The sequence below is a fragment of the Syzygium oleosum genome, unplaced genomic scaffold (genome assembly GCF_021117445.2).
Source record: "Syzygium oleosum isolate NSW1041296 unplaced genomic scaffold, Sole_v2.1 Sole_v2.12, whole genome shotgun sequence".
Taxonomy (NCBI): Eukaryota; Viridiplantae; Streptophyta; class Magnoliopsida; order Myrtales; family Myrtaceae; genus Syzygium; species Syzygium oleosum.
This window is the reverse complement of record NW_026607496.1, coordinates 10,440,883-10,565,444: the sequence shown is the minus strand read 5'-3', so window position 1 is coordinate 10,565,444 and position 124,562 is coordinate 10,440,883. Positions and strand designations below refer to the sequence as shown.

The 124,562-nt window shown below is 37.9% G+C and overlaps 7 protein-coding genes, 2 long non-coding RNA genes and 1 other non-coding gene across 21 annotated transcripts; 4 read left to right on the top strand and 6 right to left on the bottom strand.

Annotated features, from left to right (window-relative positions):
• The first annotated feature begins 1,659 nt into the window (after positions 1 to 1,659).
• LOC115674181 (uncharacterized) lies at positions 1,660 to 10,326 on the top strand. The gene is made up of 14 exons (XM_030596523.2): positions 1,660 to 2,181; positions 2,513 to 2,588; positions 2,682 to 2,771; positions 2,856 to 2,900; positions 3,235 to 3,357; positions 3,872 to 3,968; positions 4,045 to 4,103; positions 6,291 to 6,401; positions 6,482 to 6,621; positions 6,708 to 6,747; positions 7,852 to 7,914; positions 7,995 to 8,182; positions 9,367 to 9,864; positions 10,021 to 10,326. Exons 1-13 carry the CDS (start codon positions 1,721 to 1,723, stop codon positions 9,857 to 9,859), a joined length of 1,986 nt encoding a protein of 661 aa, XP_030452383.1. The 5' UTR covers positions 1,660 to 1,720; the 3' UTR covers positions 9,860 to 9,864; positions 10,021 to 10,326.
• Positions 10,327 to 14,565: 4,239 nt separating this feature from the next.
• Positions 14,566 to 14,650, bottom strand: TRNAY-GUA (transfer RNA tyrosine (anticodon GUA)). Its single transcript is given in 2 exon segments — positions 14,566 to 14,601; positions 14,614 to 14,650. It is a non-coding gene; the product is annotated as a tRNA-Tyr (tRNA).
• A 7,692-nt stretch (positions 14,651 to 22,342) lies between these two features.
• Positions 22,343 to 25,188, bottom strand: LOC115674202 (probable xyloglucan endotransglucosylase/hydrolase protein 32). Its single transcript, XM_030596547.2, has 4 exons — positions 24,622 to 25,188; positions 24,401 to 24,501; positions 23,650 to 23,867; positions 22,343 to 23,008 (listed from the first exon to the last, which is right to left on the bottom strand). The coding sequence occupies exons 1-4, from the start codon at positions 24,827 to 24,829 to the stop codon at positions 22,642 to 22,644; spliced, it is 894 nt and encodes a 297-aa protein (XP_030452407.1). The 5' UTR covers positions 24,830 to 25,188; the 3' UTR covers positions 22,343 to 22,641.
• A 19,170-nt stretch (positions 25,189 to 44,358) lies between these two features.
• Positions 44,359 to 54,617, bottom strand: LOC130139541 (uncharacterized). The gene is made up of 2 exons (XR_008817663.1): positions 54,350 to 54,617; positions 44,359 to 44,405 (listed from the first exon to the last, which is right to left on the bottom strand). It is a non-coding gene; the product is annotated as an uncharacterized LOC130139541 (long non-coding RNA).
• Positions 54,618 to 67,236: 12,619 nt separating this feature from the next.
• On the bottom strand, positions 67,237 to 80,677 carry LOC130139512 (uncharacterized). The gene is made up of 3 exons (XR_008817658.1): positions 80,238 to 80,677; positions 69,622 to 69,784; positions 67,237 to 67,703 (listed from the first exon to the last, which is right to left on the bottom strand). It is a non-coding gene; the product is annotated as an uncharacterized LOC130139512 (long non-coding RNA).
• Positions 80,678 to 82,707: 2,030 nt separating this feature from the next.
• Positions 82,708 to 92,616, top strand: LOC115674171 (pectin acetylesterase 5-like). The gene is made up of 12 exons (XM_030596498.2): positions 82,708 to 83,075; positions 83,249 to 83,331; positions 85,528 to 85,657; positions 88,544 to 88,623; positions 88,732 to 88,824; positions 89,271 to 89,395; positions 89,721 to 89,781; positions 90,178 to 90,231; positions 90,341 to 90,418; positions 90,528 to 90,633; positions 91,747 to 91,892; positions 92,133 to 92,616. Exons 1-12 carry the CDS (start codon positions 82,838 to 82,840, stop codon positions 92,238 to 92,240), a joined length of 1,302 nt encoding a protein of 433 aa, XP_030452358.1. The 5' UTR covers positions 82,708 to 82,837; the 3' UTR covers positions 92,241 to 92,616.
• A 6,119-nt stretch (positions 92,617 to 98,735) lies between these two features.
• LOC115674150 (bifunctional TH2 protein, mitochondrial-like) lies at positions 98,736 to 102,909 on the top strand. The gene is made up of 6 exons (XM_030596484.2): positions 98,736 to 99,088; positions 99,588 to 99,696; positions 100,408 to 100,698; positions 100,833 to 101,268; positions 101,441 to 101,701; positions 102,331 to 102,909. Exons 1-6 carry the CDS (start codon positions 98,832 to 98,834, stop codon positions 102,747 to 102,749), a joined length of 1,773 nt encoding a protein of 590 aa, XP_030452344.1. The 5' UTR covers positions 98,736 to 98,831; the 3' UTR covers positions 102,750 to 102,909.
• Positions 102,910 to 103,670: 761 nt separating this feature from the next.
• LOC115674173 (thioredoxin-like 3-3) lies at positions 103,671 to 105,387 on the top strand. Its single transcript, XM_030596502.2, has 3 exons — positions 103,671 to 103,925; positions 104,082 to 104,107; positions 104,866 to 105,387. Exons 1-3 carry the CDS (start codon positions 103,731 to 103,733, stop codon positions 105,083 to 105,085), a joined length of 441 nt encoding a protein of 146 aa, XP_030452362.1. The 5' UTR covers positions 103,671 to 103,730; the 3' UTR covers positions 105,086 to 105,387.
• A 470-nt stretch (positions 105,388 to 105,857) lies between these two features.
• LOC115674172 (uncharacterized) lies at positions 105,858 to 108,523 on the bottom strand. 2 transcript variants are annotated; one of them, XM_030596500.2, is made up of 6 exons: positions 108,046 to 108,513; positions 106,966 to 107,063; positions 106,775 to 106,846; positions 106,557 to 106,681; positions 106,329 to 106,401; positions 105,858 to 106,208 (listed from the first exon to the last, which is right to left on the bottom strand). In XM_030596500.2, the coding sequence occupies exons 1-6, from the start codon at positions 108,377 to 108,379 to the stop codon at positions 106,104 to 106,106; spliced, it is 807 nt and encodes a 268-aa protein (XP_030452360.1). In that variant the 5' UTR covers positions 108,380 to 108,513; the 3' UTR covers positions 105,858 to 106,103. The 2 variants fall into 2 exon arrangements, with proteins under 2 accessions (XP_030452360.1, XP_056172413.1); XM_056316438.1 differs by lacking the exon at positions 106,775 to 106,846 and having other exon boundaries at positions 108,046 to 108,523.
• A 195-nt stretch (positions 108,524 to 108,718) lies between these two features.
• LOC115674177 (protein PTST homolog 3, chloroplastic) lies at positions 108,719 to 116,508 on the bottom strand. 11 transcript variants are annotated; one of them, XM_056316433.1, is made up of 13 exons: positions 116,337 to 116,508; positions 116,100 to 116,219; positions 115,112 to 115,266; positions 114,522 to 115,046; positions 113,376 to 113,586; positions 112,875 to 112,938; positions 112,730 to 112,780; positions 112,562 to 112,615; positions 112,168 to 112,287; positions 111,022 to 111,146; positions 110,157 to 110,219; positions 110,020 to 110,080; positions 108,719 to 109,449 (listed from the first exon to the last, which is right to left on the bottom strand). In XM_056316433.1, the coding sequence occupies exons 1-12, from the start codon at positions 116,501 to 116,503 to the stop codon at positions 110,077 to 110,079; spliced, it is 1,659 nt and encodes a 552-aa protein (XP_056172408.1). In that variant the 5' UTR covers positions 116,504 to 116,508; the 3' UTR covers positions 108,719 to 109,449; positions 110,020 to 110,076. The 11 variants fall into 11 exon arrangements, with proteins under 11 accessions (XP_056172408.1, XP_056172403.1, XP_056172404.1 ...); XM_056316428.1 differs by having other exon boundaries at positions 109,923 to 110,080; positions 110,168 to 110,219; XM_056316429.1 differs by having other exon boundaries at positions 109,928 to 110,080; positions 110,168 to 110,219.
• Between the last annotated feature and the right edge of the window lie 8,054 nt (positions 116,509 to 124,562).

The window sequence follows — 124,562 nt, the reverse complement described above, 5'->3', positions numbered from 1 at the left end:
TGTTAATTATCATACAGAGAAATTCGATAGCGTTTGGGAATGTAGAACAACAAACAATTTAATGGCCAAGTTTATTCTCATTGACTTAAAAAGCTTAAATGCCAAGCGTTCATCATGCTAAATCTTGACAGTTAGGTTACATCATCTTATGAAATTGGAATTAGGTCTTAAAAGCATGTTGAGCTCTAATACCACAATCAGTTGGCACTTCTAATAACAGTGCGTCCAACCCCCATCCTTATGATTGAACGTCTAATCAAAGATAGATCGAACCATGTTCAGATGTTTTGACATTGCTCATCAGAAAAGCTGATACATATACTAACCATATTATCGGAACATGTTTATAATTGATTACGAGCGTCTTATGGCAAGCGGTATTGATTTATTTATCATATCTAAATAACCCCGTATTGTTATATATAAAAATTAACTAGGCCCAACTACAATTTGCATTGGCATAAATAATTAACCGACAAAATCATGATTTTGATGGTTAGGAATATAAAGGGGAAAAAGGTTAGCATGACCATTACAAAGAGGTAAAAGTCTACTTTATCTAAAGTTACATGTATTCACGATCGAGTCATTCAACTTTGAATTTAATTATCGAGTCTTTAAATTTATATAGTATTTCTAATTAAAAATATCCTTTGGATTTTACAAGAGTCGTACACATTACTATGGCCCATCAGCAGGTAATATAAGACTAAGATCTCAAAATTAACAGACTATATCTAGATCCATTGCGCTCGAGTTTTCTACATCAGATCCTCGCTAGCTCCAACAAGTAGGTTAGCTTCATTTTATTTGATTTAGAGTTAGAGATACTCAATTAAAAAGAAGTCATGCAAATTCAAAATTTTAATTCAACAAGTAAAAAACTTCCTAACAACTTAATTATAAACAAAGCTCGATAGTCGTTAAATTAAATGAATCGCTGTTTTGAGGACATGCTTTGTCATAAGCTGAAAAGGGTCAAATTAGTTGGTGATTTTTTTTTTCAAATAATTAATCCATAAAAAAAATTAGGGATAATGACACAAACAGTCCTTGAACTTTAGCTCAACGTGTAATGTACTCCTTGAATTTTTAATTTGTTTAATATAGTCCCAAACTTTAGCTTAATGTTTAATGTGGTCTCTCAACTTTTGATTTGTTCAATGTGATCCTGAATTTTTGGTATACGTTCAATATAGTCTCTGAACTATATAAAAATGTTAAATGTAGTCCCTAAACTTAAATTAATAAAAAGATTACATTGAACATTTTAATAGAGTTTATGGACTAAATTGAATATGTACCAAAACTTTAGAGACGATACTTAACAAATTAGAAATTCGAGGACCGCATTACACGTTGAGCTTAAAGTTTAAGAACGATTTGTGTCATTGTCCCTGAATGATACGGAAATATTAAATATAGTACCTGAACTTGAATCAATAAAGAGATTATATTGAATATTTTCATAGAGTTCATAGACTAAATTGAACATATACCAAAAGTTTAGAGACGACATTGAACAAATTAGAAGTTCAAGGATCGCGTTACACATTGGCCCAAAATTTAAGAACATTTTGTGTCGTTGTGGAAAGATCTGTCGGGTCGGGTCAGTACGGAAGTCCAAAACCAAAATCAATTTGTTTTTGGCGGTTCACTCAATTTCTCCCTCCCAAAAGCGTCTCTCCCTCCGTCTCGCTTTGCTCGCTCGCTCTCTCTCATGGCGGACATGGAAGAAGATCAGTACGACGAGAGTTACGGGGAGTTCCTCCAAGAAACTGGACTCTTTCGCGGTACGTATGCTGGAGCTGCAGCAGACGCCGAAGACGACGGAGGAGATGAAGAAGAAGAGGAGGAGGAGGACGAGGACGAAACCGAAGACGACGGGGACGGCGTCGAGTTCATCCCCGTCGAAGAAGAAGAAGGTTCGCCGGCGGTCGACGTCGCCGGCGACGGCGGAGATGCCTCGGCTTCTGATCAAGCGCGATTCGGCGGAGAAGGAGGAGAAGAACCGAGGGATGGGTGGCTGGGAGGAGGAGGAGGAGAGGGGTGTTCTCCGGGTAGATTTGGGGCCGGCGGTGACGATTCCGAGGCGAGCCAGTGGAATCGGGGCGAGATCGACGGCCTCTTTTGCCCCATATGCATGGAAGCTTGGACCGACGACGGCGAACATCACATGTGGTCCGTTTTCCTTTTTTACATCCTCACCGCTCTTTCCAGTCTATCTGAGCTCAATCGCTTGAAAAAAGCACCGTTCATGTCGTGTCATAGGAGATATGTAGCTGTTGGAGTAATGGGTCTGCGCCATTTCTATAAGCTTTTTGCTCTCATAAAAAAATGCAACTTTTGGGATTGGGACTGTCTTCACTGTTGAGTTCTCGGATATATGAAATGTCCAGTTGATAGAAGCAGCATAAGTCGAGGCACATTCGTTATTAAAGGTCATGGCTTGTTTCGGATGCGTGAAATATTTTCGGTAATGCTCTTATTTTGTTATGTTTGACGAGTGCAGTTGTCTTCCTTGTGGCCACATTTATGGCATGTCTTGCATCAAGAGATGGTTAAAGCAAAGGGGGAACTCGGGCAAGGTTTTTACTATCCCTTTTGTTTGTATATGTTCTCTGATCGGTCGGGGCACTCTATTTAATATTCTTATGCTTGTTCTTCTATCTCTTTTTTAGTGTCCTCAATGCAACAGTAAGTGCAAATTGAAAGATGTGAGGAAACTTTTTGCATCACGCCTTGTAACGGTAGACGAGGAGTCTCAGAAGGTAGTTTTAATCCCCAAAGCTGTTGACGTGCTTAGAAGGATGAAAAATGAGCTTACTTGAAATGACAAGCCCTTTTGTTTGCAGAAAATCCGATTCCTCGAGGCCAAATGTGCTTCTCTTGAGAAGAAGGTAGAGATGATTGCTAGAAAATTCTAAGTTAGATTATTGTGTTGCACGGTATACCTGCTTGTTACTGTTAGTAATTTTCTCGACTAAAGTTACCAAAATGTTTTTTTGACCCAAAAAAGAAAAAAGTTACCAAAATGTTCAATTTTACTTGCATATTCTTTTTTGTCTGGTTTTGATTCTACAAGTTCTATCTTTGGTTGGACAAAATAAATATTTAGGGATATCTTTTTAGCAATTATACTTGGGCTCTCTTAACTATTGGATTAGGCAAATTTGTTTCTGTTTGTTCATTTCTCATAGTGCAGAACTGCATTTGTCACACTGATATCTACAGGTTGCTGGTTGGCATATGAGAGAAGTTGAATGGAAAAGGCAAGTAAAAGAATGGCGTGAGCGTATGAACGAATTTGAAAAGAGAGAATCTGAGTTGAATGAGAGGGTTGATCGTCTTAAGGAGGTAGGCTTAATCTACATTTACTTTATGATTTCAATTTTTTTTAGCCATAGACATTCATATAGCTTTAGCAGGTATTACGGTTAGTACTACTTCTTGGGCGACTTGTGAGGTTCTGGTATCTTGCTCCATTGGCATTCACAAGTTTTGAAGTGCAAATTTGCAGGTCCATCCATAGTCAGAGGTTCAAAATAATTTCTATTAGCTCTGTCCATTCTACTATGTGATTCTGGGAGAATGAGGTTTCTGAGCTGTTCTAATTTCTCGGTCATCAGTTGATGGCACTTTTAAGTGCTTTTATTATGTTACTTTTCTGCAAGGATGCTTGTGGTGTTTGTTCACGTCCTCTGCACAATTTTTGAGAATCTTTGTTGCTATTTAGCTGTACAATCAGCAGTGCCATTAAGTGAAGCATCACAAAAATAATAATGTATTTCTTATGATAAGAAATCCATAATCTTATGCAACCTAGGTTATACTGAAGTTTTGCATTGGTTTCTATTTGTTGGCTCCATAGAGGACAACTAATCTAGAGCGCTTCTATGAAGTTTCGAAGAGCAGCCAATTTGGATCTGCTGAAGCTGATGCAGTACGGCAAGGACGATATACATCTGGTATAAATGAATATGCTTCCCATTTGTGAAGTTATCTTACTCCAGGAAAAGTAATCTGATGACTTATATGCTGTAGGTCATGAATGGGGATTTAGGTTTCATGGTGGAGAATCCTCTAGCAATTTTGAAACACAGGTTCAGCTTTATACATTCATTTTGGTTTTGTTTTGTGCTCAAAATTGGATACGTGCTTCGTTAGAAGCTTTTGGATTGCATATGTAGATAAACAAATTTACTTAAACTGGACGAATGGGCTAATTGTGGGGGATAAGAACCAGTTGCTTGTGTAGCTCCAGAAAAGGTAGTCCTTTCACGTGCTAACTTGCGTTTTGACTTTGAAAGACGAAAGTTGGTGAAATGATGTGCGGTTAAAAGTACTGGGTAAGAAAAATCTGGAAAATGGTGAGTTTGCCTCTACATGCATCTCGCAAGACTTGAACATATTAGAAGAAAGTACAGAATTCAATTATGAATTTCAATCTGCATAAAAGGGGAAAAAAGAGAGCCTAGAAAGGGAGGTTGTTGGTGGTAGAATGGATTTTCCTTGAAAACCGATTTGGAAAACAAAGGTTCCGACTAGAGTTTCTTTTTTTGCTTGGGAAGCAACTTGCGTATGAATCCTTACTTTAGATAACCTACAACAAAGAGGCAAAAGTACTAGTTAATAGGTATTTCCTCGGCAAAAAGGAGGCGAAGTCCAGGCAGCAAATCCTCCTTCATTGTTCTTGGACGAGAATGGTTTTGACAGTTTCCTATGCTTGCACTGGGTTCTCTTGGGTTATTGGAGGTTCCATCAATCAAGAAATTTGGACTTGGCAGGGAATTCGTTTACTGCACAACAAGAAAATTAGGATTGCCTCAATTTCTCTCTCTGTTTTTGTTTGATTTCAAATGAGCAGAACTAGATAGCTTTCTATGGAGAAGAACCTTAGGTTTTTATTTTTATTGAGAATTGGCTAAAAATTATAGGCTTTTGGTATAGTGGAAACTTGCATATGGATGTACTTGCCTTGGTTGACATAGTTGATGATTATCTTGTATTTGAGCTCCCTTATGGTTGTGAGAGCTGTTTGCATATGGCTTTAGCTTTTTGGGCTCTTTTTGTATGTGGGTTTGCACCCCCTTGGTGCCCTATAGTCGAACTTTTTATATATCAAAAAGAGAATACCACCCGGAAAGGACTTGCGAATCTTTTTATATAGTAGATTATTTGCCCAGGTAAAGTAATTTATGTGTTTTAGTGTGGCTGCCAGAAAGTTTTGAACAGTGTGTGGAAGGTTATTTGCTTTGGTAGGGGAATTCATTGGAATTTTTCTCTTTTGTTTTCTATGACTGGAGAGTCTACTTTAGGCATATAACAAATGGGGCTCGTGAAAAACCCCATTAGATTCACGAACAGACAAGATTAAGTCGAATCCCAGATAGGTGTTCTAAGATTGAATTTCTCGCACTTTGTTGTGTTGGAATTGAGCATTTGTCATCTTTCTAATCCACCCGTCTGTTTCTGAATAACTTAAAGAACTTTATTGATGGCAAGTTCCTTTTTCATAATTCATATTGTGGGCTTAGTCAAATTTTTTATTGTTTTTTGTTCCTCTTTAGATTGAGTCATTTTTTAGCTTGCTTGATATTTTTATGTGCAATTTGATCCTTCCGTGGCGTAATGTATTTGCTCCTTTAAAATGTAGAAGTGGCAATCTTCCAATGTACCATTGGTGTGCTATTGCTGGTATTTTCATTTTTTATTCTCCTAATTTTTTAGTTTTTCTCGAGTGAGTATTTAATTACAACATCATATGTCAAAGCAGAAAAAATAGACTTCACTTTGCCATACATGTGTTTGGTCGCATCTTTTTAGTGAGTCCACTTAGAATGGTCACTCAACATTTAAAGGAGCAAGTAATGGTAGGTCATGAAAATATCTAATTGCAGAAATCAAGCAAGTTCGAGGAATTGATTGCGAGAAAGAAAGGATGATGAAATTGAAAAAAAAGGGTACAAGTTAAGAGGACCAAATTAGACTTAACCTAGAATTAAATAAGATGGGCTATTGAATCAGTATTGACCCCTCAAGCTCTACTATCCTTAGGAGACTGTTAGATTGGAAGCTTATGTCATCCTTCCACTATGCGCAATAAAATTGTTGATATATGTAATGGTTCCTGCGGTGCTTTTCTGGCTGTTACTATTGTGGTTTCAGACAGGCAATGCAATACCTTGCGGAGCTGAATATGCACGAAACATGTTAACATTGAACATATCCACTTTTCCAAAAGTCATGGTTTTGTACGGGATATTATCTTTGGAATTGGTGTTTTACAGACCGAACTGCGAGTGGATGGTGCACGTCTATTTGATATATGTGCTTCAAGTCAAATGTTAGTTATAGCACGAAGGCTATCCGGTATAGGGATAAGGGATGCGCTCACCAAGGTAAAATTTCTGGACTTTGGCATGAGTAGTTGGTTCGTTTAGCATAAGTACCAACTTCATTTTTTAGTGTAAATGTGCAGATGAGTTTGATATATCCCCACGATACTGAAGATATCATTCTCCCTTCTAGTATTAAAGCTGTTAGAGACCTGCGTATTTCACCTTTTGATGGCAGTCTTGCAATTTTTGCTTCATTGGGAAAGACATTATCAGTTCTCAGGTAGTGTTCTCAGTGGATACTACTCTTTTTGTTTCCCCTTTCTGTGGCCTCATTTTACAAATTTAAATTTGTTTCATCTCTTGTAGTCTTGAAAGCAACAACGTCATCCTCGCCTATGACCTACCGGTACACATATTGTCTCTAGCTATGGCCTGTTTTTCTCCCTGTCCAGGTTATCAGACTTCAGATATTTGTGTAGAAATTTAGAAATGAAGTAAATGAAGCCACCATATTGTATCTTCAATAGTTACTAGGAAGATCATTGTTCTATTGTTTCGGGCATATTTCTTAGCTTTCTTTCCTTGAAAGTGTTCCAACTATTGTAGTTTAATTTTTTTAAAATATCAGCCACACTGCTTATCTGTAAATTTTCAGGTGAATTTTATTGTGAATGAGAATGTATGATTTATGTTGTAAGGCATGCAAACATGTGCACACTCACTTGCACATGTACATGCATGTCTGCTCAGGTACATACCAATAGGCTCAGGTCCATGAGGAATATTATAGCCATTCTATAAGTCGGTTCTGTAAATTTTCAGGTGAATTTTGTTGTGAATGAGAATTTATGATTTATGTTCTAAGGCATGCAAACATGTGCAAACTGACTTGCACATGTACATCATGTCTGCTCTGGTCCATGAGGAATATTATAGCCATTCTATAAGTCAGTTCTGGTCTTCCTCCTGTCAAGGAATATTATACTATTGACGCTTTGCTTTGTGGGAAAAAAGCTAAAATTCGAACTGGTTCCAGTTACTCGAGTCTGCAGTTGATGGAAATGGTTAGTTAAATTCAGTTAATATGCATAGGGCCTACTTTTGGGCCCTATTGTTTAGGAGTAGAGTATCTGACCAGTTATGCATTCAGGTTCTCGATTTCTGTTACTCAGGAAGCAGGAATCAAACTTCTGGACCAAATATTAACCACGGCAAGCCACTGATTCAACCAAAAATAAATCTGCAATTGAGTGTCTATAGAGTCGTGTAACCTAATTTAGTGCTTTTGCCAGTTGCTACTGTTCATGTTCTGCCTTCGTAATTGGTTTCTACTTCTTCCTTTGAGATGATGCATAACTGGTCTGTGTTGTCCATTTCTCTATTTGGCATCTGAGTGCTCCTTCAGTCGTCGCACTCTGCCCCCAATCTTAACTTTAAGTCTGGTTATGTTTTGGGGTATGGGTGTTTTGACATATTTATATTTCAATGTATCTTGACTCTGCTTTGCCAGGCTGCTGCTTGGTCGTGTTCATGGGATCTCAATAATGCTCATCATGTATATGCAGGACTGCAGGTCTGCCTGCTCCTCTTCTTTCCTTTGTTTGCCAACATACATCAGTTCATTGTCAGATTACTCTCTTGTCCATCTTGCAGAATGGAATGCTTCTGGTATTTGATATGCGCCAAACTCTGAAGCCTATGGAATCTCTGGAGGGCCTGTCATGCAACCCAATTCATTCCATGCATTCTCTTCTACATAAGGAGACTCATGGAGCTAGAACCATTTTAAGCGCTTCCTCAATTGGGTTATGTCAATGGAAAATTGATTCTGGTGAAGAAAGGTTAGTTATGGTGGACTTCATAATTTTTTTAGATTAGCATTCACACTTAAATATGATGCAGCAAGGATCGCACAAACTCTCGTGAGTGGTAAGTCGTTCATGGTCCTTAGTTACTTATATTTTCAGAGAGAGCTCAATCTTGAAGTTCTCCTAGCAACCAAAATAACAGAGGCCTTAACAGAGTGTTATGAGAAAAACTGGTGGCCAACTAACCATTGTCCAAATATACCCATTCCTATCACTGTGTTATGGGGCCTGAATGATGGACATTTTTGCATTGCGTGATAGGAAAATCTCTAACAAGGGCTGTGATACCAATTTGATGTAGGGAAAACCCTAACAAGGCGCTCGGATTCCAATTTATGTAGTTGGAGAGGTAAAAAATAGCAAAAGGAACAAAAACGGGGCTAGAATCGAGTTTAATTGGAGCTGGAACCGGGAAAACATATTCTAGGTTTTATAAAAACCAGTGATATTGGCTGAATGAAGAAAAATCTAATGACAAAAGTGAGATAAAGGCTTATTTATGCTATGTCTAAGACAATCTCAATCTTTGATCTAACATAATAACTTCTAATCTCAACCATTGGACCTCATTAAAAGTCACATGACCACTTACAGCGTAATAACTTAAGAAAAAGACTAAATAAGAAGAAACACATGAAAATACTAGAAGTATAATTATATTCCCGCGTCGTTTGGGCTAATATAATTATACTAAGGTTCAAACCCAAAATCTCCTCGTTACTCATGAGGTGATGATCAATTTGGAAAGTGTTGTGCTGCTCAAGCAAAAAAAGCCATGTTGGTTGAGGTATTCACCTTGCAAAGGAGTTGCAGTGGCAATATCTTCCTCCCCGGTGCGCTTTTTTCAGGGCTTGCACAGGCTAATATTCATTGTAAGATTTATAGCTAATATTCTTCCCTATTTATTATTGCTTTCTATATTTACATTGAGATGGAGATGGAGTGACATGCATTGGTCTTTATACTGTAATAAGATCCTTCATCTCTTACTTTCCGATGATGCATTTAAGTTTACATATGGCCTGTGAGCTTGACTCACTGTGATCTCTGGGCTTTAACCTCAGAATTGTTGTTTATAACAGAAAAAGGTTACAAGTTCACCTCCTTTTTGGCAATTAGATTATTGAAGGTCTTGTTTTTCTTTAATCTTTTTGAAGGCCCACTTTGGTATCTGAATCAGCAGATGGAGGAGTTTGTATATCCCTTGCTTATTGTCCAAGCAGTGATGATGTAGTTGCCACATACCGTCCCAAAGTGGAGATGTATAATGAGGTCACTACTTCTCAGCCTTTATCCACTCCTAGTCCTTCTCCTGTAGGGGGACGAGCAATTCAGGGCTATCACATGCACTTCAGGAGAGCAGGGAGCTCTTATCAGAAATTGGGTACTACTTGTGCGAATGTGAGTGATGTTCGCCTCCCCAAATCTGCAATTGTTAACCTAGAGAATCGGAATCAGCTTTTTGCTTCGGGAGATGAAGCGACCAATCAGTTGATCTTGCAAGAAATACCATCATTTTCAGTTTCTCAGCAATTTCAACTGCAGAAGCATCCTTTCCGTGATGTCAAGTACACGAGCACCATGAACCAAGGCTTATTAAGTTGTTTAAGTGAGGATTCATTGCAGATTTTCAAAGCCAAGCCTGCATGATAAAGGTAAATCGTAGTAATATCTCTGTTATTTTCCATTAGCACGGTGGTTTGTGAACTGGTTTGGTTAGCTCGTCGTGTTGAACAGAATTTAGCTCATAAAACTCTAGAACATTATCGGCTGATGTACAGACGTTTTCTTTCTTGGTTGGCCTCATGCAGACTATCAAATCTAGGAGATCCTTGGGGGTTTGGTTGCGTTTTTTCCCCAGCAATCTGATTTGGCTTGTCCATGACAGACAGGGAAAAAGGTAAGATCACAAATGTATGGTTGGATCAACTTGCTTTTAGTTTTTGCTGTTGTGATTGGTCCATAACTCCATGGGCAGCACTTGAATCACATGAAAGTCACCGTACTTCTCTTGTATCCTTTTGAGCAATGAATACAATTTTCTTTCGACAAAAAAAAAATCATATGGATTAGAGAACTTTGCAATCGATTAATTATACATTATACATTGTTAGGCATCTTCTCAGTGTTTATCCGTTCGTACTTTTAATTGGGAAAGTACTATACTATTCTAGTAGCTAAGTAAAAGAATTGTTCATTGGAGTTGAAGAAGGAATACTTTGATTAAAAAGGAAAAAAAGATCAGGTCGAACGTGTTTATATACTCGTCCTTTTGAAAGCATTGAGTTCTATTAGTAAAATTGAGATCAAGGTATGTTTATGTTCAGTCGAAATACATTTAGCATGCCCAAAATGATTTTGTTTCTTACAAATAGCGAGTACACGATTAGGCAATCAGGCGAGGATTCAACATTATCACCTTCCTCGGCATAAAAAATAAAAAAAAGAGAAGGCGGTTTCATGATCGAACTTGTGGGCAGCAAGAGCGTTGGGCTTAAAAGGAAATTTAATCTAAAAGCTTAAATAGTTAGATAAAGAGGTTACATGTGTGTAAAGGTCTAACGATTGATGTGGGATAACGCTGTAATCGTCGTCCGATATGCCAATTGGACTGAAAAATGCACGGTAAATCTAAGAACGGTGAATTAAATGAGAAATAAAACTTTCAAAGGGATTTGAATAAAGAAAGTCTAATTCAAAAACTTTCGAAGGGATTTGAAGACAGAAAGTCTAATTCAAAAAGAAGGCGAAGCGGGGAAATCACTTTAACAGAGAATGCTCACGTATATTAATGCTTAAATCACCGCCAATACAAAAACCAATGAAGCTTTTAGGCGAGTCGTGATAAAAAACCTAAGGGATCAAAACTGTGAAATTGAGGAATATTTGCATAATAGTAAAACGAAGATAGAATGGAATGTTTTTGGTTTTGTGAGATTTAGTAGGACCACAGCCAACTGTTCTAAAAGTTTAAACTGTTAAATGAAGGAATCATAGTCTGGTCTTTTTACTTAATACTAAGTTTAAAAGCTTAAGCCGTTAGAGTAAGGCGTGGTTTAATATGTAAATATACTAATAGGTTTGAAGGGAACCAAATAACCATGGGGTGAAAGTGGTTAAAGATATAGAGACTGTGAGAGGGAAAAGAAAAGAAAAAAAGCCACGAGTATCCGTTTGTTTCGAGGAAATCGAATGATTTAGAAAGTAATTTTCAAAAATATTCGCTTATATCGTTTGAAATTATTAATTAATGAATATTGTTTTTATTATTCGCAGAGATTTATGTTCAAATTTTTTTGTGAACGATAAAAATATTTTTCGTTTATTCATTTTTATATGCGATACAAATGATCATTTTTTTAAAAAATATTTTCCGAAAATCATTCATTTTCCGCGAAATAAACAGAGGATAAACACTTAATTTTTTTACGATTGAAGTTGACTGTATACATTACTTCGTTAAAAGTTCGAACAAAGGGTATTTTTTAAAAGATCAAATCTTATTTTTAGAAAATTCAAGTCGTGAGCTTTTCGTGAGTGCAAAAGTCGGGTCATGTGAACATAAAAGTCACATGCAGGTAAAGTTTGGTCAAATTTGGCTAAAACTTTTATGAATATAATTTTTTTTTATAATTTCAACAAAAAAAAAAGGCTAACTAGCGCCGTTTGGTCCCCAGGGTAGCCCAGCGCTAAGCAAAAAAAAGCCCAATTCGCGTTACTAACTTGATTTTTCTTTTTGCGAGATTATTCTGGGTAAATGAAATAGGCTCGTCCTAATGCTAAGATTAGGCTAGAATATTTAGTAAAATAGCCGTCGCTCCGTTGGCTTTGAATTAAGCTTTTCCTGAATAAATAGATTGTCATAAAGTTGAAATTAACATTTGAAAAAACAAAAATATATACACTTATAGTTTGCTGAAATATACGATAAATTTCTATAGTTTCCCCAGGCCATTATTATACTTGTTCAAATAATTGCATTAGAAAGCCCCATTGCATGAAGCCAACCCCACAAATCGAAATAACGAGGGAAATTGTCCGAGAATACTTATATTTTCCAAAAAAATATTTTTCAAACTATAGTTCTTTTCTCTGAACATATTTCGAGCTTTGAAAACCCTACAACGAGCTCGAAAGGACGAAAATACCCGAATCTAAGTAGGGCAAATAATAACATGGCTCCGTGAATTTCAAAAGTCAAAACTAAGCTTGCATGATGACTAAATAAAGCGTCACTTAGTCACTTGCATGCATATACACATCAGAAAATTAGAACGCACGCATACTGGCGCATCATTAATCACATTTCCAAAATGCAAGTACACACGACATGCAGTCAGTCGGGCATAAATAAATGAGGAGGAATCTTTTCCTGATTATGTCTTTGAAAAAATCAAAATTTTGCCTCGATATTTTAGGGAATTATTTGGTAATTGCATTGAAATGACTTAATTGAATAATGCAGTATCGAAAGAGTGTCGTAGGATGCTAAGCAAAACCCTTTTTCCATTGTAGTAGCCGTGCTATCTCTAGGATCCCTGATCCCGAGATGAAGCAGAGGCCGCTACAAGAGGGAATAAAAGTGCCATCTTTCTTTGATAAGCGATAAACTAGGAACAAGTCGTATAGAATGACTCATAGACTTATTAACATCGTTGCATGACTGTGTCTCTCAAAATTTCTTGCAAGTGGTGCGCATAATGCCTAATTTTTGGACTTGATGATGCGCAGTGTCGAAGAAGCATTCCATATCTCTCCAAGCGACCAATGGGACGCGCCATCTCCAAAGAGAAGAAAGTTAGAGGATTTGATTGAACAAAATAAAAGTTGGAACACCAGATCGTACAAACGATGAAACTTAAGGTACTGAGGGTGTGTTTGGTTCAGCATTCCCAATGAACTTTCAGCCTCGAAAGCCCTTTAGAGAAATGCTGAGGCGTTTGGCGAGTATTTCTGATGGGCTTTTGACCGAAAGCCAGCATTGGGAATGTTGAAAGCCCAAGGCTAGTCCGGACTAGCTTTGGGCTTTCAGCATTTGCCTGACGCTGAAATCAATTTTTTTTCTTCCCAAACTATCCTCACTAATTCTTTAATATTCTAATTTTGCCCCTCATGACTGTTCATCTTCTTTGGGCTGAAGGCAGCCGGCCAGAGCCGCCCAAGGCCAAATCGGGACGGAGAAGTGTTGACGAGGGGCCAGCGAGGTCGCCCGACCCCGATGATGGCCATCGGCGGCTGTAGCCCATCGTCGGCTCTGGTGAAAGGTAAGCTTTTTTTTTTTTAATAAAAAAAACCCAAAGTCCTTTGCAAAATAAGATTTGCCAAACACTACTTTGCCCAAAAGTAGCTTCACAAAGGATTTTTTACCAAAAGCAATTTGCATTTCCCCAAGGAGCTTTAAGTTAAAGGTATTTGCATTCGTCTAAAGCCCCTTGGGAATGCTGAGCCATACGCACCCTGAATTTGTACTTAGCCCAAACATTATTGTTATCTTTTGTGGCGGGCTCATCCTCAATATCTTTTTCATTGGTTTTGTTGCATTACTGTGGTCGTGAAGGTGGATCAAACATTCCTATTAAACAAGTGTTATCATATAACTTTTAGAAAAAAAAATTGTTATCATATAAGGTAAAAGGACTTAAAATTACGACTCCATTTATTTCACGAAAAATAAATGATTTAGATAGTATTTTTCAAAAATACTGAATGAAAAATCTTTTACATCGTACATGAAAATGTATATACATAATGGTTAATACCACGAAAAACCTCAAACTGGTATATTTGTGACAAATTTACCTAAAACTAATTTTTTGACTACAAAAAACTGTAAATTGGTATACTTGTGATAAATTTACTATAAGTTAAATTGGATTAATATAAAACAAAACCACATATTCGTATATCTGTGACAAATGGAGGGTAAAATGCCAAACTGATACATCCATCAACTGCCACGTGTCATTTAACTCAGTAATTTGACAGTAAAGTTTAACGAAAACTAACGGAGGGTAAATTTATCACAATTGTACCAATTTAGAGTTTTTGGTGGTCAAAAAATTAGTTTGGAGTAAATTTCTCATAAGTGTACCAATTTGGGGTTTTTCGTTATATTAATCATACATAAATTGTCATCGATAATGAAAATATTTTTCATTGACTAATTATTTTAAGCGATACAAATGATCATTTTTAAGAAAATGTTTTCCAAAAACATTTATTTTCCGTGAAACGAACGCTTGAAATGATCATTTTTAAGAAAATATTTTCCAAAACATTTATTTTCCGTGAAATGAACAGAACCGTATAAAAATAAAACCTTAAGGCCAGAAAAATATAGATAAAGACAAAAAAAGTCCGACCTGCCGGATTCGAACCAGCGACCTAAGGATCATCTGCAACGACTACAGTCCTCCGCTCTACCAACTGAGCTAAGGTCGGATGGATGACACTTCTTCCACCTTTAAATAATAATATTATTAATTACTCTTCCGACAAAAATGTAAATAAGAAAAGGCAAAGCTAAATAATCTCAGAGGAATAAAATTTCTTTCACTAATTGGTTTATGGTTTGACTTGGAAATTTCTGAAATTAATCGACCCAATTTCATCATCGTTCTCTCCCTTTCCACGAAGTACTTGTGATTTCTCCTTTCAATGAATTATGGGATAACTTGCTTACGATATCATTTATTTTATCGAAACAAAAATTTTCATATATAAAAAAACTAGTTGTCTTTTCATATATAACTTGCCTATGCATGCGCATGCTTGAGAATGGAGAAAATAAATAATAAATTATTTGAGTTTTTTAGGGAGTGATTTTAGTGGAAATAATTACACCGTGCTTCAAAAAACCACCCACTTAAGTGTGTATAAAGACAGATTTGGATTTTGATATTGTAAGAATCATAGATATATTGAGGGCATTTAAGCATATTAGATAGTGGACATCGGATTCAAAAGTTCCTTTTATATATAGCATGAATAAATAGATAAAATACCGATCAGAATTGCGCTCGAAATAAAAAGAAAACTCTATCTGGTCTAGTACTAAGCATAGATACTAATCAAAATACTTGGTTTGCTCATTGTTTGACTCAATATCAAGTTTACAATTCTTCAAATCCATATACTTGATTGGATCCATCAAAACATAAAAAATCATACTTGACAACACATTTGCATACCCTACAAAAAATCCTTGCATATTAGCCATCTTTCAAGTGGCCCAACAAATTAGGGCACAAAATATTCCAGTCTCTTCTTTTTCTCTGGCATGTCGGACAAGACAGTCCAAAATCCAGAAAATTACAAAATGTGAGTGCGGACGAAAATGGATTGATGCTCCCCAATTAATATTTTATGGGGGAATTTCGCTAAGGCGATCTTTTTCTTGGGGCCAATGAGGAAATAATGATGCTCACCAAACTAATTTCCAGCCATTCATTCTATCTCCTTCTCATAAGCCATCCAATTACTATTATTCCAACTCGACGAATAAATTAAGATTATATTGCCGAAGCTCGTATAATTTCCGTCACGTGTATATAATACCAAGCGACGCATTCAAAGGATAAGGGATGATATTGTACAAAGTTAAGTTGATCCTACGTATTGCGAGAATAGACCATACCCTGTCAATCGGACACAACAGCATAGATACCGATTCAGATGATGGAGGATGTGACGCTTCGACTGCGAGTCTGCGACAGAACTTGGCCCAAGACCTAACCACTTCGATTGGTCCATCGTCATATTAAATGTTTGACCCTGCTCTTACTTGATTATTCTTCTTCTAGAAAGGTTCGAATTCAATGCAAATATGCAATGCCAGTACCGAACCCCCTTTGTTTTTTAGCCTTCAGAATCTCATGGGAGATCAATTTTTTCTGTATTGGTATGCATGATCTGATGATATTGTCGATCACAATTGGGTTGAATTTTCTAAAAAACCCCCTAACTTTAAGTCAAGTTCCAAATTTGGCCCGAACTTTTTTTTGTCTTAAAAAAATATCCAAACTTTAGGTCTAGTCCCAAATTTGTCCCAAACTTTTTTTTTATCTAAAAAAAAACCCCCCACTTTAGGTTCAGTTCAAAATCTGCCTCGAATTTTGTTTTGTGTAAAAGAATTAGCAAATTTCAATTTATTTTCAAAAATATACCCCTGTGATCTAGTCTCAATTTGACGCGGCACTTCCACGTTGATAAAAAATCCACATCAGCAAAGTAATGGGCCGATAGGTACATACCGACGTCGCATTTTTACTTCTATAACAAATCCATCCCAATAAAAATTGTTGAAATTCTCTAAAATAAAACCATTCTAGGATATGAAAGTTAGGGACGATAACATATCCACCCCAAAAAACTTTTTTTAATTTAAAAAAAAACTAATTTTTAGGTTTAGTCCAAATTTGCTGTGAATTTTTCTTTGTCTAAAAAAAAGCCCCATTACTTTGTTGATGTGAATTTGTTATTGATGTGGAAGTGTTACGTCAAGTTTGGACTGGATCACGGGGGTATATTTTTGAAAATAAATTGAATTTTAGTGATTTTTTTTACACAAAACAAAATTCGGGGTAGATTTGGAACTAGACTTAAAGTTTGGGGTTTTTTCTGAGACAAAAAAAAGTTTGGGGCAGATTTGAGATTGGACCTAAAGTTTAGGGTTTTTTCTAAGATAAAAAAAAGTTCGGGGCAGATTTGGGACTTGACCTAAAGTTTGGGGTTTTTTAGGGAATCAGGCCTCACAATTGGTGATACTTCTTTTCACTTTTTTTTTGTAAAACGCAGTCGCCATGTCGAAAATCCGTTTGCTTATTGTTTCGTCATGTCGTCATTGGATCGGCCGCATGAAATGACTTTTCGAAGCCGGCATCACGATGATTTTCCGGAAGCAGCGCCGGGTGTTGATTCGCGTGGGCTCTAATGCTGAAAGAGGTTCCTAAGACTTAACCCGAGCTAGAGGTCGAATTTGATTTGGACGTTCGGTGATCATAGTTAGTCGTGGATACAAAAAAACTTAAATTATGTCGGGGAAATGAAAACCTCATAAGGTCTTTAGCTCAATAGGGCGATATTGAAGGATAGATATCGAGATTGTATTGATTGGTATATGACTATTAAAGACTTAGATCGAGCATCAAAAGCGACTACCAACGCTCTCTGAGTCCGTCATTTGCAATAGTAGTTAACAAGAAACCAATTAACATGGCCGAAGTTATTATGTCAATGACATTCTCTCTCTCTCTCTCTCTCTCTCTCTAGAAGGAAGGGAGGAAATATTAGGTGCATTAAATATATCACGTAGGATTTGCATTAAACCACACAGAGACCGACAAAGGGAAGAGGTCAATGGTACAAATTTTTGTAAGCAATTTTAGCAATCCAAACTGTCTTCTTTTTCTTTTTTTTTCGATTCAGTAACGATGTGGTGTCCGAACTATCTTATTTTCTTTTGGTTTAGAGCTCTCATCCTTCTGTACTTATACATTTGAACTTCTCAAAGTTCCCAAAGCTTAACCGAGAGAGAGAGAGAGAGAGAGAGAGAGAGAGAGAGAGAGAGAGAGAGAGAGAGAGAGAGAGAGAGAGAGAGAGAGAGAGAGTTGTAGTTGAACTCCATGCTATAATCTCTAAATGTGTTTGGTTCGGGGACATTCGATATCCTTTTCAATCCATTTTACAGTTCAAAAGCTCCTCCCCCACCGACGGCCCCTCCTGTTCTCATCTGGCCTGTGCGTGCACACATTCCATTCCACCCCCCCTTTTGATTCCTTTCTTTTCTGCATTATCGCAATGTTGTCGTGGAAGCAACTTCAACAACATGTTGATTTTGTGGGGAACGAGGCATGTTCTCGTAATAAACCTCGTAATCATGCATCGGGTCCTCTTTGCTTTCTTCGGGTGTGCTGTAGTTGTCGAGGGTTACGTGCTGTCGTCCTCTTCGAATGGGGGGAAAGGAGTGGATGTTTTCATGCATGGGGCTCGTGCGGATTTAGCATTTGGGGTCCGGTTAGAGAGAGGCATTGAAAGGTTAGGGCAAATGGGGTTTTCTTTTGACTGCTTCTTTGTGGTGGGATTTCTAATATACAAGATTAGGTGTCCTCCTTTGTTTGATGCCATTTCCATCATTTTCTGTTCCTTTCTAGGGCACTAGATTAGGGCTCAATCTATACAAGTTTTTTGGAAATAGATATTAGGTATTGAGGAAAAAAAAACGAAATACAATGGCTATGTTCGTTTCGCAAAAATAAATGATTTATAAAATATTTTCCTAAAAACGATCGCTTGTTAAAATGAGTAAACAAAATTCTTATCGCTAACGAATATCTACAGACATAAATTATTATCAATGATGAAAATATTTTTCATTGAATAATTATTTTAAGCGATACAAGCGATTGACATATATTTTGTGTATACGATGAGATTCTTTCATCATTGACTTTTAACCGTAATGGTTTGGTCTTTTCCCAACTTCTAAATGGCAAAAGGGAGAGTTTTTTACTTTCCTTATCAAAATTTAAGATATTGTTCTAAATTTAAGAAAGTATATAAGAAAACTATGTGTGAATTAATGTGTTAACATCCATAAATTGTGAAAGTTTCGGGTGCTTAAGTGCACTGCAATAACAAAACGGAAATTATAAAGTAAAAATCACTTTAAATATGCTCTAAATGAGTAGGTATAGCTGAGAATTTTCCCGTTTATAAGAACATGATCGTTGGGATCTTCGTCTTTTGGCGTTGTGGAATGCTAATTCGTCCAACACGTAATCGAGCCCTTGGATCTAACTCTAGTTTTCATTGACAGCTTCCTTCGTGCATGCACTTAGCTAGCTAACTTTTCCATCATCTAGAAGGGGGGGGGGGGGGGGGGGGTGTGAATTGAATGCAAATTGATCGATTTTAATGCGGAAGTAATTGATCTCAAGTAAAGTCCGAACAACGTTTAGATTTTAGTCAGACTTTGAATGGCAAACAGACAAATGAGCAATAAAGAGATTTAGGGAATGAAGAATATGCACACAGATGTATAGTGGTTCGGCTTAGTTCAAGCCTACGTCCACTCTCCCATACTGACAGCCTACTGGCAGGATTACACTAGATGATCAATCAAGAGATTACAAGTTCTGAGTGATATTCAGAAGGATCACTCTATCTCTTTTACAACAAGTCTCTCAAGATCACAGATTTAAGCTCGAGAAAGACAAGTAAAAAACTGGTTAGAGTTTGCTCAGACTTTGGAATGGATAATTCTGGATTTCGTCTCTCTACTACTGCTCTTCGACGATTTGCCTCTTTTTATACTCCTTCACTTCCAAACTAGTTGTTGGACAGTTTTCAGATGATCCTTTTCCAATCTTCATCTTGAATAGATTTGTATAGAAAGGATTGAGTAGCCGTTGAGTGATAAATCAGAATCCCGCTAAATCTGATTGCCCATACAACCAAAGATTTGGTTTCCATAAGTAGAGCTTCTCCATTTAGAAATAAACTTGTCGTGGGATTTGATTGTCAATCAACTTAGGATATCTTGCTATGTAAATATTCCTTGCAAAATAGCCTTTTAAGATCGAATCAATTAATTCTTTTCATTGGTGAAATCCAAACCAGATTACTAGCCGTTATTTACGTTCCGAGTAAGCGACAAAGTCTAAATAAAGTCTTTGCGCTCAGAACTTGACGTCAGAGTGGTTTGTTAGGTAAATTCTGAATATATTGATTCCAGTATATAAACCGAGGTACTTCAACTTCTTTGTATGAAGTCTAAACTCTGTTTTTTGCGGTGCAGAACCTGGATTTCTTCTTAAAGTCTGGACTTCCAGAATGTAATTGCCTGGACTTAGAATACTTCAAAAGCATATGTCAAACTTTACTTATGGATAGTTTTGTCAACTTCAAAATATATTAGGAGGTTTTCCCAACACAATCGACCTTGTTTTTTTAAACCAATTGGTAGTTACTCGACTATGATACTTAACTTTATTATCATTTTTGCATCTCGTAGGTATCTAAACGTAGGATTTAGGAACATCCTAGGAACCGAGAAGCTGCTAGTTGGCGATCCTCAGTTTGCAAAATTTGAAGTACCAAATTATCAATGACTAAGGCCGAAAATATTTTGACAACGAAAGGGGTTCAAGTGATAGCGTTGTTTAATGACTTGGTTAGTGATGTTGGCGTGGAACAGTGAGTTGATGCGATGCTCAGTGGAAGCTATATATATCACGGTTGAATTGAGTTCATTGATGACCGATATTTCTGCATTCGAGATAATATGTCACAAGAGGATGTGACCATGAAGAAGTTTTCAGTGATGGAGAATCTTGCGGACATGTGGACTGAGTTCATCCCTCTGGACAAGTGCGAGCTCAGCTTATCTATGGTGGTTGAGTGTCCGCCAGTGTGTTGCGAGAGCCGGCATGGATCATGATGAGCACTATGATTTCATCGCAAACATCGAGTTTAGGTGGAGAATTGTTAAAACATGTCTCGAATTTAAGCTTATTACGTGAAACTTGATCCAATAAACGGGCGGCCCATATTATTTGGATGCTCATAGTATAGGTACCTCCAGCTGGATCGAATCACGCGAATCTCTAGTAATTTCATTCTCTCGCATTTAGTATTGAATTGCAAGATCCGTTAACTTCCGTCGTTTAAGAACAATTATCATATGATCAGCAAGAAATTACAAGAAAGTTGAATAGGAGAGCTTGAGAAAGAGAGGTGCCCCCATCATCACGTCTCTTTCATCCGATGAGCTTTGCTAATGAAAAGTGGCTAATAGGCCAGGAGATTTTCCTCTTGTCATTGCAGCAACAGAGAGTTTAGATTTGAATAAGGTTAAAGAATGACAGGTTGTAACCTCGGGGTCCGATTAAAAAGCTATGGTCATTTCTTCAATCTTCTAATCATTGGATGGATGTAACTAGCTCATACATGTGGAGAGAGAGAGAGTGTGTGTGTCTTAATTGCTTTGTATCTTGTTAGTTCTCCATGTATTGAATCGAACATTCTCGTGTTCTGACTTCTTGGAATGGTAAGTGGAGGAATGGGTCGGCTTAGAGTCGCTAGAGAGGAGGACAGGGAAGTGCGTAAGAAGCCGGCTATAAGATTTTGCTTGTTTCGCAAAACATAAATGATTGTGAAAGTATTTTCTTAAAAATAATCGCTTGAAATAATTAATCGATAAAAAATTATTTTAATATTGATAATAATTTATATCTAAATATTTTCGTGGACGATAATTTTTTTTTTTGTTCGTTCGTTTATTTTTGTAAATAATATGAGCGATTGTTTTTCTCGGCTCACCTGGCATTGCATGGGCTATTCCGCAATCGAAGATCTGTTAGCTTGTGACACAAGTGTGCTAAACTATCAAATGCTTGATTATTGTTCTCTCAAGCATCTTAACTTAATTTATACAATCTGGTACTGGACTTAAAATTGGGGGATTTTTAGGGTATTAGGCCCAAAACATCAACAAAAAGATGAAGAACTCCTAAAGGGAGGGAAGAGGCAATGAGATAGGCATCGCTTACCTTTTAAAGACATAATTGCATGCTCCGAGCGTGGTGAGCCCAACTGTGTAGAAACGCTTAGATGTAGGCCCCACCTCATCTAACTATGTGTACGAGTTGAGCTCTCGTGCATACGGGACAAACATGGTTTTTTTTCTCGCTGTAGACATCGATTTCTTTATGAAAATGAAGATATATCTCTTTACAGAAAATCATAGAAATCGACGTAGATATGTTTAAGGAGTCTCTAGTAAGGTAATTTTCCTCGGAATAATATGAATATGGAACTTATAAGTCAACTCACAAATCTTATCCATTTAGAATATGCGGTCGATTTCGCCCTCAACGTACCAAAAAAGAAAAAAAATGCAAAATACGAAGGGGCTTCTGCTTTATTTGGAAGTGACAAGTGATAGACCCTCAAAACTCAAAGCCCCATGACTCCCATCTCCTTTTGGCATCTCCAATCATCATCCCTTTGTCCCCTCCTCTTTTTATTCTCCCTTGCTTCACTCCCCTCCACATCCCCTCAATCCCTTTCCAAACCTTGTATCCCATCCCACCAATAATGTACACCCCAAAAGCACCTCGAGCAAAAAGAGAGTAGAAAATCTTATTATCAACAACATTCACACACTTCTCTTTGTTCACACTTTCTTCTTTGCACCTTTTGATTTGGGAGGCCTTGGACGCTTGAGCCTCGACACACCCCTTGCTCCAAATGTCCTTGTAGCAAGGTGGGGGAAGCACATCTCAAGACACCCCTCCTCTTGACCCCAAAAGAAAAAAAAAAATCCAAATTTCCAATAGAAATCGACACATGTGAAGAGCGAAATCATATAATTGACGCTGTGCTTGAGCTTATATGGCTTGTGTAAGAATCTTGGGGGGAACCATCGTTTCTCAGCTCCAGCACTCGGGAGTGAGCGAATGGTCCCTTCTCGAGTCTCGGCAGTAGTCATAGACCATGTGGTGAGCTTGGACCCATCTCATCGCGCGGTATTGCTGCCCGGTGAGGCCGCCCGAGCGGTAGGGCGAGGCGGAGAGGGGATGGCACCAGGCCGGGGAGTAGGCGGAGCAGCCGCTCGCTTTGAAATTGGTGTACCGCGCGACGAAGGGCTGGTACCGGTAGTCGGCCTTGTACTTGCCTTCTTCCGTGGCCCACGACGAGGCGTCCCATATGGACCCGTACAGCCACATCGGCCTCATCGGGAAGGTCGCCTCGCTCTTCCTCGGGTACCTCCTTATGGGTATGTCGTCCACGAGGAATCTGAAAATTCATGGGCAAAGGAATAAGAAACAAAAGGGCCGTTACATTTCGTAAATTATCTCCAAATTATTATCAGATGATTAAATTAATAAGCAATAGTTACAGGAAGAAATTAATAGCTAATGGACGTAAAACCGATTTTTTTTTCATAATTTCAGAAATTACCCAAAAATGATTTTGTTAAAAAAAAAAATTGTGTTACATGGAAAGAGCATATGTCCTCCTATTGAGTGCGTATTAAAATTAGTTTTATATATTTGGTCCCCATGATCTCAACATTACGATCACGTCCCTGTCTATCCTCGCGCCAATAGTGTCTCTATTTCGCTTGTCGCGTCATTAGCTTTACTAACATTCAAAGGTACATATTTACTATATAGTCGGTGAGATCAGTTTGACCAAAAAAGATCGAACGACAACATTCTAATGGCAAACAGATATGCATAGCTTTTCCGAAAAAACATGTCGGTACGTCAAAACCCCGGATCGATTAAATCTCCGATACTTGCCGCTGTGCAGCAGAAGAAATCGATCCTGTGGGTACGATCGATGTCGGGTTTCCGATCATGGGCGAGTTGAAGCAGCGAGCAATTAGACGATGGAAGAAAGAGGAGGAACAAGAAAGGAGCTATTGGACTTACATGAGCTCGTCGGGTCTCCAAAGAATGGCATAGTGATGGAAGTCTTGGGTGGGATCGAACCAGAGATGGAACTTCATCTCCCTGCCTATGATCTTGCCGTCGCCGCTCCCTCGGATGTACACGTTGGTCTGCAATGTGTAGGGCTTCCCGAACGTGGTTCCCAGGAACTCTATGTCCACCTCGTCGTGGAACCCTGGATGAGCCTCGCTGTTCGAAAGCTGCCATCGTTTTCATACCCCAATTCAATCAATTATCTTTCTCCCCAGGAAATTGAAAATGTCTGTCATAAGCTTCACCAAAGTGAAAAGAGAAATAAAAACGAAAATCTTTCCATTTACGACCTTGACTCCTATTTATGTTGGGTTCGCACTAGATCTTTTAGGGAACAATGCCGAATGTGTGTAGCGAGAATGGTTCGCAACGTTGTGTATCGAGTTTCTAAACCGGTCTTGACATACCTAGCATCGTTCTAGATTTAGCGGCAGTATACCTTATCAATTTAGGAAGCTGGCATTTTATATGCCTAAAATCCTAACAAATTTTGAGCTCCCTATTGATTTAATGACTAATTGTTCAATGTCGATTATCTTCATGTCCTCGGTCTGCCGAAAACGGTCCAGACGGTTTAAGAGAGAAAGAAGCAGCTCTTGCCGGAGATTGAAGAGACAAATGTATGAATTCATCCCTAGTACTATCAACCCATCTATCCAAATGCAATATGTCTATAGCCTCTGTTCATCGCGTTTCTCACATAGAATGAAGTTATGACCCCTGCGGTGTAACCCGGTTGGAGCTTGATGGACGCGCCAAAGTACCCGGACCGGAACGGCTTGACCGACTTGAACCCGCTCCCTACAATCCAATTCACCAGTCCAAGTAAATCAAACGTAAATTGAACAACGAATCAGCACCGACAAGACCCAATACACATGAACGAAGTGAACTTCTGTCGATTCCTATTCGGAGGAGGACCTGAGGTGCTGTCAAGCCAGATGGTCAACGCGCTCTGGTCAACCCTCTGGTGCTGGGGGCCCCAGAGGTTCTTGAACCCCTGGTAGAAGCTCATGGACCTGAACCTCGAGCTCGGCCAGTACCCTGGCGATGGAGGCCACTGGGCATTGCCTGGGCATATTGGCAGCATCAAGAACACCAGGAGCAGGGAGAGATAGAGCAGAGCCATCGTCTCCTTTCTTCTTTCTGCTGCTTCTTCTCAAGGAAGAAGGCAAACGATAAAGCAAGAGAGCTTGACTGGATGCGTTGTTTGCTTGTGAGTGCTTAAACGCGAGAGAGAGAGAGAGAGAGAGAGAGAGAGAGAGAGAGAGAGAGAGAGTATGGCAGCACAGTTGATATAAATAGGAAGATTAGTGGGTCCCCCACTTCCTTTATTAAGCAATTCACCATGGTCAGGCACAGAGATCATCTCTAGATTGTGTGCATGAACGAGACTAACTCAGATTTCACGGGCAGAAAAGACTTCAGAATGTGTATTCTGTAAACGTGTGGAGGCCATGGCATGTCTTGTATGTTACAACTACTCGTGTTTTCTTGCCTTTAAAGAGAGCAACCTGTTCAGCTCTTTGCTTTGCATGGCTGGAAAGCTAGGAAAAGGAGATGGAGAGATGGTGTTGCGAGCTGTGGGTAGATGAATATCTCTTAAATGTGCTCTCCTTCTCTTTTTTTCCTCTTTGCTGGTAAATTTTGGGCTGTTCATTTCACTTTTTGATGCTTCAAGTTTCATCTCATTCACTGCCCGCAATAATTTGGAACCCGTGCGAGGACTATGCCAGTACTTCTTACATCCCACCCCACCATTACATCTACATGCCCTTCTGTCTCGGCATTCAATGCAAAAGAAATAATTTCATTGGCCATTTTTTTCTTTGCAAAGCGATGGGATCGGAAAGAGGCGCTCTGCGCAATCAATCATCTTGGTAGAAGTTCTGCACTCAATACGAAATGTTTGATTAGAGTTATGACTCGTACGTTTGCTCGGAACCTGAAGGTATAATGTCGATGAGCTCGTCGTCACAATCCCACCGACGTGCTGAAAACATTACTGACATTACCAACACTCCTTGGGAAGTCTTCTCCTTTTCACCAATTTCACCTTCTGGTCCTTTGCCCCCTCCATCCCTCCTGAGTCAGTTCCAGTTCTTGGCCAGTGGATGGTAAAAGGAGGGACGACATGGTGGATCCTGAGTTGGGCCCGCACGTGATTTGATCGCAACTTTGATGCGTGTGAGCTTAGGTTGTCGTTTCGTGGAGGAGGGGTTAGTGTACGGACGAGAGAGGGTTTATCTACAATAATGATTTGATTAATTGCGTGTAGGCCATGCGGATTATAATACAATCATTGAGGCATGGCCACCTTCTTTCCCTATGCTACACGATTTTTACTCACATTTAATTATGATAAAGTTTTGACCTTTAGAAGATTTATCAATTGGGGTGGCAGGAATTTGCCTGGTTTCTATTAATATTCCATTGTTTTGCAAAAAAATAAATATTTTGAAAAAATATTTTCTTAAAAATAACCACTTCTTTCGGTTATAAATATGAATAATCAAAAAATATTTTCATCGTCCACGAAAATATTTAGATATAAATTGTTGTCGAAAATGAAAATATTTTTTTATTGACTATTCATTTTAAGCGATGATTTTTTAAAAAATATTTTTCAAATGATTCAAATCTCGAGAAATAAACGGATCCTAATAGTTAAAAAGGACAAACACTTTAGGGCCCTATTTTTTCCATCCTTTTAAGGGGAAAAAGGTAGTTATTTCCCTTTTGCGTCAAAATCAAAATCTATTCTAATTCTAAAAAGTATGAAAAAGAATTGCACATAATGTTAAATGACTATTTAGGAAAAGGGATCCTCAAAATTAATTAAAGGTCGAGTCTCGATTATTAAAAAGTAAATATAACTAAATAGAAGTCACTTCAAAGTCAAATAAACTTTCACTCTTTAAAATTGAAGTCATGTTTGAATTGGCTTTTACTTTTTACGTTTTATTTAATCTTAATCTATCTAATTGCGCATGTACTTTGACTTTTCTAAGTTAGAAAAGTTTCAAAATTGCATGAAATATAAGTCTCCACATACATATGTACATGTAATTTTTTATGAACTTTTCAAAATTTAACTGAAATTTTCAATTTTTGTGGGGAAAGCAAAACTATCACGCCCTTCAACTGCTTCAGAACTAAGCTCAACTGACCACTGAAGGATGTTGTACTGTAATCTAAGATCTTTTTACGTTCAGAGTCCCTAAAAAACTTTTTTGGTTCAAATCACATACACTCGAAAAAAAGATAAAACAGTTCGTGCCATCCAAATCATCACCGCAATAGGGCCCGCGGCCTAAAGATCACACTTCGAGAAAAGGCTGCCGGATCGACTCTTGTCGTCGCGATGATGCGCCGGTACACAGATCGATTGAATTTGCCTCGACCCTTGTTGGCACACGGTAGGACGGAGCATTTCCTCAGGCTCTGTCTTGAGGAGTTACTCTGTAATATGCAGAGAGCATTTCTTTCCCCCTAAGTTAACTGTCAGAACATATATAAGGACTGTGTGATGACACGTTAAAGTCCATTTCTGATGTTTACTACTGTGCAAGTGCAATGACAGCGACTGAGGTCATCTCATTGCGTTTTCATCCCACAATGTTGCGAAGTAGGGTAGGCTCTCCATGTCAGATTTTACGTTGTGGATTGTCGACTTTCGGTGTCTCGAAAATCATATAAATCGACACTTAATTGTCTGATAATGAGCTCTTCTTATGAGCAATAATTATAGATGGTGGCCTGTCAATGAGACGGCTTAGTGGAAGCATGCAATTCCATAATCACTGGCGGCAAGACCACGACATGAGCGCAACCAATTCAATTTAAGGAAAGATTAGTAATTATGACCACAATAATTGTGTGGTGCGGATTTCAACACTAGGACTTTAGCACTGTTTGTACACCACTGGGAAAAAAGAAAGAAAGCTATGATTTCTAAAAATTTAAAAGCCATGCGATGTAGACCGATTAAGACTTCCTTAGAACATGTAATTTCCACTGAGGCACTGATTCGTTTTTTCCATGGAAAGGATAACGCTATGGTTCCTCCATGGAAGACATGAAAGGGAAAAAGAGTGATTGAAGATGTGACCTTATAATGACTTTTGTGACATGGGAAAAATCCCCTTAAAGTTTTAAATTCTATGAAAGGACTATGGTTGAGTTCTAAATATTTTATCGTGTAAAATCGAGTTAAAATTTTCTTTTAAAACGTGCAGACAAGTCCTTTTAATCACCTTTGCATTGAAAATCACCGAAGTAGTCAGTGGAAACTGATTGCATCGGCTAAAAGATTTAAGATTCAATTACAATGATTATCAGTTTTGAGACTCGCTATATCGTGTGTGTAAAGTTTAGGATACCCATTTTGGCAATAATTATTTGAAAAAGGCAATTAAAAAATCCAACTGCCTAAGATTTTGCCTCATCTACATTGGATCTGATGCCATGCAAAACTTTGACTTTTGACCCATCAGAAGGTTACCAGAAGAGGAAACTTCTGGTGCCCTAACAAGCCTTACAATAAGTTGCGCCAGATCTGGTAAGTTTGATAATATAAGCCTTACAATACTTGTTCCCTAACCACAACCTATGGGATGACACATTTTACAGGAAACAATAAATTTCGAGACCTACCATCTGTAAGTACAAGTCACACACATCATTTGAAACAAAGGGGTGGGGCAAAAGAAAAAAGAGAGAACAATGAGAAAACATGATCCGTAGATTTTAGGCCATACATTTACTTCAATCAGCTGATCCCACCCTCATAAATTTCTGACTTTTAGGTCCAATTCACATTCATGGACTATGTGCTCAGGGTAGGTCTCTCCTACCCTTAAACCCTAACTCTGATAGCTCCTTTCTTGGACCAAAAAAGAAGAAAAATCAATAAAGGAAGACAAAACCAGCACGAGCAATGTACATTTGTACTAGTATAGTCACACTGTTTTGTCGGCCAGAGGAAGAAATACTTAGATGAAGGTGAAAGAAAATGAGAAAAATGGGGCCCTTATTGACCCCACAAATCAAGGCACTCACAAGAAATTTAGGTTGATTTTTATATTATATTTGTCGAATCATCGGGTATCCTTTTCTAGTAGATAGGAGCAGTTTGATTTCTCTGTCGTTATCTAAAAAATTATTTAATTTGGGTATGTTTTGGTACCAAGAAAATAAGTGCAATGGACTTCTCTCAAAAGTGTTTGGAGACAGCATCTTTGCATTTCCTCCTTTTAACATTGCCTCAACTTTTTAAATGAAGTCAAAAGCCTAATACTTTGTTGAGATGATCTAAGCAATTAGATTCGATGCATCGCTTTGAGGGAAAGTTTGTAAAATAATCTCTAAATTAAGAATAAAAAAGATCGCCTATTTAAAATTTTCTTTACACCTACGATGACAATGTATGCTTTATTTTTATTCGAAAATATTATGTTGGATCGATGTTTATATAATAATTATTAAGGAAATCATTATCAGGAGTCTTGTGACCTCTTGGATGCCATTCTCTCTCTCTCTCTCTCTCTCTCTCTCTCTCTTCTCTCTCTCTCTCTCTCTCTCTCTCTCTCTCTCTCTCTCTCTCTCTCTCTCTCTCTCTCTCTCTCTCTCTCTTACATCTTTTGGAGGTTCTAAAAAGTGTGATGATCCAAAGCTTTTGGCTTTATTAACCTCCATTATTTGATGAATAAGGTCCAATGTCCTCAAAACCTATGAGGAAGAAGACGACGAGCGAGGCTCGCATCAGCCGTGCAAACATGATTCAACTAAACCCTTCATTTAATTATGTGTAGGTTCTATGAAATAATAAGGTGTGATCTTTAGTCGGTCGTCCACCAAAATCCCAAGGAACCACGGCCATAACTCGGACGAAAATATATAAATCTAATCTTATATTTTCAAGACACCCAACAGATGTCGTGTTGAGCAATAAGAATATAAAATATACACTAGTGTGCTGCCCCGTGCTTGCATAGATTCCACATATGATTAACATATTCTAATATGCAAAGTCAAAACTACATTTATTCTACAAAAAACTAAAATTTATCGCAAAACATATACTCGAGATTTTTGCTAGGGTTGATTAATTCATATGAAAAGGAAAAATATATATATAAACGGCAAGTCAAAATTTATGTGGTGCACCATTCAATTTGTTAGCTAATCAAATTATCAATGCAATCGATCGAGTTTACGCCAGACGAAATATACTTCATGATCATGAATGATCTCAAGTCCACTAGTGCATGTCCATTGGGTTTATGAGTAGATTTACTCTTTCTAATGATGATTCACTTAGATTATGGTAGGGAAAGAAATGGCACATATAATTTATTCTCCTTTATGACGGTTCTCAAGTACTCATTTTGTGAGCTAAATCAATCGAATATACATTGACACGACTGTGCCTATAAGTTTACACATATTTGACATAGCCTATATCATGATTTTTCTAAAATTTTATATAGGGTCGTGAACTATATAGATAAATTTAATTGATCTATCGCATTTCAATCTTGCGAACAATGAATCCGTTCACTTATCGACACACGTTGCACAACGGAGGCACCATGCTTTGGCATCTCAACAGCTCGCATCAAACTTCTAGTTTTCAGGGGAAATTACTAAAAAGGTCTTAGACCTATCGTACGGATGTCAATTCAGTTTTACACTTTTCGATTTGGCCAATTTAGTTCTAAACCTTTTAACGATTTGCCAATGTAGTCATTTCGATTGGTCCGTACGATAAGTTTAGGATTTTTTTTTTTTGGTAATGATCCCTAATTTTCACATACTAGAATTCACGAGTAATAACCTTTAATGATGGCTAATTAAGAGGTTTCTTTGAACTCATCAAATTTGCTTCCATTATCGTTTCAATTTAAATAGTTTTCCTCTTCTTCTTTTTTCTCCTTTTGCCCTTTTTAGAAAAAGACAGAGAACGTTTCACAAGAAAAGACAACTAGGGAAAGCAAAAGTTCTTGTTCTCTTAGCTCAAATGAGTAATCCAAATAATTAGGTCGTCTGTGTGATGGATTAGGCTTACCAATACAATAATTGCAATGGAACTTCGAGCAAAATTATATAATTATTATATACATAAAAAATATACAGATAGAGAGATAGAATAATATAAGGAAAATGGAAGCAGTTTCATTTATTTATTTATTTTAATTCGTTACGTAATCCTTGGCGGTGCTCACGACAATCAATGATGGTTGTTCTCTGAAAGCAGCAGAGCGTGGGACGAGATGCCCTACCGACACTTTGAGAGTGTCCCACGTTGATTCTCAAGCTCCTTACTGGCCTGACCCATAAACGGACCGTGCCCAGGACCGGATCTAAGAATCGGACCCAAAAATCCTTATTTGGATCCGTTCATGATGTATAACAACAAAAGATCGTACTTCTTTCGTAATATGATTGGGCTTGGGCAGGCAGCCTAAGTCGGTGGCCCGTTTTTCTAAGCCACCTTATAAAAACTTTAATACTATGTTACAGATATGAACTTGACGTGATTCTATCAGTCATTTCGTGAGCGAACTTCTAGACTAAGTCGTGCTTTAGGTATTTGCTATCTCGTGTGGAGAGACTTCATGATTTTTGGCACGTTGTTGGGCTCCGGCGGCAACCTCATGTACTTATGAGGACCGGTAGTTATGGCTTAAATTGATTATTTCGTAACAGGTGTAAGATCTTACGCTAAAACCCATAAGAGATAATTGCACTGGTCGCCACTTCATATCTTTATATAACCTACTTCACCAAGTAGTGCTAATTTCTTCCTTTGTAGAATGGCCCCAGTGGCTGGATTTACATTAAGTCTGGTCGCTTGGGCTGCTGTACCTTTTGATTATGGTTTGGTATTGTCAGATCTGAACATAGGGCAACTTTATTTGCTTGCCATATCTTCGCTGGGTGTTTATGGAATTCTTAAAGCAGGTCGGTCCAGTAATTAGGGGGCAACCGTTTGACCACCTATGATACTAAGATTAATAGGTCGAAAATGGATTTGAGCCGGAGGTGTTGAATGATCAACTCTACACAGGTGTGGGCATGTAGAGCTAGGTCTCAACAACCCTTTCTTCCATCTATCAAAAGGGCTCCGGTCAGTCACTTTTCTGGGCTGGGATGAAGTTTTGGAAGTTCTAAAAAGGAGATCTTTCTCTAAGCGTTCGATTGATTCTGTCGATCCAATTGAACATCGCTTCTTCAAATACTCCAAGTTGCCATGATATTTAGATTCCATCGATCCGATTGAACACTGCTTCTTAAAATACCCAAGGTTGCCGAGATATTTTCCTAAGTTATTTTTTTTCAGTATGTCGCTTTGCGGATAGAGCGAATGAAGAACATTCCTACCTGGACTACAAGTGCTATAATTTTCATACGGCGCTTACTTAAGTGTTATAACTTTTTTTTTTCCGATCATACGAGTGCCATAAAATTTGTATGATGTTCATTTGAGTGCCATATACATTTGCAATTCATCATTTGAGTACCACAATTTCTTAAAGACGTTAACCACAAGTGTTATGCCATGTTGGACTTTCGTCACTTGGGTGAGATTTTTTAAAAATTAAGGCACACAAGTAATCCATTGAAAGTTATGATACTCAAGCGAACATTTTTTAGAAGTTATGACTCTTAATATGATACTCAAGTGACCGACATACGAAAGTTATGGTACTTGGAATGTTCTTATCACCACCTTTTTCTTTCTTGCAAAACTAGAGGTGATTCTGGTGAAGACGAAAAAACGTTGTCCGGATCATAGGTGGGTTTTAGCTGACATGTAATCGGGCCTAGTTTTATTATGTAAACCGGCCCACAAAAAAAAAGTACCCCAGAAATTTCTCACCAAGTGGCCAATGATCATCATTATACCATTTAAATATCCAATTGAAAAATGCATTATCGTTGAACCATACGAGCTCAATATGCCAACTTCGAAAGCATTGTAGACCATACATATCGATATGGGCCCTTATCAAATAGAAAAATTTCATTCGAGTAATGCGTGGGGAGACTATCATACTACATATTGAAACAGTGATGGTTCTGTAATACGGATAGTATATATTTGAACTATATTAGTAAGGATTACATATAATTAACTCAATTCAAATAATTATAATCTCATATAATGGTAATACACAATTTTATTTTTTTTCTCAATAAGCAGTAGGTAGTGCCTTGCCATTTTCCATCCCGCGATCCTGAATTTTCAAAAAAAATAACATTTGCTTTTGATCGAAAACCAAAATCGAAAGATAAAAAGAATAATGCAATTTTGAAAGTCTGTCCCAAAGTATATGGCCCAAAGTTTTGCATTTCTTTGGAAGGGGTGCGTAACTGTGATTCAAATCTTAAATCATTATGAGAGTCGTCTGTCGCGACCTACCTCTCGAGGGCCGAACTCAATGAAGCGGGTTTAGAGGTAAGTGCTCATGAAACGGTCCGTATGGCACATCATAAAAGACAGCTTACTGAATCAATCTTTTGGTCATCCATACGGTCCATTGATCATGAATGTGGATTTTCCCTAAATCCATACCTCGCGTGACATCGGATCAATTTTATCTTTTTTAGGAGTCGCCACTAGCCTAGGTCGAGGGTCGGCTAGAATACCCAATCAATATGCAGGAATTTCGTATTGGTTTCTACGAGAACCAGAGATCATGAGTTCGGGGACTAACTTACGTTAATATTTCTATTAATGCCCTTTCGGTACCGCTAAACTTAATATGGTTATTATCTAAGTTGTCATGCATTTGTTCTTTACCATTTTCATGACAAAATCTTAGTCCACTAGGTGATCATGCATCTTGTTTTTGTGTTTTCATTTAAGATTCTAAACTAATCCTATCTTAGTCTAGAAAAGAAAGAAAGAAACAATTGTATTGAAATGCATTGCGTAAAGTAAACACCCAAGGTATTGAAAGAACGGGCTAATTCTAAGTGCAAGAAAATAAAACCCACAACTCGTCGGGTGTTTATTACAACACAAATTGAAAACCCGAGACATGATCGGGAATGAATAAATTGGATACAAATTGAGACTCGATTGAACATTGGTCTATCACCTCCATTAATTGAATTCAAATTGAGACCGGATTGGACATCGGTTTATCGCCTCCGCCTTTTACAACTTTGAACTCTCTCCTCCATGAATCGCCTCTCGGGTGTCGATTTTTACATCTATAAGATACATTTATGACAAGCAATGCACAAAGGAACAACCAAAGCAAGGCAACGATGCAAGCAATTCACTAATCAAACACGGGCCTCAGGATCGGCCTTTGCTTGGCATGCATTTCGATTTATCCACCCACTTAATCATCTAACATTATTTGATTAATGGTTAACGATAACGAGCTACCATTTGCATTCATAAAAAGGCAACTCATATCGGTTAACCCCTAAAGTTGGGTTCTAAGGTCCCGTTTGGTTCAGCTTTTGGAAGGGGCTTTCGGCCTCGAAAGCCCCTTCCCAAAATGCTGAACCGTTTGGCAATTGCTTTTAAGATACCGAAAGCCCAAAGCTAGCATTTGGGATGCTGAACCAAAATTTGGCAAATGCTGAACCAAAATTTTTTATCCCCAAACTACCCTTAGTTATTTTGGCTTATTCCGATTTTGTCCCTCGTGTGTACTGTTCATCTTCTTCTTCGTGAGGTGGCCGGCGCCGGATCGGGCCGGCAAGAGGCCGGCGGCTGTCGCTCGAGGCCGGGCGACCCTCGGCGAGGGTCACGGGACCTGCCGGCCGCCGCCCGGGTCGCGCGACCTCGGGCGGCCGCCGCCCGGGTCGCGCGACCTCGGCGACCGTCGCCCGAGGTCGCGTGACCTAGACGGCCGCCTAGGTCGCGCGACCTCGGGGCGACGGCCGCCCGAGGTCGCGCGACCCAGCGCCGGCCGCCCGGGTCGCGCGACTCAAAGGTTGCTTGGTCCCGCGACCACCGAGGGTCACCCGGCCTCAGGCGACGGCCGCCGGCCCTAGATCTGGCCCGCCGGCGGTCGCCCGACCTCAGGCGACGGCCGTCGGCGCCAGATCTGGCTCGTCGGCGACCGGCCGGCGCCGGCTCCGGCGAAGGGTAAGTTAGGTTTTTTATTCCCAAAGTCCATTTGCAAAAATAATTCACCAAACACTATATTTTGGCCAAAGTAGCTTTACAAAATATTTTTACCAAACACCATTTGTATTTCCCCAATGAGCTTTTACCCAAAGGTATTTGCATTCCCCCAAGTAGCATTTTCAAAGTTGAACCAAATGGACCCTAAATGACCATTGTGGGCTACCGGCCGAACATGCATCGGGCCTAACATACATCTAGCAAACACAAACATTGCAATAAGTAAAGTATGCATTTAGGCCCATGGGCCTTGTTCCTCAACCAATAAAGTAATGGGAAGTGGGTCCCATAAGAGGACCATTTATTCAGTTGTTATCATCAAATTCGGACCTCTTCTGTTAATATGTGATTAATCAACCTAATGATATCTAAATGAAGTAATTCAGGCGTCATTAGAAAGCTTATGTCATGAGGATCAAAAGTCAAGAAGACCACTTTTCCTAATTCACCACCGATTTTCACGAAAATGATAATTTTACCCTCGGTGATAGCCTGGACCCGGTTTGAATTTGAATTAAAAGAAATTGTGGGAAAAATAGTGACCGTTATCAAAACCCCATCAAAATTTTTAGAAAATTAGGATTCTCCGTGTGTGACAGATTTCATATTTTGAGTTTTTGCTAAAAAATTCCCCAAAGTTTTATAAAATTCGGTTTTCACTAAGGACTCATTTGCAAAACAATTTTAAGGTAGGGAAGACCTTATCTGATATTTTTAGCAAATTGAGCCCTCAAAAATTGTTATTAGGTCCCCAAAATTTCCAGTCTACACAATAAGACCCTAATTAAAAAAAAATTTAATTTTGAGTTTTCGCAAAAAAGGACTCTAACTTTATCAAATTCGGAGAAACACATTTTGGATTTCAGAGGAAAGAAAATCAGATCTGGACACAGATACTGACTAAATCATAAAAATTCCTTTGAAAATCCAAATGAACTTATATTTTGATAAAATCGATGTAACTGGAAAGATATGGATCTCAGTGTGAATTCTCATGAAGAACACTTTTCCAAATTTTGAACACACGAATTTATAAAATTTGAAGAATACATGAAGGTCGGTCAAAAACTCATCTATCACAGGAACTGAGCCTAGATGACGATGCTAATCGTCCTAACCTAACATGCTCGGAATTTTATGAAAATTTTAGAGTGAGCATATCTGAATGTTCCTTACAAATTTCATGCAGGAAGTTTTCTCAATTAATGAACTTATAAAATCATAAAAATTATTCAACTGAGCAAGGTCATTCAGCATCACAGAAGAACAGAATACATCATGATCATTCTAGATTCTAATCTCGACTTTCGAAGGAGTTTTGACCTAGCAAACGATGTCTGATTAAAGCATGTGACCTATTAAATCGAAGCTCAAGACATATTCTACGACTCTCTAGTTCATAGTTTTGCAAGATTCTAACATTTTCGAAGTCAAACCATCATCACAAGCAATCAGGTCATCAGGATCCTAGAATGACATATTTGAACTCACCTTATGTAATGATACTTTGACGCACAACCAAGCGATCCGGCCTCCGTATTCAGCTCAAGGACAGCACGGAGAAGCCTCGGAAAGCTCGATAAACCTATGAGAATCAAACGTAGAAGCTAAAGTGAGAACCAACTCGATTTGGCATAAATGAACGTTTAATCAAACATCAAGTAAAATGAAGCGATCCGGTGGCCGTTCAGTGGGAGGCCAGCCACCACAGTCAAGTGAGGACGCCAAGGAAGACTGCTAGATGGCTCAGGATCGCCGGAGGGACCGCTGGATCACCAGAATCACCACGAAAACCAGCTGGATCAATTACCGGCTCGGTTGCCGTTGATGTAATCAAGAGAGAGATGGAGTTGATCGAAGGTGCTCCGGCCACCAGCAGCTGTGGCTGGTCTTGCGAATGGCTCTGGGACACCGAGAGGATCGCCGAGGTGGCGGTGACATGCCGGGAATCAGCCGGCGAGCGGTCGAACCGGTGAAGAGAGTTCCCGGCCGAGAGGGAGAGAGGGAGAGATAGAGAAAGAGGGCGTAAGATTCAAAGAGAGGAGAGAGAAACCAAATTTGAAAATGAGAGTTTTTTTTACCAATTTTGGAGTGAAAAAGCTTATATACCCCCCAACTTTGAATCCTAACCCTTAGATCAATCAATGGCCTATAATACATCCTTAATGATTAAGAATATTCCTTAGGGGCTAAGGATAGGTGACATGGTATTATGAATGACCATGATCTATTCTAAATGAATGGCCATGATTAAATTGCTTAACCCCTAAGTAATTTGCTTAATCTTTAAGTAAGGGCATTTTGGTAATTTTGCTTTAGGGGCATTTTTGTAATTTCCATTGAAGGCCATTCTTATCATTTTGGGCACGAAGGGATGTGGCTGGACGGAATGGACTGCCGGTCGCTGAATTTTTGATCGGAAAACGGCCGGTCCGATCGGACCGGTTCAATTCCGGTCAAACCAGGTTGAACCGGTTTGACCCGAGTTTGACCGCGTTGAACCAGTTCAATTCTCGGCCCAATTTGTTCCAATTTTATGCAATTTAATCCCTATCATGATTGATTGACCCGATTAATATTGAATTCGATTAAATTGGACTGAACCAATTTGAAATTCAAACACAAATTGATCTAATTTAACTTGTTTAGCTCAATTGTTCTTTAATTTGAGTTAAATTTAATGGCCAAGCTAGACTAACGAATTTAATTGAAGTCCAATTGGCCAAATTGAGCTTCAATTCATCAAATTGGATGTTAGTCTAGAATGGGTCAAGTTGAATTGCACTAATTGGACCAATTACTCTTAGATTTCTCAATCATTGGATCACTAAAGTGGTCAAATTGACTCAAATTCATGTGAATCTTCCAAAATTGATTTCGAATTTGAATTTCATATAAGAAATTAGACTCATTCATGTCTTAATTGCACAAATCATGAATGATCGATCGGAATCACCGATTAGGGCCTAAATTGGGAGGTTTTTCCATTTGGCTTGGAATTACAAAATTGTTTCCAAAATTGAGTACAATATGACCTCTAGATCAAATATCGTGAAGGAAACTATCAAAAAAATGACTAGAAATGAAGTAATTTCATTTTTGGCCGATTTGAACCAAATTTCGCAAATTGGGAAAAAGTTGATTCTAAACTGATTTTTGTAAAATTGATGATGCCAAAGTGAAATTAAGTTGAAAATGAGTTGATTTAGGGGTTTTGAATTTTTTGAATTTTTTTTAACAAAGTGTTGACCAAAAGTCAACATTTTAGTAATTATGTACTAAAATGTCAATTAATAGGTCAAAGTTTGAATTTTTTGGAAATTGATGAAGCAAAAGCGAAATCGACACTATTTTGGGGTTTTTTTTATGCAAAAAACCAAAATTTGACTTTGGGTTGACTTTTGGTCAAAGTTTGACCAAAAAGTCAACTCGAAAGTCAACTATTTGACTTTTTGAAATTGAAATGCAGAAAGATAGAAAATGAATGGCTAATACTAATTCAAATGCTAAATTACTCTTTTTGGTTGGGAATCGGGTTCTGTCGCGATCAGAAACTCTAATATCAAGATTTGACCTTTATGACGCTTCGGCTAAAAATCAGATGTCAATAGCATCCCAATCATTTCTTAGGTCGATTTGGAATCTAAAATTTTAGGTGTAAGGAGAGGTTAGGGGTGATCGATTCTCGGTCCGGTCCAATGGAACCAGTCACTTTTTTATTTTTTTTCCCACCACAATGAGAGAGAGTGACAAATCTTAAGTTATTGACGGAAGCGACAATAAGTGAAGAGTCATTGGTGTTGCAATGATAAGGGAAAAACGTTGTATGTGGGTTTAGTTCACATTTTACTAGTTTTTTTGAAGAAATAAAAAAAAGAGATATATGTAGTCGGTCTGGTCCGATTGGTCTGGTTCGGTCCAGTTCCCCCTTGGAACTGGTAACCAAACTGCCTGAATACCGGTTTCACTTTTAGCAACTGGGAACCGGACCGACACTACCATAATTCGAACCCAACCGGCCAGTTCGGTCCCGGTTCCCGGTTTGGGCGGTCCGTTTTGCACACCCTTAGGAGAGGCCAGCTAATTAGCTAGAGGTCAACTAGTATGCGAAAAGCTAAATATCTAAGTTTGGAGATTTGGTTACGCATGGGGAAGGGTTAGCAACCCCATGTTGCGCAATCAGTACTTGATTTTATTTTATTTTATTAAAGTTTCGTTTGTTTTACGAAAAATATTTTCCTCATTTTCTGAATGAGTCACACCAAGTCTATTTTCTTCCAACTTTTTTACGATTCTTGGACCACAATCCCACCTCCATCAAACACAGGCATCCCTCTGTGTATGCATATTTGTCATCTTCATTGTCCTCATCTCCTCCAACATACTGTAAAAGAACTTACACCTGACATCTGTGATTCTTTCGTAGGGGTGTACAACCGGACCGGTTTACCCAGAAATCGGACCGGCCGACCCAAAAAATAGGTCCGGGAACCAGTTAGAATCGGTTCGATTCCGAGTTCCAAGTAAAAACCCACCCGGACTGATTTTAGAATCGATTTTAAGTCATGTAAAAAAAACCCTAGCATCACGTTAGTCCAGTTGCGAGCGCCTCCTCTGTATCTCTCAGTTTTTCTCTTTGCGAGTCGCCTTCTCAATTGCCACAAGAACGTAATGCAGCTCTTTGCCTCTTGTCGCTACGGCCCGCAAGAATGCAACCAAGCTCGTCGCTTCTCATCTTGTCGCCAACTCCGACGCAACTATCTAGAGCAAGGTGAGTCCGAAATTGAATTTTTGTACTTTTTTGGGCAACCCAGCTCGTCTCACCTATTGTCTCTACGTTTTATCGTTTTCGTCTCCGGGCTGTGATTACAATCCCGTTGTCTTTGTCATTAGGTGACGAGGTTTTTTGGAGATTCAGGATGGCTTGAGATTGTAGAGAAAAATGGCGTTTGAAGGGAAAAAGGTTCCTGAAGAATTGGGCAAGTTGAGCCAAATCAATATATGAATAATGCATACATTTGTTTTTTAGGAAAGCGATAAGATCATGGATTCTTTGTAGTCATGGTTTGTGAAATTGGAGTTCTTAGCCTGTCTTCATTGAGGGGATGCCAGTTTCTTTCTTTGTCTCCTTTTGCTTTTCTTTTTTGGGTCCTGAGACTGTGTGACGATGGGTTGCATAACTAGGATGGAGAAAGTCGGGCTTTATGCGAGTTAACATGGCCTGTAGTATCGTGTCAGTTGTCTTCTTGTCTGGAACAAGAAAGCTCGAATCGAGAGTTTAAGATTGAGACTTGAAAAGTCGATTTGTGAGTTTCGGGGAAGTTCCATCACTCATGGCGAGGCGATGGCATTATCGAATTGAGTTTTGAGGTGCACTACTATTTTGCAACCTGAGATAGCTTCTTCAGTCTATTCTTTGCTGATGCTGAAGTAGTTTGCCCTACCTCTGTGATTAATTCGCGTTCTTGCTTGGGATGCTGTGAGGCTATTCCCATTATACGGCATAGGGCGTGTTTGAGAAAGAAATGTTTTAGGAACACGATTGAGTATATTATTTTTGTGAAGAAAATGTTTTAGGAACACAATGAATGTGGATAACACAGAATGCTCATTGGTCCTATATTGTTGTAAAATTTGTTTTCAGTAGAATCCTGGCATTGTTGTATAATTTGATTTCAGTTGATGGATCAAGACAAAGACATATCAATGGAAGTGGATGGATATAATGAAATGAGTCCGCTCATGGAATTGCCATTCCATGGAGCTGCTGATGTGGACTCTACGATCGTGAGTGCGACAAACAAGGTAAGGTTACCTAACTCCCGTCCTCCTCTTGGTTAAAAGCGAGCTAATCAATCTGAGGCCTAGGATAATTTTTCGAGAATTATAGATTAGAAAACAAAGTGTTGACACCCAATTTTTAGTCGACGCGTCATTAAAAGCAGAAAACTCGAGATTAGGGTTTTCGATCGCAACGGAATCAGTTTCTTGAACAAAAAGTGTCATTTTTTAATTCTGTTTGTTGGCTTAGCTTTTGTAGACAGTTTACCACTCATTTCATGCAAAAACCTAAAAAGTCAAACAGTTGACTTTCGGGTTGTCTTTTTGGTCAACCCTGGGTCAAATTGAGGCTTTTCGCATAAAAAGATTCCTTTCAAGTTTAATTTAACTTTAGAAGTGGAAATTCCAGAAAAATTCAAAGATTTGATCATAAAATCAAACTCTTAGTGAAAAGTCAACCAGGGTTTGACTTTTGGTCAAACCTTTGACCAAAAAATTGAAAAATACAAATATCCCAAAATGATCTTATTTTACATTCAATTTGACTTTAGCATTTGAAATTTTGCGAAAACCGATTAAGAACCTACTTTTCCCCAATTTGCAGAAATAGGTTCGGAATCGACCAAAAAAAAAATTACTTTCATTTTGTTCATATTTTAGCTTAGTTCCTTTTATGACATTTGATCCAGAGGTCATCATAAGATCACTCGAGTGACCAATTTTGTGAATCGGTACTTTGAAATGAAAACCCCCAATTTTAGCCCTAATTAGGGATTTGAATCAATTCTTCACGATTCTTGAATGGTTGGTTTCCTTTGACTCGTTTTTGTGAGATAAACACGAATCCGGGGTCAATTTTGCGAAATTCACTTGAGAACTCTCCAATTTTACACATTTGGCTCATTTGAATTTGGGGATTAGGGGTTATTGATGTCCAATTGATAAAATTCAAGTTGACCCATTCAAGACAAAGGTTTAATTTGATGAATTGAGGTTCAATTTCAACATTTGCCTTCAATTTAATTTTCACATGAAGGCCACGCATCCATTTCAAAGTTGATTTGAATGCAATAGGTCACTATAAGCATGGGCAATTGGTTCAATAAGTATTTCGCAAGTCTAATTGAACTCAATTTCGATTAATTTGCAAATTTTGGCGATAAATTGCATAAAATTGTCCAACTTAGTTTAGGAAAAATCCAATTTGGTGCACCTATGGCATGGATCCAATATTTTTAATGACCAATTAGATAATTAAACCCATAAAAGTTGTAGGTTTGGTTTAATTGGCCTAATTGTATCAAAATTGAACCGTTTCTCTTCAAATTGGACTATTTTTTCCTCAAAATTGACAAATCTTTCCTTTCAATTTAGTTCCTAGGAACTAAATTGCATAAATTTGGAACAATTGAGACTCAACCGCCCAAAGAGAAGACTGAATCGGTCGAACCGGTCAAAACCGGTCCAGCCAGTCCGACCGATCATCGGCAAAGGAGGCCGATTCGGCCTTCCTCCGGCCGGTTCCTGGTCGCCAGCGACCCGTCCTTTGAGTAATTCCCCCGTGCCCTCCAATTTTTAGATTTTGCAAAAAAGTCCCCGGATTTTGTGAAATTACAAAAATGCCCCTAATTAGGTCCTTAATTGCAAAATTAATCAAGACCATTGATGAGATTAAATCATGGCCATTCAAATCAGCACATGTTAAATGAGATCTTTGCTTAACATCCAAGTAAAAGATAGGCACAAATCTCAACCTTCGAATCAAATCAATGGCTAAGATTGAATCTTGAGGGGGGTATATAACCCATTTTCCCTCCAAAACTAAAAAAGGGGGGCTCATTCTGCAGATTTTTAGAAAAAAAATCCAGATTTCTCTCCTCTTTCTCTTTCTCCTCCCTAACCGCCACCGAACTTCTGCCGAACCGCCGCCTTCTTTGCTCCCCACGGCTACACGCCGGCATCGCCGCCCCTTTGGTCACCTCCTCCGACGTCTGCCTCCTTCTCCTTGATGCCTTGCTAGTCGGAGCACCGCTGGAGGAGCCTCCGATCTTTCCATCTAGCCCCTCTCCATCGCGGCGGTGCGGATCGGCTCAAACCGAGCCAATCCGCCTAAATCGATTCGAACCGATTCATCGGTAGTGAACTGGTGCTGATCGGTCCCCTTCCGGTGTCCCTTGAAGCATTTGGAGTTCCTTCGGTGTGTTTCCGGTGCTATTTTGCTGAAATCATTGTGAATCGGAGTTCGGTTTAACCAAAATTGCGCAAATGGTAGGAATCTACGCTTGAATCCGATGAAGCAAGGCTACGATAGGTAGCCGGGGCTAGGATTCACCTTAAGGCTTTCTATGGACTCTATATTGATGACTTATGGCTCCTGATTTCATGTTTGATGATTTAATGATGATGTTCTTTAGTTAGAAGATGATTTACAATTTCGAGTTTCTGGACATGCTTTCTGTTTTGTCGATTTTGACCTGTTAAACTTTATTTCTCAACTTCGACACCTTATGGACTCTCGTAATATGCTTTGAGAAATTCGATTTGATATCTTACGGCGCTCGATTTGGTATCGTTTGCTACCTGAAAACCTATTCTAAAGTTTGCATCAGAATCAGAAATTCTATTGTTCTGTTTCTTCAGGTTTTTACACGATTGGAGCAATTTTGCTAGTTTTTTACTGATTTTTCTGTTCGGATCTGGATGTTGTGGTCTTCATGAAAGTTGTTGAGAATCATCCCACTATAACATATTTTTTTTCTATATTTTTCTGATGAGTCTAGATCAATGAGATCCTCTGTGAATCGACCTAGGGTTTGAAATGGCTTTCTGCATTGATTACTCTGAATCAGGTTATTTGGTTTGATAATTTTTTGCTGCCTTGTGTGTTGAGATTCAATAGGAGATGTCTCATGAAAAATTATCTAAATCAGGTTGGTTATAACATAGATTTTCCTCGGAATTTTTGGAATATGTCTAAGTGTGGAAAACTAATGAAATTTGACCTTTGCACATGCTGATTTTGCCCCATCTGCACTGTTGTCGATTTTTTTTCTGATTTTTCTGCTACGATGTAAACTTAGGTATCTTCATGAAAAATGTTCACATATGTCTTGATTGCAACATATAAATTTTTTAGATTTTTTAGAGATAAGTAAATAGGTGAAAACCTCTATGAACTGACCTTATGTCTTGTCTGCCTCTACTGGAACCCGAATTGGATTTGCTCAAAATTGAATGTGCAATTGTGATTTCCTGACCCTGATGTCTTCATGAAAATCATAGTATAGTTCATTACCTTTTCAAAAAGGTATAAATCATGTCATTCGATCATCATCTGCATGGTCAATTACATGCTCAATGTTGAATCCCTATTTTGTAATTGTTGATTTTAAGGAACCTGATATGTTTTCCCATTTTTACATTTTTTTTAGAATCGCAATTAGGTTTGGATTTCTCATGAAAAATGTTCATCATGTTGTATACTATTCATATGATTTATATCACATTTTTGCCATGTCATGAGGATAGTAAACAACATGCATCTTGTGAGCTCATCTGCTGCAATTCATTACTGATATGCGTCATTGTAGAAATCTTTTCAATTGATCATGAAATTGATGTTAATCAAACTCGATACCTTCTAGAAAGTCTTAGAGCACATCTTAAGCTTTCTAATGATGCTAAGATTGTCTCATTTGCATGTCTATAGACCCCTTTACTAATTTTTATGAGGTTCCCCTGAAATCTGGAAAATTGTAAATTCGGAATGCTTAGGTAGCGCATGATAACCATTCTAGTTCTGTCCAGAACTGATTTTCTGTTCTCAGAAATAGCTTTGGACCAGAAACCCGTTTGGTAACGCAATTTCATTTTTCTATTTCTGCAACAACTTTTTGTTCCAGAACCGATTCTGAATCAGAAATCAGAACAAAAAAAAAGTAGGTTTTCCATTTCTAGACCAAAAATGAGAATAATTTCTTAGAGAACTCTTTCTTCAAAACACATGTTCATCTGGAAGTCACAATCTTTGATGTGGGAAAAAAAAGCAAAAAATCAAAAATTTCAAAACTTCACAGAATGGTTTAGAATCTGTGGCTACCCACTTTGAGCGAAATTTAAATTTTTTTAGGTGCCGAAAAAAATAAAAAAATAAAAAATAAAAAATTTCACAAAATGGCTTAAAATACCTATGGCCACCCACTTTGAGCGAAATTTAATTTTTTTTAGATGCCAAAAAAAATAAAAAATAATCAAAAAATCTAAAATTTAAAACTTCACAAAATGTCTTAGAATACCTGTAGCCACCCAATTTGAGTGAAATTTAATTTTTTTTAGGTGCCGAAAAAAATTAAAAAAAGCAAAAAATAAAAAATTTCAAAACTTCACAGAATGGCTTAGAATACCTGTGGCCATCAACTTTGAGTGAAATTTAAATTTTTTTAGGTGCCGAAAAAAATAAAAAAATAAAAAATTTCAAAATCTCACATAATGACTTAGAATACCATGGCCACCCACTTTGAGCGAAATTTAATTTTTTTTAAATGCCAAAAAAATAAAAATAATCAAAAAAGCAAAAATTTCAAAACTTCACAGAATGGCTTAAAATACCTGTGGCCACCCACTTTGAGGGAAATTTTATTTTTTTTAGGTGCCTAAAAAAAAAAAAAGCAAAAAATCAAAAATTTTAAAACTTCACAGAATGGCTTAGAATACCTGTGGCCATCCACTTTGAGCGAAATTTAAATTTTTTTAGGTGCCGAAAAAAATAAAAAAATAAAAAAATTTCAAAACTTCAAAGAATTGCTTAAAATACCTGTGGCTACCCACTTTGAGCGAAATTTAATTTTTTTTAGGTGCTGGAATAAAATAAAAATAAGCAAAAAGCAAAAATTTCAAAACTTCACAGAATGGCTTAGAATACATGTGGCCACCAACTTTGAATGAAATTTTATTTTTTTAGGTGCTGGAAAAAAAGAAAAAAAAGCAAAAAATCAAAAATTTCAAAACTTCACAGAATGGTTTAGAATACATGTGGCCATCCACTTTGAGTGAAATTTAATTTTCTTTAGGTGCCGAAAAAAAATTAAAAAAATAAAAAATACTGTTTGGGCACCTAAAAAAAATTAAATTTCACTCAAAGTGGGTGGCTAGAGGCATTCTAAGTCATTCTGTGAAATTTTAAAATTTTTGATATGTTTGTGTTTCTATTTTTTTTGGCACCTAAAAAAAATTAAATTTTACTCAAAGTGGGTGGCCACAGATATTCTAAGTCATTCTGTGAAGTTTTGAAATTTTTGATTTTTTGCTTTTTTTTCACCTAAAAAAATTAAAATTTCACTCAAAGTGGGTGGCCACAGGTGAAGCTATTCTGTGAAGTTTTGAAATTTTTGAGTTTTTGAATTTTTTTGGGCACCTTGAAAAATTTAAATTTCACTCAAAGTGGGTGGTCACATTATTCTAAACAATTCTGTCAAGTTTTGAAATTTTTGATTTTTTAATTTTTTTTGGCACTTAAAAAATTTAAATTTCACTAAAAGTGGGTGGCCACAGGTATTTTAAGCCATTCTATGAAGTTTTGAAATTTTTTATTTTTTGATTTTTTTTGAAAAAATTCAACAAATTTCCTATTTTCTTGAAATCTGAATTTTTTTTATTTTTTGGAAATTGTGATGAATTTTTCTAGAATTTTTCAATTTTTTTTGGATTTTTTGAATTTTTTTTGAGATTTTTAGGAATTTTTTGGATTTTCTAATTATTTTTATTCCATTCCTAAAAAAATGGATTTTTGTTCCTGGAAATAGAATTTTGTGTTGTTTATCAAACGGGTTTTTATTTCAGGAAATAGAAATTTTGTGCTGTTATCAAACGAGTTTCTGTTCCAGAAATAGAAATTTTTTGTCGTTATCAAACGGGTTTCTTTTCTCAGAAACTCATCCTGGAACCAAAAATAGAAAAATCTATTTCTGTTTCAAGAACTCATTCTGGTTCTGTTCAGAACTGGTTTTCTTTTCTCAGAAATAGCTTTGGACCAGAAACCCGTTTGGTAACGCAATTCCATTTTTCTATTTCTGGAACAACTTTTTGTTCCAGAACCGACTCTGAACCGGAAATCAAAATAAAAAAAAAGTAGGTTTTCTATTTCTATACCAAAAATGAGAATCATTTCTGAGAGAACTCTTTCTTCAAAACACATGTTCATCTGGAAGTCACGATCTTTGATATGGGAAAAAAAAAAGCAAAAAATCAAAAATTTCAAAACTTCACAGAATGGTTTAGAATTTGTGGCTACCCACTTTGAGCGAAATTTTAATTTTTTTAGGTGCCGAAAAATATAAAAAAAATAAAAAAATCAAAAATTTCAAAATTTCACAAAATGACTTAAAATACCTATGGCCACCCACTTTGAGCGAAATTTAATTTTTTTTAGATGCCAAAAAAAATAAAAAATAATCAAAAAATCTAAAATTTAAAACTTCACAGAATGTCTTAGAATACCTGTGGCCACCTAGGCTGCGAATGGTAACCATTCTGCTTCAGAAATCAATTTCTGACAAGAAATTGATTTTTCTATTTCTGTTCCTGAAGGAGTTTCTTAGCAAAAAAACACGTTTGATAACGACACAAAATTTCTGTTCCAGAAACAGAAATTTGTTTGATAATGGCACAAAATTTCTTCTTCTCGGGTGGTCGGCGGGTGGTAGATGGTGGCGGGAGGAGGGCGGGTGGCGGTGGGAGACGGTGGCCGGTGGTGGGAGGCAGGCGGCGGCGGGAGGACGGTGGCCGACGGTGGGAGATGGTGGCCGATGGACGGCGGGCGGCAGCCGGTGGCCGGCGGTGGGAGGTGGGTGGCGACCAAAAGAGGGCAACCGGCGGTGGGAGACGGTGGCCGGCGGTGGGAGGAGGGCGACCGGTGGTGGGAGATGGTGGCCGGTGGACGGCAGCAGGCAGTGGGAGGCGGCGGCCGGATGCCCACGGCGGCCAGCGGTGGGAGGAGGGCGACCGGTGGTGGGAGATGGTGGCCGATGGACGGCGACTGGCGGTGGGAGGTGGGCGGCGGTGGCGGGAGGAGAGAGGCCTGGGTGGGAGGCGAGTGGCTGCGGGAGACGGTGGCCGGCGGTCCACGGCGACCGGCGGCCAAAGGCGGGCGGCGGTGGCGGAAGGAAGGAGGCCGGGGGTGGGAGGCGGGAGATGCTGGTTGGTGGTGGGTGGCGGCCGTAGGCCGCCGGTAGGGGGAGGAGGGCCGGCGGCGGCAGGAGACGGTGGCCGGCGGCGGCGGCCAGCGACGGGTAGCGGCGGTCGGCCGGTGGCGGCGACCAACGATGGGCGGCGGGTGAGCGACCGGCTAGTAGTGAGGGAAATTGATGAGAAGAACAAAAAAAAATTGTTTCTCATTTCTGTTCCAGAAATAAAGAAGCTAAAAATTTTAATTTCTGATTTCTGTTCCAAACCTATTTCTAGAACAAAAATTTGTTCCAGAAATAGAAATTGGAATTTCGTTACCAAACATATTTCTGTTCCAAACCTATTTCTGAAACAGAAATAGAGAAACAGAATGGTTACCATTCGCAGCCCTAATTTGAGTGAAATTTAATTTTTTTTAGGTGCCGAAAAAAGTTAAAAAAAGCAAAAAAGAAAAAATTTCAAAACTTCACAGAATGGCTTAGAATACCTGTGGCCATCCACTTTGAGTGAAATTTAAATTTTTTTAGGTGCCGAAAATAATAAAAAAATAAAAAATTTCAAAACCTCACATAATGGCTTAAAATATCTGTAGCCACCCACTTTGAGAGAAATTTAATTTTTTTTAGATGCCAAAAAAAATAAAAATAAGCAAAAAAGCAAAAATTTCAAAACTTCACAGAGTGGCTTAAAATACCTGTGGCCACTCACTTTGAGGGAAATTTTATTTTTTTAGGTGCCTAAAAAAATAAAAAAAAACAAAAAATCAAAAATTTTAAAACTTCACAGAATGGCTTAGAATACCTGTGGCTATCCATTTTGAGCGAAATTTAAATTTTTTTAGGTGCCGAAAAAAATTAAAAAATAAAAAATTTCAAAACTTCACAGAATTGCTTAGAATACCTGTGGCCACCCACTTTGAGTCAAATTTAATTTTTTTAGGTGCTGAAAAAAAATAAAAATAAGCAAAAAAGAAAAAATTTCAAAACTTCATAGAATGGCTTAGAATACCTGTGGCCACCAACTTTGAATGAAAATTTATTTTTTTGAGGTGCCAGAAAAAAATAAAAATAAGCAAAAAATCAAAAATTTTAAAAATTCACAGAATGGCTTAGAATACATGTGGCCATCCACTTTGAGTGAAATTTAATTTTCTTTGGTTGCCGAAAAAAAATTAAAAAATCAAAAATACCGTTTGGGCACCTAAAAAAACTTAAATTTCACTCAAAGTGGGTGGCTAGAGGCATTCTAAATCATTCTGTGAAATTTTAAAATTTTTGATATTTTTATGTTTTTATTTTTTTTTCGGCACCTAAAAAAAATTAAATTTCACTCAAAGTGGGTGGCCACAGATATTCTAAGTCATTCTGTGAAGTTTTGAAATTTTTGATGTTTTGATTTTTTTTTTCACCTCAAAAAATTAAAATTTCACTCAAAGTGGGTGGCCACAGGTATTCTAAGCTATTCTATGAAGTTTTGAAATTTTTGAGTTTTTGAATTTTTTTGGGCACCTTAAAAAATTTAAATTTCACTCAAAGTGGGTGGTCACATGTATTCTAAACTATTCTGTCAAGTTTTGAAATTTTTGATTTTTTAATTTTTTTGGGCACCTAAAAAATTTAAATTTCACTAAAAGTGGGTGGCCACAGGTATTTTAAGCCATTCTATGAAATTTTGAAATTTTTTTTTTGATTTTTTTTGAAAAAATTCAACAAATTTCCTTTTTTCTTGAAATCTGAATTTTTTTTATTTTTTGGAAATTGTAATGAATTTTTCTAGAATTTTTCAATTTTTTTTGGATTTTGTGAATTTTTTTGAGATTTTTAGGAATTTTTTGGATTTTCTAATTAGTTTTATTCCATTCCTAAAAAAATGGATTTTTGTTCCTGGAAATAGAATTTTGTGTTGTTTATCAAACGGGTTTTTGTTTCAGGAAATAGAAATTTTGTGCTGTTATCAAACGAGTTTCTGTTCCAGAAATAGAAATTTTTTGTCGTTATCAAACGGGTTTGTTTTCTCAGAAACTCATCCTAGAATCAAAAATAGAAAAATCTATTTCTGCTTCAAGAACTCATTCTGGTTCTGTCCAGAACTGGTTTTCTTTTCTCAGAAATAGCTTTGGACCAGAATCCCGTTTGGTAACGCAATTCCATTTTTCTATTTCTAGAACAACTTTTTGTTCCAGAACCGACTCTGAACCGGAAATCAAAACAAAAAAAAAAGTAGGTTTTCTATTTCTATACAAAAAATGAGAATCATTTCTGAGAGAACTCTTTCTTCAAAACACATGTTCATCTGGAAGTCACGATTTTTTATAAGGGAAAAAAAAAAGCAAAAAATCAAAAATTTCAAAACTTCACAGAATGGTTTAGAATTTGTGGCTACCCACTTTGAGCGAAATTTTAATTTTTTTAGGTGCCGAAAAAAATAAAAAAAATAAAAAAATCAAAAATTTCAAAATTTCACAAAATGGCTTAAAATACCTGTGGCCACCCACTTTGAGCGAAATTTAATTTTTTTTAGATGCCAAAAAAATAAAAAATAATCAAAAAATCTAAAATTTAAAACTTCACAGAATGTCTTAGAATACCTGTGGCCACCTAATTTGAGTGAAATTTAATTTTTTTTAGGTGCCGAAAAAAGTTAAAAAAAGCAAAAAAGAAAAAATTTGAAAACTTCACAGAATGGCTTAGAATACCTGTGGCCATCCACTTTGAGCGAAATTGAAATTTTTTTAGGTGCCGAAAAAAGTAAAAAAATAAAAAATTTCAAAATCTCACATAATGGCTTAGAATACCTGTGGCTACCCACTTTGAGTGAAATTTAATTTTTTTTAGATGCCAAAAAAAATAAAAATAAGCAAAAAAGCAAAAATTTTAAAACTTCACAGAGTGGCTTAAAATACATGTGGCCACCCACTTTGAGGGAAATTTTATTTTTTTTAGGTGCCTAAAAAAATAAAAAAAAGAAAAAAATCAAAAATTTTAAAACTTCACAGAATGGCTTAGAATACCTGTGGCCATCCACTTTGAGCGAAATTTAAATTTTTTTAGGTGCCGAAAAAAATAAAAAAATAAAAAATTTCAAAACTTCACAGAATTGCTTAGAATACCTGTGGCCACCCACTTTGAGTGAAATTTAATTTTTTTAAGTGCTGGAAAAAAATAAAAATAAGCAAAAAAGAAAAAATTTCAAAACTTCACAGAATGGCTTAGAATACATGTGGCCACCAACTTTGAATGAAATTTTATTTTTTTTAGGTGCTGGAAAAAAATAAAAATAAGCAAAAAATAAAAAATTTCAAAACCTCACAGATTGGCTTAGAATACATGTGGCCATCCACTTTGAGTGAAATTTAATTTTCTTTAGGTGCCGAAAAAAAATTAAAAAATCAAAAATACAGTTTGGGCACCTAAAAAAAATTAAATTTCACTCAAAGTGGGTGGCTAGAGGCATTCTAAGTCATTCTGTGAAATTTTAAAATTTTTGATATTTTTATGTTTTTATTTTTTTTTCGGCGCCTAAAAAAAATTAAATGTCACTCAAAGTGGGTGGCCACAGATATTCTAAGCCATTCTGTGAAGTTTTGAAGTTTTTGATTTTTTGCTTTTTTTTTTTCACATCAAAAAATTAAAATTTCACTCAAAGTGGGTGGCCACAGGTATTCTAAGCTATTCTGTGAAGTTTTGAAATTTTTGAGTTTTTGAATTTTTTTGGGCACCTTAAAAAATTTATATTTCACTAAAAGTGGGTGGTCACATGTATTCTAAACTATTCTGTCAAGTTTTGAAATTTTAGATTTTTTAATTTTTTTGGGCACCTAAAAAATTTAAATTTCACTAAAAGTGGGTGGCCACGGGTATTTTAAGCCATTCTATGAAATTTTGAAATTTTTTATTTTTTGATTTTTTTTGAAAAAATTCAACAAATTTCCTATTTTCTCGAAATCTGAATTTTTTTTTATTTTTTGGATATTGTGATGAATTTTTCTAGAATTTTTCAATTTTTTTTGGATTTTTTGAATTTTTTTGAGATTTTAAGGAATTTTTTGGATTTTCTAATTAGTTTTATTCCATTCCTAAAAAAATGGATTTTTGTTCCTGGAAATAGAATTTTGTGTTGTTTATCAAACGGGTTTTTGTTTCAGGAAATAGAAATTTTGTGCTGTTATCAAACGAGTTTCTGTTCCAGAAATAGAAATTTTTTGTCGTTACCAAACGGGTTTGTTTTCTCAGAAACTCATCCTAGAACCAAAAATAGAAAAATCTATTTTTGTTTCAAGAACTCATTCTGGTTCTGTTCAGAACTGGTTTTCTTTTCTCATAAATAGCTTTGGACCAGAATCCCGTTTGGTAACGCAATTCCATTTTTCTATTTCTGGAACAACTTTTTGTTCCAGAACCGACTCTGAACCGGAAATCAAAACAAAAAAAAAAGTAGGTTTTCTATTTCTATACTAAAAATGAGAATCGTTTCTGAGAGAACTCTTTCTTCAAAGCACATGTTCATCTGGAAGTCACGATCTTTGATGTGGGAAAAAAAAAGCAAAAAATCAAAAATTTCAAAACTTCACAGAATGGTTTAGAATTTGTGGCTACCCACTTTGAGCGAAATTTAAATTTTTTTAGGTGCCGAAAAATATAAAAAAAATAAAAAAATAAAAAATTTCAAAATTTCACAAAATGGCTTAAAATACCTATGGCCACCCACTTTGAGCGAAATTTAATTTTTTTTAGATGCCAAAAAAAAATAAAAAATAATCAAAAAATCTAAAATTTAAAACTTCACAGAATGTCTTAGAATACCTGTGGCCACCTAATTTGAGTGAAATCTAATTTTTTTTAGGTGCCGAAAAAAGGTCAAAAAAGCAAAAAAGAAAAAATTTCAAAACTTCACAGAATGGCTTAGAATACCTGTGGCCATCCACTTTAAGCGAAATTTTAATTTTTTTAGGTGCCGAAAAAAATAAAAAAAATAAAAAATTTCAAAACCTCACATAATGGCTTAAAATACCTGTGGCCACCCACTTTGAGCGAAATTTAATTTTTTTTAGATGCCAAAAAAAATAAAAATAAGCAAAAAAGCAAAAATTTCAAAACTTCACAGAGTGGCTTAAAATACCTGTGGCCACCCACTTTGAGGGAAATTTTATTTTTTTTCGGTGCCTAAAAAAATAAAAAAAAGCAAAAAATCAAAAATTTTAAAACTTCACAGAATGGCTTAGAATACCTGTGGCCATCCATTTTGAGCGAAATTTAAATTTTTTTAGGTGCCGAAAAAAATAAAAAAATAAAAAATTTCAAAACTTCACAGAATTGCTTAGAATACCTGTGGCCACCCACTTTGTGTGAAATTTAATTTTTTTTAGGTGCTGGAAAAAAATAAAAATAAGTAAAAAAGAAAAAATTTCAAAACTTCACAGAATGGCTTAGAATACCTGTGGCCACCAACTTTGAATGAAATTTTATTTTTTTTAGGTGCTGGAAAAAAATAAAAATAAGCAAAAAATCAAAAATTTCAAAACTTCGCAGAATGGCTTAGAATACATGTGGCCATCCACTTTGAGTGAAATGTAATTTTCTTTAGGTGCCGAAAAAAAATTAAAAAATCAAAAATACCGTTTGGGCACCTAAAAAAAATTAAATTTCACTCAAAGCGGGTGGCTAGAGGCATTCTAAGTCATTCTGTGAAATTTTAAAATTTTTGATATTTTTATGTTTTTATTTTTCTTTCGGCACCTAAAAAAAATTAAATTTCACTCAAAATGGGTGGCCACAGATATTCTAAGCCATTCTGTGAAGTTTTGAAATTTTTGATTTTTTGCTTTTTTTTTCACCTCAAAAAATTAAAATTTCACTCAAAGTGGGTGGCCACAGGTATTCTAAGCTATTCTGTGAAGTTTTGAAATTTTTGAGTTTTTGAATTTTTTTGGGCACCTTAAAAAATTTATATTTCACTAAAAGTGGGTGGTCACATGTATTCTAAACTATTCTGTCAAGTTTTGAAATTTTTGATTTTTTAATTTTTTTGGGCACCTAAAAAAATTTAAATTTCACTAAAAGTGGGTGGCCACGGGTATTTTAAGCCATTCTATGAAGTTTTGAAATTTTTTATTTTTTGATTTTTTTTGAAAAAATTCAACAAATTTCCTATTTTCCCGAAATCTGAATTTTTTTTTGTTTTTTGGAAATTGTGATGAATTTTTCTAGAATTTTTCAATTTTTTTTGGATTTTTTGAATTTTTTTGAGATTTTTAGGAATTTTTTGGATTTTCTAATTATTTTTATTCCATTCCTAAAAAAATGGATTTTTGTTCCTGGAAATAGAATTTTGTGTTGTTTATCAAATGGGTTTTTGTTTTAGGAAATATAAATTTTGTGCTGTTATCAAACGGGTTTCTGTTCCAGAAATAGAAATTTTTGGTCGTTATCAAACGGGTTTCTTTTCTCAGAAACTCATCCTGGAACCAGAAATAGAAAAATCTATTTCTGTTTCAAGAACTCATTCTGGAACAGAATAGTTATCATTCGCTACCTTAATGTGCCAATTCTGTGTTTGCACTTTACCAATTTTGTGTGAATTTTTCAGTAAAGATTTTGATGATGAGTTCTTCATGGACTTTGATTGTCATTCCCAGACCTAGGTCGTGACAAAATTTGAGAATTTTTTGGACATCATTAACATGCCCAAATTGCCATGAGATTGCTCTGAAAATCTGCTCATATGTTCTATTCTGATGCACTTCCTCATGTTCTGTGATTTTTGTAAATTCATGTATAGCTTATCTTATGAAGTTTTCTTCACAAAAAATGTTCGTTGTTGTGTGGTTGATGTACCATAAATTTTCAGAACTATTTGACCATGGGTTCTTTTCCAATTGAATGCATCTTGTATCCCCTGTTATGCTTTTCTTTGTTTTTCCTTTATGAATTGTCTTTGTTTTAGGATTTTTAGAAATTAATGCATACTGAACCGGTTTTTAATGTCTTCACGAGTTTTAATCCTCATTTCACGAACTTCATTCACAAAATTTTTTAGAAAATAAAAAGGAGTTGTACAGCGGTCCTCTAAATTTTGTTTTGATGCCAATTTTAATAGAATTGATACTAATTCGATGATTCATGAAACTCGATAAGTGTGCTTGAGAACTTCGCACCCGGGTTCTGGATTTATATCCCAAGAATGTTGAACGTACTCAAATTCTTATTAAAATTGTCATTCCACTCACCTGTAAAATTTCATTTTTTTAACAATCACACAATTTAATGATTTTCTAGCGCATATGCTTGTGATTGGCGCGTGATGAATTAAATGAAGTGACCCGGTGTTGGTTCACTAATTTGAGTGATTGGATGAGAATCAAGGTCTTTCGACCTATCTACATGTTTAATTAATCGCTATGTATGTGATTTTTAGATGTATGCCTAGGGACGATGCATGATTGTGGGTCCAAATTGGGATTACATATAAAACCTAACTTAGGAATGCATGGCATTAATTGCTGTTGGTGAACACCAATGGTAGTTATTAACCATGAATTGTGTCTAAAATGAACATGGGTAGATAATAAGAGGTATCGATGCATGTTTGAATAAAGGCCGACCCCGAGGCCACTTTTGAAATTCTTTGTGCCTTGTTTGTTATCTTTGATTGACTTGTGATGTTGTGTACTTTGTGATTGTATATTGTTTGTTGTAGTTCTTTATTTAGTTTCAGCTTTAGATTAGGGTTAGATAGGTTCAAGAAGACGATGGTCTTGAAGATGGCGAAGGTCGATGTCTATTCCGACTCTATTCTTTGTATACGGTGATGATCAATGTCCATTCCGATCTATGTTCTTGTAAAAATTCATTTATTACCCAACCTATGTCTCGGATTTCTTATTCGCGTTATATAAATACCCGACGAGTTGCGGGTTTTTCTTTCTTGTACTTAGAATTAGCTAGTTCTTTCAATACCTTGGTTATTTACTTTACGCAATGTTTTCTATACAATTGTTTATTTCTTTCTTTTCTAGACTAAGATAGGATTAGTTTAGAATCTTAAATGAAAATACAAAAACAAAATGCATGATCACTTAGTGGGACTAAAGCTTTGACATGAAAATGGTAAAAAAACAAATGCATGACAACTTAGATAACAACCATGATAAGTTTAGCGGTACCGAAAGAGCGTTAATAGAAATATTAACATAAGCTAGTCCCTGAATCCATGATCTCTGATTTTCGTAGAAACCAATACGAAATTTCCGCGTATTGGTTGGGTATTCTAGCCCACCCTCGACCTAGGCTAGTGGCGACTTCTAAAAAAAGATAAAATCGATCCGCTGTCACGCGATGTATGGATTAGGGAAAATCCATGTTCATGATTAATGGACCATACATATGACTAAAAGATTGACGCTTCAGTAAGCGATCTTTTATGATGTGCCGTATATACCGTTTCATAAACACTTACCTCTAAACTCGCCTTATCAAGTTTGGCCCTCGTGAGGTAGGTCGCGACACATAGAAAACAACTAACGTAAAGTGCATTCACTGTGGGACTTAGTATAATTATTCTATTGATCATGGAACATCTACTATGCGGAAGCACTTGAGAAAGTGCAAAAAGTATCCTCATGTAGATAAGAAGAAAATGTTGTTTGCACCATGTAATAAAGATGTGGTTGGCGAGGTAGGGGAAAATACTGGTGTTGGTAGTGTCTTAACAACGTGGAAGTTTAATCAAGAACGTTGTAGGCACATGCTTGCTCGGATGATCATTATTGATGAACAACCTTTTTCCACAGTTGAGCGTGTTGGTTTTCGTGATTTTGTCACTGAATTACAACCTCTCTTCTAACATTTATCATTATTTACGGTGGCTAGAGATTGTATGAAGTTGTATTTACTTGTTTGAAAGCTTACTTTGGTAAGCTTAATTCTAGGATTGCACTTACGACTGACATGTGGAGTTCCATTCAAAACTTGAACTATTTATGTTTCACTACACATTTTATTGATGAAAACTAGAAGTTGCATAAAAAAATAATCAATTTTGTGGTGATGCATAGTCAAAAGGGTAGGGAGATTGGGAAAATGGTGGAGAAGTGCATTTACGAGTGGGGAATAGAAAAGAAAGTGTCAACAATAACCGTGGATAATGTTAGTTCTAATGATGTGGCCGTTGGTTATTTGAAGAAAAAATTTTCTAGGGAAAGGCTTTTTGATCTTGAATGGTGATGTTTTACATATGAGGTGCACATCTCATATATTAAATTTGATTGCCTAAGATGGATCGAATGAGGTGCGGGATTCTATTGCACATATCCAAAATGTAGTTAGGTATGTGAGGAGTTCTCCCATGAGAGCCCAAACATTTCAATCTTGCATTGAGAAAGAGAGGATTGCATACAAGGGTTCGGTTTGTGTTGATATTGCCCCTAGATGGAATTCCACTTACCTAATGTTAGATACCGCCGTAAAGTTCAGGAAAGCTTTTGAAAGTATAAAAGAAGATGATTTATCTTTCTTAGGGGAGATTGACAATGATTTTCCTCGAAATGAAGATTGGGAAAATGCTATCATTCTTTCTAAATTTCTGAAACAGTTTTATAATGCCACCAAATGGATGTCGGGGAGTTCATATGTGACTTCAAATGATTACTTTGAGAGTATAACTTTTTTGTATAAATATTTGAATCATGCGGCGAATTCTTTGGACCTTAAGCTTTAAGTTATGGGTTTTAAAATGAAGAAGAAGTTTGACAAATATTATGGAAGTTTGGATAAAGTAAACATGATGGTGTTGATTGCGGTTGTGTTGGATCCTAAAGAAAGTTGAATTATGTAAAGTTCTGTTACGAACAAATTTATGATGACGAAGCAAAAATTGATGAGATGCATGATAATGTGAAGCTTGTCTTGGAGCGTTTGTATGAATTTTATGAGCAATTCATTATTTGTTCTAGTAAACAAAATTTCGGTGGTTCAAGTGTGAGTACTAGTAGTAGTCTTTCCAATGTCAATACTAATAATAATGAAGGTAACAATGAGGATGACATCCAAACTTTGTGAAAAAGCTTTCTTAACACAAAGAAAAAAGTGCTTCGGGAAACAAATTTGAGCTTGATTGGTATCATGAAGTTGAAAGTGAAGATGCCAATAATCTTGACCTTTTGATGTGGTGGAAGAGTACCGGGTCAAAGTATAAAATCTTATCTTTGATGGCTCAAGATGTTTTGTCCATTCCCATGACTACCGTTTATTCGAAGTCGACTTTTAGTACATCAGGACGTGTGTTTAATAGCTTTCAAAGTTCTTTGACTCCTAGGGTGGTGGAAGGTTTGATTTGCACTCAAGATTGGTTGAGAGCCGTTTGCGTGCCGATTAATGTTGAAGAGTGCATTGAGAATGCGGAAAAGATTGAGTCGGGTAAGTCGTTTAAATTCTTTTTATTTTGTAATTCATCCACATATTTATCTATTAAGTGAATACTTTATTTAATCTCGTTTTTAGTTTTAGATTCGGATTGTCTTACCGAGGACAATATCATTGGTAAATAGACTATCTTTTGTGGAAGCTCCGATTTTGTGATGCGTAAATGGACTTCATTAATCGGCGTATATGCATTTGTCTTTAGAGCATGGTTTCTTGTTGATTTTTCTTTATGTATGAATTTCAGGATTTTTGTTAGAGATTGAACTCATTGAAGGTAACACAGCTAGATTTAGGCATGACAATATTGTTGCTTTTGGTTTCCCTCGGGACTTCCATGTAGAGGTGGCCACGGTTCGGAACCGACCGGTTCCGGTTCGTGGCCAAGTGTGAACCGGAACCGTCCGGTTCCGGGCCGGTTCCTATTTTTTTCTGTTTTTTTTCTTTTCCTTTTCCTTTTCTTTTTTTTTCTTCCTCCGCGGCCGGCCATATTCGGGGCCGGCGCGGAGGTCGCCGGCCTCTAGGCGAGGCGGCCCTCGCCGGCGTCGGGCGAGGCCGGCCCTCGCGCGCGTCGGGCGAGGCCGGCCTCGCCTCGGGCTGGGCGAGGCCGGCCTCGCCCGAGCCTCTCCAGGTTGCGGGCGAGGCCGAGCCTTGCCGGCGTCCGGGCAAGGCCGGCCTCGCCCGGCCCGAGGCAGGCCGGGCTCGCCCGACGCCGGCGAGGTCGAGCCTCGCCGGCTTGCGGGCGCAGGCCGAGCCTCGCCTCGCCGGCGTCGGGCGAGGCCGGTCTCGCCCGGCCCGGGCGAGGGCCGCCCTCGCCCGACGCCGGCAAGGGCCCCCTCGCCCGACGCCGGCGACCTCCCGCCCGGCCCGGCCATGGCCGGCCGCCAGCCGCGGAGGAAGAAAAAAAAATTAAAATATAAATTATAATTTTAAAAAACAGAAACAAGGAAAAAAGACAAAGGAGAAAAAGGAAAAACAGAAAAGGAAAAGGAAAAGAAAAAGAAGAAAAACAAAAAAGGAAAAACAGAAATGAAAATAAAAAAAATTTAAAAAATACTATTCTTGTGATAGAACATTATTCAATATAAATTGTGATTAAAATGTAAATTGTACTCAAATTTGGGGACAAAAAGACAAGAGAGAAAGAGAGGGCTTCAACTTAATAAATTATCATTAAGCACATTACAATTCGTTAGAACGATCTTAAAAAAAAAGGAGTACAATATATATACCCTAAAATTATCCCAAAACCTAAGCATTCCGTGCGCAGGGGACCAGAGGTCACATATCGTCGGATTATATTTCGGTTTCCCTAAGCTCACGTGGGCGTACCCGGTATGAGAAACAAGAGTTCCCGAAATATTTGCCAACTCCAATAGTTCTTTTACCCTCAATCGTCACTACCCGTTCCAGTAACGATAGTGGTGGCGGTAGTATCTCCGTCGTTAAAGAATTTGGATTCATTATTCCGATCTATCTCTTGTTGCCGGTATTGAGCCTTCGTCCAATCAGCAACACAAGCTTGCATCTCCACTGATTCTGGATCTAATCTTGAACGATGTTCGTTCAAAATATTACCTCCGGCACTGAATGCTTGTTCGACCGCAACTGTGGAACAAAGGGTTGAAAAAATCTGTTTTGCAATAAGAGAAAGGATTGGGTATTGGCTTGCGTGCCTCTTCCACCAATCCAAAATAAAAAAATCTGTACCACCTTCGGCTTCAGTAAACTCAAATAAAATGGTTAGATAACTCTCTAATTCAGAAATATTTCCTATTACTCCCTTTTGGTTTTTTTGTCTATGTAATAAAAGTTGGTACCCTCTACTAATTTTACCTGTACTGTCATTTTGTATCTCCGTAGATTGAGAATATCTAATATCACCTAAATTATATTTAGTATAAAATTCATTATATAATTCTATTACTACGTTTTTAACCTCACGTACTATGGTTGTAACATTTGTCACATCATAATGTAAACATTGATAATACGCACGCAAAAAATCATTTAAGCCATCCAATTTGCAACGCGGATAAAAAACACAAGCAACTAAATAAATCATGGGAATTTCACTATAATAATGAAGCCATTTCATTTTCATTGCAACTATAGTATGTTGTAATTCAACATCATTTTCATATTCATCAAAAGTTCCGACAATATTAGTACACTCTACTAAAAATAAATGTGTAGTAGGATAATAAACACCAGACAAAGTATAAGTTGCATCATTAAAAACCTTTAAAAGATCTAAAATTTTTTGGCAAATATGCCACTCTTGTGGGTATAAATTAATCTCAGGTATATTATTAGAAATGAATGCACATAATAAATCTTTATATGCTAAAGATTCACTAAGCAAGTGGAAAGTAGAATTCCAACGAGTTGGAACATCTCTTGGAAATCTTTTTGGCTTTTTGCCATTATCTCTACAAAATCTACCCCATTCTTTCATTTTTTTGGGATGTTTCCATAAAAATTGAATCGCCGTTTTTATTGGTTGAAGAAAAATATCAAGAGTTTTCAAACCATCTTGTACACATAAATTTAAAACATGACAAGCACATCTAATGCGAAAAAATTTTCCGCCAAAAGCGGGTTTACAAATATTTTCTAACTCGGCAATTGAAGCGGTATTTGCTGCGGCATTATCAAAACCAATTGAAAAAATTTTGTTAAGCAAATAATATTCTTCTAAAACTTGCCTAATTAGTCTATAAATATTATTTGCCGTATGATGATCATCGAAAACTCTAAATGCAATAACTCTTTTTTGAATAGTCTACTCGTCATCTATCCAATGACATGTTATGCCCATGTAAGAATGATTTTGCCAATGATCACTCCAAATATCGCTACCTATATGCACGCATCCATTAAATTGCATAAAAAAGTTTTGTAAATCATTTTTTCCATTTTTGTAAAGATCTTTAATTACTCGTTTAGTTGTATTTCTAGAAACACGTTTTGCTTGTGGAGCACATGCTTTTTGTACAAATTCATTAAAACCAAATCTTTCTCCAAAATTAAATGCTAAATGCTCAACGGAAATAAATTTGCCTAATTCTTCCTTAGAAGTTTTTTCATTAAAACGAAATAAAGGGGAAGTGTTAGGATTGACGTACCCAGAAATTAGTTGTTGCCCGATATCGATTCTCGTTTCGGTTGGATGTTTGCTCATAAGATGTCGTTTAAATGTTCCATATCCTTGTCCACCTGTATATTTATATATTTTTCCACAATATTTACAAATTATATCATACCTTTTTTGACCGATATCAAACCTTTCCATTTTCGTGAAGTGATTCCAAATGTCGGATGTAAATTCCCGTTCCGCTTCCTTTGTTGTAGATATTTCAGCAGGAGGATGAAAACTTTCTTGCGTCGGGACGCGCTCCACATCGTGAAAAATGTTGATTTCATCATCTTGAAAATCTGCATATTCATGAGGATCAAAAGAATGATGGGATTCCGTCGCGATATTCTTACCTTTGCCAGTTGGCACTCGACTTCCACTTGCCATTTTGCGAATGGATTGAGAGAATTGAGCGGATTAATTGGGAGAATTAAGAAAGAATTGCGTGGATTGAGAAAATTGAGAGAATTTCAGAGAATTTGAGAGAATTTCGAGTATTGAGAAAATTTGAGACTTGAGAGAAGAGAATTGGAGAGAATTTGAGAGAATTGTGTGTGTATTGTGAGAATTTGAGAGAATTTATAGGAAAAAAATAGAAGAAAATTTAGAATTAAAAAAAATAAAACATAACCGTTGCAAAATTGCAACGGTTATGTGTTTTTTTTTTTTAATTATAAAAACGCTCGTTGGGGCGTAGCCGTTGCCCCAACGGCCCGCAAGGTGCTGCGGCGCAGCAGGGCTTGCACGTCTGCAGGCCCTGCTGCGGATAAATATATTTTTTTTTTTGGTTGGGCCGTTGGCCCGTTTCTCCGCAGCCGCCGCACCGCCGTAGCATGGCACGCACCGCAGCCGTGGCCGTAGCCTGCAGCTTTTTTTTTTTTTTTTTTAAAAATTTTTTTCGCAGAACGGCCCGGAACCGGCGGTTCCGGCCGGTTCAAATTTTTCTGGAACCGGAACCGGGACCGTATGCCACGGGTCGGTTCCGATTCCGAACCGCGGGCCCGGTCAACGGGCCGAGCCCGGGTTTGACCGGGCCGGTTCCGGTCCGGTTCAGGGCCAAAACCGGCCCGTGGCCACCTCTACTTCCATGTGTAGACATTCATTCATTCCATTGTCACATGGCACACATACTAATTTCATTATTAGTATTCGTCAATGCTTTTTTGGTCAAATAATTCAATAACTGTACAAGGTGACTTGTCGTTTGCCTCTATGTGGTATTTTCTGGCTCTTCTGGCAGAGGATCCTTAGTTACAATGAAGCACTAAAGATTATATGTTTCATCGTGCCAAAACAGCATTCCAAATGCACTGTCAGATTCAATGGGCATTGAGACTGTTGTTTTGTGTGGAGTTAGCTTTCATTCTGCATATACACAAAAAGATTGTCCTATAAAAATTTAAACGGTTTCCATTGTTTTCCTTCTTATGCTGTGATGCCACTATTTCGTTCCACTCAAACTACATCTAGGAATCAAACTTAGTTCATTAGTTTTCAAATCTTTGCTTTGCATGGTTTATAAATATCCCCGGTTTTCTTACCAAAGTTGAATGTCTGTTTATCTTCCTATTATGTTTCTAACATAGTGGATAGGCCTCTTTGCATGTTTGGAATTTCTTTCTTTGAAGTGTAAGTTTAGATCTAATATGCTTGTGTACTACCAAAAAGGGTTATTTGTGTTCATGAATGCTCTTCAAGAAAGCTGGTTATGCATTTCTGGTTAGAAGTCGTGTCACCCCTATTGTCATTATGGTTGTCATCTCTAATCACATTCTTTATCTCTTGTTTTTCCCCTAACTTAGAGGAATTTATCTAATAAAAGTAAAGTGGTAAGTGCCATCGGTGCGCCATTTCGGAGTTATATGAATGGAAGCTTTGTTTTAATAAGTAGTGAGTTAAAAGAATCTATTGTTACTTAATGCTTGGTACTTATTCACCTAACATCATTTTATCGGCAAAAGTACACCACAAGTGCCATAATTTGTGTACGGCGATCACTTTGGTGCCATAACTTTTTTTCGGATCACTTTGGTACCAAGTCGGAGAAAAAGAGATCACTTTAGTGCTAATTTGGCAGGAAATCCGACGTGGCATTTTTTATTAATTTTTGACGCCGACGTGGCTCGCCGGAGGCTGAGTCAGCGTGTACAGTCAGCATTTTTTTTTAAATAATTTTTTTCAGCGTATACAGTCAGCATTTTTAATTTTAAATATTTTTTTCCTTTTTTTTTCTTCTTTCCTTTTTCTTTTCTTTTCTTTTCTCCCCTCGCCGGCTGGTTACCGGCGAAGCCCGGGAAGGGCTGGGTGAGGGCGGCCTTGCCCATGGCCGGCGAGGGGCGGCCGACCTCGCCGGCGACAGGCGAGGCCAGCCCAGGCGAGGGCTGCCCTAGCCTGGGCGGGCGAGGGTCGCCCATGCCCGACTCGGGCGGGCGACCCTCGCCCGCCCGGGCGAGGGTTTCCTCGCCCGCCCGGGTGAGGGCTTCCCTCGCCCGACGCCGGCGAGGGCGCCCCTCACAGGGCGGGCGAGGCTCGCCCTCGCCCGGATCCGACGAGGTGACCCTCGTCCGCGTCGAGCGAGGAAGCCCTCGCCTAGGCGCGAGGGTCGCCCTCGCTGAGTTGGGCGTGGGCGACTCTCGCCCGTGCCCGGGCGAGGGCGACCCTCGCCCGCCCGGGCAAGGGCGGACCTCGCTGGGCCGGCGAGGCGGCCTCGCCTGTCGCCGGCGAGGGTCGGTCGCCCCTCGCCGGCCATGGGCAAGGCTGCCCTCGCCCAGCCCTTCCTGGGCTTCGCCGGTGGCCGGCCGGCCACCGGCAACCGAACGGCGAGGGGAGAAAAGAAAAAAAAGAAAAAAAAAGAAAAAGGAAAGAAGAAAAAAAAAGGAAAAAAAATATTTAAAATTAAAAATGCTGACTGTACACGCTGACTCAGCCTCCGGCGAGCCACGTCGGCGTAAAAAATTAATAAAAAATGCCACGTCGGATTTCCGGCCAAATTGGCACTAAAGTGATCTCTTTTTCTCCGACTTGGCATCAAAGTGATCCGAAAAAAAGTTATGGCACCAAAGTGATCGCCGTACACAAGTTATGGCACTTGTGGTGTACTTTTGCCTCATTTTATCCAATCTTAATTGGTCCTCACGGATCACAAGTCATAATTATCTGCTGTTGGCAATGGCTGTTTTATATTCATCATCCTCCTTCACTGACATAAATTGTATTCCTACCTTTGCCTATCATAGGAAAAGGAAACTCTGATGCACAACATAAACTCAATCATTTCTTTTTGTTTAAATCTTTAGTCTTCAGGTATCGACATGGGGATAAAAAGGAGTCTGCATTAGATTAGAACGATGTGTTGGATCTTCCATACAACAAGCGATTGCTTCGGGCGGTCCACTTGCAATTTTATATGCCCAGAATTTAAAGAAAACAATCCCCTTTGGCACATAGTGCTTTTGGATTGTTGATTTTGATGGATTGTAATTTTAATTACTCATTTTAGGGATTGTTACTTTTGGCAGATAGTGGTTTTTATTCTTCATCTTTAACTTTGAATCGTTTTATTGCTATCCATATTACTTTGCTGGAAAAAAAATGAAACTAGAAAAAGGAACAAAAAAAAATAGGTTCTTGAGTAGACCTTGGAACCGGATCGGAAAAATAGGACAGGTTTCAAAACAGAGTTTAGGGAAAACAGGATAGGTTTTAGGTTCCAAAAAATGGAAACCGGTTATAATAGGATAGGTTTCAGATTCCAAGTCTGGATCCTACCCACTTTGAAATCGATCACCCTTAGTCTTCCGTTGAGTGCCTCACATAAGTTGTTATCAACTATGTTACAGTTGACCTCGGTGGTGAAGAAAGCATTGGACCAGTGCTTTGGCTATGTTTGAACCAAGTCATGATACGTAGCAAGACTAATTTTCTTCAATGCTTGAGCATGTTTATCATACTCTACCATAATACCTCTTAACACACTGCCAAAACAATCTTTGCATTTGTATTCCCTTATACTTCTTGCCCCAATTGGCATAGATGTGTCTAAAACACATTCTATGCTTAGCCGCGAGCAAAAGCTTATCAACATCTTTTAGAAGGCCCTACAGAATATGATTCTAATAGATAAAACATACTGTGAGCGTGATCATTTAAGAGACATAAGAATAAAAAAAAAAGAAACTTACCTTTTGCTCGTGACTAATTATGACCCAACCTTATTTATATATATTTATTATGTTGAAATCCCACATCAAATTTGTAAAGAACCACAAGTCCAGGTGTCTCCAGTCTCAACTTTGACAACTGCCCAAGCAATTGGGAACATTTGATCGTTTGCATCCTTCCAATGACACACAACATCTCACTCATACAAATTCCCTTTAAGAAGCAACCATTTAACCCCACAACTTTCATGCATCCATCAAGGAAGCCTTTTTTGCACGCAACAAAACAGATATATATTCTCTCAAACAATGCCTTTGAGTGTATGTCAAGCATTTCAATTTTCAATGTATTCATACTCCTATGATTTGTCTCTCTAAACTCCTTTGCATAATCCCACGACTTTGCATAGTCCTTCTTATAGTTTCCCTTCAAAACTTCAAAGGCAAACATCTTAGCCTTAGTATATGATTCATACTTATATTTAAGACCAATTAATCCTTGATAAGCTCATTCAAGGCATTGGTTTTCATAATTGGCATTGCTCTAATTGTACTAAGATAGTGCTTTGCCAACCAAGAAGTTGTGACTTTCTTATTATTGAAGCTAATGCTACACGTATGTTTTTTGTGGTATGTCTTCATATGGAATTGTACACTTCTAACATCAAAACATACAAAAATTTCCAAGAACAATTTTCATTGGCACATTTAGCTTTGACAAATTTCTTTTTATTCTTAATATATTTTTATCTCCCTACATTCAGCCACATGATACCTTTTTTAGAGCATCTTTAAATTGCCTATTATCATCAAACTTCATAGATGTAGTAAAAAGGCATTGCATAGTCAGGATGATAACTTAGAAAACCTACTTCCCCTTCTTGTCGCATCGACATCTTCTTGCTTACATCAGAATCCAAACTCATCTCCATCTGTTTCATGATAGTCTGTTTGGTATCCAGCTTCAGCAATAATCATATCAGATCGTTGGGGATTAGATGATTCTCCTATAGATTATTAGGATGGTACATCTTCTGTGAGTGATTCAGTTATAATCCAACCCTTTGTGGCCCTTGTGTGGAATTCCCTAATGTTCTTCCTTCCTTCTACAAGATCCTCACCATCCTCATCCTCATCATCAGTCAAGAACTTTGCATCGACTAGGAAGTCTGAGTGTTCGTTATCCGAATCAATTTTTTTAGCCTGACTAATGCCCTCATCAACTAATAAATCCTAATATAAACCAACACCCTTGCCGGCATCCTCACCTTATACAACACCCTCACCGACACCCTCACCAATGCCCCCACCCTCACCAACACCCTTACTAATACCCTCACCCTAACTAGCACATTCACTTATCTCATTATCAAATATTCTCCATAACTCTTAACACACCCCTGATATAAATAATTAAAAAGCAGATCGACAACAGTGCTATCTTTAATATGAATCTCAAACCATCTTTCAGAGACTCCCCAGGAAACTTAAAATAAAGTTTTTCAAAATATCCATTTACCCCATCCTTGATGTTTGTGATGAACCTATAATAACTCATTGGGCTGATATCTACGTATACTTGATAAGAATTTGGCGCGAAACACTGTTCCAAATTCGTGCGAAATTCGCGCGAAACACTATTATGAATTCGTGCGAAAACTAGCCAATCACGAAGCTAAAAAAGTAAACATAACAGTTTGGAGATGTGTATAAAACTACACTATACAAAGCACGTATTTATAAGTCAAGAGGCATTCACTAGGGTGATCTCCTTGTATTTCCCCTCAAATACGCTTTAAATGCTCACCAATAAGCTTCCTGCTTTTAAAGGAAGATGTGATCCCATTGCAGATTCGGTCATTCACCATCTGATTCTAAGTCAACAGTGGACCTAGGCAGCACTGCCGATGGGCCTTTGGCTACCTGGCGCTTGGTTCGATTTTAGCAAACCTATTATCTTCTATGTATCTGCTAAGCTTTCCCTTGTTAAGATCTTCAGGCAACCGATCACTATTTGCATCTCCTCCTTTTGTGACCTGATGAACGATGGATATTACTAAGCTATTCAAGTAACTCAACATCTTCCCCCAACATAGTCAAGCATTGGGCATCGGACAAAATTTCCACAGTGGAAAAGGCAAACTAATGTTGACTTGCCGCTCATCTCAACCCTATACAAAAAGACAATGCGTACTATAAGCAAACACATAATAAAAGGTCAACATAATAACATACGTGAAGACAATTTCTAAAACAATATGTATTAATAGTATAATTAAAGTCTCTTTTACGGCCAAATATTTATCAGGTTATAATGTGAAGAGGGTCCATGAATTTGCAATTTAAACGGATATGATGCAGCTTAATTATCAAGTGAACATGAGATTTGTAGAATCGTAAGTTCTTTTTTGCCTAATATCTTGAGTCTTACTCAATGGACCACATAAACCATCATCCATGGATCAAAATTCTCGACAAAAAAGCCATCTTTCATGTTTCCAAGCATAGAAGTGTTGAGTACAATGATGGAAAATGAGAAATCAAGGCATGTGACCCTCTTTTACGATCCTAATAGCATCAACAAAATGTTTCCAAGAAAAAGCATAGGAAATGCTAATCACTGACCACAAAAGCGCTTATATATGAACAACAGCTTAAGGACAAAATGTTGGAAAATTCAAATGCTGGGAAGACGTAAAGACAAAGAACATACCTTTATGTTATGTTCAAGTGCTCATAATGATGTAAGAAAATTCTAACAACACACGTGAAGATAACGAACCTTTTTGTCATGTTAAGGACTAGGAAAACATACATTTATGTTGTGTTGGCTGAGTGTCGACAACACAAGCAAATCATGACCACACATTTTATCGTGTTCGTTGCAGAATCTTGAGATCAAATCAAGTCACGACTGGGTTACGGGTGAATCGGGTTTGCCATTTAGATGAAGTTGTCAAGATGAATGGGGAAGCCGATTTGACGAAAGAATGACTCGGGCTTGAGCGAAATCATGCAATTTGAGTTGGGATTGAAGAGATTTGAGCGAGATTAGGGTGTTGGGTGAGTGAAATCTCAAGTTAGGGTACTTTGGATTGGGGAGTTGGTGAGCATTCGAGGATTTGGGGCAAGAAAAGAAACTTTCATAACGACAATTTTTTTTAATTGTGGAAATGGCGCCGTTTTGAACTCCGGCATCCACGTTAGCATCGGCTATTCGCCGGTCCGGCCACGTATGATGGCCAGCTCTATCTGGATATCCACGTAATAATTTTCTGGGCTAAATTGGCCGGAGGACTGAATTGGCAAATCATAAAAAAAATTATTATTGAATTGGCAAAATTGAAAGATTTATGACTTAATTGACAAATCGTCAATAGGTTTTGACTTTTTTTGACAATTTTCCCTAATTGTCAACCAATGATATCTATATGAAATCTTCATTAAAAATTGATTTTAACTAATGTATGACTTTCTCAATGGCGTATGATACGCAACATAAACATTATAAAACTAATTATTAATTAATCCTATACCCGGATGCAATCTAGGCGAGACATTAATTATTTTGAAATTTCCATGATGAATTAGAAATAGGAAATTATCATAAATCTACAATGATGACCTAAAGTAACTAGGAAATAACATGTATTAAATCCTAGTCATGCTTGAACTAAACATGATGATTTTCTAAATTACTACTTGATTTCTAATGCATCAAATATATGATATTCTCAATTAGAAAACATGTACGAATGCAAATGTAATGCATATAACATATGATTATCATGGGACGGTCATGATGTATCAAAACATATTAAAATTCATGAACTCATTTAAGTATTATGCAATATCATTCAAATATGATCAACATTTAGTAATGATATATGCACTAATTACTAATTCAACACCATGGTGACATAAGAACATTATATTATGCATTATGTGCTATATGCAATGTATTAAACATTATTAAGGATCCAATCCTTAGGTCCGATGCCCATATATACCTTGGTTAATGCATATAGCAAAGGATGTCATGGTATAATAACAAATCTAACTCATTGTTCATGCAATTACCAATCTTACCTTAATTAAGACTAACAAAGGATGTAAAGGAAGCAACGAGGGATGTCGATTGATGCTCGGTCACGGTGAACAACGCAGAAGCCACCTTAGGAGAGGTGATGGTCTCGGACTAGTGGACTTGGATTGGTGGTGGCTCATTGCTCTCGGCTGAATCCTCAAGAAACTGCAGCATAGGTACAAGAATGTAGTAGCAGTTCACAAACTATAGAGAAAGACAAAGATTGCAGTGATAGCTATAAAAACCGCAAGGAAAGGGATAATCTATGCATTGATGGATGAGAAGACGCAAGTGTTGTTTGGTGGAGGACGCTAAACAATAGAAAAGACCCCAAAGAGGAAAAACCACCAACGGAATACCAGGAAGGGGACTCCACCGAAAGAGCTTCCACGGGGGCGATAACACGAGAGAGACGTTGCGACTGAGTGATGTGTTGAGTATCTTGTCCTTATAATGGCTGATGGAGGGGTATATTTATAGGCTCTGGCGGTCAGTTCAAATTGGAATTAAAGATGTTCTGATTGAAATTTGAAGGAAATCTACCAATTATCTCTAATGTGCACAATATTAGATTAACAACTGAGATGAAAATGAATTTAGGACAAACAACGAGGATTAGATATGGTGATCAATCAAATCAAAAACATAAGATTGCAATTTGATCCAAGGGTGTGTGCAAATTGTGAGAATTAAGCAACCGAAGGCAACCATTGGATTTTCTACCAATTCAATAGCTAAGTTTGTTAGTAATATTGCAGAAAATCAAAGGATATATCCTCTTATGGCCAACCACTTTGGAGAGGAATTAGGTGTGCGACGGTCCATTGTAACATTTGTAGAGAGGCCATGTGATTTGCATGTGTGTGCTTGTGATCTGAATTTGAACTCAAAGCATATTTGAAATCCACCTCATCTATAATTTTGAATTCCAAGAATGTTGGAATTTTCAGTTTCAAGTTCATCTCTCCTCCCTCCCCGGACTACCCATCAACTTCACCTATGGTTTTCTGCAACATAGATTAGTCCTAAAGTGCAATGAAATGTATCCTAAATGCAACGCAAATGCAAATCTTGCAAGTGATATTTTTATTTGGGTTAATACCACCAAAAATCCTAAACTGGTACGTGTGTGACAATTTTATCCCGAACTTTTTTTTTACCACCAAAAACCCCAAACTGGTACACCTGTGACAATTTTACCCCAAACTTTTTTTGTACCACTAAAAACCCCAAACTAGTACACCTATGACAATTTTACTCCAAACTGGTAAACCCGTGACAAATTTACCATAAACTATTTTTTTGACCACGAAAAACCTTAAACTAGTAAACCTGTGACAATTTTACCCCGAACTAATAATTTTTTAATAGGGTTAATACCACGAAAAATCCTAAACTGGTACAGTCGTGACAATTTTACCGCAAACTATTTTTTTGACCACAAAAAATCCCAAACTGGTACACTTGTGACAAATTTACCCCGAACTATTTTTTTGACCACCAAAAACCCTAAATTGGTATACTTGTGACAATTTTAACCCAACTAATTTTTTTATATTATTTTTTATTTTTTTTCGAATTTTTTTATTAATTTTTATTCTTTTCTTTTTTTTTTCTTAATATTCTTTATCTTCAACCTCTGGCCGGTCGCCGGTCCGGCAACCGGCCAGAGGTGGAAGCCGGCGAGGTCGGCCCCGCCGACCGATGGCGAGGTTCGACCCCGCCGGCCGCTGGTGAGGGCTCGGCCCGCCGGCCGGCCGGCGAGGCCGACCTCGCTGCAGTTGCGGGCGAGGCCGACCTCGCCGCCGGCCGACGAGCTTGAGCCTCGCCGGATCCGGGCGAGGGCTCGGCCCCGACGGCCGGCCGGGCGAGGACCTTCGCCAGACCGGCGAGGTCGCCTCATCCAACGCCGGGCGAGGTCGGCCTCGCCCAAAGCCGGCGCTGGGCGAGGTCGAGCCTCGCTAGATTTGGCGAGGGCTCGACCCCGCCGGCGAGTCCTCGCCACCGGCCGGCGAGGTCGAGCCTCGCCAGCGGCCGGCAGGGCCGACCTCGCCGGCTTCCGCCTCTAGCCGGTCGCCAGTCGGGCGACCGGCCAGAGGTTGAAGATGAAGAATACTAAGGAAAAAAAAAGAAAAGAAAAAAATTAATAAAAAAATTCGAAAAAAATAAAAAATAATATTAAAATATTAGTTGGGGTAAAATTGTCACAAGTATACCAGTTCGGGGTTTTTTGTGGTGAAAAAAATAGTTCGGGGTAAATTTGTTACAAGCGTACCAGTTTGGGGTTTTTTGTGGTAAAAAAATTAGTTTGGGGTAAAATTGTCACAACTGTACCAGTTTAGGGTTTTTCATGGTATTAATCCTTTTTAATATTATTTTTTATTTTTTCGAATTTCTTTTCTTTTCTTTTCTTTTTTTTTTCTTCATCTTCAACCTCTGGCGTAAGCCGGCGAGGTCGGCCCCGCCGACCGCTGGCGAGGCTCGACCTCGCCTGAGTCGGGCGAGGGCTATCCTCGCCCGCCCAAGCGAGGTCGACCCTCGCCCGACTCAGGCGAGGGCTATCCTCGCCCGCCCAGGCGAGGGCTGGCCTCACCTGACGCCGGCGAGGGCAGCCCTCGCCCGACGCAGGCGAGGGTCGCCCTCGCCGACTCAGGCGGGGCTGACCTCGCCGGCTTCCGCCTCTGGCCGGTCGCCGGTCCGGCGACCGGCCAGAGGTTGAAGATGAAGAAAAAAAAAAGAAAAGAAAAAAAAATTAATAAAAATTCGAAAAAATAAAAAATAATAATATTAAAATTTTAGTTCAGGTAAAATTGTCACATGTGTACCAGTTTGAGATTTTTTATGGTATGTTCAGGGTAAAATTGTCACAAGTATACCAGTTTGGGGTTTTTTTGGGTATGTTCGGGATAAAATTGTCACATGTATACCAGTTTGGAATTTTTTGTGGTAAAAAAAATAGTTCGGGATAAAATTGTCACACGTGTACCAATTTGGGATTTTTGGTAGTATTAACCCTTTTTATTTTGGGTTCAAGCCGATCCTTTTTTTCTTATGCGATAAATGATTAAGTGGAATAGCCAAAATTTAGGTGTCAACATAGAGAGAACATATATTTTTCCGATAGTATCTTTACTAAAGTTTGAATCATAAAGGCTCTTTCTATGAGCAATATATTTTTTGCCACTAAATTAATCTGAACTTTTGTAATAGCAAAACAATGGGTAATTGCAAACTTTTTTATTAAAAAAAGAAAAGATACGTTTCGTGATAGTTTTTTCCTCTCAAAGGGGATTAATTGATGCAATAAAAAGAAAGACAAGTATAGTCTGTCAATTAGAATCTTCGAATATAGGGGCAACAAATAAACATACTATAAAATTAATGAATAGACTAGGGGTAATCGGTTCCAGGGTGGGTAGGTTCCAGACCTAGAACCTGAAACCGACCCTGTTATAACAGGTTCCTAGTTTTTGAAACCTAAAACCTACCCTGTTTGTTTTGGAACCTATTTTGGAACTTACCCTATTTTTCTGGTCCGATTTCAGGGTCTACCCGAGAACCTATTTTTCTTTTGTTCCTTTTTCTGGTTTCATTTTTTCTAGCAAAATAATATGAGTAGCAATGAAACGATTCAAAGTAAAATATGAATAATAAAAATCACCATCCGCCAAAAGCAACAATCCCTAAGATGATCAATAAAAATTACTATCCACCAAAAGTAACAATAAAAAATATAGTAATAGTATGATCTACGATTTTTTTTTTTAACACAAGCTAAAAATCGATTCCAAAATCGGTCCGGGTGAGTCTTCACTTGGTATCGAGAACCAGACCAGCTCCAACCAGTTCCCAAAAAATAAAACCTATTCTCGAACCAGTTCAAACAAGAACCGGTTCCGAACCTGTTTTTCGGGTGGTCCGGTCCGGTTCTTGGGTAAACCCAGTCCGGTTTCACACCCCTAGAATAGACTCTACTTGGAACATTTATGCATTTAATTAGCACAAAAGTTTGGATTAAATGTAATATAAATCAAACTGATGTACCATTTTTCCTAATTTATTCACAATATATTTGATTATTGATGTACATGCACTTCTTTATGACCTTAGTCTAAAGAATAAAGTAATTAAACTAAAAAAATGATCTCTCCTTGGTTCTAACACGAGAGCTAACATTTTATCATCACTTTTTGACTAAATCTAAACAAAGAAAGGTGTGCATATCTAATTGTTCCACAATTTTTTAGACATCCGAAAAGCAAATATTAATAGTAGTTTGAGTAAGACTAAAAAAGCGAGTTTATTTTATTTTAGAAAACTTCTATGAATAAAGAAAACTAGGCAACAACGTTTTTGACATATTGAAAATTTGTCTTCCACATTTTCTAGTTTGATCACAAATCTAAGGGTCTTTTTCGAGCATTAAAGAAAATCTATCAAAGTGTGACATAAAAAACAGATCAAGTTTATTCCAGAAATTATAGGTAAAAAAAAAATTGAAGCAAACTTTATCGTGTTTGAAAAAAAATGAATTTATTCAAGTTCTATATGTATGCAATCATGAAATGAATTTATTTGAGTAATTATTATATCGCTTGAAATAATTAGTTAACGAAAAATATATCCATTATCGAAAATAATCTATATCTAAATTTTTTTGTGAGCAATGAAAATATATATTTCTTTTATTCATTTTTATAAGTGATATGAGCGATCATTTTAGAAAATCGTTCTTTTTAAATTATTCATTTTTTGCAAAATAAAAGAAACTATTTTTCTTGGTCGAGAGAAAGATTCCATTCATTTCTCCGAATAATACTTACTTGGAAGGCTTTCAAGCCTAGCAAATCCTAGATAGTTGTGCAACAAAGCAGATGACAAAATGCAAATAACAAAGCATAGTCTGCAGCTAGAAACACTCTCTCATCCTTCAAGAACAGATTTGCTGTCGTAAACGTTTAGCGGCCGATTACCAGAATCACTGATACGCACACGTCGAGATCTCTATCGCGCTGTGCTTTTGGTATGCTAAGGAGGTACTTCCATTTGTCACGAATGGGGAAACTGTCCCCCGAATGGGTTACTAAGGTTCGATACGGATATTTCGCTCAGACGTCCCACAGACATCCCATCACTAGACAAACGGGGGGTTTCTCCCAAATCATACCTCACGTGACAGCGAGTTGTAATTTTTATCTTTCTATTCAATCTATGTTTTTGATTTGGAGTCGCCACTAGTCATTATTGGTAGGTTGACTAGAAACCTAATCGAGATACGAGAGAAATACCACAATTTTGCGAACCAAAGATTCAAAATACGGGGACTTGGTTATGCTAATGATCCCGAGTCGAAATCTTTAACACCCTTTCGGTACCTAAAACGATATGATGTGTCTAACGTGTCACACAAGTTTCCGAGGTCTATCCGCTAATTTTAACCATTCTAATCGTGGGAACTCAATCAATCAATATAAGCAGCACAATTAATTACAATCAAACAAAACAATCCTAATTTGGGTTTCTAAAATGAAAATCAATTCAAAATACCCAAACCCTAGTAAAGCCCTAAAGGCTTTTTTATTCCATGATTTGTGTTGATTTAGGGAATTAGGGTTTTTTAGGGGTTGTGTCCTTTTTAACCCCTAAATTGAAGGGTCTTCAAAAATGTCATTTAGACACCTCTAAAAATTCTAATTCCACTTACAAAGATTGACCACAATGTTTTTGGGTCATTCTATGAGTTTTTCAAAAAAAAAATTGAGAATTATCCTTCCCGAGAGTTAATTTTTCTTATTTTTCTGAAAATTTTCTTTTTGAAATTTTTTTATAGATTTTCGGATTTTCCAATTTTTTTTATAAATTTTCTTATTTTTTCTGAATTTTTCACATTTTTTATGGATTTTTTGAAAATTTTTGAATTTTTATGAATTTTTTAGAAATTTTCCAATTTTTACTAAGTTTTCTGAATTTCAAAAAAAAAATTGAAATTTCTGAAATTTTTATTGAATTTTCGAATTTTTTTAGAAATTTTCTGAATTTTCTAATTTTTTATGAATTTATGAATTTTTTTAGATTTTTTATTTTTTCATTTTCATTTTTATTTTTTATTATTTTTTATTTTTAAAAAATTTTCCCGTCAAGGGTTGAACCGGACCGGACCGGCTGGCACCGATGCTAGCCAGTGCCCCGGCGAGCACGACACCAAAATGGCGCCATTTCTGGCGTGCTTCTCTTCGACATTTCGCCGAACAGGTGGAGGACGTGATTTTGAGTTTTGAGTTATCAAGGCTGTCGATTTGAACCAAATTTCGACAACCTTCCAGCAATTTTTCGGCATCAACTTTTGGTGATATACTAACTCCACACTGTCCTATAGTCATTCAACTCATTCGGTTCATCACCGGACCATTGCCGGCCGGCGAAAAATTGACCTAAAAACCTTAACCTAAAAATGATCAATTCTGTTTTACAGGTATTTAGCTCACTAGATTAATCGCCCTAACCATCTAGATCGATCCAAATCATTATCTAAACATCAATCAAAGTGAGAAAACTACTAACTTGGGTGATCTATGATCACAGGAGGCGCTCCGGCGAAGATCAGGAACTCCGGCAATGTGGTTCCAATGTCGGATTGACTCGGTTTATCCAATTTAACGACCCAAATGCAATCAAACAACACAAAATGTGATCAGAAACATGTTCTGAGCATTATGAAGCTCAAAATCATAAAAAAAAAAAATTACACGATCAAGCACGGTAAAGCTCAAATACACAATCTGAAATTTTGTAGAAACTGTGATCATGACTGAACTTTACTTGCTTTATAGAGGCTTTAAATGAAGTTTCCTAGCTAATCGGCTGCCGTAGGACTGTTCTCTAACACTTGAGCTTTCAGACCATGATCACCACTTCGCTGAGAAGCTTTTGGACGCGATGGCCGAGCACGATTTCCAGGCGTCAGCAACTAACCTTGTTACAGGTTTTCCAGGTGAGGAAACTCACCTTTGGAGACTAATTCGCCGGCGCTTTTCCGGCCGGAAAAGCGCCAATCACTCGGCCTCAGGGAGAATCAATTCGACCTCTCGCTCAAATTCTCTCTTTTTCGCTCTAACTCTCTCTTTCTCTCTCTCTGGAATATCATCGAACATCTGGTCTCCCCGGATCATGATTTTTTCTTCTCTTTTGTAGCTCGATTTTCCGCCCAAAGTTGGTTATCACCAACTCCAAATCGGTTAAATCGAATCTCCAACGCCAACCGGAGAATCTCTAGCTGGAATCGGAGATTAACACGTACATATTTGGCTGGATTCAGTTGATCAAGAAGTGGGCACGAGATATTTTATGGGTTTTTATCACGTTCTGGACAAGTCGGGTAAGGAAGGAGACCAACCCGGGTCAGGTCGGGTCTATCCGGTCGACCCAGGTTGGTCTATATTCACAAATTCGACCCGATTTTAACCATATTTTCTGATTTTAACCCGAAAATTGGATTCTTAATCACATTTTGTACCCAAATATGTGATTTTCCCTAATTTTTGTCACAATTAAACCCAAAATTCTTAAATTGCAAATTTGGATCATTAGGGTTTTCATTCAATTTGATATCTAGAGGACCTGATTGGGCAAAATTGATGCCAAAATTGGATTACCCATGACTGATTAACCCTAGAAATGGTGGTCTTATAATTCGACAATTTCAAATTGATAATGATTCCCAATTTAGGCTAAAAATCCCTAATTTTCAATTGGATTTTGGGGCTTTTAATTTCTTTGGTAAATTGTACAATTGGACCGATCATTATGTAATTCAAGATTCCAGAATCATTTGTTGTGAAGACACTATAGCCTAGAAATGACTCAATTGAATTTTTGGCTGGATTCAGTTGATCAAGAAGCGGGCACGAGATATTTTATGGGTTTTTATCACGTTCTGGACAAGTCGGGTAAGGAAGGAGACCAACTCGGGTCAGGTCGGGTCTATCCGGTCGACCCAGGTTGGTCTATATTCACAAATTCGACCCGATTTTAACCCTATTTTCTGATTTTAACCCGAAAATTGGATTCCTAATCACATTTTGTACCCAAATATGTGATTTTCCCTAATTTTTGTCACAATTAAACCCAAAATTCTTAAATTGCAAATTTGGATCATTAGGGTTTTCATTCAATTTGATATCTAGAGGACCTGATTGGGCAAAATTGATGCCAAAATTGGATTACCCATGACTGATTAACCCTAGAAATGGTGGTCTTATAATTCGACAATTTCAAATTGATAATGATTCCCAATTTATGCTAAAAATCCCTAATTTTCAATTGGATTTTGGGGCTTTTAATTTCTTTGGTAAATTGTACAATTGGACTGATCATTATGTAATTCAAGATTCCAGAATCATTTGTTGTGAAGACACTATAGCCTAGAAATGACTCAATTGAATTTTTGATTCAATTTGGGCTTGTTTTTACCCAATTTTGGGAAAAACACATTCCCAATTGAAATTTTTTAAAATTGATACTGTATTAATGAAATTGGATTTAAAATAAGACTAATGACTATTTTTATGGAATTTTTGGACTCCATTTGCTATTTTTTTTTTTAATTTTCTCCTTTATTTTGACCAAAAGAAATTAAGGAAAAATTCAGGAAAATTATTAAAAAATTATTTTTGGTTTAGAAATAGGTTCCTAAGCTTGGCCAAGATTCCTAATTCTAATTTTGTGATTTTTGAAAAAAATTGAAAAATGAGCTAAAAATCAGGTCTCAACAATCTTCCACTCCATTTACAACGGCTTGTGGTGCGCGTCTAGATTCAACGTCTTATCGCGTCACAATTTTCCCTACTTGAGAGCACTAGGAGGTATTTTCGTTCATTTCTAAGGATTAAGTGTTTTGTTAAACGAACGAGGATCTATCCCTGACCATACCTCACGAGACAGTTGGTATTTGTTATTTAGTTTTCTATTTAGCCTAAGTTTTGCTTTGGAGTCGCCACTAGTTCTTATTGGTCAACTAGAAACTTAATCGTGGTATGGGAGAAATACCCCAATTTCTACGAACCAGAGATTACATGAGTAAGGGGATTTGGTTACGCTAATGATTCCGATATCGAGATCCCTAACGCCCTTTCGGTACCTAAAACGATCCGAAGTGTCTAAACGTGTTACGCGAGTTCGCAATGCCTATTCACTAATTCTAACCGGTCTAATCGGGAGAAATCAATTAATCAATAAGGAAATGCACAATCAATTCAAATCACAAATGGCAATCCTAAAATGGTCTCTAAAATGAAAATCAATCAAAACACCAAAACCCTTGTAAAGCTCTAAAGGCTTATTCATTCAAAGTATTGTGTTGTTTTTAGGGGTAAAGACCCATTTTTGTCCCTAAACTAAGGAGTCTTCAAAAATACCACTTGGGCACCTCAAAAAATTTATATTTCATTCAAAGTAGGTGGCCACAGGTGTTCTAAACCATTCTATGAATTTTTAAAATTTTTTATTTATTTTATTTTATTTTTTATTTTTATTTTTTTGGGAAAAGTTTTATTGAATTTCTTACTTTCCCGAAATCTGATTTTATTTATTATTATGAATTTTTTTGGAAAACTTTCAATTTTTGTGGATTTTTGGAGTTTTTTTTCAAATTTTTATGAATTTTCTGGAATTTTTCTTTTTTTTTGGATTTTGTGAAATTTTTCCAATTTTTATGGATTTTCTGGAATTTTTGAGATCATCTGAAATTTCTGAAATTCCCTAATTTTCTGATTTTTTTCTAAAATTTTTAAATAATTTTCTAGGTTTTTATGAATTTTCTATTTTTTATGTTTTTAGGATTTTTTAATTTTTTATTGGAACCGAACCGGATCGAGTCGGTTCAGACCGGTCCGACCAAGTTGGACCGGCTTTACCGGCCCCGATTAGCGTTTCGGCTTGACCGACCCTGATTAGCGTTCCGGCGGGGACGGTGCCAAAATGGCGCCATTTCCCTCCTTCCTCTTTGTGGCATTTTGTCAAGCACGTAACGTGCACTATTAGATCCAAACCTTCTTGCACCACCACTTTGTCCGCCACTCCGGTGACCCTCCGGCCACATTCCGACTACCCTAATCGGTCCTAAACCTTCTCCAAATGGCCCTCTAACCATCCATACCTATTATATCACTAATAAACCTCCCTAAGCCATTGATTCACAAGCTCAAACTTCACCACCTAAAACAGAAATCATTACCTAAAACTATACTAACATAACCTATTCATCAACTAAATCAACCTAATGAGCATCCCATTGATTCTAAATCATCCAGAACATGAATTCAAACTCAACAATAATTAGAATGAACTAACTTGGATCGGTTTTTGCTACGAAAGAGTGCTTTGGCATGGCAAATCATCTTCGGCGAAGAGGTCATTAGGGGGCCGACTCAATGCAAATGCATAATCATCGATCCAAAACACACAAATCAAGCAAGAAATGGATTGGAAACACAAAGAATGAACTAATAAGCACAATAGAAACAATCAAATTCAAAGATCGCACACGAATCAACTGGAGAAGTCATTTTGTCATTTTGTCATTTTGACAAACAAGTAATGTGAGTGTAGAGAGCATTTTTACCTTCGCCATTGGAGGCCAAATCCGATTTTTCGAATCAAATGGTGGCTATGGGATGCTCCTCTGACACCTCCTCTTCGAGTTGGTGACCTCTGCCTCGCCGGGAAGGTCTTGAACTGGTCGTTCGAGACTCGGTTTCAGAGCCTCACGATCAACCTTTTCCTGGTCATCTGGGAAGGAGATCCACCATAAAGGTCTGATTTGCCGGCGCCGGTCACTTAGCTTTGGGGACCTCTACCTCCCTTATCCTCAGTTTTCTCTCCTTTCTCTCTGGTTTTCTCTCTCTCTTTCTTTGGATTTTCGTCGAGCACGTTCTCTGCTTTGGGAACTGATTTTTTTTTCTATTTTTGTCCACCTCACGGGGACAGTTTTGGGCTCCAAATGCCTCCCAAATCCGTTAGGGCTGTTGGGGACGGACAACTGGAGGCCCCCAGCTGTCTATCCGTCCCCGGCACTTGCTGAAAAATGGGGGGAATAAGTCGGTTTAGGGGCTGGGCAAACTGTTTTCCCCCTACTTTTCCAGCTTGGGGCCAGGGTGGGTGAAGGAGATGAAGTCTTGAATCGAGTCGGATCCGACCGAACCGGGTTGATTCAATTTGTGAATTAAACCCCCATTTGACCTGATTTTGCAATTCCAACCCCAAATTTAGGCTCCTTGAAAAATTTTACCCTAGAATATGGGTTCAATTTGAATTTTCATTTTAATTAGGCCAGAAATCCCCAATTTTAAATTCGGTTCACTGAGGTTTTTGTTCAATTAAGTGTCTAAATGACCTAATTAAGAAAACTTGAGGCCAAAATTGAATTACCCATGTTCAATTAACTCTAAGGAAGGTATGGGTTTTGATTGAAAATTTCAAATTGAATGCAATCCCCAATTTGGGTCTTAAAATCCCTAATTTTCAATCAATTTTGGTTTTTTTAATATTTTCACCAAATTATGAAATTGGACTGACCAATATGCAATTAAAGGTCCCAAAATCAATTTTTGTGAAGACACTATAGCCTAAAAATAACTAGAAATGGTTTAATTGGATTTTTAGTTTGATGAGGATATGAAAATGCCCAAATTTGGGGAAAACATATTCCCAATTGAAATTTTATAAAATTTACTTTCCAGGACTCAAATTGGAATTCAAATAAGACTAGTGAATTTTTTTTTGGAATTTTTTAATTCCATTTACTATTTTTCTTGATTTTCTTCCTATTTTTATTAAATTAAATTAAGGAAAAATTTAAAAAAAATCTAGAAAAATTATTTTTTATTTAAAAATAGGTTCCTAAACATGGTCAAAGTTCTTAATCCTAATTTTGTGATTTTTAAGTAAATTTGGAAAATGGACTAAAAATCAGGTGTCAACACGTCTTTATCACCATCGCCATCACCAACATCAATATATTGAAAGAACACACATCGAATACATATAAGGAACTCTCATATCTATATCTAGATCTAGTTCGGAAGAGTAAAATCCTAAGCCTAAATCTAAATCGAAAGAGAAGAAGGGTTGTGGAGTCACGTCACAAACATCCTCCTCGGTGGTTGTCGACCGTACGAATGGTGGTCTCCACATTCACCCAACATCAGTTGTAGTAATTTATTCACACACACAAACTCTTTAAATAAATTGGGAGAGAAAAGAAAAAGACATTCAAAGCAGAGAAAAAGAAAACACAAAGCTATTTAAATAATACCTTTATTTACATGCAAATGGAAAATGGAATTCTCGTACTATTAAATAATATCACGAAAAACCCTAAACTGGTACACTTATGATAAATTTACCTCAAACTAATATTTTGACCACGAAAAACTTTAAACTGGTACAAGTGTGACAAATTTACTCCAAACTAATTTTTTTACCACAAAAAACCCCAAATTAGTACACATGTGACAAATTTACCCTAAACAAATTTTTTGACCACCAAAACCCCAAACTGGTACACCTGTGATAAATTTGCCCAAAACTAATTTTTTGACCACAAAAAATTTCAAACTGGTAATTTTGTAACAAATTTATCTTTAGTTAGCGGATCAATTTAGGGTTTTTCGTGGTATTTTCCCTATGGATTTCCACGTGGACTTGCCGCGTTACTATACCACGTCACCATGTGTCATCCACGTTAGTCAATTTAACAGTAAAATTCGACGGAAACTAACAGAGAGTAAATTCGTCACAAGTGTATCAATTTGGGGTTTTTGGTGGTTAAAAAATTATTTTGAGGTAAATTTGTCACAAATGTATCAGTTTGAGATTTTTGGTGGTCAAAAAATTAGTTTGGGATAAATTTGTCATAGGTATATCGGTTTGGGATTTTTATGGTCAAAAAATTAGTTTGGGGCAAATTTATTATAGATGTACTAGTTTGAGATTTTTCGTGATCAAAATATTAATTTAGGGTAAATTTATCATACGTGTACCGGCTTGGGTTTTTCGTGGTGTTAAAGAAAAACAGTAGAGATAGAAAATGTCGTTTTTCTTTTTGGTCTCAAGAGAGAATATACCTTTGAGTTGGTGGTGTTTCTCTGATACTCCGTCGCTGACTTCGGGTACTCGCTGAGAGCAACCAGCTCGACTTCGCGATCCACGAAGACGGCGAACATGATGGCCAACACCGCCAGGCTCCGCCCCCTGGCATGGTGGGGGAGGAAGTGGACCAAGAGGGACTGGGCTGTCGCGGCCGTCGCCGTCACCGCCTTCCTCTTCCTCCTCTCTTCTCTCTCCGACGACCCTCGCCGCGACCGCGGCGCCGGAGCTCGGCTGCCGGCCGACGATCCCGCGAGCGCTGCCGATTTGGTCGACCTGACTTTGCTTCGCGATGCCGAAGCCAAAGGCGCACGTAATCTCTCCAGTCTCTGCTTCCGAATTCCATGTTCATGGTGTTTTGGTTGTTCAAGCGGATGTGCCCAAAAGAGGGCGGCGGGGGGGTGTGGTGGGGTGGGGTGGTGGGGAAGAAAAGAATGAACTTGAACAGAGGCTGAAATCGTTGCAATGTTTTGTTTGTGGTTGCAGTGTGTTTGGATGGGAGTGCACCTGGATACCATTTCTCCAAGGGTTTCGGATCCGGCTCCGACAGTTGGCTTATCCACATTGAGGTTCTCTTTTGATCATTTCTATCTATAACTTCAGAACTTGGAGGAATACTTTTGGGTTAATCTCAAAGTTCTTATTTTGGCTGTCGGGCACATTGCCTTTCATGCTCTGGGTTATCAGAGCAAGATTTCTTTTGCCTTCTTTTTGGGTTACCATACAATATTTGTATTGCTTGAAGCACTTGATTGGTCCTGGTCATGTGTAGTTGCGACGTTCCATTTGCATTGGATGGTTGTTAGGAAGTGTGTAGAAAGCCAATCTTGACGGTGGTCTGAGGGGATCGATTTTCGGCTAGGTGTAGGATCTATCCTGTCCTCTTTCTTCGATACAGAGCATGGTAACAACATAGGACTATGAAGATAAGCTGTTTCCATGAATGACAGGAATTATCTTCCACATAGGTTCGTATTCATGCATATGTAGAATTGAATATTCAATAATTTTGTAATTCAAGGTGTGTTTGAAACTGCGATCATGATGGAGAAGGGATGGAGCATAGTGATTGCCTTCTATAAGTATAAACCTCATGCGATGCGCCTTGAGGAAAAAGAAAAGATCACATGCAGTTCCACTGTCTGAGATTGGAATTGAAGTCTCATTGTCTTAACATAACCTTTTGAGTTCTCCATGCTGTTTCCAGAAGAATTTTGGTTGTCATTCAAGCTTCCTAGTGAGGGTTAATGGGTTCTGTTGCAGTCTCCACTTGTCTTTTTAGTTTTCAAAGGGCTTTGTGTTTTTGATGCAGCCTCCTTAACCTGACCTTAGTGAGTGGATGTGGGGAGAGGGATTAGCTGTTACAGCCGCTCCATAGTAGTCAGTTTGTGACTTCGGTATTTACAACACTAGCCCTCTTGAATATAGGACAAACATTGATTCTCTTTGTTTTTTATCTGTGTGGTTGTGAATACTAGTAATGTTTCCTTAGGACCTCAATGGCTGTAAACGAGACTTGTTGTTTGGGGTGGCTTCGACATGAACTTTTTACTCTTTTACAAATCTTGCGCGGCTCTCACAAGTTTGAATTTTAGTGAAAGTAGAACACCTGAAAGCTTTTAAGTTTCAAGATGTTCAAATATTAACATGTATAGAAAAGAAATCCATGAATTCATAATTTTATAATTTCTAAAAATTGTAAAACTGTTGTTTTTATTTTTAAAATTTGGAGGGAAAGTCATAAGTAGAAGAATACATAGTTTTTTGGTTTTCCAAACAACTTTTGCCAAAGTCAGAAAAGTGGTGTAGCGGAGGAATAATTTGATGTATCTCATTTGTATGATGGAAAAGAGTGTGTTTCCCTCTTGATGCCTGCAAGAGGGTGGCTCTTAAAGTTCTCAGACAATCATTTAAATGAGAAAAGATGTGTTTTGCTTGGTTGTTAGAATAATATGATTTGTTAATATATGTTGGGATAATTAAAACTAGGAAATATGAAACCGACACGTACTTACCATATGAGCTAATGACTTCAAGTTTCTTTTATTTCACTTCTAGGCAATTTTTTTTTGTGATGATCATTAAAAATGCGTAACCGACTGTAGTTTGCTTCATTAGGACCCAAATTGTAGTGGACCTGGGATTCCCTGTAATGTCACGTGTTTGTTCTCTGCCTTATATGCACACACTGAGTAAGACAAGGTCCATTTTGTATTTTGCTCCTAGTAGTTCGTCCATCATCCAGTTGCATTTATTGCGAAAAGTACAATAAGTTTTCTGAGGTTGGTGAGAACAATTTAGGTGTAAACACCTACCATCTACATTACTGGGTGGTTTCGTATAAATTACTATCAACTCACCCTAACTGGTTTTTGTTTTCTACTTCTCTATCTGTTACAAAATTCAGGGTGAAGAAGGCAAGAAATTCCTTTCTACTCCTTAACTACTGGGACTTGGCATTTAGAACCCTACATAAGAGTGACATTACCAACCTAAACTTCCAGGCTGTTGCGCTTGAAAATTTTCAACTGCATATTATCGGATTACATTGAAGATTTATGTGATAGATGTTATTTGGAAAATTGCTGACTATAAATCTTTTGGAGTTCATCAAATTAGAAGATCTTGATGGTTACATAAAATATGTTTGCTAATCATCTTCACAAAGTGCTTACAATTTGTATGTTTACTTCCTCTGGTGGTAACATGATACTTCGGATATTTATTGTTTACCCATTATCTTTTGCCTTTGAGCTTGATGCCAGGGTGGGGGTTGGTGCGATAGCTTCTCATCATGCTCATCACGGGCAAAGACTAAACTAGGTTCTTCAGCGTATATGGAGCACCAAGTTTCCTTTGCTGGAATTTTAAGCAGTGAACCTTCACAGAATCCAGGTAATTGGCTGTAAAGCTGCATCTAAATCTTTTTGGTGCTCTTTAGATGGCTGTCTTTTATACTGCTTAAGTTAGAAAAGTAAAAACCAATACTAATCCTACGTAAGAGTAAGAAGCAGTTTGTACATAATGTATGGACATTTTGCTTTCTAGATCGATGGTAATAAATAGTTTAGGTGAATATAGTGGAATAATAGGAATGTTGTAGCTTTCTTATGCTTCTGAGTTCATACGTCTATAACGATAAGCATTCTTTACCGAGGAAATTTTTCTAATGGATGCTCTTAAAGTCACATTTATGAAGCTGTCCACCCAAGTTTTTATTTAAGATGAATCATGACATTCGACCTACTCAAGGTGACAGTACCCTTTTCTTCTGATCTTACAAATGTCTTCTGCTGCAAAATAATCTCTTTTTTCTCCTGTAACTTCCTTATTTTTAATTTTAATCTCCTAAACATCTTACTCTTGGTCTGTTTCTAATTATACTCCTTTTCTTAAGTTGGTCTGTACAAAACAATCTTGTGTTTCAAAAGAAGTCAGATCAGGCTAAACTGCATGCTCACCTTTATCTAGACTTGATCATTCTACACTGAAACACATAAAATGGTTATCTTTTATTTGCCAACTTGTTCCTCATGCTCTTACTAAATCCAGATTCCAGATTAATTTTTGAATGCCAATTACGGTAAGATATTAAGTTTATGCACTGAAGGAATGATGTCTTTCTTTATCTTACGAACATATCATCTTGGTCAAAAGGTCTTTCTTGTCATCTTAAGCAGAGTCTATTGGTAGTATTCATACAGGGAACAGTGTTAGCTCAACCTGGCTGCAAAATGCGTTCTTAACAAAAATCCCTTCATATCCTTTTGCAAGAAGGAAATTCAGCTATATAAAATGATAATTTTTGGAGGGTAAACTAAATACTATTAAAACCGTACCGAGTGGTATGTCCCCTATACGAAAGCCAAGGATAGGAATCATCTTGACAATTTTCTTCTTCCTGCACATGAATTAATAACATCCCAAGCCCAAAGTTCATCTTGCACTGTATTCAAATAACCTACTTACTCCTCGAACTGCAAAAACTATAGTATGAATCTGTCTGGTCCAACTATAATCCAATAGTAAATGGATTCACACTCTCCCTCCGTGAAAAAAGCATCTATTTACCAACACTCCTAATTTCTTTTGAAGATAGCCAAAGTTGGAATACACCCCAGGTTGCTTCCAATTAGGTAAAAAGACCTTCAGATGGATTTTTTGCTTTTCAAATGGCCTTCTTTCAGAAAAGCATGTTCCATGTGACTGAGCAGACTCAAGGTTCGAATAGTAAAATTAGATTGAGAAGTTTCCGGATCTAGAACAATCCCACCAAGGATGGTTGTGCTCATCCCTCTATTGCCATATGATATAACAGTTAAAAGAATTTGGAGAAGTTTTCCACTTCTAGTCCTGAGCCTGGTGTAAAGAACTACCTGCCAAACCATCCCCCAATAGCTAGCATTTTAACAATCTGCCACCATAGCACACATGTTCTTTGCTAAGACAAGAAAGTCAGGAAACATATCTTTTAAGGGAACATCTCCTCACCCTCTATTAGTTGACAATAAGGTTCTCCTGCCATTACCCACTTATATTAAGTTTGTGATTTTTAAGTCGTCCCATCCTTGCCTTATGTGCTTCCATACCTTAACCCATGTGCTTCCTCAGTTCAAGTTGTCCATCGTCGATCGTCCAAAGCATATATTCCAATCAGCATTCTCCTCCAAAAACTAATTTAATCCGTGTTAAAATCCATGACCATTTTTCAAGCAGACCATTTGTCAAAAAATATCAGCAATCTTATGGCAAAACCTCCTTTAGGGACTGGTTGCTTTACAACGTTTTAATTGATGAAATATGATATATATATATCTCCCATAGAAATTTGTTCTAAATGCTCTCTAGTCTGTTTGCCTACAAATTGGGGTTCAGAAACAAAGAGTGAAGTAAAATGGAAGATGAGAAGGGGTGCTCTTCTGCTGAATAAGTGCACTTCTCATTGATATATTACTTCTTCCACCCGCTTTTCCTAAAATGCAATGATTGAGTCTCAGATGCCGTGTGAAGTGTATCTAGATCCCTAGAGCATTCCTAGATACCTTATTGCCAAGCAAGCTTCCTTACAACCTAGAATGCTTGATAAAACTGGCACATTAATTTTCCACCCACCGAAAGGATTTAATTGTTTCCCCAGTGCACTCTTGTCCCTGGTTCTTCAAGGTTATATACATATCCAATGGGATATTCTGTCTAATTGAAATCTGAAAAGCACTTCCCTGCAAGGGCCTAAAGATATTCAGTGGATTTTCCTCTCTCTGTTGCATTTCTCTTGCTCTGTGGTTTTTATTCTGAACTTGCTTCTATATGAGGATACAAATTGAAATTGACCCATGAAAAGTCACAATCGTTGTGTCTGTCAAAGGGGATGTGGTTATGAACATAAATAAGTGATCTTAATTTTTTCCTTTTTTTGAACTTGAAATACTTGCAACCTCTAATAAAGCATGTTCATCAGTTCCTGACCTAGAAGAGCCGATCTTTACACTCCTCAATGCATCTACCTGTTTTCTACCATATAGCAATCTTCCACAGCATAATTCTGTTGTAACAGGAAAATAGCAGCCTGAGTCATAGCTTGATTGGATGTTGGCGGCTGGCTCAGTTCTTAAACTCCCTTTCCCATAAAATCTTTATCTCTAATGTATTGAACACTTCATCAAGGAGATGCGCTAAATAATAAATCAAATGCTTTTAGTTATTCCTTTGAACTTCTGACTTTTATACAGTTGATATTGATATCTCATAGTTTTTAATATAGGCCTTCTGGGCATTTTTCAGAATTTTTTAACTGGAACAAAGTCAAGATAAGGTATTGTGATGGTGCATCCTTTTCTGGTCATCCTCAAAGCGAACCAAAGGTTGGTGTTGGTAAATTATTTGGATGGTCTGACTGTGACCTCGGAGATAATAACTGGTCATCTGGAGTACGGTCATCTGGAGAGTAACTAGTTATGTCACTTGAATAGGACAAGAAAGGAAGAATCTTCTTTAGAGGTCAGCTCATTTGGAAAGCACTCATGGATGAATTGTTATCAGCAGGCTTGTCAACGGCGCACCAGGTAGCTTTCTACTTCAGGAATCATACTTGTCTGGCTAGGTTCAAAGGTTTGGCAGGCAACTAACTATGATTGCTTAATAAAGTCGTGGGTCTGTGATGTTTATTATACTGTCTTGCTTATCCGCTGCTTTTGTAGGGATAAGTGGGATAATAGTGAACCCTTCTTTCAGTCCCATTCAGTTTGCAAATTCAAATTAATTTTTTCAGTGTAGTCCCTTAATGAAATTAAGGATTGTGGTGAACCTGATAACGAGTCTCTGCAGTAAATTTGGTCGGTTGATTGTGAGGTTTTGGGAAATCCACATATCATGGTAAAAGATAGGTTCTGTTTAGAGTAGGGTTATGTGAGGGTACTTCTTCCTTCTCTTGGTGGACACCTTCAAAAGCAGTGACGCATGTACCCTTTTTGCTGGCACAAATATAATTGTTGTTTTGCTTTTGATGCAGGCTTTCCTTACAGGATGCTCTGCTGGAGGATTAGCAACTCTTATTCATTGTGATGACTTCCGAGAAATTCTTCCAAAGGATGCAACTGTCAAGTGCCTTGCTGATGCAGGTTTTTTCCTCAATGAGTATGTTTTTTCCACCAATAATTATATGTGTATATGATACCATGCTGGGTGTAGACCATCCTATACGTACCCCTTTGATGTTTTGAAATTTCGGGAAAAAGCACATAAAGAGAATCTTTTGCAGACATGTGTTGATTCGCAAATCTGAAATTCTTTGAAGAAAGAACATTTGTGCGATGAAGGACATGAAGCTTGTTAAAAATGGTGAATAGGATAGTGCTGACATACTTTTTGCTTCTTTTAATTTTTTCGCTCGCTCAATGCATTTTCATTTACTGTTTGTGCCTATATGGCGTATAATGGAAGTCTACTTTTGTTGCTTCAGGAAAGATATCAGTGGGAATGACACTATGAGGTCTTTCTATCACAATGTTGTCCAACTTCAGGTTGTGCTTAAACAAATGCAACCCTAACTTGTGCAAATTAGTTAGAGTGAAACAATTTACGTCATTTATATTACAAGCACAATTTAATATCTTGCACGTCACTATTTTGCCTTAAGATTTGGACTATGTGCAGTGAGGTTTTAAACAAGTCATGAGATTATTGGTTGTGACTAAGTCAACTTCTTTTTTTGTAATATTGTTAGTATGGTTCTTTAATAAACAACTATTTCTTTAGATTAATAAAGATGTTTCAATAAGTTAAGGATTTTTATGTTATCCTCCCTCCCTCATCTCCCCTTTCCTTCATGATAAAGTTGATGACCATACTACCAATGTATTTTTCTTCAAAACTGCTTGCTGACGATGGCTGTCTTGCCTTTATGCTGTTGCTGTCAGGGTGTACAAGAAAGTTTAAACAAGGGCTGTGTTACTAGCAAGGAACCATCTGATGTAGGTCCTTTGTCACTTTTCCCTGTGTTTGGCCTGCAGTGTGGCTTAAGTCATCTGATATAATCTCCTTTGGCTGATGCTGTTGAAATCTGCAAATTGCAAATGCTAGTGTTTCTTTCCTGAGGAGATAATTAAAAACATAAGGACCCCAGTTTTTCTTGTCAACCCTGCTTACGACTTTTGGCAGGTAAGTCATTTTCCAGTAGACTGTGATCATCGCATCCTTTTCCTTTTCGAGTTGGAAAATCTTCATCATTCTGAGCAAGTATGACTAAGATAATTAGAATGATTTCCAGATTCAAAATGTCCTGGTACCAGATGGCTCAGATCCAAGTGAAAGCTGGAAAAAATGCAGACTAAATATTCGAGCTTGCACTCCTAGCCAGCTTAAAACACTACAAGGTAGTTTTTATTTTGTCACCAAATTTGTCTTAGCAGGCAAAGAAGGATGGGCTTTAGTAGTTCGATGCAGATCTCTTAAATTGATATGTTCACACTCATCCATGTTAAATCTTGTGAATATGCCAGAAAACTTTGTCAATGCAATGTCTTGGCACACATGCAATAGGAATTGGATTACTGGTGTTGTAGACTGGGATATGCGGCTTATCATCTGTGTTTTATCGACGTATCATCTAGAATAACTGTGGATGTGTGTACATTTAGGAACCCAGCCTTCTATTGGTGTGCGTCATGATTATCACCCGGAATAACCGGGTACATCATTGAACTTGATATGCATATCTGTATCTATCTATCTATAGAAGTGGGTATTGCTAGCATGTGGTTGCGCCACATGGCCCATTTCCATGTGCGAGCTTTACATAAAGTTATTTTTAGTTGATACTCCAGCTTATTCTATTCAATTAGAACAAATATGTGGATGATGAATTTTCTATATTGAAAATTGTATTGACTGAACTTCTAAGGGATGATGAATTTTCTATTTTGAAAGTTCTATTGACTGAAATTCTAAGGGCATAATTATGTAAAAATATCATGCATGCCAACAAAAGTAGTCTTTTATATTCTTATAAAAGGAGCACTGCTTTACTTTATTCATTTTTATTTATGAATGAGATATAATATGTGTTGGATAGAAAAAGTTACATAACATTGAGAAATATCTAGATAAAAGCCTAGTGTCAGCACTATACTGTCTGCTCTAGTGGCGGTTCCCCTGCACCTACATGGCTTTAAAAGTTAAAACGTTTATTGCTAAGTCGCGCAAGACTTATCTATCACGTAATAATCCATATCTAGGCAAGGTGGGATTAAGTAGATGTCTAAAACCTAACAATGTTCATAGAGAATAAAGCAGGTTCTGGTTATTTCATAAGTAAGGAACTGTTTTCAGTAGCTTATCTAGACTTTCTGAAGTTATTTTAATACAAGAAAAGAAAGATGAACACATTTTTAATGAATGAAGCAAAGACAAGAAACGTGAAAATATTTTAAGATCAGTAAATGTGATTTTCTTCCAACTTTGCAGCATAACATGGTTATGTCGGACAGGTTTCCGTGATTCAATGCTGAGGGCACTTAGTGAGTTCCAGAAAAGCAAGGAAGGGGGGATGTTTATCAATTCTTGCTTTATTCATTGCCAAACATGGATCGGCGAGGCTTGGCACTCATCTAATTCCCCAAGGATTGGCGATAAGGTAAATAAAGTTTAATCACGATCTGAGGTCAACAAGAACTTGCGCTCTAAACATAGACACCAACATACAACCCCATTGGCACAAATTATCTATTGGCCATTTGATTATCGATTCCTTAATTTATCAAGATCACAGTGAGTGAACATGATAGTTTAGGTGCAGTTGATGCTTGCTAAACCTGGTCAATCACTCTATTCCTCTTCCGTGGATCAATGGCATCTATTCACTTGTTTTATGCAGACAATTGCAGAGTCAGTGGGAGACTGGTACTTCAACAGAAGAGCAGTGAAGCAAATTGACTGTCCTTATCCCTGCAATCCCTCTTGCTACAACATGGATTTTTCTTGAAATTTTAAGCCTTTCATCATGTTCGATATGCATTAATCTCTGACTCCCTTGCTAGGGTTTGCGAGGACAGCGCTCCACGATCCCTATATGGAAATGAAGAGCCTCAATGGTTAGTCTTGTAAACCATGTCCAAATTGCTCACACTTGCAGGGCTAAAAGCTTGTTAGGATTGTCCAGTGGATTCAAGTGGCCTTATTCAGCCCCGACTTTGTTGTTTAGAACACCGTCGCTTTCTTTATCTTTTGCTACATTCAGGCGGCCTTATTCACTCCTATGCAGCTTGGGCTTTGCCATTTCTGTTGTACTCAGGACTGCGAACATGAAATACACTATTTACTGGCACACATGCCACAGATTGTTTTTTCTTTTTCTAGAACTTGAATGCTTCTGTAGATTATTACACGACAGATATGGATCACAAGCGGAAAATAAACAGAAGAGAAGCTGCAGCACAGGCGCTGGTAGCACCCACTTGATCATCTTCCATTTATTGAATAGAGTTTGACTTTTTTTCGAAAAATCAAGATTTCAGCAGTAGATAGCAATGCCAGAAGTGCATATGAACGTGGTAGTGTGGAAGATTATTCCACACATTGCGTCCACCACTTGATCCAAGTTCACGCCCATCTCTTTGCACCATTCTCTCCCTGTCTTGCTCTTTCCTCTGCCTCTGCCCACGCCCATAGTGCCCTCCTCGGGGCCCCTGTTGCTCCTGCCGCGTCACTGACAGCCGGCACCTCCATTGAGTCCATTGCTGGCCTCCATGCAGGACAGCCACTACTGCAACAGCCTCTCTCTCTCTCTCTCTCTCTCCGGTTGACGGCGCTGTTGATATCGGAAACTTGAATTCCCACTGCAAGCCTTTGATCTAAGATATCAAGATCAATGTGAGATCAATGTTGAACTATAGATCTAAGACCCAGGCCTCGGATCAAGCATGAATCGCTAGATATATGAGGCACGTGTTTGATTTGACCCTCGTCTTCAGGCTTGTCTCATCATCTTCCCAACGGCAATGACGATTGGGGAACGAGATTGCAAAACGGGGTCAGGGGAGAGAGAGAGAAATGATGACGACCATGTCGGAGAGAAGAAAAATAATTACTAATATATGTGCTGAATTGAATATTAACCATTGAAAATGAAGGATCCCATGTTAGTCCACCAGATCTAATGATCTAGATTCGTCTTAATAGATATTCTAGGTTCACTAATAATTTCCTAGAGATGAGAGATATCGAAGGAAAGAAATGTCTGTGTGAGTAAAAAAAGTTTCCAGCGATATTCGTAATTAGTAGTAAAAGAATGTCGGTATAACCATGTATTAGATGAGCCACAGGATATGAACATAGGATCATGGGACAAGCCCCCTCGCCTGTCTATCCAATATGGTTCAGCATCTTACTTTCCTTCAGTAGCCTGGAAAAATCCAAGAATAAAAAGATTTAAGTGCTATATACACGTTAAGTAAGGCTCATTAAGATACCATTTGCTAATCAAGTACATGTAATATCGGAGTTCTCCTCCCTTTAGATTAGCTTATGACCCAATGCAGTCTTGGGATCAGTCAACGCCCAATTAAGTATTGTGACCCCAGCATCTATTAGTAATTTTATGTATATAGAGTATATATGTTTCACCTCTTGATGCGTGGTGGCTCCCGCCATGCCGGGATCCCTCCCTCCGAAGGTGGGTTTCTTGTCCCACATTAGATTTGCCGTCCCCTTGCTATAGCTTATAACCCGATACAATCCTGAGATTAGTCAACACATGCATTTGGTCTTTTGACCCCAGTGTCTAAAATCAAGTACTTGCAATTTTAGACCATTTTGATTCCCCGGAGTTTTTAGGATTTTTATTTGGTTTACTGTATGTAAATGAAGATTTACCCTTTGAAAACAATTTTAAAATGAAAAATGGAGATATATTTTTCAATTTACAATTACGATTTGGCATCTTTAGTGTCTCCATTTTCATTTTTCACATACCAAAAGCATTTCTAATATGGTGGACGACGAACAATGAAACATGTTTCAGCTTTCTTTATTTTATTAAAATGCAAGGTCAATATATTTTCTGAAATCAAACCTGCAAGAAATAATCATCTGATATGCACATCATGGCAGAGATTCTCGAGTGTCAAAACTTTTAGGGTCTCCATGCTAATACTGTGAACATTGTCATAATAAATACAAGTAATCTCTCTCGATTTTGATTGGACCCTAATAATTATGTGCTAATTTTGGTTAGGGCTGAGAAATTATTACACAAATTGCCATGGGCAGACCCGTTTATCAATGAGCTTAAAAATCACAGGAATTTCGAGTAAATCAAATTTTTCAGCATGTTCGATGAAAACTACAACGCTTTGAATTGACATAGATTGACATTGACTTTATAACCCAAATTTGAAAAGCCGATTGCCAATCCGAGGAATTGGTCAAAGATTTTTCTTTGTTTACTTTATTAAAAGCTGGTAACTTCAAGATAAGCCTGTAAGTCATTAGACAAATCGCTAATCCAAGATTGATCAAGTGAATATCAGTGTGGATGGCTAAAACAATAGTCGGTAAAATCATTAAAAAGAGTAGGAATTCGAAACCGTGTAAATGAACATTGGAAAGTGACTCAAATAAGAGTTGGATACCCAAAACGAACATTGAGATTGATGACGTAAACGAACATCGGTTGCACCAGATTTCGTACTCATCCTCCTCTTTCGAAACCCTTTACACTCAGAGCACTCCAATACGAGAAGACCTTAATCCTCATCATTCTCCAATTATGGATGTTTCAGCTTCATGAGGAACCTACTGGGAGATTGAGTGACGCAATCTTCTTAGCAAACGACATGCTTTGGGGGAAAGTAAGAAAAACTGGTACGTGAAACCCTAAAAGAAAAAAAGAAACACTAGAAATCTGGCATCTACACGTACTGTCGCACACCTCATCTGCAATGAAACAGAACCTCTCTTCATATCCACAAACACCGACGTAATGAACTTGGTAGGTCGATCTCTTGGGGAAAAAGGAGTGAGCAAACTAACATCATGACGAGGAGACGCGCTTATGACATGGCGAGAAGGGGAAACGAAGGTTGATGTAAATGGCATGATTTGGGTGTCCACAGGTTTTGACGTTGTCTAAGAGAGTGTTGTGTTGTTGTGCCTTTTCGTCTAGCACCGTTTTGGAATGCCTCGTCACTTTAGGCTGCGCAAATCTGTTCGATGGCCAATTTTAGGATGGGCCGACTCGTTGATCACTCACAAATCAGCGTTGTGTATTTATAGTTTAGTCCATACACGTTCCTGATCGGCAATGTGAGCGATGGCGACACGTATATCGCTATCAAAGTCAGCAACGCGAAAGTTTGACACCAAAACCTGACGTAGAAAATCGACATGAAAGTGTGAGCTACACGCTTTGGAAGCAAAAGCAAAGGCGGACGTAGGCATGCATGGTCTATCTATGCGCTGCTTTTTTAGCTTAATTCCCTCGTACTTTGGTCTTTAGTTTCTAGATTTTAACGATTTTTCTACTTTCACAAGATGATAGTTCATTTTCCTTCTCCATTAAGTACTTGGACCTTCTGTCCGTTTTGGAGGAATTATTAGCAAGAATTTGATGCATGGTCTATCTAGCTCTGATGCCTTGTTAGAATATCTAATTCAAAAGCTTAACTTAGTAGGTGGAAAAGAGACCATATGTATGTAATGAGCACATAAATTTCATAGACATGCGATATGAGATACTGTAATAATGTTAAAGTTGAATTATGAATTTGTAACATGCGATTATACAAGTTTATGTGATATATATATATATATATATATATATATATATATATATATATAAAAGGTATTATTGACCGTGAGTAAATCATTTACCAATAAAGATTCATAACCTAGAAAATTCTCTATTATTTTAACACTATGTCCAGCTCCTTCTCATTTCCATTTTCATTCATTTCCCCTGTCAACTCCTTACTAAATTGACATAACAGGGATTATATGCATAAACAAACTATAGCAAAATCCAAAGCATCTTCCAACCTCAAATTCCTTCACATAATTTCCAATAAAAAAACAGTGTCTATTATAGTACTACTAACCATGGTAATTAAACTTAAATATATCTGATCATATAGAAACTTAAATTCTTCTCCTAAAATAACACAGACGATACAACTTTTCCCTTAAGTTATCTTTATTTTTTTTTATGTACACGCACATCTGTGCTGGCCTATTTTGCTAGTATTTAGAAAAAAAGTTAGATTTTAGTTCTATATGACAACTCCCATTGTTCCACCCATAGAAATTGTTTCCTTTTGAAGAGATGTTTTTTTTTTTTTTCGGAACCTTTTCAAGAGATGTTAGAATGTATAAATAGACAAACCCTAGAGGAGTCCACAAAACACACATTTGAGTTAGAGAGGGAAGAAACAATGAAGAGTGGTGGTGCAAAATGCTTATGGATGATCTTGCTGATAGTTTTGGCGTTGGGCCTGACTTTCTTCCGTACGGCTGAGGCGAGAGCGCTCGTCACCAGAAAACATGGGAGTCTCGTGAAACCTGAAGGAACATCCTTTCATTTCAATGTACTTCCCAAAGGATCAGTAGTCCCTCCTTCTGGACCCAGTAGCCGGACAAGCTCGTCTCTGCCGCCGCCGCCGCCAATCTTCATGGATTGAGATTTGGTTTTGGTGCAGCATGTCATGCCGGAAGCGACTGCCGTCACGATCTTAAGCTTCTGAGCTCTCGGACGAGTAGCATATACGAATAAATGGTTCAAGGTTGTACTCCAATCTCAGTGGGTATGTCGTTTGAGATAATTAATGGCGTCTCTTAACGCCATGGCGTTTTGTGTTATAATTCTGTAGTGCTGTTTGTAGAGCAACAAAACTTTTATGTCATTATATTTCCATATGAAGAGTCTGAACTAGTTTGGTTATTGTTTTCATAACGAAATGATCAGCTTGCATATGTAAATCTCTTGACCTGCAAGACACCCAACTAACCTCAGATAGTTTGAACATTAGCGGAGTCAGAATCGAACCGGAAAACCGAACTGAAACCAAAGCCGAATGAATCGAACCGAAATTTTGGGCATTTTTAGTTCGGTTCAGTTTTCAGTTCGGATAATAAAAAAATAACCCTTTTCGTTGCCAGTTTGGATTTTTCTCAGTTCGCTTCAATTTATAAACCGATCCGAACCACCAAAACTTAATAATCCTAAATTGAAAATGAACATGGGTCTTTTGCATCTAATGGTGTAAGGATCAGACATCACAGAGCAAAATCGGACGGTATCGAGCTATATATATGGCCATCCTGGTTGCTTTTTGCACTATTCGAGTCCATGAAGTTCAATTCTGAAATTTGTGTTCAGGATAAAAAGTGTAGGATACCGATCTCAAGTACAAATCAATGTCGGGTTTAGGGTTTCTAGGTCATGTTTCTCAAGAAATATTATGAATCACTCCATTTCGCAAAATGAAAGACGGGATTGTGGTGTAAGTACAGTAGTTTTCTCCAGCAAATGCAGTTGAAATAAGATAAGGTTATCTAATTTATGAATTTGGATCCTACTATCATCGCCATAGTGCTATCCTTGGCGCCTTTCTTATTAATTGTTGACATTTGTCGAGATACCAAACAAACCATACATAGATTTTTCGAGAAAATTGTCCAAAAAATCCTAAACTTATTGTGCGACGGCCAATTCAATCCTAAACCTATTTTTTTTTTGATAACCAATTATTTGAATAATTGGCCAAAATGTAGTCATTAGCAAATAATTAAATGGTTTATAACTGAATTGATAAATTGTCAAAAGACTTAGCATGAAGACACAAGACCTAATATAATATAATAGATTTGATTATTTTTAGACAATTTCTTTGTTAAGTAAATGGAGCTCCACAACTTCTTTATTACTTTATTTTAGTACAAAAATACCTTGTTTTAAATTGACTGAAATTCCAAAACACAGGATACAAAAAAGTATAAAACATATTAAATTCAAATTTTCTTTTTAATTGAGTTTATTAGTCAATGTTTTAAACTTTTTGTGTATTTAATAAGCAGATTGAAAAAAAGATCATGGGACAACACAACTATGAATGAGTTCTATTTAACATAAGATATATATATCTTCAAAAGCTTTGCTAATATTGGTATATTATTTAAATTGAGCAAAACATTAGTAGAAATAAAAGATAATTCAGTTGATAATTGAGTGCTTGCAGCACCTGAGCTACGTGGATTCGTGATCGATTAGGCCTGTTTGACTTGAAATTCATATGAGCATATGCCCGGGAAAAAAAAATTGTTTTTCGTTCACATTTTAATATTCACGTCATAATGGATGAGCGTGAGCAATAACTTATCAATTGAACTAATTCTAAAAATCCATAAAATAATTTTCTAATAATAATGAAAAATAAAATAAAAGAGGAAGCTGAAGGTAAAAAAACTGAAAACTGAAAACTGAACATTGCGAGGGCTGCATAACCAGCCCCGAACTGAAAACTGTCAACTTACTCGCTCATAATTTGGCGCTCTACGCTCACTTTGTTCACTGCAATCTCCAATGGCGTCTCGTTCTCCCAAGGCGTCTCGCTCTCCTTCTTCTTCGTCTTCTTCGCCGAAGACGCCTTCGATGGCGAAGAGGCTGCTCGAGGACGACCTCAACCTTGCCCGGAGGCTCCGCATCCACTCCAACAGGGAGGCGGTCTTCGTCAAGTTCACTCCCTTCGCCGTTGCTCTGGCTGCCGGGAACTTGAGCCTTGACTCCTTCCGGCATTTCATCGCCCAGGGCAAGAACTTTCTCAAAGCGTTCGCTCAAGCGTAAGTCCTCCTAGTCCTCGATCGCCTTCTCTTCTTTCTTCCCCTGTCCGTTGTTTTAGTTGGTGGATTCTTCATCTTGGTTGTGTTGATTGTCGTAGTTGAAGATGAGTGCCCGATAACATGATCTCAAGAAGTTATGGCATGACCCTTTCGATTCTGTTGCAATGCGAGTCCTCTTGTCAATCTTCTTTCTTCTCTGTTCATTGCTAGTTCGAAGATTCTTGTTTTCGGATGCATTGATGGTTATACAAATCAAAAGATCAGTGCATGACACGATCTTTACACATTATGTTACGATGCTTCTGACAATGCATTGCGGTGCAATGCGGGTCTATCAGGTGGCCCATTGGTCATATTGGTATGGGTTTTGCCTCTCGCAGAAATTCAAATTGAACGTCACCGATTCTTGCTTTAGATATCTGAAATTAGGATGGCATGCAATTATAAGTGACGATTAGTTTCTATTTTGATCTTTATCTCATCTCCCCACATTTGTCAGGTATGAATCCGCAGCAAACGATACGGATGATGAATATGCGGAATGCAAATTGTGGGAGTTAAGAAAGATGGTTTTGAAGGATATGAAAAAGCATGACTCATTCATGCAGGTAAGAGCGAGGCCATTCTGTTTATCAGAGGACAAGGGAGAGTGAGGCCATGCTTGTTTTGTTCCCTTTAAATGCATAATTCAGTTTGAAAGAAATTTCCGGTTAAAAAACAAGGATAAAAATCAAAGCAAAATTGCTAATTTAACATCACGGTAGAGTGAAGTTCTTTTTCATGATTTCTTCGGTTTTCTTTGCACGGCTAAAGAAATTGTTGTGTTAGCACGGTTGATAGCAGAGCGAAGTTCCTGTTGTTACATAACTGTATTAGGGAGGTATTCCAACGAGTAGATTATTTACACTTGCAAGCAGCACGCCGCATCGCCAAGATTCTCTCTGAACAACTCATGCTTTGAAGCCTCGTTTACTTGACGTTGTCAAAACTTGAAATTAAATACAATATTTTGATGAATTTGCCGATGAAGAAAACCTCTGCCCAATTGAATGTCAGTTCAAATCAACTACAAATTTAATGTGCATAGTGTGATCATCATCCTTCAATGACATTTCTTCTCTTCTGTGCTTCAGTGGTTTTAGCAATGTGCATGTTAGTCCAAAATTACTCTCAAACTTCTTTTAGTTACCTCATAATATACATAAGCCATTGAATTCTGTTTACTACTCATTGTGTCATGGCCATGTTTATGCTTTCTGTCATTGTTTCCCGCAAGTGCTCTACCGATGAACTCATAATGTATCTCTCTTTATGAACAGGGATGGGGTTTAGACGTTACCAAAGACGTCACACCCGATTCTGTAACGGCGAATTGTACTGAATTTTTACTGGCTGTGGCTTCTGGTAAAGTTGATGAAGCAAAAGGTGTTGTTAGACTAACAACTCCTTTTGAGAAGACAATCGCTGCAATTTACACTGTTGGTACCCTAACACCTTGCGTTCAACTATACCCTTTTTTGGCTGCGGAGCTCCGGATGTTGCTAGGTCTTAGGGAAGATAGTCACCCTTATAAGAAGTGGATCAAAATGTATACATCTGATAGTCACCAGGTTGGTCTCATTTGATTTTCAGCATCAGTTTCAATCCTGTTATTCTTTGCTTATTCCGAGGAAGTGAAAACATAATCAGCAAAAAGCAGAAATTGTCGTTACTAAGAGTTCATCCATTCTTTTCTTTGATTCAGGAATTGGCCGTGAAAACTGAAGAGTTGCTGGAGAAACTGTCTGTTACCTTGACAAGAGATGAGATCGATGTTCTTTACAACTTGTATCATCAAACAATGATCCTTGAAATAGACTTCTTCAATTCTCAACCATTTGCTCAGCCCACAGTAGTTCCTGTGATAAAGGGACTTAGCTCTGCAGAAGATCGGTTGATGTTTCTTTCTGATTTTGATCTGACTTGCACAGTTCATGATTCATCAGCAATTTTGGCAGAGATGGCCCTAGTAACTGCTCCAAAATCTGATTGTAGTCAATCCGGATCTGATTGTAGTCCATCTGAGAGTCCTCTTGTTCGGATGTCATCGGGTGACCTGCGAAATATGTGGGAGGAAATCTCCAACAAGTACACTAAAGAATATGAAGAATGCATTGAAAGTATTATTCCAGCTGAAAAAGGTAAGCACGCTATGAATTGAATTATGCTCTGAAACTAGAACTCCACGACATCAATGCTAAATTCTCTGAACTCAACACCATGAGATGAGTGCTGAAGAGTGTCTGTTAAATAGGAGGGTGTTTGATCATTTTGTCCAGTGGTATCTGATCTTGATTTTCCTATCTCCTGTAGTGGAATTTGATCATAGTTTGCTGGTCCAAGCGCTTGAGCAAGTGGCAGATTTCGAGAAAAGGGCGAATTCCAGAGTTATTGAATCCAGGGTTCTTAAAGGTCTGAAACTTGAAGACATAGTAAAAGCTGGTGAAAGCCTCAATCTTCAGGATGGTTGTATTAGTTTCTATCAGAAACTCACCAAGATTAATGTGGATGTTAACGTTCACATGCTATCGTACTGCTGGTGTGGTGATCTTATTCGGTCATCTCTTTCGTCAGGTGTGCTCCACGAAACTTTTACATTCAAGTGACATTTCAATTTCCTCTAATTGCATTCTCGTTGCACCCTTGGACATGTAAAACACAACTTATCAATCGTATGACCTGAAAAAGATAGTATTTCTTAAGAACCTACAATGAATCATGTGAATCACTGATGATTCTTCTGGCTTTTGATGCTTTGATGAATGTGCTAGCATGGTTTGTGGCTCTATTCTGCTTCATTTCTCTTGAGTTAAAGCATTCTGTCCTAGAGAGGACCTGATGTCATCTTTTAGGCCCGAACTTTAGTCTTGTAGGTCGAGCGATTTGTCCTGATGCAATGTAGGAAAGAAGCAGAGAGTAACTGCAAATGTCCCTTAATATGTGGGGTAACTCGCAAATGTTGCCATTGTGCAGTGGTGACTAAACAGAAACAATAAACATGTGAATGAGGACCATGTAGATGTTCCCAAGCATAGACTATGGACATTAATAGGACGTGGTTTAATCTTAGTCGATCTGATACACATTTCCTTTGCTCCACAGCTGCACCTTTGGTGTTTCTGATAAGGTTCATGTAAATGTTTTGCCACTTGAAGAATAGGGAATATATATCTATCTAATTTTCTTATTTTGATGGGAAGCAGTGGGTTTCGATCATTCAAATGTCCACGCGAACGAGTTGATATTCAATGAGGAGCTTCTGTGCACCGGAGAAATGGTTCGGAAGGTCGAGTCCCCCATTGAGAAGCTCCAAATATACAACAGCATCATGAAGGACCACGCCGACGAGCGAAACAAGTTAACTGTCTACGCGGGCGACTGTGTCGGAGACATACTGTGCCTGCTCGAAGCGGATATAGGGATAGTGATAGGGTCGAGTGAAAGCTTAAGGAGGGTGGGGAGCCGATTCGGAGTGACTTTCGTCCCGCTTTTCGCGGCCACGGTCAGGAAGCAGAAAGAAGTCACTGATGGGGGCTCTCTGAACTGGAAGGGAGCAAGGTCGGGAGTCCTCTACACGGTCTCTTGCTGGGCCGAGATACATGCTTTCTTGTTGGGGTGGTAGGACACTGTTGTCTCACTGGGCACAGACAAACATTAGAAGATAGAACGTGTACAGATCTTATGCACGACAGTTTTCTGCAGAGCTTAGAGAAGTTCGGTTTGATGCATGTACGGATTAGACAGGCATTTCACTTGATCAAGTCATGATTTTGGCGAGGCAATTGTGTTGGCTGAAGTTGTCTTGTTAGTGAATGGCCCTAAAAAAATGCCAAGCAAATTAAGTTAATCTTTCGACCAAAACAAAAATTTAAGTTAATCTCATAAGTTTGTCTATTAAATTTGTCAACAACAAAATTAGGTTATCACACAAAATCTATTATGGATTCCAAATGTAAATAAATCTTCCTCATTTTGGAATTTTTTTAAATCAATTTGTTGAAATAACTCGTATTGCTTTTTTATTCTTTATGAAAAAGACCCGTGAATGTGCGCTTTTTTTTTTTCTTTATCTTTTGCCAATAGTTAGATAAGAGAGTATGCACTTTTTATGCGAAAAAGATGGAATTTTTTACATGTACTCAAAAAGAAAATCCATTGATTAGAGTTTGAAATATTATGGGCTCAAAGTGACTTTTTTTTCTTGAATTTCAGAGATTTCGTGAATCTCTTTGTAAACTTACAGGTCACAACTTTATCCCTTGAACTCGATATATAATGAGGATTCTTTTTCGGGAAAATCTTGGGGTGGAAAGTAAGGATGAATTGACTACACAAGTATCACATATCAGTAAAAACCAATGTTAATTATTCGTGTTATTGTCCCGTGCTAAAATGCATTCACACCGTCAGATCTGGTGCGTTCCTTGTGGCCCGATCGAAACATAGGTGGTCCGGGATACAATTTAGCACATCATGTAAATGAGTTTCCCGCTCTTTGCACGGGGGGAGAGTCTCCCATCGTGGGGTCCTGTTGACGACAAAAGTCAGGAAACGTCGGAGTACTGCGGAACATTCTCAGCATGAACCCCGCTAGAACCAGACGATGGTCCTAACGTTAGCCATCGGCAGAGCCCGAGCTTCTCCTTCAGAAGAAGTTGGAATGGAGGAGGGTCCATCGAGCGGCAAAGAGGACGGCGGCGCTGGCGTTTCGGAGCTGCCGGCCGGCAACTTGAGAGTTGCTTCCGGCGACCCCAACTTGTCCCAGATCATGAAGGAAATCAAGTCCTCTAAGTCCCCTGTACGCGATCCACTCTTCTTTGCGATCTTTCGGCTGATTCTAGCTTTCCCTTTTCTTCTTTTCTCTTATGAATGATGGGCGAACTCGCTTGGTGCATTTGAAGAGCCTTTCTTGATTAAATTTTCTTTTTGGCTTTTGTCCTTTTCGTGCCTGCAGGCAGTAATCAACTACGGCGCTTCTTGGTACGTTCCCAGCAAACATTTCTGTGTTCCCTTGTTGCCAAAAACCCGAGAATCAGTGTGCCGATGCTAGGTGGGCTTAAGGGTGATCAACGAGCACCATGTGTTCGATTTAATGCTCCTGAGATAAGCTGGCATGGCACGCTTGTCTCTCCTTCACTCTGCCATATACAGGGGTGGACTTAACGTAGGGAAAATAGAGGAGGGTCTGGCATTATAATGGATGGTTTGCTTTGCTCATGGCACTGGGTTTATTACAGTTTCTGGCCCTTTCTGTTTGACGATAGGTAGTAGGTGCACATTTATGATTTGTTTAGTCCTTGGTGCATAAGTGAGTTGTTTCGATCATTGTGAGAGAAAGCAAAGACGATCTTCTAGGTGAAAGTCTGTTCCTTAGACGATCACTACTGGTGCTTGCATTGCATCTGCATGGACAAAGGGTTTTACAAGGTGTATGATGCTAATTGTTGTTGCATTCCATATGTTGATGCATAATTCCATGGTTTGTTTGCTCAAAACTTGATGTTCGGCACGACTAGCTTGGTTCAAAGGGTTGATCAGGTTTTGTGATGTCACTTAGTAAATAAAAAATGTAATTTCTCAAACAACATTTAGTATCACTTCCTTATGCACGACTTATACTGTGTGGGTGCTTAAGCAGCAGTTTCTCGATGCCTCTCTTTTATTGCTTGTAAAAAATGATAGCGCTTACTTTAATGGACTGAATTCTTGGATAGAAAATTCTTTCACCTCCTTTTCAGGTGTCATGTGTGTAGCCAGATTCTCCCAGCTTTCTGCCAGTTGAGCAACAGCTTTCCGAAATTGTCATTTGTGTATGCGGATATTGACGAGTGCCCAGAAACGACGCAGCACATTCGCTACACACCTACCTTTCATTTCTTCCGTGATGGAGAAAGGGTGGATGAGATGTTTGGTGCCGGAGAAGAGCGACTCCATGATCGCTTGTGGCTGCATTCCTGAATGTCAAACTTGTTATGAATGTCTAATAGCAGGATTCTTTTGTAGTCATGTTTCTTATAAAACATATCTATAGTTCAGCAGATTATGATGAGTATTTGATGCAAGTACTGATTCTTAAGAATGGCAAAGATTAGCTTTCACCTCATGCATTAATGATATGTTAACCAGAATTAGTTGCATTGAATTGCTGCCACCTGCTAAATGCAAGAATATATAGAATCACATTGTCATTTTTTCTCAATCACAATGTACGGTAGACATTCTGATCGGTAATTTTGATGTAGGCAATATTTGTGCGCACATATTTGTTTGCTCAACATGCTTTGACCTTGATGGTAGCATTTGCTTCATCCTGAAAACTTATTCTTGTTACTTATGTAATACATCTGTATTTCCAATGGAGCATTCTTCTCAGTAAATTGGAGTAGTTTTCGCAGTGATGAAGACGGTGAAGAACAGATGGTCATGTGGCACCGATGCTTCTAGTTGCCTCAACTGAAGAGTATTGTTTCACTTGGGCACATCTCCCGTCTTTCTTTATGCGGTTAACAACCGATATACATCTGAATCATTTGTTGACCTTATCAATGAACGATGATGGAAAAAAAAATGCAAATCCTTTTTATAATTTTAAGAGTTATTATTGAAAACCTACTGAAATGTAACCTATTTTACAGACGTAAGAACGTGACTTTGGGATCAAATTTTGCATTGGAGCTACTTCTTTGATTTAGTACATTATCGGACGGTTAATTAACCGTTTTGTGCAATGTGCATCAACACTCAGCCGAATAATGTTAGCTCTGCATCGGTTTATTCTGCCCTTTGTCTATCAGCATTTGCTTATGCTTTCTGTTTTGCCATGGGAAGAACACAACAGAAAAACAGAACAAACGCTTTGTGTAGAAACAACTTCTCATTCTTTGCTTTCCGTCCATCTCCAATTTTGATACAATATCTATGACTAAAAACATCCTAGAAAGAGGTATAATGTAACCGGGCATGTATATGTCGACGATTAGAAGCTGAGGCCAAGTCGAAGTCCAAGGGCGGCATGAATGAGAAACAGAGTCATGATCCCGCTACCCAAGATCCCATGGACATTTCTTAATCCTGGATTACCCTGCATATCGCAACACGGATGCAAATGATCAGAGGAAATACTAATTCGAGAAGTTGACGATGAACGTCAGCATCATAATTAACAATTAACCGGAATGTGGACCGGCATTCAATTCGTTACCTCAAACAAGGAAGGTAACACTGTCTGAACAGTCAAAAGTGTTAGGCCTATGAATCCTGTGACAGCATGAGGACTGTAAACGACAACATCGCAGTCAGTGAACATAGAGGGAGAGAAGATAGAGAGCAAGAATTGAGTGTAAGTCAACAATCCCATGGTAACAACTTAGAAACTGAAGAAATTTTCTGTAAGCAGAAGATGAACGCATGATTTAAGTTGTGAGAGCACCTCTCGAATATAGGTTTGTCTGAGGTGAGTAGAGCTGTCACACCACCGGTTGCACCAAGAGCAAAGAAGAAAAACATTCCACCGAGAAGCTTCGGGTGCAAGTCTTTTGCCTTGGCCTTCTCTTCCTGAGATAAACGGTATGTCCAGGGCAGCTGAAATACTCAGAGGCAGCCATTGATTTCAGTAGACAAGTAAAGAAAGTCTTACTGGAGTCTCACCACATCATCGGAAAATTTAATACGAAAACCAAGATATGTTCCGTATCCGCCCATTGCAAAGAGCACGACAGCCTAAAATGTTACAACAGAATCATTTCAGAATCACTAAGTGAGCATCTTCTGGAAATTTAGAGTAAACATTCGGCGAAACCAGGCCTTCCTAGGAGGTAAGAGAAAGGATGAACTGTTACCATATTGCCTGGGTGACCCCAATGCACAAGCCAATCAGGGAGACTCAAGGTTTTAACAAGCTCAACGAAAGGCCCAAACAGAGATCTCACTGTCCCAGCTGTTATGAATCATAGCCATGCGAGCAATAGATCAGCAACACGAATGCAAGAGATCCAATAAATTGCAATCAGCAAGATGCGAGGCATTGGATGGAAAACAGCAAAATTAAATGTGATGCAGCCAGGCGCTTGATGCATTGCGACAGACTGCATTACGCAGAGAGCATTTGAACCTGTTCGATAAGTAGTTTAGAGAGACATATGTAATACACTGTTTGAAGCACAGTTAAGAGTCCTACATCACGGAAAATGGGATAGAAAGAACGCACGGTAACTAATAAAATCAAGCAAAGTCCACAAAGCTAACAGAATCTCCAGTTCTTTGTCCCTCATATTCTCGTACTTCTTCGTTATCAACAAAATCGTGCCAAGTAATAAGCAGTGGAAATGTTAAACTAGATTGTGTCAAGAGAGGGGTCAACATGTCAAGATAATTGGAAATCACAGCTGATTATAGCCTTTCCCCGATTCGGATGAGAAGGGTTGTAGCACTGTTTAAGCTGCTTTAGGCCAGCTAATGGATGGGCAAAATGACAGAGTAAAGCAGGGAGACTCAACCGATCCAAGAGCTTGAAATGATCGAGAGCAAAAGATCATTTAGATGGTAATAAACAAAAGAACCACCCAGCAGTAGCTATGCCAAACATGACAGAAAAATTTATCTGTACAGGTTTAGAAGTACCGAAACCGGAAAAACACAGCAAAACCGAGAGAAGAACGATCGGGACATTTGAGAACTCTGAAACGAGAGAAAACACTGCATTGGAGTGACAAAAAGATACACAAGTTGGTTTAGAATTGGCCAAACCAAATGCAATCCGAACCCAAGTGAGAAAGAGCACAATCTCCTACTTAACGTAGTGCATTTCGTTAGAATGTCCGCTGTTCAAGCAACTGAAACACTCCCTTCACAGAGAGAGAGAGAGAGAGAGAGAGAGAGAGAGAGAGAGAGAGAGAGAGAGAGAGAGGGAGATGAATTACCTCCAGGAAGCGCAGTGAGGAAGAGGAGGGGAAGAGGAGAGAAGGAGCAGAGGAGAGTCCCGCCGGGCCTGTCCGCCGTTCCGTCCATGTCGAAGTTGGCATCGGTGATGGGTTCGCGAGCCTCGTCCTTGGAAGCCGAGGACGTGCCGGGGAGGAGAGCTCTCTTGGCCTCAGTCCTGGATACAGCACAACCCGGGAACGGAGGAGTCGACAGCTGCAGTCGGGTATTGACGGGATGCGACGAGGATGGAGAGTGCAGAGGAAGGAGACGTCGCGGGGGTGTGTTGGAGCAGCAGCAGCGAAGAAGACCAGCTGCAGAATTCACCATCGCCATTGACAAAAGTGCTACGCAACACACCCAACGCAGACTCTTTCACTCTCTCTCTCAGCACACGCTGGAGAGTTTTGAGGTAGAGATGGGGTGGGAAAGGTGAGGAAAGGGACACGCTTGTGATGCGAGCACATACCACTTCACCAGTAATCACAAGCACACGCTCCTCCCTGCCAACCCGATGTCTTTTGGAGTCATCTCTTACGGTTCTTTTTTCACGCAATGGTGACCTGACGTTTTAAGAGTCTTGCATGGCTAACATCTTATTACTGAAAGTTTTGCAACTTGTGCAAAAATAAAAGATCAAGTCCGTTTGTTCCGCCGAAAGATGAACGATTTGAAAAATAAAAGATCACGATTGGGGTATGTTATTGGCTTTCCATCGCTAGCGTTATTATGTAGCTTAATTTTACAATTAAGTCAGAATCATGATCCGCATAATCACAAATCAAAAAATCACATCTTTTTGAGGAACGCATGCGGTCGAAGTTTCCAATTTGGTAATCCGAGGAAACTCCCCAGATTGCGGGAGCTAAGGGGAAGAAAGCGCCCTCGAACGATGGAAGCATTTTGTCCATACGTTTCATGCAAAACAAATGCATAGTCGACGTTCTCTCCTCTGGAATTTGCTACATTTCTATATCTCTGCCACAACGCTCTCAGTTTTCATCTCTTTGCCTTTCCTCTTGCAAATTTGACGTCAGATTATTGCTATGAAGTGAAAAATTTTACTGCTATAGAAAGGTTCCACATATACAAGCTTCCACTGATAATCCTGCGTGTGATGGACTGTACATGCTTACGCAGTCCAACGCTTTGCTAACCAAAACGCAGATGCCTCTGCCTCCACCCCCGTGTCTCAGACAGTTGATATTCACTTAGAGCATGACATGCTCTGCATCACTACCCAGGCCCTCATCCTGCACAGAGAAATGGCTGTGCAAATCCAAACAGCCATATGATCCTGCCCGTCTTGTCGTCTTCACGAATAAAGGCACCTTGACCAAGTTGCCCCACTGTGCAAGAATGATTCAACCGTCGTCCATCAGCAACCCTTCAGTCGCTCTGCAGTTCTGCGTTGATGGGGCAGTAGAAGAAATACAGTTAGAATAAGAACCAGCTATTTAGAGAAGTGATGCAGATACAGAGTATGTGGTGAGTATATCGTGACGTTAGGCTTCACACAATTGTCATATGAGTGATTCTCTTGACTCAGTGAGAGAAGGTTATGTTAAAAAGGGCCCTATTAACAGCATACTTTAATTAGAATGATTCGATTTTTAAAGTATTGATTTTGTATCACAAGTGCATTGGAAACTGCAAAGTTTCCTTAAATTGATTGTGGACACTAGTTATCAAAATTCATGTTAAAATGTAAATAAATACTTCTTCTGGATAGATGATCCTACCTCTCTGTGGGGCAAATATCTTAAGTAGAATCACAAACAATACGAGCAAATAGGGTTCCTATGAAGTAGATTCCGAAGCAGGTTATGCATGCTAGATGCTAAATCCATGTATAACGCGTGTTGACAGATATACTCACTATACCACAGAAGCGGGCATGTGAACGGATATGAAGCTCAAATGCCAGCCTCGACCATATCATCTATCGACTTGAAGGACATTGTTACATATTGTACCCCGTGTAACTGACTCCTTTTGGGGATCAATCCTCCACTCGCCGTCAACTATGAATTTTATCTGCAACAAAATAAAGTTATGAGAATGGCATTAAGGATTTATCTCCTGGCAGCAGAAAAATGTACACAGACGGAACTTGTTCCATGCCTCATATGTCCCAGGGTAAAGCCACAGCATTGTGGACCAATATCTAGATCTCCTGCAAGAAGCATGAAACCACAAACAGATCCATGGTTCAATTGAAAAATAGGGAGATTAATTGGATCTGATTCTGAGATTGAGACTGCCATAGTGCATACACCATCAAATTTCAAAGGCAGTACTAGTCTTCTCCAAGAAATTGACAATGAAAAACTTGTGCTCTTAATGCATGTAGACATAGAGCTGTTGAGTTGACTATTAGCTATATATTATCTCATAATAGAAGGAAATAAACAGTTCGCAAAAGCCGCATCAATATGCAGAGCATTAAGAAGTTTGAACAACTACCTTCTTTCGCGACCTACTACTTTGACAAATCATCTAGCTGCCTTCACTCTACCAACTTTCCACCATTACAGAAAATAAGTGAAATAGAGGTAATGCTCCCCAATTCTTGTGTATTCGCAGGTTTGCACAATAGGGCAAAACCATCAGGGACAAAGTAGCACCAAAACAGAGGAAAACATGTTTACATGAATGATTGCCAATTAAATAGATATTAACTACTTTTAAGTATTTTCAAAAGTTGTATGGTCCTAAGAAGTCAAAGTTGCTCTTGAGATGCTCCAGAATAAGTGCTTAAACATTTAGGTCAAATAATATGAAGGTTACAATTTATTGCCTGTAAAAACAATGAAGTTTTTGAGCTTAGTGTAGAAAGAACAAAACCTATGTGGAAAAGCATGTTCCAGGCATCACATCTCATGGGAAAGAAAAAAAAAAACAAAGAGTCAGAAGGGATCGATAAACAAATTAACTGATCATTCTCATAAACTTGATCAGAGGAGCAGATACTAGACCTTGATCCAATAGTGTCTTTTGCAGTAGCGAATGGATGGGGATTCATTTTAATCGGGTGATGCCAGCCGTTGAAGCTACCAGCCACCTCCACGATATCACCGTTGCCAGAATACTCTATCTGAACCTGATAAGACGACAAAAACTTATTAGTGTCAACCCCGTCTAGGCTGACGAACTATGGCTAAACTGAAACATATACAAGCTTATGAGCGTGATCCTCTCACATTGTCATTGTAACAAAACTGAAGAATCTCTCTCTCTCTCTCATATCTAATCATTGGAAGCAGCTCCTGGTACTACCTAGTAACCTTAGACAAAATATTTCAGCTGCTTTAAATTCATGGGGAATTGCATATGCAATAAGAGCAAATTATTCAATGAATTAGCAACGCTTGAGAGACAGATGACCTATATATATCCATGTATGTCAAGTGCAATCACATCCCTTTACAAGTACCCTTCCATGTTGTAAATTTTGACGTACACCTACCACTCCCACCATATGTTTCGATAATCATCCTTGTTTTCAACTTCTATCAGACATCTTCTTGAAATTCAAATTACTTTTCCTTCTCTGGATGAGAGAACCAGCATAAACAAGAAGTAACTTCCTTGTACCTACAAACAGGGTTTCATGTAAGCTGAATGACCTAATTTGCCAGTGTCCTCATGAAAATATCAGAATGTCAGTATGGCACGTCCAATCCATACATTACTTTGTTGAAGGGGCAACCATTGAACCTAATGTCTCCTCTCACACACATTCTCCTCAAAAGCAACTAACCACCAATTCTGACACTTTCAGATGCAATTCATTTAGCTTTGGCTTTGATGTCCTTGGGAAGACTAACAAAAAATTGGGTAGAAAAAGAAGAAAACCAGTATATTTTGTGAAAGGACATTACAACTATCAGGTGAAGCCATTTCCATAATTCAAATTTTTATAATATGATAAGGTGCCTCTTATATAAACAGCATCCATGTTAATCAAACCAATATCTAAAAGATTTCCTTGGAATAGCATTCCCTAAAGCTGTTGGAGTTGACTAAAATGGAGTGAACAAACTCAGACAAACTTCCAGGCACTAACAGTCAATTGCCAAACATCAAAGGCTAACAAATAATCACATAGATATGTACGATACTTCTTTAAGCCCGGAAAGGCTCTCCTCAGCAGCCTGTAGTTCTGCATCTTTTTCTGAGACGATCTTTTGGGCTTTGCTGATCTCATTCTCAGCCTTAGTTTGCAACATTTCCAGAGCAAGCTGAAGGTACAATAAAAAGCCAAAATTTGAGTAATAGAAGCAGAGAGACAACAATATATATCAATAATTAGGAAAAAAACGTTACAAATTTAGCATTCTATAATGCATCTAGGATACAGTGAACGTTGACAGAAACCTTGAATTGATATGTATGCCTGAAGTACTTGAGCTGATCCCAGAAGGAGTACTCAAGATTTGGCTTTACCAGTTTGTTAGGATTATGCAAGAAAGTTAACTTTTCTCATTGAGAACTATAGTAGAACAGTCGAAGTACCTTTTCCTTTTCATTCTGTTCCTTCAACAGAGACAATTCCAATTCCTTCTGATGCTACAGCAACAAGATCCAATCAACATTTTCAAATATTGAGCTTATGTTCCCTATCCATTCACCCTAGAAAACTTCTTTGGAAATTCCTAAAAAAAATGGCACAGAGACAAGTACCAGCATAAATTTGAGATGACTAATCTCAGCTTGGTTCTCCTGCTTTCTTCTCTGCATTAGAGGCATGAACCAGCATAAGTGTCTGCACTATTGATCACATTTTTGTTGTATATTGAACAAATGAATGAGTGTTTAACATACTGACCTCCTCATCCAAATTGTTGCCCACATCAGCATCAAACAATTCTTCAACTGATGACTCACTGTACCTACAAATACTCAATTTTAATAATCAGCCCAATTAGAGGATATAAAGTTTATGACAAAGCGATAGAAGAGTAAGAAAGTAACCACTTTGCACATTATGCATGACTTTCCCGATCTCCAAATTTCTCAACAAGAAGTCTACAATCATTATAAGGACTGATAAAATCTGTAATCAAACTAACAATAAAACCCCAATTTTTGTGGTAAGCACAAGTGAAAATTGTGATGTTAATCCCACCATGAAGAAAAAATTCTGTACAAGCAGAAGCAAAGCATTTAAATTACTTCGTGAAATCTACAACACCACAAGAATTCAGTCTGTAGTCTAATAGCAATTTTTTCCCACATCTGTCAACTGATTGACCCATAAACCCCTACTTCATTAGATCGAGAAAAATCTATCCGACCTTCTAGAATAAAATGAGCTAATAATTCTAACCTGAAAGGAGAATGTACTTTTGCAGGAGAGAACTGTCTAGCTGTACTAATATGAGGTGTCATGGCACCATTGCTTTCCCCATGTGCATGTTCTGACTGCTCCCCATTTTGGGTCTCCAGCTGAAGCTCTGTACCTGGCTTACTCATATCGGACTCAGTGAAACTCTGGTTTTCTTCATCATCAATCTCAGTGGGTACTTCAGGTAGTTGATCTGCAGAGCCAGAGTCAGCTTAAAATTTATGAAAATTAATGATATCTAGGAACAAGCAAAATGTAAGATTTTCCATCCCAGATTATTGCATAGATATTTACTAGCAGCAATTATACTTCTCTTAAAGAATCTGGAAAGATGTGAACGTCACAAATGTAAAGATAGAACACCAACACTAATAAACATAGTGTCATGAGGAATTTCACTGTCACAGAATTGAGGTAAAAATGAACAGAGAAATATGGCATAACAGACTACAGAACCAGAGAAATATAATGAGGAGAAAAGGATCAGCGACTTTGTTTCCATGGAAACAACCGAGCGGGACTATTGCCTTTTTTTTTTTCTTTTTTAGCATGATATCTATAAATAAAGTCATGTCTCACAGCAAAAGAATACTTGATTCCAGGGACTCTACTATGAAATGGGTGTTTTTAGATTCTCAGTAACAAGACAGACAGTAACATGCTAATGCTTGAATAATGTGCGACTTTCAATCTCAATTTGGTAAGCATTGCGACAAAGTTTAGACTAAATGCTGTCATCACTTTGTTTCCTACATTACTCCAGTCTGCAACTTACAAATACCCCTGGGCAAAAGAACCAACTCTGAGTTAAAGAGCAGTTCAGGAAGCCTGGAATATCTACGGTATAGGATATGCGAGCATTCTGCAATCAAGAATTCATAATGAGCTGAATGTGTGAGTCTATATATATCAAATAACCCGTGCAACTCTTTGAATCTCTAGGATCTTGACCCTTATGAACTACCCTTGCTACAGCATGGTACCAATCTGTGTTTTTTCCCATAATATATAGAACCATTTTAAATAGTCTCGAGCACAATTCCTCATGTTGCTCCTCAAGCCTCATACAATGAAAGCAAATCATGCAACAATGGTATGAAGAGAACATTTGTTAGTTATGGGAATTACCTTCAACTGGTTCAAGATACCCATCTTGCATAAATTTTGCTACCTTCTCCTCCAAGGATGGCTTAGCACATGGTTCAACACATGTATAACCATGATCGTAAGAATTGGTCAAGGATGTCTCCTCAGAAGTAGTGCTAATCCATTCAAAGTGACCTAATGAAGTAGTAGATTCCTTGGCCGCTGTGACCAAGTTAGTAGAAGTTTCAACTGGCATGAAGGTATTGCTATTAAAGGAGTTCTCTGGCTCCCCATCTACACTAGCAGAGATTTCATCCACAATTGAAGTTCCCATAGATGAAGGAGTATCTTCAATCATACTTTTCAACATGTCCTGTGCGGTATTATCTTTCATAGACAGACTAAAGGGAGTTTCAATGTGCATGTTGCTATTGCCAGCAATGTCAGATGATGAATTAATATCAAGCTCATCAAAGCAGTCTTCCTCGACAGATATTCCAACAGATACAGAATTTTCTTCATCCAAATAGCCAGTACTCTCATTCTGACCTTTTAGATTACAAAATGCTATCAGAACAAAAAAGACCGACATTAGATAGCAAAAAGGTAAGAAAATTGTGAAGGAAGCTTACCTTCTGATCCTTCTTCATTGGCAATGGTAGCTTCCTTTTCTTCAGCTATGCTTGTCTCCCTATCAGATACATAGACTTTCATTTCTACTGAGTTCGCAAGAAGCTCTCTAATGAGTTTGTAACCCCTCCTTCTAATAATATATGCAAGGTCATCCCTGTCCAATATCAGGTCCAATTAAACAATCCTGAATCAAAACTCTTCACTCAGAAAGAGTACGCTAACATATGTAGCTTTAGCTTACATTATTTAGTTCAATGCACAAGAAAAGGGATTGAAAAAGAATGCGCACCAATTGTGTTTTGAGACTAACAGTCATACCCAGATGTTCATTTTTTAAAGATATAAGGAACCAGGCATTCATGAGGAACATAAAAGAAAGGTAGCATCAGCAATTCCAATGAATTAAACTTTGATCTGGCAAAACCACACAATTCAGACCAATTACCAATTCATTTTTTATCCAATTGCAGGTAAAACTGACAACTCGGCACTAATCAGATGGTAGGCAATCATTTAATTTATATGAAAGTGTCATCCCTTCAAAAATTCGGCATTTTATAACAGTGAGCACAGCTGCAATGATCTATAGCACCTATATCCTGGACCAAATCAATGTGCAGGGGGAAGCTTGCTTAAGCATTTCCAAAGGGGCACAAAAAGATATGACAAAAACCTCGCATTTAACATCAACCCCTCCAGCTCTTAAAAACATTATTGCTTATAATATGAGAGTCTATGCATGAGGTACTTGAACTCCTCCTCAAGGTGGCAAAAAGTTTCAATATTCCATCCTACAGTGCATACACATTATTCCAATTCAAAGGAAAATTGTGCGCGCTTAATTTTTTACACAAGCCGGGCTCCCAACTTTTACGATTCTGCAATTGCCCGCGCACCTTATCTCGATGCCAACCAAAGCAAATCCCAGAGCAAGCAATCAATCAGTAAGTAGAGACACACACACACACACACGAGAAATTTGCTGACCTTCCATGCTGCAAAAGCTCCTTTATGGACGGAACATGACCGTCAGGAAGCCCCGCGGAAGCTAAGAATTCCTTTACATCATTGCATAGCTCCACATTGCTCTTCGTCTTCCTACCGGACCTTGAGCGCGAAAAGCCGACAGACAATCAGCACGGCTCGGAGCAATCACTCGCATCGATGTAGAACCGAAAAGCAACAGAAGGAAAATCGACCGAAGAGAATCGGGCGGCACGAAACCTGGACTTCCCGGCGGAAGCGACGCAGACGGCGGAGCGCCGACCGGGAGAGCAGCCCCGGGAGAGGAAGCGAAGCTCGCGGCGGTGGAGGCGGTAGGGGAAGAAGAGCCTATGAGGAGAGAGAGAGGAGGAGGGGCAGGTCGCGAGGTGAGGGAGAGGAGCGGCCATGGGAGAGCGGAGAGGGAGCTTACAAGATGTACACTCGTGTAAGACATAATATGTGTGCTTAATAATCAGGTAATTAGCGGTTGAAATATCATATATGATAAGGTAAAAGTGTTTAGAATTTCAAACTGAACTATACATTATATAACTATAAAAACTATTGTATAGTAATATCATATTTATCATGTAAAATATCCTTAAATCAAATTCTCTGATAACATATATTCTTAGAAGAGTGGCTTTACAAGTAGAATACAGGTAATTCGTATAGCAGTGATGGTATTGACAATGTAAAATCTAACAAAAAAAAATTACATATGATATAACTATGAGAAATAACTTAAACGAATTAATAAATTCTTTTAATGATGAAACCCTCTCGTGAAGAAATCGATCCCGTCGCTATGTGATTTTCAACTCATTGTGCCATAAGAAGGCCATACTTGTAGGGTTTCTTTAATTATTTGAGATATCTAACAAAAATAAAATTACATATGATATAACTATGAGAAATACTTAAACGAATTAATAAATTCTTTTAATGATGAAACCCTCCCATGAAGAAATTGATCCCGTCGCTATGTGATTTTCAACTCATTGTGCCATAAGAAGGCCATACTTATAGGGTTTCTTTAATTATTTGAGATATTTTTTTGGTCGAAATTATTTGAGATATAAGAAATTGTCAAAAGCCACCTAAATTCTTACGTGGCGAGAAGTGTTCTCAACATAATATATCATATAACAGGACATATTAGATTTATATTATAAGTAATATCTTTTTTATTAATAACTGCCATTGTTCCAGTGTGAAGTCAGTTGCCTTGTTCTATAAAACAGAATGACCGAAGTTTCATGTAATTAAACAATTGTAAGTTTAATTATTATGTAAATTATGAAAAATCTTTATTTTTTGAGAAAGTGTACATCTGGTAATTAATTTAGTGACCATTACGTTTTATACAAAAATGTATAATACGAATATGTGTTAATCGTTTAGGTAATTGGGACATTCAACTAGGTTGTGCTTTCAAAAAGGCAAGCTTTTAGATTTTCGCTTAATTGCTTACGATATCGAAATTGAAACTTAGTAAAAGCTAGCTAGATGCTTTCATGCAAAAAAATGCTTCTAATAAATAAAAGGGAAAATAAAAATAATTGTTCATGAACTTTGACCCAATATGCAATGTGGTTCCTAAATTTCTAATTTATTCAATGCGGTCCCTGAACTTTAGCCCAATATACAATGTAGTTCATAAATTTTTAATTTGTTCAATACGATCTCTAAACTTTTGGTACATGTTCAATTTCGTCTATGGACTATATGAAAATGTTTAGTGTTGTCCCTAATTTTGAATTGATGGAAAGACGACTTTGAACATTTCACAATATGTATCAAAAGTTCAGGGACTAAATTGAACAAATTAAAAGTTTGTGGATCACATTGCATATTGGGCTAAATTTCATGTACCACATTGAACAAATTAAATGTTCAATGACCACATTGTATATTGGCACAAAGTTGGGGGACCGTTTGTGTCATTATCCCTAAATAAAAAAGATGGAAAGAACCAAGTCTGAAAGAACCCGATTTTTCTAATGCCGAGGTCCGATCCAATTCACAACTGAATTTAACCAAATCGCAAGTGAACTACAATCCGATGTAACTCGCACCCCATGTAAAATTGAAACAAAAATATAACCTGAATTCAAGAGTATCCATACTAGATGTTGTCTGAAAAACCAACTAGCATAGACATGATTCAAATTCAACTGGCCAAAAAGAAGGTAACTTGCCTTCGATTTTCTTTTCGATAGCTTTCGTAAGCAATACTATATAAAATAAAATAAAAACAAACGGTCGCGTTTTTTTCACTCCTCCAATGGTTAAGACACTTTAACCCAAAAAAAAAAACGATTAAGACACTCCCTTTTTTGTTGTTTTGACCACCTTATTCCTTGTGGGGCCCATCACTTATGCGACAGTTCTATTTGATTCATTTTTTATTGTTTGGTCAACTCTTTTTATTTTGTTTCTTTTTTTTTTTCCATACAGGTCCCAGTTTCCTTCTTCTTCTTTCTTTCCACGCCTCCCGCTCGTTTCTCTATTTTCTCTCTTGCAGGCCCCTGTCGCGCCGCGCTTTTTTTTTTGGAAATTTCGGGATTTGCGTGCTAAGGAGGTATTTCCGTGCAAGAGTCTCTCTCAGACCATACCTCACGTGACAGTGGATGGTAATTTCCTATTTGATCTAAGTTTTTGATTTTGGAGTCGCCACTAGTCATTATTGGCAGGTCGACTAGAAACCTAATCGGGGTATGGGAGAAATACCACGATTCTACGAACCAGAGATTCTGAGTACGGGGACTTGGTTACGCTAATGATCCCAAATTTAGATCCCTAACGCCCTTTCGGTACCTAAGAACGATACGATGTCTAACGTGTCTTGCAAGTTTCCGAAACTTACCCACTAATTCTATCCATTCTAATTGCGGGGAAAATCAATCAAGAATTAAATGCGCAATCAATGTCAATCAAATCAATCAATCCTAAATTGTCTCTAAAAATGAAAATCAATCAAAACATCCAAACCCTAATGAAGCCCTAGAGGCTTGTTCATTTTATGATTTGTGTCTTTTTTAGGGTTTTAGGGTTTTTTAGGGGTTATAACCCCAGAATTTGAGATTTTCTAAAAATGCCACTTGGGTACTTTCAAAAATTCAAATTTCACTTTCCAAGGTTGGCCACAGTGTTTTTGAATCATTCTGTGAATTTTTTAAATTTTTGATTTTTTTTTTCGGAAATTAAATTTATGAGGATTTCATTAACCGAGAATTGATTTTTATGAATTTTTGAACATTTTTATTAATTTTCGAACTTTCCAACTTTTTTAGATTTTTCTGAATTTTTCACATTTTTTATTTGTATTTTTAGAATTTTCTATATTTTTATGAATTTTCTAAATTTTTTTGAATTTTTATGAAATTTTCTAATTTTCTAGAATTTTTCCGAATTTCTGAAATTTTTTATTTATTTTTCTGATTTTTTATTTTGTTTTTGTTTTTTTTTTAAATTTTTAGATTTTTTAGATTTTTTTATTATTTTTTAATTTTTCCCGCCGAAGTGGTGAACCGGACCAGCCCGGTTCAACCTGGGCGTCGCCGGCGCCGGCGCCAGTCATCTTCTCCGGCGGATACGATGCCCAAAACGGCACCATTTTGACTCAATTTCTTTGGGGCATTTCCCCGAGCACCTGGTGGGCATGATCTCTTGTTTTGGATTATCAAGGCCGCGACTTCGGATCGTACTCCGACAAGCTTCCGGTGACCTTCCGTTCATATTTTTAAGGTTTTGTATTGAGTCTTCATCGTCCTCTAGCCATCTAACTTAGTCGGTTCATTACCAGACCACCGCCGGCCGGTGAAAATCGATCCCAAAGGTCCTAAAACTGATCAAGACCAACTTCTCTGACTTTCACATCATCACATAATCCTCTCTAACCGTCTACATCGATCAGAATCAAAATCAAAACATCAAGCAAGGTCTGTAGTTACTAACTTGAGCGGCCATTGGCCGCAGGAGGTACTCCGACGAGGCTCGAGAACTTCGGTGAGGGTTTTCAATGATGGATTGACTCGGTTTATCCCATTTAACAACCCAAATGCAATCAAACAATACAAAATTTGATCAGAAACATATTCTGAGCATTAAGAAACTCAAAATCATAAAAAAATTACAAGATCAAGCACGGTAAAGCTCAAACACATAATCTGGAATTTTGTAAAAACCGTGATCATGACTGAACTTTACCTGTCTCGTTGAGTGATCAAATGATGTTTCTAGTGCAATCCTCGATCATGAAGCTCTTCCTCAGTACTTAGACTTCAATCTGGTGACTTCGGCTTCGTCGGAGACTGTCTGAACATGCTGGCCGAGCTCGACTTTCAAGCTCAGTCGACCAGCTTCGGGCCGACTGTTCCAGGTGAGGAGGCTCACCACCTGGGCCGATTTGCCGGCGCTTTTCTCGCCGGAAAAGCGCCGATCGCTTGGTCCGGGAAGCCTCAACTCCCTCTCTCTCTCTAGAAAACTCTCTTTCTCCTCTGTTTCTCTCTCTTCTCTCTCTCTGGCATTTCACCGAGCACACCCTCTTCAATGTTCAGTTTTTTCTTCATTTTTGTAGCTCGATTTCCCGACCAAAGTTGGTTATCACCGACCTCCAAATTGGTTGTAACGAATCTCCGATGCCAGCTGGAGATTGTCCAGCTGGAATCTAAGTTTTTCATGTGTTAAATTGTTCAGATTAAGTCGGCAAAGTCACAGGTTTGAATCGTTTTTCTCTGGGCTTATTGTGCATTTTGGGTGAGTCGGGCGAAGAAGACAGGTCGCCGGGTCGGGTCGGGTCGGGTCGACCCGGAAGTCCCAGTTTTGGCTAAAAATTCAAATTGAGCTCGATTTTGACCCAATTTTTCAAATTAAATCCCAAAATTGAATTCCTCATAACATTCTAAACCAAAATATATAATTTTCCCCAATTTTTGATAAAATCATGTCCAGGATTTTCGAACTTTTGTATTCGGGTTATTGGGGCTTTGTTTAATTCGGTGTCTTAATGACCTGATTAGGTAAAATTAGTGTCAAAATTGAAGTACCCACATCTGATTATCCCTATAAATGATCATCTCATGGTTCGAAAATTTCGAATTGGGCACGATTCCCAATTTGGGCTTAAAATTCCTAATTCTCAATTAAATTTTGGGGATTTTTTATTTCTTTGACAAATTGTGCAATTGGACTGACCATCATGTAATTCAAGGTTCCAGAATCATTTGTTGTGAAGACACTATGACTTAAAAATGACTAGAAAAGATTTAATTGCATTTTTGGTTCAATTCGGGTTTGATTTTGCCCAATTTTGGGAAAAACACATACCCGATTGATATTTTTCAAAATTGATGATGCATTAATGAAATTAGATTTAAAAGAAGACTAATGAATATTTTTATGGAATTTTCTGATTCCATTTACTATTTTTATTGATTTTCTTACTTATTTTAACTAAAAGAAATTAAAGAAAAATGCAGGAAAATGCTAAAAAAATTATTTTTGGTTTAGAAATAGGTTTCTAGGCTTGGCCAAGATTCCTAGTTCTAATTTTGAGATTTTTGAAAATATAAAAAAAAAAAAACTAAAAATCAGGTGTCAATAGCCCGTCTCTTCTTTCTACCACTCCTTCCACAAACCCCATCATCCTCTGTTTAATACCTATGATGCCAATCCCGCTGTCCTCCATACTTTCGCTGGCATTGGCATTGGGCTCACCGGTGACCTCCCCAACGAGCCCCACTTCTCTGTACGCAGGCTCTTCTTGCACCATGGAAGATAATATTGAGAAGCACCGCTTCTCTCTCTTCCCTTTTTTTAATATATTTTTCTCTCCTTTTCTTGCACATGTGAGAGTGTAGAGAAAGAAAATGTGTCTCCACCATGTGTAGGCATAAAGGCCAAGGGCAATAGGCGAGTTGTGCTCTTTTAGGTAATATGATGCCGGATTCAAATTAGTTGTTTAATTTGATTGCATTTTTCAACGCCATGTCTAGAGTGTTGAAATAAAAATTGTGCTTTCATAGATTAATTTATTGGAATACACTACTACAATTTTGCGTTTGTTCTTTCATTTGTGTTGCAGCCGTTGCTTTTAGCCCTAGACTATAGTTGTCTATAGAATTTAACTTAATTTTTCAACAACCATTTCGTAATCGCGCGTTTGTTGGGATTCATCATTTATACCTGTTTAACCAATTGTTTTACTCACTCATGCTTTGTTGGTAATTATACATTGTGTTATTATGGAAGCAGTATGCATCTACACACTCATTTCGACTTCTTCCCTGCCTTCTTCTTGATAACTTCACCCGTTGTTTGCTGATTCCGTTACAGTAGACCACATTGTTCTTAAAGCAAAAGACATGCACTACGGGAGAAACAATCAGCTCCACCTCATATTGTAGCCTTCAGCCTCCACTCTAGCTTTAAACCCAACACCTACAATCTTGAGAAAGCGAAAGAACTTGACATCCAATGTCGTTAAAGAAAGTAGATTACCTTAACTCCCCCTGAGATCAAACCACCATATTAAGCATATCCTACATTAGTATTTCCAACAAGTCAATTAATGAGAAGCAACGGCAGTATCCCAAAATTAATGATGAACAGCTTATGGAAACTATAGTAAGAAACTTAACCAGAGGGAGCAAAAATGTATAGGACGCAAGCATGCTACAGACAACAGAGCAATCAGACATCACACACGCCTCTATTGCTCTGACTTCTTTCAGCAACAGTGGCCCTCTTCCAACTTGAACTTTTCATAGTGGAAAAGAAGAAAACCTATTATCCTGAGGAGCGGCGCAATAAGAGATTTTTCCATTGAAAACATGACTTAATCATGCTCTTGGCTTTTGCCATCCAAATCAAGAAGTTATAGTTTATTATATCTTTCTTTCTCTGCACTCTGCTACATGTGATGAAAAATAAAATTCAAGCAATTGCATAATTAATTCACAAGCACTGTTTTGATTCACACTATGCTCTAAACGCAAGAGTGAAACACAAGGTCAAGCATTTCCATGACCCAAAACTCAAATTCACTTTTAAGAAAAAATATCAAGAAATGCTCAATAGCGATTGGAATGAGCATGATTCAAGACTAAGAAAACTAAAAAGGAAAAATACAAGCTTTCGCAAGAACCATACCTCCAATAGAGAATGAGGAGGGTGCGGATTGTTGAAGTAAGCAATTCTTTTTGGGGATTGCAGATGCAGGAGAGATTTGTAGAAGAAAAAGAAGAAGAAAAGGAGTGGAGGCGTGAAAAGAAAAGAATGACCGGCATGTGAGAATAGAGAGATGAATGGGAGGCATGGAAAGAAAGAAAAAAAAGGAAAGTGAAATCATAAGGAATAATAAGAGTTGACCAAATAATAAAAAATGGACCAGATAAAATTGTGCCAAAAGTGATAGCCCCACAAGGGATAGGATGGTCAAAACAACAAAAGAGAGAGTGTATAAGCCATAAGAGGAGTGAAAAAAGTGCAGCAAAAAAAAAAGTTCTTTATAAGGGATTACGTTGTTTGTATCAGCATGTTCCTAATTATTTCAGTGGCGAATAATTTTTACTTATGGATAGTAATTATAAAGTAATGAAGCAGTTTTTAAAGCTGAGTATATAGTTGTCAAAATGTATGAAATCTCTCTAAAATAACTTGGGCTCTTGAAACTCTATACATAATAATTTGAATGGCTTTCTCCTAATGGAAAAATAGTATCACTAAGAAAAATAGAGTATTATTCCATGTAGAGAATATTTAAAATCTTATTACATTTATATCGTTTCTTTGCTAACTCTTATATGTATGTTGGAGTTAAAATGGATAACTAATGATCCTTGAAAAATCAACTCCAATATTCAAAGCGGTATAAGGTAAAGCATGGAAAAACACACTTAATTTTAGAAATCGACCCATTGAAACAAATGAGAATTGAGATAAATCTATATCCGAATTATCCAAAATTTGGGAAAACCTCAAATCAATGACGATCCAGATTGATCATCGACTTGCATCCAGAAAATAAACAATCTAACACGAACCGAGGTCGAGATGATCCAAAGTTGACCTAACTTGCACTTGAAATTTTGCAAACCACAATGACTCATATTTGAATATGCACCAAAGTCAAAATCAATAGAAACAAAACCAATCCTACGATCCTATTTGCCACCTCTACTTACTAATCGTTAGGCATAAGAACACGTGGCGGCAAGGATGGGCCACAAACGAAGAAAAGGTATTTTAAGTGACGGTTACACCATGTGACAATAATGGCGTGGTGTAACCGACCAATTATCTTGGTTGCATGCTATGAATCTTACCTTATTTGGAACCACATGTATTATACTTTCACCTTTGATTAGCTTATCATATAATATGACAATGACACATGGATTACCTGTCACACACTTAGTTTCAAATCCCATATCCATTACACCCAACATGCGAAGGTGAGGA

Coding starts and splice junctions, on each gene's coding strand:
- LOC115674172 (XM_030596500.2), bottom strand. CDS start 108,379: ATGGCGATGGTGAATTCTGCAGCTGGTCTTCTTCGCTGCTGCTGCTCC. Junction 106,682..106,774: donor TTAAATTTTCCGATGATGTG/GTGAGACTCCAG, acceptor CGTTTATCTCAG/GAAGAGAAGGCCAAGGCAAA. Junction 106,402..106,556: donor GACAAACCTATATTCGAGAG/GTGCTCTCACAA, acceptor TGTCGTTTACAG/TCCTCATGCTGTCACAGGAT.
- LOC115674202 (XM_030596547.2), bottom strand. CDS start 24,829: ATGGCTCTGCTCTATCTCTCCCTGCTCCTGGTGTTCTTGATGCTGCCA. Junction 23,868..24,400: donor GGGTCATAACTTCATTCTAT/GTGAGAAACGCG, acceptor AAACGATGGCAG/CTTTCGAACAGCGAGGCTCA. Junction 23,009..23,649: donor TGGAGACCCGACGAGCTCAT/GTAAGTCCAATA, acceptor ATGAATTTTCAG/ATTCCTCGTGGACGACATAC.
- LOC115674181 (XM_030596523.2), top strand. CDS start 1,721: ATGGCGGACATGGAAGAAGATCAGTACGACGAGAGTTACGGGGAGTTC. Junction 2,901..3,234: donor GTGCTTCTCTTGAGAAGAAG/GTAGAGATGATT, acceptor TGATATCTACAG/GTTGCTGGTTGGCATATGAG. Junction 3,358..3,871: donor GGGTTGATCGTCTTAAGGAG/GTAGGCTTAATC, acceptor TTGGCTCCATAG/AGGACAACTAATCTAGAGCG.
- LOC115674171 (XM_030596498.2), top strand. CDS start 82,838: ATGATGGCCAACACCGCCAGGCTCCGCCCCCTGGCATGGTGGGGGAGG. Junction 83,332..85,527: donor GTTGGCTTATCCACATTGAG/GTTCTCTTTTGA, acceptor GCTTGATGCCAG/GGTGGGGGTTGGTGCGATAG. Junction 89,396..89,720: donor GCAGGTTTTTTCCTCAATGA/GTATGTTTTTTC, acceptor TTGTTGCTTCAG/GAAAGATATCAGTGGGAATG.
- LOC115674173 (XM_030596502.2), top strand. CDS start 103,731: ATGGTCCTAACGTTAGCCATCGGCAGAGCCCGAGCTTCTCCTTCAGAA. Junction 103,926..104,081: donor TCAAGTCCTCTAAGTCCCCT/GTACGCGATCCA, acceptor TCGTGCCTGCAG/GCAGTAATCAACTACGGCGC. Junction 104,108..104,865: donor ATCAACTACGGCGCTTCTTG/GTACGTTCCCAG, acceptor CCTCCTTTTCAG/GTGTCATGTGTGTAGCCAGA.
- LOC115674177 (XM_056316428.1), bottom strand. CDS start 116,503: ATGGCCGCTCCTCTCCCTCACCTCGCGACCTGCCCCTCCTCCTCTCTC. Junction 115,047..115,111: donor CAATGAAGAAGGATCAGAAG/GTAAGCTTCCTT, acceptor TTGTTCTGATAG/CATTTTGTAATCTAAAAGGT. Junction 110,081..110,167: donor TTTACCCTGGGACATATGAG/GCATGGAACAAG, acceptor ATTTTGTTGCAG/ATAAAATTCATAGTTGACGG.
- LOC115674150 (XM_030596484.2), top strand. CDS start 98,832: ATGGCGTCTCGTTCTCCCAAGGCGTCTCGCTCTCCTTCTTCTTCGTCT. Junction 99,697..100,407: donor AGCATGACTCATTCATGCAG/GTAAGAGCGAGG, acceptor CTTTATGAACAG/GGATGGGGTTTAGACGTTAC. Junction 101,702..102,330: donor TCGGTCATCTCTTTCGTCAG/GTGTGCTCCACG, acceptor GATGGGAAGCAG/TGGGTTTCGATCATTCAAAT.